General features: G+C 41.2%; 1 protein-coding gene across 2 annotated transcripts; it reads right to left on the bottom strand.

Annotated features, from left to right (window-relative positions):
- Window positions 1-57364: 57364 nt before the first annotated feature.
- On the bottom strand, window positions 57365-138728 carry IPMK (inositol polyphosphate multikinase). 2 transcript variants are annotated; one of them, XM_077822162.1, is made up of 7 exons: window positions 138339-138728; window positions 126214-126299; window positions 94065-94217; window positions 90391-90487; window positions 81810-81982; window positions 64636-64717; window positions 57365-63446 (listed from the first exon to the last, which is right to left on the bottom strand). In XM_077822162.1, the coding sequence occupies exons 1-7, from the start codon at window positions 138562-138564 to the stop codon at window positions 62812-62814; spliced, it is 1452 nt and encodes a 483-aa protein (XP_077678288.1). In that variant the 5' UTR covers window positions 138565-138728; the 3' UTR covers window positions 57365-62811. The 2 variants fall into 2 exon arrangements, with proteins under 2 accessions (XP_077678288.1, XP_077678289.1); XM_077822163.1 differs by lacking the exon at window positions 94065-94217.
- Window positions 138729-144179: the final 5451 nt, after the last annotated feature.

The following is a 144179-nucleotide window of genomic DNA, read 5'->3' as shown; positions in this document are numbered from 1 at the left end:
GACAGTTTGACTTACTGTAAAATAGAATATCATGGGGTTCATACAATTATAAAGCTGTTTGTACAGATTAACTCTAATACAGGACAGCTCCTTCTCTAAGCATCTGCTTTATACTTGAAATATTTGCTTTGCTGCATAAGCCTTAAACACTAATGTCATCTACTTTCTCATTTAGCACCATTTAGTCTGCTAGTATTATTAATTGAAAGTGCTGCTACTCTTTCTTCTGGGATAGACCCACTCACCATTAGCTGTCTTCATTGGTGATACATTTCAGAAGCAAAAGCCTTGAGAGGATAGCAGATCTAGGAAGCATTACTTTAACTCTAACAATTGGTCCAGTTCAATGTACTGGAAATAATCTCAAGGACAAAGCAAGTTTTACACATAGTTCTTGTGGGAAAACCGAAGTCACAGTACAGACTCTACTCAGAGTATACAGTGATGGTTATTTGAAATTTCTACATATTTGATTCTCTTGACTTTAGTTGGAAAGTTCACAATTGTCTGGTTTATGCAGTTCTACAGAATGACACTGAATAGCTCAGCGGAAGGTATTTTTTTGATGTGAAGGTCATTAAATACTTTGATTCATAGGCTATATTAAAATTACGTTACTTTATGACAAAAGGAAGTTGGTGGCATCGGAGAGGGAAATCCTATTTTCACATCTGGTCCAAATAAAGTATAAGGTAGGAAACAAAGTAGAGAACGTGAAAAATAAAGTAAACAATTTTCATCGTATGTGAACGTAATGGTCACTGCTAGTTTGTCACAATATGCGTTAAGGAATTTCTGAGCTTGCTCCTTTAGATTTTGGCTCGTCGCTGATAACAGTTTAGAAAAAAATCAGCAGGTATTATTCATAACATTATGCAAACTTGAATATGATCTGGTCCATTGATGATGTTTGCTACATAATGTTTACTTAAAGCAAAAGAATTTTATAAATTCATTCCCAATGACAGATGAAGTTCCTTTTCAAAGAGCAAACTCAACATTTCTTCTCATGCAGTCATCTTAAAGGGAGTAGCCTGCACTGCTGAATAGTAATTATGAGCGTGTTGATTTTTCCAGCTATTGTCTGACTCACAGTATAAATCTCTACCTTTTACAGACAGATGCAAAATCTTTCATGGGACAGGACACACAAATGACACTAAGTAATAGCTGTCTCCTGCAGGTACATGCCTAATTGATTTTAACAACTGCGTACTTACATTTAATGCAAGGTTTACTATGGCGCCAGTACTGTACTTAAATTTATTGGGGTACATTTTATTCCAGTTACCATATATAGGATTTCTATTTAAGTTTCTTAACTGTCTTCTACATAAAAAAATAGCGGCTTCCAAACAATCCATGCAAAAAACATTCACTGAGCCTCACATGCACAGTAAAGATATCATAGCAATGGTTGCAGGATTAGGCCCCATGACAGTATACAAACAATAACGAAAGCGGTCTGCCAGTTACCTGATCATAAGTTTTCTCTCCCTAGGAAGATATACAAAATGCACATAGACTACCACAATAGATTCTCTTTCATAATGGGGTTCAATGCTAATACTGACCCAGTCATTTCTCTTCTTCTGGCTTTGATAACAGAATTTGTGGCTTCAAAACAATCTAAGGCTTGAAAGAGACTCACGCAGCTGACATTTGGAACAGATACAAAACCTTGTCTTAAACTTAGATTGTAAGCTCTGTTGGGAAAGAGACCATCTATCTGTTATATGTCTATAAAGTGCTTCGTATGGAACCCTGGTCTCTGAGTGCCACCCCAATACAAACAACCAAAAGGATAATACAGAGTATTTATTTAATTTCTCCTTGGGGAAAAGAGTGTTTCTTCAGGGATGGGAAAACACAGTGGTGTTTGAGGCTTGGCAAGTTTCAAAAAATTATTCATGTAGCACCACTGATGTGTATGGCTCTTCACAGGAATATGAAATGACATAGCTCCTGCCCTAAGGAGCTTGCAGTCTTGAAGAGATATCTAATACTGTAATAACATCCACCCTCAAGGGGCAGATTAGAGGGTATCTAAGCCCCCAGTCAGCTATTGCACATCCATAATCAGCGAGAATGGGCAGATTCCACCTCAGCTGTGAAGGACAAATGGCACACAGCAGCGCATGATGGCAGCTTATCCTGAGTCGTCTTGCATTCAGGGTGTTTATATTACATTCTCATCAATGGTGTCTGAGCATTTGGATATTGTGCTGAACATGGTTAAAGAATATTTAGATAAGTTAGATGTAGTCAAGGACAAAATTCACCTTAGCGTACTTAAGAAACAAGCTGAAGCAATCTTACAACCACTAACAATTACCTTTCACAACTCATGGAAGTCGGATGAGGTCCCAGAGGACTGGAGAAGGGCAAACATAGTACCAGTCTTTAAAAAGGGAACAAAGAGGCCCCAGAGAATTATAAACCAGTCAGCCTGACTTCAGTCCCTGGAATGATACTGGAACAAATTATTAAATAATCAATTTGCAACATCCTAGAGGATAATAAGGTGATAAATAATAGCAAATATGGATTTGTCAAGAATAAATGTTGCCAGCCCAACCTAATTTCTTCTTTGACAAGGTTAGTAGTGGATAGGGGGAAGCAGTAGACGTGATATATCCTGATTTTAGTAATGCTTATCACACTTTCCCCCATGATATTCTCACTGGTTGAAAAGCCATACTCAAGGAGTAGTTATCAATGGTTCACTGTCAGATTGGGAGAACTATCTGGAGGGACACCCAAAGGGTCTGTCCCGGATCCAGTACTGTTCAGTATTTTCATTAATGACTTTGATAATGGAGTGAAGAGTATGCTTATAAAATCTGTAGTTGACACCGAGCTGGGAGGGGTTGCTAGCACTTTGGAGGCAGGATTAGAATTCAAAATGACCTTGACTGATTGAATTGGTCTATAATCACCAAGATGAGATTCAATAAAGACAAGTGCAAAATACAAACTTATGAAGGAAAATTCAAATGCACTACTACAAAATGGATAACTGGGTAAGCAGTAGTACTGTAGAAAAGGATCTGGTGGTTCTTGTGGATAACAAATTGAATATGAACCAACAATGTGATGCAGATGCAAAAAAGGTAAATATTCTGGGGTGTATTAACATGAGACATTAGCAGTAACTATTCCACTCTATTTGTCACTGGTAAGGACTCAGCTGAAGTATTGTTTCCAGTTTTGAGTGCTACACTTCAAGAAAGATGTGGACCAAGTGAAGAGAGTCCAGGAGAGCAACAATAATGATAAAGGGTTTAGAAAATCTGACCCACGAGGAAAGGTTAAAAAACCATTTAATCTCCAGAAAAGAAAACTGATAACAGGCTTCAAATATGTTAAGGGGTGTAATAAAGAGGACAGTGATCAATTGTACTGCATAACCAGTGAAGGTAGGACAAGAAATAAGTGGCTTAATCTGCAGTAAGAGAGATGTAGATTAGATATTTTAGGAAACTTTCTAACTGTGAAGATAACTTCCAAGGGAGTTTGTGGAATCACTGTCACTGGAGTTTTGAAGAATAGGTTAGACAAACACCTGTCAGGGATGATCTAGGTATACTAGATCCTGCCACAGTGTGAGGGGATGACACACCTAGGTCCCTTCCATCCCAGCATTTCTATGATTCTGCAGAGAAAGTGTACTCCCCATCCCTTGCAGCTACCTTGGGCAAGGACAAGATCCTGCAGTTCTTTCATCTCTTCATATACCAGCTGTCATCACTACAGGGCTAGCTGTCCCTTCCTGGTCCCTCTGAGTGCACCCCTCAAGTGCCAGGCCTCACATGTTACCTCTCCTGAGGTGGAATTCCCCACCCATAGTCTGGGCCTTGTGCTATAGCACCCTGTGTCAACAGTTCTTATCAATATATTTATATAGTAAACATCCCAATAACCAGGTCAACATAAACTATTCATATTTCAGTACAGAGCAGCTCCCAATTCATCATACCTGTGTCACTAGACTTTGAAAGTCCTTCCCATGTACAGAGGTCAAGCAAAAGCTCAATGATGCCCCACTCAAGCCTGCAAAACAAGGCTTAAGTGGGATTTAGCTGGTGCATGTTTCTTTTGCCCGACCTCCACACGGAGGTAGATTTTACCCTGTTAGAAGAATGTTCTATCATATTCTTTAAAATCTCCTTCTAGGACAATCTACTCAAAAACTAGCTAAAACAAGAGCAAATTACTAAAATGACACTATGCTTTTCCTAAATTGAGTTTAATATACTCTTCCAAATCTCAAAAAAAAAAAAAAAATCAACTTCTTGAACAAAAGGAAAAAGACATCACAAAAAAGCTAGAGAATTCCCCAGAAAAAGAGAATTTTCTTCTGCTGTTGCATTGATTCCATTTCCAAGGAAATAGGTGCCAGATTTATGTTTTGAAAAAGCGTTTACATTGATAATCCTTTCTTTACTTCTTTCATCAGGTTTCTCAGTAAGCTACTCTGCAGTGTGCTTGCATAATTTAATGTCTCTTTCAAAACAATATCAGTCAATCACATTTTTATATTACCTGGTGTACTTACACTTGTGAGCCATAGCCATGGTCTTAAACTAAATTAAAAACACATTAAAATTCACCTATGTCAGCTCAACAGCTGGTTTTGCCTGTTTTGATTTGGATGAGCTAGAATGGCTGAATTTTGTCCCCAGAAGCTGTCTCATTCTCTGGTGATCAAGTTGTTAAACCTACCGAAAGAACACATTTTATGTGCTAAAATAGCTAAAGTGTGGTAAGTAAAGCGGTTAAGGACATTCTACAGACACTCTGCATCATCTTAACATGAATTATTTCTGCACTTTAAGGAAATGTGAAATGTTTTCTTTTTGAGGAAGCCATAAATTGCTTGCTGGAATGAGAAATACCTGCATTGAGTTAATTAATCTCTTTTTAGCCTAGGGCTGCAGATGCTAGCACATTGGCCTGTGACCCCACAAATAGAGTTTAGATTTTTAAAAAAAAAAAACTTTATTTTGTACAAACTATAATAAATGCCAATCCAGGATAAATGTACAGAAAATAACTTAGATGGTAAAAGAGCAAAGCAAATCCAAGCGTCTCTGTCAATTACAATGCAAATAAAATGACAATCTCAGACCATAAAAAGAAAAGGAGTACTTGTGGCACCTTAGAGACTAACCAATTTATTTGAGCATAAGCTTTCGTGAGCTACAGCTCATGCATGCATCGGATGAAGTGAGCTGTAGCTCACGAAAGCTTATGCTCAAATAAATTGGTTAGTCTCTAAGGTGCCACAAGTACTCCTTTTCTTTTTGCGGATACAGACTAACACGGCTGCTACTCTGAGACCATAAAAAGATTCCCTGTAATTAGTCATAAAGGGATGAGTATTCATTCACATTTTGCTGGTTTATATATATTTCTAAAGGATAAATCACCCCTGGAGGAAATATTGTAGCTGAATTTGCAACTGGAAGGAAAACTACTCTCCGTCCCAGCAAGTCAGGAACCCAGAATATGCTGAGAGCTGGCTAGGATAATGTTTGTAGTGAAATAAGAGTGCTTTTGAACACTGCAAACTCCTGGAGAATAGATGCCTGGGGGCAGGTGGGGGGGAATGCATTCGAGCTAACAGTGCAGTCTTTGTCCCACAACATCCTTATCTGTAAGTAGATGGAACACACAACCGGTGTTTCGTTTTTGAAGCAATCCTCCAAGTTAGTGTAATAAAAATCAGTAGATAGGTACACACATCATATAGTATGCAATATATTTCAGTATATTGTCATTATAAGACACTAAGTTTCATTATTTGCAACTTAGATAAGATCTATAGGAAATTGAATTAGATGAGGCCATACAAGAATGATTTTGATTTTCCTATTTTTTCTTTTGCCATGAACATTTACTAATGTCACTGAAAATTAAAAGAGAATCATTAGATTCTCACTGTGAATCAGCATCACCACTGTGTCTTACCACTTCAAGTAACTAACAAGGTATCAGGTTCTAGGTTGCTGATTCACCCTGGCAGCCAGGTGGCTCCTATTTACTCCAATTAAGAAACATTTTTTAAAAGTTTGAGCCTCTGCGAGACAGAGAGAACTAGTGGCAGCCGTACTCAAGACAGAACGTGTGTTCTCTGTTTTGTCATTTAAGTTAATGATGAAGACAAACCCCACACCGTGGCAAGGGACTAGTTGCCCCTTTTGCCCACACAGGTCTATCCCTACGTTTGAGTCAAACCCAGCATGTGCGCATGCAGTGAGCAGGTGAGCTGTGTTAGGAACAGGTTAAGAATTCCACCTGCTTATAGTAACTTTTTTGTAATGTTCCCATTATCTTGGGTTTTCTGTATGTATGAGGACTTAACCATTTTTGTAACATTTTACCAATATATTTTCCGTGTCTCATCTTTAAACAGAAAATAATAGTAAATATTTATATTATGATAGCACTCATTTGTGTTGGGCACTGTACAAACACAGGGAAACAAATCCCTGTCCCAAGGGCTATTACAAAGCTCTTGCCATTTTGAAGGAGGCAGTTCAGGAACCAATGTCCGAAATATTTTTATGTTCCTAAAAACTGCATCTCCAAGCCAAAACTAGAACAGAATAAATACTTTATCAACTGCAAATTGAATATTTATGACAGTTTTCCTTTAAGAAATAATTACAAGTTTCATAAACTCCTTTAACAACAAAGGTTTGATATCAGAAATACAATGCTAATATATTTAATATTTGTCTGGGGTTTTGTACAATATATGTAGTAGTAAGGAGAACTGACTGGCTTTATTCAGCATCACTGGCAATAGAATTTTATTCTCTTATTATTATGAAGCAGTTAACAAACCAACGATTGGATCGAGATGGTGCTAAAGATGTGGCTTCTATTCTGGGTGTTTCAAAATCATATGCTTTTAAGGTCAGCTGAGAACCAAGAGAACTCTAAATGTCAGTAGTATTCCAGTCCATTATACTAGTTCCTTTCAATATTTGGTTTCCTTCAGTATAATACAGGACAGTTTATGAAAGCATTTACTGACAGTGGCTCTAGTTGATATTTAATAAAGTGGGGGAAAGACACTGGATAAATCAGAGTTTACAGATATTACATTTTTCTAAAAATACCTCTTGTTTAGAAATGATAAGCTACTTAGAGAATTCTAAACCGAAAGTTTTACAAGCAACTACTGAATGAGTTGATCTTCTTTAAATATTTTCAGTGCTGCAAATCCAGTTTTAATTTATCACTAATAGTCATAAAGATTTATCCATTTTAAAAAAAGGGGGGGTGGGGAGGGGAATCTTTCAAGAATCTATTGAAATGTCACAAAGTAAGTCCTCAGTAATTTTGCAAGTCATAACTGACCTAAATCACATATTCACCAAGGACTGCAAAGTAGAAGGAAAATATCTGTTTGAAGAAAACACTTCTACTTATTTATGTTATAGGACATACAATAAGGAGAGTACATCAGCGTGCCAGAAGGTTAGCAGCAGAGACACTCCACTGTGTGTGGTATAGGAAATAGCTGAAGCACTACTGACATCTAGTGTTAAAATATTATGTTATTTCTTGTCCAAGGTATTAAACTAATAATGGAAATCAATTAGAGAGACAAGAAAGATGAGGTAATACTTTTATTAGACCTACTTCTGTTGGTGAGAGAGACTAGCTTTTGGGCTTACACAGGACTTTTCTTCAGGTCTGGGACTCTAAGGGCAAGTCTATACTACAAAACTAAGTTACGTCTACATACAGCCACCACAGTAATTAAATCACTTTTCCACGTCCACACTATGCTCCTTGTGTTGGTGGTGCACATCCTGACAAGCACTTGCACCAATTAACTGTCAGTGTGGGGCATTGTGGGACGGCTTCTGAAAGGCAGCAACAATCAATGTAAGCAACATAGTGTCTACATTGACACTTCGTTGACCTAACTACATCAACTTGAGTGCTATGCCTCTTACAGACGTGGAGTTACTAAGTCGGTGTAGTGAGCGAGTTCCATCAGTGGGAGCTACATTTTAGTGTAGATGTTTACAGAGTTAGGCTGACGTAAGCTGCCAACTAAAACCTCTCCAGCACATCATCAAGGATCTACAACGTATCCTGACAGACAATCCCTCACTCTCACAGGCCTTGGGAGACAGGCCAGTCCTTGCTTACAGACAGCCTCCCAACCTGAAGCAAATACTTACCAGCAACTACACACCACACAACAAAAACACTAACCCAGGAACCAATCCCTGCAACAAATCCCGTTGCCAACTCTGTCCACATATCTATTCAAGGGACACCATCATAGGACATAACCACATCAGCCACACCATCAGGGACTTGTTGTAAGTAATTTTCCCTCTGTTGATATTCCCCCCTTCTTGTCAACTGTTGAGAATAGGCTGCTTCCACCTTGATTGAATTGACCTCATTAGCACTGACCCCCCACTTGGTAAGGCAACTTTCCCATCTTTTCATGTGCTGTAATATATATACTGCTAACTGTATTTTTCACTCCATGCATCTGATGAGGTGGGTTTTAGCTCACAAAAGCTTATGCCCAAAATAAATTTGTTAGTCTCTAAGGTGCCACAAGGACTCCTCATTGTTTTTGCTAATTCTGTAGTGTAGACCAGGCCTCACTCAGAGTGTCATAGCTAAATACAAGATGCAATAGATTGTTAAATAGTTAACACACATTTCAAGGGACCATTCAAGGTGAAGTGGCCCATTAACATCCCTCCAATCATAGGGTAGAAAGGAAGGGAGGTGGGGAAAGCTGCGGGAGGGTGGGAGGGAGGGGCTTGTTAGTGGGTTACAGATTGTTATAATAAGCCATATGTCCAGTGTTTCTATTCAGGCCAGGCTTTTTAGTGTCTTGTAAAGTTATGTATTTAAGCTCCCAGGCTTGTCTTTTGAAGGTGTTGTGCGAGTTTCCTTTGAGGATGAGGACTGAGAGGTCAGATACAGAGTGATCACTTTGTCAAAAGTGCTCACCCACAGGTGATGTGGTGTTTTTATCTTTTATCATTTTCCTGTGTGAGCTCATTTGAGTACATAGTGATTGTCTAGTTTCACCCACATAGCTGTGGTATTTAGTGCACTGGATGAGGTACACCACATGTTGCGATAGGCATGTGTAGGACCCAGGGATCTTGAAAGGTGTGGGGGGGTGGGGGAGTGTTGTGTATTGTAGCAGAGGAGATATATCTGCAGGTTTTGCATCTGTGGTTCTGGTGCCACTTTGCGTTGGTGTGTTCTGGTCTGTGGGGAGCTTGCTTCTGATGATGAACTTAGAGAGGTTGGGGGTTATTTGAAGTCCAGAAGAGGGGGTTCAGGAAAGATTTCTTTCAGGATGGGGTCCGCATCGAGCATGGGTTGTCGTTGCTTGATGATACTCCATTTGGGTTCCCACTAGGGGTGTGCTGTTGGAGCAGACGCAACTTCTGTATTGAAGCACCTGCATTTCTCTCCTCCCCACCCCTCTCTGTCCTATGACTGGAGATGTGTTAATGGGCCGCTTCACCTTGAATGATCCCTGGAAATACGATTAACTACTTATGATAAACGATCTGTTCCACTTCATGCTTAGCGGTGAAAATATGACCCCAGGTCTACACTACACCCTTTGGCTACGTCTACACTATGGACCTCACAACGGCACAGGTGTACCGCTGCAGCTGCGTCACTATAAGGTCTCCTGTGTAGTGGCTCTATGCCAGTGAGAGAGAGCATAAACCACGGCCAGCAAGTGGCAGTAGCTATGTTGGCAGAAGACACTCTCCCGCCAACATAGCACTGTCACACAGGCGCTTTTGTCAGTGAAACTTATGTCGGTCGGGCTGTGTTTTTTTCACGCCACTGACCAACAAAATTTTGCTGACAAAAATGCTAGTGTAGACAAAGCCTGACTTCAGTGTAACTACGTTGCTCAGGAATGTGAAAAAATCCACACCCCTGAGCAATGCACTTACACCGACCTTAACCCCCTATTTATACAGCGGTTTATCAGCAGGAGAGCTTCTCTTGCTGACATAGCTAATGCCTTTCATGGACATGGAGTTACTAAGCCAACAGGACTGCTCTCTCCCATTGGCATGTTATAGCATCTTCACCAGAAGTGCTACAGCGGTGCAGATGCATCAGTGCCGCTGCGCTGATGCAAGTTTGTACCATAGACCTGCCCAGATTTAGTTTCCCAGACCTGAATAAGAGCTCTGTCTAAGCTCAAAAGCTTGTCTCTCTCTCCAACAGAAGTAGGTGCAATGAAAGATATTACCTCATCCACCTTGTGTCTCTAATATCTTGGGATCAACATGGCTACAGCAACACTGCATACAATAACGGAAGATATTGAATTTTGCTATCTGAAATGGAAACTCCACAACATGAAGAAAAAGGAAGCAAAATTTAACAGCAACGTCTACTCCCTGAGCAAATGCAAGAAACAAACCACCGTCCCCAGAGGTAACACCATCTATAATCCTCTGACCACTGCATACAGTTCCATATATGCTGACCAGCTCTGCAGATGGACTTCAGAAAAACTGAGGAACCATTTACTGTATCTTACGTGCTCCCACACATTGGAAGCAAATAATCAGGAAAGTTACTTGGAAATCATGCAAGAAATCCAAAATAACTATCAACAAATAAATAAATAAATAAACCTGACAAGGGCCATCCAACAAAAAAACAAAAAGTGGAACCAACTACACCACCACCTCCAGGAGAAACCCTGGCACTAGTACCCACCATATGACACTACACAACACCCAATCATCATCAATTGATCAAGACTGTTCCTAACTGGAGCTGAATTATCTGTATTTTCTAAAGGACTGAACTTCTTGTGACAGTGCACCCCATAAGGCTTTATGGAAATATGCTTATGTATGTATATATGACATAACTGGAATATGTTTTATGCTACATATGACATGTAACATCTCTATAAAGGTTATGATCTACTGAATCGATTAATCCTATTTGTATGCATGTATCATTTTTGTATTCAAAGTTATTAATATAGGCTGTGTACTTGCATGATTTTTAAGTAGCCTTAGTAAAGCATTTGGTCAGCTTCTTTAGAAAGGAATTTGCAAGTTAAGTGCCCAATCAAGAAGCACTTTACACACAATGGATCTTGGAAGGCTCCAATCCACATAAGAAGTCTACATGAGGACATTCAAGGTAGCGTGTGGACAAGGCTGCTGCTTGTAAAAACTGAGTCATGCATTACTTGCCCATGTGACTCCAAAACTCCATCTTGGAGCTGGGCTTTGCATAGGAGAGAGGAGGGGGTCTCCACCCACAAGAGAAAGTCTATTTAAACCCCTGGGAGACCCCTCCATTTTTGTCTTCAGCTGGCTCAAGAGAGCCTCTCCACCCCCCAAGGATTCCTGAAAGAAACGGGAACAAAGGACAGTAACTACTGGGGGTGTGAGAGATTGCTGGACCCAGAGTAGAAGGAGACAAGTCTGTAAAAGGAAGCTTACTGGAACACCTCTGAGGGTGAGGTGTTACCTGTATTCAGTTTTTTTCTTACTGTATTAGACATAGACTTGTGTGTTCTATTTTATTTTGCTTGGTAATTCACTTTGTTCTGTCTGTTACTACTTGGAACCACTTCAATCCTACTTTTTACTTATTAATTAACCCAGCGTATGTATTAATACCTGCGGGGGGCAAACAGCTGTGCATATCTCTCTATCAGTGTTATAAAGGGTGAACAATTTATGAGTTTACCCTATATATGCTTTATACAAGGTAAAACGGATTTATTTGGGGTTTGGACCCCATTGGGAGTTGAGCATCTGAGTGTTAAAGATAGGAGCACTTCTTAAGCTGCTTTCAGTTAAGCCTGCAGTTTGTGGGACGTGGTTCAGACCTGGGTCTGTGTTTGTGGCCAGCAAGCGTGTCTGGCATAGCGAGGCCAGGCTCTGGAGTCCCAAGCTGGCAGGGAAAGCAGGGGCAGAAGTAGTCTTGGCACATCAGTTGGCAGCCCCAGGGAGGTTTCTGTGATCCAACCCATCACAGTTCTGTCCCACCACAGAACCTGATACCATGCTAACATGTGGAGAACTAGAAGAATTCTTCTGCCAACTTCATCTCTAAGAACCCTGGCACAATTATGACTCCCCTCACAATTACCATGTCCCCACTGAAAATCATAAGAAAACAATCATTTGACGGGACACCACAGAGCGGATGAAGCCACATTATTGATCATTACATTGATTGCTTCAGGAACAAAATTGACTGTGAAATCCTTAATAAATATCACATCCACCACAATCTCTCCACTGTTGAAAGGACAGCTATGCAGTCTCGGAAATCAATCACCAGATAATGATCTAACCAGGATGGCTCCCAATATGCCAACCTCTTCATGGGGCCACCTTGAAGAAGAGTTTCTGAACAAGTGCATCATGAAACCAATGATATACCAGAGTGTGACAGGATGTACTGGACCCTTTGTGACCACCTGTTGGAGACCTCATGGTCCTATCACACCCCAGAAAAGGAGCAGTGAAGGTGGGTCCTCCAAATCTATCTAGAAAGGCTTTAGGGAACCAGACAATTACAGTGCAGCAGGCTCAGTTAAAAGGAGCCGCAGGGCCTGGTGGATGAGTTCCTGACTGAAACCAAAAGGGTGATGGAGAAGATGGAGAATCTTTCCAGGCAATGGGGCTTGGGGGAAGCACTGTGCAAACAGGGAACAAGACATACGGAACCCAAGGACCATAATGTAAGGTGACAGGTAAGGTAACAAGTGTGAAGTGTCCCAGGGAATAGTAGCAGCAACCAAGTAAAAGAAAGCAGTACATGGGTTGGGACCTGGAATAGTGGGTGGGCCCAGCTCCCCGCACCAGCCACTGGAGAAGTGGTGTAAGCCCCAAGGCAGGGCTAAGACTCTTCATTAAAAGCCCAAGAAAGGGGCTGGGAGTTTAAACAGGCCCAGGGATGGGCCAAACATTCCCCAGGGTAACTGTGTTTCCCAAGAAGGGGACTGAAGTAAGAAGTAACCTGGCTAGAGAGATGGGACACCACAGAACCACTAAAGGCAAAGAGTCTCCAGCCAACGCAGAGCTCGGATTGCGGTGCTGTTTCATTGCTATATAGGCTTGAAGAAGAACTCTGTGTAAGCTCAAAAGCTTGTCCCTCTCACCAACAGACACTGATCCAATAAAAGATACTGTCTCACCCACCTTGTCTCTCTAATATCTTGGGACTAACACTGCTACAGCAACACTGCATACAACAATGGTACTCAATGTCAGTATTAATTACATTTCCGTTTTAGATCACTGAAGTCAAAATTAAATACAAGGTAACACAGGAAAACAATTTCTTCCAACCAAGCTTTGTATAAAATATTAGGCCCAGAACACATTAAAAAAAACAACCCTAGCAGACTTCTCTTTTTCTGTCTCGGCCATGGATTCTAAACTGTATCCATAGTCATAGACCAGTAGTTCTAGGCTGTTTATTGTCCCAGGTTGAAATTTGAAGATTTTGGTTTCTGTTCAATCATAAGTGATGTCTTCCCATTGAAATAGCACAGCCCATTAACACTAGAAATGAAACCCTCAGATCCATTGTAGTCAATGGCAAAACTCCCATTCAGTGGAGCCAGAATTTTACCCAAGGACTTTGAAGTAGATCTGGAATTGGAAGGAAGACAGCACATATAATGGGATACTGGTGTGATGTGCTCTTGCTGTTCTGGCATGATGCTTAAATTTTCATAAATCAAAAAATAAATGAAATCTTTGCCCCAAAAAAACGCAATGGTAATTATTTTTCCAAAAACGGAAAGCAAAATAGTTTTTCATCTCCTTCTCCCTTGTTTGTCTTGCTATAGTCCCTCTCTTGCTTTCTGTCTAGAGGTCAAACAATTAGTGGTTTATAAAAAGCAGCAGATTGCCAAATTATAGCCTTCCACTTCTAAGTTTCTTGCTCGAATCCTGTCACTAAAGTGTTTCTAACAATTTCCTGTTCCCTAATAGACTCTAATGCAGCCCTACAAAGCTGTTCCTATACTATACCTCAGTAAACTTTGATCAAACTCTTCCAGCTCATGAGAGACCCTTAATGAATCATCCCATGATTAGGGAAAAACTGGAATGTACTAAAGAACAGGAACAAATTGGAAAGATTAAATGGAATACTAGTACAGATTGAGCAGACATAGCTCCAGAATACCAGGGCAGTACAGGTCAAACAGATATAGAATAAAAAACAATGGCAGGGTAAGCAAAGTAGAGCAAGAGGCTGTTAATACTTGGATCCTATTTTGAAAAACAAAGACGTGTTGGCCCATAAAGGGACAACAGGGCAGAAAATTATTTTAAAGTATACAGTCCTGCATGCAGTGAAAGGAGAGGTGAGGTGTGTTCTGGTTTCTCAGACACCGGGAGCAGCACATGTATTTTGCAGTCTACATTTTTTTTTAGCTTGAGGAAAAACAACAAAACAAATATAAAATCCCCATGAGAGAGAAGAGCACAGCGGCTCACTAACATTCTGCATGCAAAATGAACCACGAAATAGCAGCTGCCTCAACTGCCCTGCAGGAGACTGCTCTATATTTAAATGTTCAAGACACAGAAGGCAGAATGATGTTTTCTTTGAATTACATAGCCACAGTGGTGTGAACTAGTCATTTATCTTAGGTAAAGTTTGCAGTTAGTTAACTTGATCATTTATAATATTCAAGACACTTCCTCTAGGGAAGTGCAAGGGAATAGTGCAGATTCTGAAGTAATGATAGCTATGTTTCAGAGGTTAAATTGGAAAGGTTTTTCCCAACACTGTCACTATACATACACTGTACAAAATATCATCATGTTGATCGTATCTGGCCTAAAACATCAGAGGTTCCCCACTCCCAAAGAATGGTTCCACTGGAAATATATCTGAAAACTGCAGGACATGTACAAAAAAGTACCATGAGGAGATACATCAGATTCATAGGACTATAGGGGGGGAAGGGATCTCCTATGGGCGACGGATATAATAGGCTAGGGGAGGCTCTGCCTCCCTCAGGTGCTGCCAAGGCCGCCGGACCCCCGGTTGCAGGGTTTGGCAGTGAAGTTTTTGCTTTATTATGCCCCATGCAGGTTCTGGGGCAGCTGAGGAGGCACAAACCGCCTCCTCGGCCACCCCGGAATCTGCATGGTGCATATCAAAAAGCATCTTCTACAGACGCTTTTCCCCTGGGCAGTGGGCGGGTTGGGTCTGGAGAGGGGAGGCATGGCTGTGGCCAGCCCCAGGATCCTTCAGGAGCAGGGAGGCTTGGCTCGGGGTTTCAGCCAGTCTGGCTGGGGTCCTCCAAGTGGAGGAGGCTCAGCTGGGGACTTCAGCCAGCCCGGCCAAGGCTCCTCTGGGCAGGTTTGGCCGGGGGGGTCTCAGGGCTTCAGCCAGCCCAGGGCTCCTCCAGGAAGGGGGGGCTTGTGGCTCTGGCCGCAGGGGTGGGGGTATGTCAGGGGTCTCGTGGCTCCAGCCATTGGGAGGGTGTAGATGGGAGGGGAGGAGCTGGGGGCTAGCCTCCCCAGAGTGGGGCAACCCGCCACCCATGGGATCTCCAAAGATCATTTAGTCCATCCCCATGCGTTGAGGCAGGACCAAGTCTACCTAGACCATCCCTGACAGGTGTTTGTCTATTGTGTTCTTAAAAACATCCCATGACAGGGATTCCATAACCTCCCTTGGTCACCTGTTCCAATGTTTAACTGTCCTTATAGTTAGAAAGTTATTCCTAATATCAACCTAAATCTCCCTTACTGCAGATTAAGCCATTTACTTCTTGTCCTGTCTGTAGTGGGCCTGGAGAACAATCATCAATAATACACTCCACATTTAACTGAGTGGTGCTTCAAACTCAGCTGCCCCTCAACAGTATTCCCTCTCACACCACTCAGAGGTATCCATTTATTTTGTGTTGTGTCTGTGATCCATCTTAAGCTTTGGGCAACCTGAGGACAACATCTGGGCAACCAAGGAAAAGTGTTTTGCTGAGTTCTTATTAACTAACGCCCAAGAAAACTGAAGGAGGGTCACACATTTCCTCCCCTCGGTCTACAATCTGAGACAGATGAAACATTTTTCCCCAATTGATAGATTACTTGGAGGAGACTTCATGGCCAAGTCCAAGATGATTACTTAGTTTGATGAGTACTGCCATTGCTCATAGTATCAGTAGAAGTTATCTAATGGAACTGCATGCAGAAACAAAAGTGACACTAATGGAATATTCAGATGCTGAATAAAACTTACAAAATCCAGAGTGAGATTTGGTGTGGCATTCTTAACTCTACCTCTATAACCCTGCCCAACAGTGGCCAATGCCAAGTGTCCCAGAGGGAATGAACAGAACAGGTAATCATCAAGTGATCTATCCCCTGTCGCTCATTCACAGTTTCTGGGAAACAAAGGCTAGGGACACCATCCCTGCCCATCCTGGCTAATAGCCATTGATGGACCTATCCTCCATGAACTTATCTAGTTCTTTTTTGAACCCTGTTATAGTCTTGGCCTTCACAACATCCTCTGGCAAAGAGTTCCACAGACGGCCTGTGCATTGTGTGAAGAAATACTTCCCTTTGTTTGTTTGTTTTAAACCTGCTGCCTATTAATTTCATTTGGTGACCCCTAGTTCTTGTGAGGAGTAAATAACACTTCCTTATTTACTTTCTTGACACCAGTCATGATTTTATAGACCTCAATCATATCCCCCCTTAGTTGTCTCTTTTCCAAGCTGAAAAGTCCCAGTCTTATTAATCTCTCCTCATACAGAAGCCATTCTATAGCCCTAATTATTTTTGTTGCCCATTTTTGAACTTTTTCCAATTCCAATATATCTTTTCTGAGATGGGGCAACCACATCTGCACACAGTATTCAAGATGTGGGCATACCATGGATTTATATAGAGGCAATGTGATATTTTCTGTCTTATGATCCTTTTTTAATGATTCCCAACATTCTGTTTGCTTTTTTGACTGCCACTGCACATTGAGTGGATGTTTTCAGAGAACTATCCACAATGACTCCAAGATCTCTTTTTTGAGTGGTAACAGCTAATCTAGACCCCATCATTTTACATGTATTGTTGGGATTATATCTTCCAATGTGCATTACTTTGCATTCATCCACATTGAATTTCATAACATAATCTCTCTCTCACACACACACACACAAACACACACACACTTCAGAAGGTCTGATATTCCATCCATCAGGTGGAAGTGGTGCATACATACTAGTGGCTAGTTTTGGGGGGGTTTTTTTGGTTTTTTTTTTTAAAGAGTATATATCTAAGTATAGCATGACTACTGACACATTGACAAAAATTCACCATCTGAAACATAGTGGCTATGTCGTGCTGACACATTGTGTATCAGCTCTAAAACTGTACAGCATTTTGAAGACTACAGCATTAATTGCATATACAGCCCTTGATATAAGTGAACCTTGAATCTATCATATCAAAGACACATTCTGATGATATAATCTACTTTGACTGCATCTTAGCAACTCAGCTATCTTGTACATTTTTACATGGTTTTTTCTTTATTTGGTGCGTTACTATAAATCATGCAATACTCAAAGTCCAAACAATTACAGGCATGGGAAAAGATTTCTTCAGTACAGCATGGGCCAAGTGTAGCTCTGACCCACTACAGATTGTACAGAATCAGTGTGCTGTGCACGCAATGACTGTGATCATCTCTAGTATCACACGTGAGACTTCAGGATGGAGCACAGGGTTTTTGGCTCAAAAAATACAGCTGTGCAGTATTGGAGAAGAGAAGTTTGTATTTGCTGTAGTAATATTTACAATACCTTAGGACCATGGGAAGCTGCTGCAAAGGGAACTCTGGCCTTGAGGGACTACTCAGGAAGCAACATACCTGTTACAAGAAGCAAGTGATATGTATGTGAATGCTGCACAGGAAATCAACCGAAGTGACTATAAAATTACTTCTATTTTGGGGAAAATAGTCAAATAACCTATTTCATATCCCTTTCTGTCCAACACATTACTCCTTTAAAAGCTCAATTTAGACTACAGGCCAGGGTAGTAAAGCAGTGCTACACTACCAGAGCTTACTTAAAAACCTTAATAGACTTCCCTTTGAACAGAATCTCTATTCCTGAGGCTAGATTGGAAGGCTTACTACAAGCAATAACAGAACAGTAAACACGTCCATTAAGTTTTCTCAATGAAGAATAGTTCATAGGAACACATGCTCAGCAGCACTGTAGACCTGATCTTTCTTCACCACAATTTCCGCCTTTAGTGCTACTTGTCTCCTTTAAAGTTATTTATTCATTCATTCAGGGCTGAATTGGCATCTTGCAGTCTACCCTGCACAAGGGGCAGCATATAGCTACACTGCCTCTAAAGCAGAGCAAGGGACGAACTTGAGTCAGAGGCGCATTTTGATCTTTGTTTCCCCCTTGCTGCCTGGGGGAAGTAAATTCTGCAAGCCCTTCTCCTAGAGCAGATTCTTGCTTCTTCAACTGCACCACCAGCCAGCACACTGCGTGTGGAGCCAAGGCTTCATCCACTCCCCACCCATCTGCACAGCAGGGACAGTAGCAGCTTGACAGTGTTCCCGCCTCATTCCCCGTTGCTGCATTCCATCCATGATGAGGGTAGTGTATGAAGGGGAGTAACAGGGCAAGAGCATGTACGCGAGCTCAGGAGTAAGCTTTTGTTTATTTTTTACAGGTTTTCGTATGGTACTTGTCTTTACAAGTATTATTAACCCCACTAACCAGGTGGGGAAATAAGGCAGAGAGATTTTCTAAAGAGCTCCGTTCTTTGGGTGTTGAGCTCAGTACTCTTTTGAAAAAATCTGGCCACAATTGTGAGCTCCAGAGCACTTTAAATTGTGGCCCTATGTGATATACAAAAGGTGCTTCAGGTCATACGTGACAGAGCAAGGAACAGAACCCAGATCTCCAGGTCACTCCCTTCCCCACAAACCCAGACCACCTGGGATGAGGGAGTATGACGTAGCTCTGTAGTTAAAGTTACACTGAGGCGTTTTCTTTTGCTGTTGTTCTGTTTTGTTTTGTTTTAATTTAAAGTGAGGTTTAAATCTCTTCACTTAAGGATGAAAACAAATTACTCACATGCACCAAAAGATTAAATTCTCTGGAAATGTTCACACAAATGCAGTCAATAGCTTAGGTGACTGAAGGAGTTAAAGCCTTTGTTTTTTAATTGTAGGCTTAGTGCCTAATATTTTCCAAACCCCCATTAACTTACAAAATCTTTATGTAGATTTTAAAAAGAAACCTCATGTTCTGCAAAATGTTTAAATTAAAACCAACAGAACTATCAGCATTATCCCCCCAGTGTTTCTTCCATCTCTAACATAAAAGTCAACAGAAAAGTATATTTGTCGAAAGACGAAAAATAAATAATAATGTGAACCAGCGATGGATGAAATATTTCACTTCAGAATCTGTCATGAGAATGCTTATGTGTGAGCTAGTTCCAAACAAAAACAATCTTTAGAAAAACCTTGATGATGCAGCAGAAGATCGCACAAGACGACTTAGCAGAGACCCAAACTCTGTAACAACATGGCCCCGTTTCCCTCAGAAATCACAAGCTCCATAGAACAAACATCTCCTAAGCTCCATAACAAAGGAGGTCCTCTGCTGTGCACCTCTTCAGAGCAAAAAAGGGGCAATAAATGCTAACAGTTCTTTACAGGACCACTTTCACCTGAACCCAGAGCAGCTAAAACCAAAATTCAGCCAGAATTAACTGAGTGGTGCTAATGCAATCCACTTCAATCCAAGTGTACTGAATTTCTATCAATGCCTGCAGAGTGACAGGTACTGAGAGCTCTGCCACATGATTACTGTTTCTGCCAGACTCTTTCAAACAAAGCAGAATAGAGCTAAGATTCTCAACCCAGTATTCCATAATGTGTGCAGCCACTTCAGAAACAAAGCCAGAAATCAATACATTTATTTCAGATGTTGCCCAATCTTTACATTATGTATTAATTATATGGATTACTTACGAATCCCCAGTTATCACTTGGAGGGTTGACAGGTTCTTGCCCCAAGATCAGGCCCAGTATTATTCAAATTATTATATAGTTGGGAATCCCAAAGTACACAGTTGCAACACTCACACTATAGGAACTCTCTTGTTTACAAATATAGTTTATTAATACATTTAGCACAGTCACAAAAACCCCAACTTAGTAAGACAGGAGATGTACATCAGAATGTTCTACAGAATGTACATCTGCACACCCATATACTCACACCATCTGCTGTAGAACCACCTGAAATATTTGCCATCATATTCCTCATTACAATCACCTTTCCCATCATCACCAGGCCATCATTCTGGCACCTCCCAAGGACTACATCTCTCTCTCCTATCGCTCCTAGGCTGGGATGCCACTTTTAGTAGGGGATTTTAGTAGGCGATTTTTCCTCTTTCCCTTATTTGCATTTCCTCACCTTATTAATGTTTTGGAGTGTCTTTTTCCTATAGATTAGTATATTGGTGATCTCAACTTATTATCATATATGTCCATTTGTTCCCATGGCCTTTTTGTGGTTAAGTATCACATTTGTTATTTCTGTCCTAACTGGTTATTTCGGTTCTTTCCAAGTTCCAAGTTGCGGTGTACCTATTAAGTTTAAAGGGGCATGAACTTAGGAGAGCCCCTGTGCCAACCTGCTTTAATATATCCTCCATGTTAAAGGTTGCAGCCATATATGGACCTTATGCTTCAGCTCATCACCATCTGGCGAAAGGTCTCAAACACATCTATGTTAACTTTGCCCTAGCTCAACACACAGAATGTGGCCTGAAGGTCCCTTGTGTTACAGCCAAAATATACTCTAATATAAATCTATAAACCTACTATAATAAACCAAATAATCAAACCCATAAGGAAATAAGAAACTTATAAGAAAAGATATATAGGTAAGCAAGCAGGCTAGCCTTAGATGTATCTCATGTATCTGTTATCTATGTCAGTTCGTTTCCAGGACACTTCTGTGGTTGAATCATGTACCTGTGGTCAGAAATTCCCCTTAAACTCTACTTTCAGCTCCCCAAACACTTGGGGGTTTTCGTTGGGCTGTTTATCTGTGCAAAGTTTAGCTGTTCAAAGTTCATAGGCCGCACGCCTTACGCTAACTTGCTGAAGCTAATGTCTTCCAGGATACAGGCCTGTAGGTTTCTTGTATTACTGCTAAATGTGATCCAAAGCAGAATGTGACGCAAAGCAATAAATATAATAAAGGCACCTACACCTGCTGTCATCACTTGGACCATGTATTTTGCACACTTAGAGCTATTTTAAAAGAACAAAAAATAAATAACTATGTGTCTCCAGCAGGACAGTGGGGTGGGAGGAGGTATGGTTTCATATTCTCTGTGTATATATAAAGTCTGCTGCAGTTTCCACGGTATGCATCTGATGAAGTGAGCTGTAGCTCACGAAAGCTCATGCTCAAATAAATTGGTTAGTCTCTAAGGTGCCACAAGTACTCCTTTTCTTTTTTCTGATAAAAATGTAACTCTCTGTTCACCTTTGTAACCCAAAGTTCTAATTTACCCGCTGTTTCTTTCTAAGAATATTCTTGATATACCTACAGTAACATCTAAAATCAAATTCTGAACCAACAGTACCAATAACTGCTTCATTTATTACCATTGCTGGTCTCCCATGGAAAGGTGGTTGGTCACAGGATGCTGATTCTTCTGTTTCCAGCCGCTAAACCATATTAAAGGAAGCTAAAACACACATTAAATACTCACTCAGTGTTTCTTTTCCATGTAAGCAACTCCTGTAGCTAATACAGGGATGTTCTTCGATCATCAGTGTGGGAGAACCGTGTGTGATACCATGTGAATGGGAGGTGCAGTGGCCATAGGACAATCTGTTGATTAAGATGCAATCCATACAGTGAAAAGGTTTGAGAACTCCTGCTCTACACAATTGATTTAGAAAATGAGGATCACATTTTGAAAGGGAACAAATCCTTATGTGCAGCAATATTAATGTTCAGAGCATTAATGAACTAGGCAAATGTGTGCTGATTGCTGTAAGCCAAAATATGACCAACAGTTTAAGTAGCTGTCAAAGCGCTATGTTATCAGTTCACTGAAAATATAAATGGCATGGCCCCAGAGGGTCTGGCTTAGCAACAATTTCAGATCAGATACTCTCTGTAAAATCAAATCCTTGTGTGCTGTTACAAAACCACTATCTCAGGCTTTCAAGTAACAGAGTCCACCATTAAACCTACAGCTCAATGACACAAATGACTTCCTACAGGCAAGGGGAGCAGGAAATGTGCTCTAAATTTCTATATCTCCTTTTAATCAAAGCCAAAATGGAGCCTTTGGGGAGCAGTGATTATAACATTCTATATGGTGGACAGACCTCTATACTCACATGGCGCTTCGCTAAATGCAATGGAATTCCCCATGGGTGCAGGTATCTGTCCATGTACCTCTCTTTACAGGATTGAGACCTAAAAAAACAGCAGTCCTCCTCTTTGTGAAGTAATGAACCCAGACTTACAGTAAATAAAAACATTTAAAAACAAAAAAGAAACAACCTGAAGATTTTTTAATCATGATGGAAGGGGACAGGGTGACAGTTGGAATTCTTGAAGACAAGTGACACAGGAAAAGGGAAAAATGACAAGGAGTGACTGTACATCCTCACTATCAAAGGTATGTCTTGTGCTTTCAAGAATTCCTGGAACATTTTTACAGATCATGCTCTCGCACTACACAAAAAGAAGATTAAAAACAAATTATGTGATTAAATACTCCAAACAACATAAATAACTGTGCCTTCTAAGAGTGAAGTCAAATTGCCACAATTTTGACATAACTCTGGTTTGTGTAATAAATAAAAAGGATGATGACAGTGTTCACAAGCCTAGGGTTCATTTGCTCCATTAAATTTTAAGGTTACAGCTTCCTCTTTAATGGGCTCTATCTCAAAACTATCTACCGTAAGAGAGAACTACAATTCCACATTTTCTCCATCAAGTCTGAATCATTATTGCACAGACTGATGGAATAGCATTGTTCATCTGAACTGAATAAGAAGTGATTAGTTTGCCACCCTCCATTTTCCATTTCAAAGAACAGCATCTCTGTAACACTAAGATCTAGAAACATAGTTGACTTGTATAATTGGGCTTACAAAGTTCATTACATCCGTTAAGATACACGAAGCATCCCCTATCCTCATTCCTAACAAAATGATGGATCCTGGTGCCATTTAAACAGGGCTGGCCCACAACATTTTGGCATCTGAGGCGGGGAGCTCAAATGACACCCCCATGCCCTGCGCTTGGGCCAAAACTTTGAAAGGTCTCAATTCTGCCTTCTTCCTGTTCTACTCCCCTCATGGTACTGCTTTTCCACCTACCCCAATAAAGGAGAACTAACAACTTAAAATGCCTTGTTCAAAAATTTTAAGTAACACTTAACTTTCAAAAGCCTGAACAACAAATGTAACTTTTCTTGTCTGCATAGTAACACTGGCATTTTTATCTGTTTGAATAATCAAAGTGGTGCTTTCCGTGCTTTCTTGGTTGCAAAGATTTGAACTACTTCCTGAAGGTCCACAATCTAGGCCAGCTCATGCTCTGTTGAGATGGTTGCAAGGCCGACCAGCCTCTCCTGTGTCATTGTGGAGCATGGATGTGTTTTTATTAACTTCAGCTTGGAGAAGCTGCCATTCTTCACTGGCAACTGTTACAGGAAGTGTTAGAGGTATGTGCAGAGCAACAAAAGCATTTGGAAAGAGGGTGGTCATCTTATTTGTGCACATATATTCCAGAACAGCCTTTGGAGTTGATCCTGCTTAAATGTATCTTGAAAGGGCTTTCAGTTCATCACCTAAATCACTCGCATCAATATCACTCATGTCATCATGTGTCAACACTGTCTCTAGTGCCCTGCATTGCTGGTGTAGGTCTTCTTCAGGTATAGTGAGGAGTTTGGAAATATCATACAACATCCCAAATATACTGTTGTGTTCCTTGAGCTGCATGAAACGTTCTTCAACTGACTGTATTGCACAATCTAGCTCCTGGTTAAAGAATTCAACTTTGAATTGTTGTTTGGGGTCTCTTATGGGATTATCCCGTGACTCGTAATCAAAATGTCTTCTTCTTCGGTGACTCTCTATTCTTGAATGGGTGGGAAAATAGTTTCAGTGTGAAGTTCCTCCTCCAACTTCTGTGCACTCTTCAGAACATTTTGAAATCCCGCATCTGACCGGTAAGACTGTAAGTATGACTTTGCTTTGTCCAGTTGTTCCATTGCTCCAGATATATCAAGGTCAACACCTTGGAGTGTTTTGCTTACAACATTTATTTCAAACAGTATGCCATGCCACAACACTAAGTCACACAGAAATTTGAAGTTATGTATGTTTCTGGTGATTCCATTTCCCTCTGCCACTGTTCTCCCATGAACAGTTCCTGTCATAGCATTATCCTCCATAATGGCAACTATGGCATCATCTATCTTCCCAATTTGGTGTTTGATAGGCTTTATCGCCTCCACTCAACTTTCCCATCGTGTGGCACTGAGTGGTTTCAGTGTCAGAGAGGATGGTCCCAGATGTTGCTTCAAAATTTGCCATCAATGAGTTGGTGCAGAGAAAAATACATAGATGCTTTGAATTACATTAAAAAATTCAGCAGTCTCTCTAGAAGCTGACAGCTGCATCACTGACTACCAAGTTCAATGAATGAGAACTGCGTGGGACAAAAAAAGCTTGAAGGTTTAACTCTCAGATCCATGTCTGCACTCCTCTGTTCTTTCCTCTCATGTTGGCACCATTATTGTGGCCCTGACCTCTCATGTCAGCTATCGCAATTCCCGTATCTTTCAGCTTTTTAAGAAGCACATTTGTCATACCAGCTCCTGTATTATCATCAATGTCAATAAATTCTAGAAAATGCTCTCTGACAGTCACCATTGCAGGAACATTTTCACTAGGTTCTGTTGTTGTTACAAAACGCACCATTAAAATCATTTGTTCCATATGGCTGATGTCAGGTGTGCAATCCAGAGTAACAGAGTAATATCTTGCTGACTTCAGATCAGCCACAATCTTCTGTTTGACTTTTGTTGCCAGTAACTGTATGATCTCATTTTGAATTGTTTTTCCAAGGTAGTGGTGTGTGTACATTTCTTGGGTGGTGACTCTTCTTAGATGCTCCTGGAGTACAGCATCAAACTCAGCCGTCAGCTCCACAATTTTAAGGAAGTTTCCATTGTTTGGCACATACAGCTGATCTGAAGTGCCACTCAGTGCTAGGTTTTGGGTAGCAAGCATTCTCACAATGGCAATGAGCCTTTTCAGAACATTTTGCCAGTAAAGAGACTCTGATGCAATCTTCTCTTGATGCTGATCATCTGTGGTGGCCTTTAACCTTAGTCTCATCTCAAGCTCTTTCCACCTATGGAATGGTCTCTAGTGATTTGCTGCCTTCTCATGGCATGCCAGATTTCTAGCCAGATTTTTCCAGCCCTTTTTTCCTGTAGAACCCAATGTGGCTGGAACATTAGACTAGAAAAGTTTGCAACAAAACCAGTATGCAGCATTCTGTTTTTTTGAGTACATAAGCCATGGCCTCTCCACTTTATCACCATTGGGGATTTCACGCCAGTAATGTGTTGGATGGAAACTTCTATTTTCATTGTCTTTGGGGAACATGAAGTTTTTCACTTGTTGTGGCCCATGCAGAACAAGAAAGTCCCTCAGGCTACTGCTCAAGTTGGTCCACAGTCCTGGATTATCTAGATTTAAAGAACTAAACTCAGCAGCAGCTGTTTCTTGCACCTCCACCACACTCTTCTCTGATCTACACTTTTCTTCAGGAATGTGCATGATTCCATCCATTTGAGATGGAGATATGGATGCTTCAGTAGCTGCCAGGTCATCTGCACTCTGACTAAGTGAAAGATCAGGCATCTCCTCACCACTCACATCCTCACTGGGGCCAGAAGGCTCACTGTGAACATTTGTGTCTATGTATCTCAGGAGAGCTCCTTCCTGCTTAGATAGAAAAGCTTCCTTTCTTTTTCTGAATGCTGCCCCAGAGGGGCATTTTCTTCTTTCACTTATGACTGCTGTTCTGTGCCAGCTATAGTGGCTCTCAACACTCAGTTGAAGGGGACAAATAAGCAGGCTGGTAGCAGGGCCTGAGTGAGGGAAGATATCTGCGTCTTAAGGGCTTAACTGGCACCTACTACTTCAGGTGACTGCCTGTTCTCCTCAAGTGGGTTCAGGGAAGCAGCAGGAAACAGGAAGCTCCCTGAGAAGCTGGTGTTAATCAGTCCAGGCTCCTGGAGGTGCTAGAGAGGTACATAAGAGACCTCCTCCTCCTCTCTCTCCCTGCAGCTCCTGCTGCTTTCTGTTATTCCCTCTCACCTTTTCTCCTGCCTGCCTGTTATGTCTCTTGTGCCTTCCTTCCTCCAGCACAGCACTTCACCATCTCTGTGCATCTAGAGCAGAGAGAATACATATGCACCAGCAGCAGACACAAATTTCTACACTCTGGGTCCTAGTGCACCCCCGCCCCCAGTCTGGCATCTGAGGCGGCCGCCTCAGTTTGCCTCCTGGTAAGGCCAGCTCTGCATTTAAACTTCCACTGATTTCCTACAAACAGGATTAGGCCCAAATGTATTAAAAATATGGAGATTTTGATAAACAAGCATTTTTTGCTTTTTCTGCAAGTAAGAATCTTAACATAACGCTCTCTATTATTCCAGTTAGATTTCTGGTTGGCTGATCAAGCTAGATATTCCAATGTGACATCCTTAAACAGGGCTGGGATGTTATGACCATTGTTGGCAAAGATTACCACCACCTTCCTACAGAAAAAGAGACGTCACTCAAATAAACAGTTGTTCACCCTTGCTTTAAAAAGCACCTCTTTACTCCTGATGATCTTGCCAATTACCAGCCTATGTCTAATCTTGTTCTTTGGGCCAGGTTATTGAGCAAGTTGTAACTAAGCAGCTCTAGCATCCCCTGGAGTCCCTACACTGAAATGTGTTGTGAAGTCAGGTGTTCGGCCTGGTTATGACACGGCGACACAGTTAATTTCACTGATCAGTTGCACACTTTCATCCAACTGGATAGCAGTACCATCAATGTTCTGATGACACTCCCTTCTACATGTCTTCTTCGTAAGCCCCAGACACTGCAATTACTTTATTTGTCCAGTACCTGATCGAGAGAGGGTCATGGGAAAGACTGCTCAACCCCAAGAAGATGGAGGGGATACTGGACAATAAGGGGCAGAACAAAGAAGAGGTGAACAGGGTGTGTCCGCTATTTGATAGTGAGATTTGCAGTCTGGGGAGCCTCTAATGTTGCTGGAGTCCTAAGTAGCAGCAGTAGCTAAAGGGGCTTTTTTATATCTGTGTCTAGCTGGGAGATTGTGACCATTCCTTCTGGAGGCAAATCTAGTCACAGTTACCTACATCCATGGGGCTTCCCTTATAGACCACTTGGAAGCTTTAGCTAATGCAGATGCAACTGCCAAGCTATATATAGGTCCTTCTCACACTGAGCACATTATCCCTATGCTCTCTGGTCTGCACTGGCTATAGATTTGCCTCTGAGACCAGTTCAAGATATGTGGTTTGACTATGGCTATTCTAGAGACCTTTTCTCTCCGTATGCACCATCATGACAGCTGAAATGCTCCCAACTCTAGAATTCACTTTCCCAGTTAGCCTGGGTTTATTGACTGCAGGGCCTGCTGTAAGGCTCATCTGTGTCTCAAGCTCTTGTCTGAGACGTGCTTGGATAGGGTCAGGCCGTTGTGACTGAAATGACATTCATTTGGGCTGTCTTGCCTAGTTGTTGTTCTGCAACCTGATAGTTTTCACATATGTTAACACGGGTTATGAGGCGTGCAGAAAAGAAACAAAATTGCTGGTGGATATTTTGTGGCTATTTTAATACAGTGCTTGTGCACCTGCCTTCTCCTATTGGAACCTCCAACCTGAAGGCAGTAACTTCAATGAATGACAATAGAGTGCTGAAATGTTGATTGGCTGGGACAGTGCTATTGTCCTGGAGTGGTATTTCCTGAAAAGACGTTGGTTTGCTTTGGGATGAATTTTCATGGGAATTTTAATGCCAGACCAACTTTATTTTCCTACTCTGAACAATAAATGACTTATCTGTATAAGGATAACTACACTTCCAAATTAAGAGGGTATGGCCATAAACAGGAATTCTGTCAAAGAAAAGATGTTTACCCTGAACATTATACATTTATTAATTTTCAACTATTCAGCTAGTACAGCTTTACAACTAAGGGGAAAATTAACTAATATCCTTAAAAACACATTTTTAAAAACCTCTTAAAAATAGGTCAATATTTCTCTGTAATGGACACCAATAAGCATGTTCAATAACTTCCATTGGGGAATACTACTGCTTATTAACACTGAATAATTAATCCTAACACTCATTACAACAGTCCCAATGATGCAGGAGCTCTATTACTTCTCTGTGCCTTTGAAGTAACCCTATAAATTTATATTATTATGGTACTTCTGATACACAGTTATAATCCCAAGGGATGAACAGTAATAAGCCAATCTTGGCCAGGTTTAATGCACTATCTGCAATGTTTTAGGAGGATGTGGTATAACTCTTTTACTGTAGGCAATTGCTCAGCTGCTACCTTAGAAAACAATTCTACGAGCAAAACTTGGACAGTTAAATTTACTAGTGCAGGCAACAGCTTCCTAACAGGAACATACTCATAACAAGTAAGAATTCTCTAGCTCTAACCACAGAGGCTCTTAGGAGCAGAACTCTGAATAACCTCTGTAATTGCACCATCTAGTGGTATTGTGTTAATGTTCCACTCTATTTTTAAGGCTGCAGTGTCCATGCTGCAGCAAAATCACTCAAACAGCACTTTCAGCCAGTTTTAATGGTGCACACAAACATTGAACCAAGGACCTTTGAATAAGGCCCTCTGAGCTCTTGCAAGCCATTGTTACAAAGACAATCAGCAGCCTTTTTCAGATTCAGAAAGGTTCAGAAGTTCAAGCACCTTTTAAAAAGTATAAGGACAGAAAGGTTTAGATGTTCAAGCACCTTTCAAATAAATCAGGGTCAGAAAGGTTCAGACACTCAAGCACATTTTAAAAATATATACTCTTTTATACAAATCCTAATAACGATACTTAGAGCCATCTGCTTTCTTTAACTACAGTGATGGGGAACGAATGTGAAGAGCTCAAGACTTTCACACAAAGCTGTTACTCTTTACAATTAAAGGTTATTAATTACTGAACTTTATCAGGTTTCAGAGTAGCAGCCGGTTTAGTCTGTATCCGCAAAAAGAAAAGGAGGACTTGTGGCACCTTAGAGACTAACAAATTTATTTGAGAGTAAGTTTTCGTGAGCTACGGCTCACTTCATCCGATGCATTCAGTGGAAAATGCAATAAATCTCCCCACTGTATTTTCCACTGAATGCATCCGATGAAGTGAGCTGTAGCTCACGAAAGCTTATGCTCAAATAAATTTGTTAGTCTCTAAGGTGCCACAAGTACTCCTTTTTGTGAACTTTATCAGTTTTTGTAACTTATTTTTCCTGGACTTCGAATATTGTAATCTATTACAATGTTTATAAAATCTAGCACCACAGACAAACCAGATGTCATATTTTAATATGCAATATAAAGCCTCATTTAACCAAAACCCTAATTTATCTGAAGATCAGTTATGTCCCCAGATGTTTATTGAAGTATTCACTGTGCTCCAGGAGACAAAGGCAGTGTTGTGGACCCGTCTAAGACTGACTGACTATTTGTCAATTTTAAATGTACCTATAACTGTAGTATCTTGCGTCCTCCCCCCGTCCCCCAATTAAGCCTTGATTATCTGAAAGACTCAGTGGATGCCTGAGACCTTTTGATAATTGAAATTCAAATTTGCAGCAATTTTCAAGAGCTTCTATGGAGAATATGTGCATGCAGAGCTCAGTATACCTTGATAGTAACAAAAAAGAAAAAGAAAAATCAACCATTTCTATGTAACAGCTGAACCTGACATAAAACAAAAAGCCCAAGCTTAGTATTGATCAGTCTGACCATGATTAATTTTGTTCAAAAATAATAAAGGGCTTTGAGGAGAAGAAAATGGAGGCCCAGGTGCCAATGGTCAACTCCCCCACATGGCTACTTCATCCTTCCCAGGTTGCATATGCTTTCCCCATAGTCCCCAGGGACTGATGCGTGACCCATGGAGACACCTCTCTAAAAACACTACACTGATCCCCTCCCCTGCTCCCTGCCAACTGCATCTCTCTCAACAGCAGCCCTCCAGCTTTTCTGGGAACAGCTGAGACAGGGCTGTAAGAGTGGGTTTAGAGCTAGCTGCTGCCAAGAGAAGTAGCAGACAGGTGGTTGATGATTGCTCCTAAGAAATGCTGTCCAGGAATGGATCAGTTTTGGAAAGCTGGGACTGTCCTAACCAAGCTACAGTTATCGGTAATGGCAACTATGTCTCACTACCCAATAGTGAACACAGGAATCAGATAAACCCAAAATTTACAAAATGAAGAATACTGTTATAAGCTGGGTTACACCTTGTTATGGGGTGAGTTAAAACCCCATTGACAATGATGGGTGTGAATGCACCCTTCAGTTAACACAACTGTAAGGATGAGTTAACCATAACACCCCCACCTAAAACAAAAACGGCTATGTGAACCCAACCAGGAGTTTCAGACTGGGTAGCTGGAGGGGCTTTTGCTGACTATTGAGGGGGTGGGGAGAAAGAGGGGTGACACAAAGGCGATGGGAGAGAGAAAGGACAACACATGGAAACTGAGAACACAGAACAAAGAGAGAGAGGCAGAGACGAAAAACAAGAACGTAAGAACAGCCATACTGGATCAGACCAAAGGTCCATCTAGCCTGTCTTCTGACAGGGACTAGTGCCAGATTCCCCAGAGGGAATGAACAGAACCTGTAATCATCAAGTGATCGATTCACAGCTTCTGGCAAAGAGAGGGTAGGGACACCACCCCTGCTCATCCTGGCTAATAGCCCTTGATGGACCTATCCTCCATGAATTTATCTAGTTCTTTTTTGATCCCTGTTATAATCTTGGCATTCACAAGCCAAGCAGTAGCCAGTGAGCACAGTGCCACCCTGGAAAAAGCTAGAGAGAATGCTCTTGGGACTGCTGGCTAAAGAGAGTTGAGGCTGCAAGCTAAGAAACTGCTCCTTTTGCTCTTGGTTGGTCCAGAGTTTGGAGAAGCAGGATGAGCTAGGCTGTTCTCAGTGGTGGCAGATGACAGAACAAGGAGCAATGGTCTCAAGTTGCAGTGGGGGAGGCCTAAGTTGGATATTAGGAAAAACTATTTCACTAGGAGAGTGGTAAAGCACTGGAATGGGTTACCTAGAGAGGTGGTGGAACCTCCATCCTTAGAGGTTTTTAAGGCCTGTCTTGACAAAGCCGTAGCTGGGATGATTTAGTTGGGGTTGGTCCTGCTTTGAGTAGTGGGTTGGACTAGATGACTTCCTGAGGTCTCTGCCAACCCTAATCTTCCATGATTCTATGTTGTACATTCCTTGTAAATAAATGAGATTGCATCAAAGAAAATAACAGACTCCATTAATTGCTACTTCCAGCTGGAACATCTCCAGGGCCCCAAACTTTGACTCAGGTCAAGAAGGGCAACAGTATGTACAAAATCCAAACAATAAAGGCTGCAAAATTACTGGTACATGGGACGTCAACATCCAGAACTCAAATACAGAAAAACAAATACTGAACAAATAGTTGAATACAAATTTCAGAAACTTCATGCTTCAACAGCATAGTGTGAGGAAAGGAAGCCTATATGACCTTCTAGCCACGTATTTTGATGGTGTTAATGTTTCTATTAAATTCCTAGATAGAGGGGTAGAAATACATGTGAAAGACCACACAAGTCAATGCAGTCAGAGTGTGGGAGAGGTGAATATATGGGGTTGATTTATTTTGGACATCAAGATTTTCCTTTTAGAGTCATAGAATATCAGGGTTGGAAGGGACCTCAGGAGGTCATCTAGTCCAACCCCCTGCTCAAAGCAGGGCCAATCCCCAATTTTGCCCCAGATTCCTAAATGGACCTGTTGGATCATATTAAAGAAGTTCTGTATTAAAATCACAAATGAGTTTGATTCCCCATAGTTTAAATTCCAGGGTATTACTAATTAAGAGGTCTCTTGGTTTTTGGTACTATTTCTCTCCCTCTATGTGTGAAACTTGCAAGCTGCTAATTGTGTTAGTACATTCTAAGACAGAGTCTATTCTCAAAGCAATTCACAGAGAGAGAGACTCAAAGCAATACTCTAACAACAGAAACAGCACCCAGAGACTCCCCGCCCTTTTGTTGTATTAACAATTGTGATTAAAATAGAGATAGAGGATGTATGTGGATGGATGCTTGGTGTGGATAATAACTGAATGATCAGGGAGGTGCCAGCCTAAGAATCCAGTGTCCATCGGCTGAAGAAGGCGTCAAGTGGAAATAACCAGAGGACCCCCCCGGAGGGCAGACTGACCCTTCAAGGATTGAACTCACAACCCTGGGTTTAGCAGGCAAATGCTCAAACCACTGAGCTATCCCCTCCCTTTTGCTTGGATGTGTTATCCTGGAGTCATCTTGAAACACTCAGAGCCTGATTCTCAGAAGCACTGAGCGCCTGACAGCTCTGACTGACTTCAAATGGAGTTGTGAGTGCTCAGTACTTCTGAAAATCAGGCTCATGGCAGGGAACAAGTTCAGTAGGTGGGATATTTGGAAGGCTCTGTGGATTTGAGACCTGTTACGTTTAGGAATAGCTTGTTTTTTTGGAAAATAGCTTTATGCTCAGATGCTTCTTTACTGTGCAACCTAGAGAAGGTGAGTGCATAATTTAAAGATTTATGTATTATTTCTTGTTGATTGCTAGTTATAAACTATACCTTAGCCTCTGCATCAATCCCCAGCCAGTCAGATGGGGAAGCTGTTACTTACCCTGGTTTTTGTCTTTGCAGTTAGGAACGTCTTATATTAGAGGCAGGTACAGAAGAAGCTGGGGCTTTCTGCGTATGAGTCCATTTGGTGCTGTGACATTTGATCTTTTCCCCATAGCCTTTTAAGAAGTGTACTTACATAAGTATGTGGTCATTCTCTTGTAGGATTGTTTATGACTGGTTACATTAAAGAATGTGGTTTTGTAATTAACTGTGCCCATATACAAATACAAGGGTTGTCTGCACAAGAAAAATAAGCTGCTGCTAACTGGTGTCAGCAATTAGGGCAGCAGAACAAATGCTAAACATGGCTCACCTGCAAGTGTAGACAGGGACTAACCCCATTCAATATCATCTCAATAACTGTGGTTAAACCTGGCAACGTTTGTATTAGAGGGAACCGATTAATTTCCTATGCTGTAAACAGACAGGGTGAGTTAATTGCGGGGTTTCTTTAGACAGAGAGGAGGATTTTAATTCTGTGAGGTGGGAATTATAAACCCCACCAAAAGATATAAGCTTTGTGAGGATTTCTCAAGTTCTCAAAACAGCTTATGAGATCTAAGGGTGGCTTGTGGTTCTTTGACGGCCATGGGGATTGCTGACAGTGTTGCAACTATGAATGTGATATTGAAATAGATTAGAGAAGCAATAGAGAGATGAGTCCTGTGTAGACAGGCCCCGTGGAGATCGTTCCGATTGTCATCCAGATGCACCTCTAGAAAAAGAAGAGATTACATCCCTGGTATTAACCAAAAACATGTTGTGTGTGTCCAGATTTTGGATCACATGGCAGAAACACTTAGATACAATGATTCAGTAAGCAGTGAGAGTGATGTGCACACTCAAGAAGAAAATCTCAGCCTACTTGTACACAATTATGGGGTATATCCACAATCTCTTCCTATGAAAAGACCTGAGGTTAGAGTTTAAAGATATTGGTGGTATAAAGAGAGTTTGTACTGCAACTCCTATACTGTAATTGTTGGCACATAAATAAAGAACATCAATTAATGGGCCACCAAACCTGGTATCTTTCCTGAGTACTAAACTCATTTATCTTTCATTAAACCTCTTCTATTTTTCACAGTACATTTCTTTAAGAAAAAACTCATGCTTCCCTACCACTTGGCTCCCCCTCTTCTGAGAAGTTCTCCTCTGACTTTTATTCTCTCTCTTTTCTTCAAGCACATTGATTTTTATAGCCTCAGAGCAACTCTTTTCATTTAGACCAAAGCTAACATAATTGAGGTCTGTAAGTAGCACTGCAAAGCACCTTAATTTCCTGCTGGCAAAAAGTTTAAAATTTAAACAGACACCATGATTCATTTGTCTGGAACGTTTCTCACTGGGTTGTCGCACTGACCACTCTTTCTGAAATATACTGCAGCTACTTTCATGCCATAAAGTATCAGGTAACTTCAAAAGATTTTGGGAAGCTTCAAAGTTATGAAGGTCAGTAAAAATCATAATATCAAGGGAATTTCAAGTAGTTCTTGTTTCTCTTCTGTTTTCCTCTTGCCATACAAACCTTTGGGCAGGTACATTAAAGTATTATTCATCATTTCTTGTCACTGTTCAGTTAAGAGTGTTCCCTTCCAAAACTTTAGTCTCAAACACAGGGCTGCTATGTCACAACGCTGCATCCTCTAATTTTACCTACAACAGGGGTCAACAGCAACAACAAGAGAATACCCAGTGATTGGGCCAGACTCAGCATATTGGATCCCTGTGCAGAACAGACCCTCAGGCCATGTATCTCTCTCTTCCCAAGCAGAAAAGGAGACCGACAGGTTGCATGTCTGCATCCCCCTCTCCTTGGATCTCAAAAAGAGTCTGAGGATCCATATAATGGGAGAGGGCCAGGCTCTGGGGTAGGCACGTCACTCACCCCTTTACCAAGCACAAAGACAAGAGCCTATGACTGTGCTCACTTTCCAGCAAAACGTCTTCTGTGCTGGGAAATTCACATGAGAGAAAGAAGGGTCTAGTCACACAACAGATGGGAAGTCTTTGCCAGGGAGCAGGGACAAAGCTGCAGGAGACCCAGAGCCAGTGCAGAGACACAGGGCTTCCGTGTGTCCTGCTGGATCTCAGAGGATGTGCAGGGTCTGAGCCAGATATCTAATTTATTTCACAGGGAGGAGAAGCAAACAGTCCTCCCCCCTCCTTTCCAGTAAAAGAACAGAATGGAAACTGACAGAGAAACATTGCAGAGTGCCCGCACCCTTTTATGAATATTTCTACAGAGGACTAGGATTGACCCCATTAATCTACAAAACTATAGGGGGAAGCACAGAATTTGAAAAAAAAAATTAAAAGACAGGAACTGGCCCCTGGATGCTTATTAGACAAAGCGTGGCAGGTGCTGACAAGAGTAGGAGGCAATGGGGGTTAAAATGGTTACAACAACAAAGAGGTTATGAAACAGTTAATTTTAAAAAGCCCATTAAATATGAGGCTATAGGCCCTAAAAAGAAGTAGGTTTCACATCCCTCATTACTTCTTCATTGGTGTTAGACAGCTTCAAAGGTCACTTCATTTCACTTAAGTACCTACTTTTATGTCCTTCCCCAGGAAGTTTTCAAAATGTCAGAGGATGATAACTTTGCAACAATTTCAGAGGCAAATTGATATGTTCGGCAATCGCAACTCTTACTGTATTTTGCCAAGACTGCCTTTCCTTCAGTGATTGAGAGAGAGAGAGAGAGAGAGCGCGCGAGCATGTTACAGATCTCAAGTATGCATTCCTCATCCCTGAAGCTCTATTCCAATGATAGTCCATACATCATCTGTGCTTTTCAAATCCTTTCTGAAACAATCTTGTATATTTTAGAAGCTGCAAAAAAAATCACCATGCTCAGTAGAACTTGATCAACACTTAGCCCTTTTTTGTGTATGCTCCAAGGCCATGCTGAGCCTTGTTCATGACATGTATACATACCAAATACATACACACAGCAAGAGATCCAGCTGAAACACAGGCAAAGCACATTGTCACCCTACCACTGTCCCCCCCACCATGAGTTCTAGTCTTACCTTCCCTACTGGTAGAAAGGTAGACACTAACTATAAAAACATGTGATGTTTTTGGTGCCCTATGAACATACAGTGCACATTAAGAATATTGGTACTATACCTGTTGATGTAATATCAGTGTTTCTCTTATCACAATAGCTACATGGGGAATTCATGATTCCACCAAGGTAGGGACTACATGATCATTCTTCATAGGATTAATGCAGCCAAAATCTACATGTACAAAGTCAGAGTAAGATTATAAAACTTTAAAATCAAGTTGGGCACCATAATAACTAAAATAAAGAGGGAAGACTACTATTGGCTGTGTGAGTCAAGGATGCGTAAAACAATCTCTCCAAGGTTGGGCTGACGAATCATATACTGAGAAGGTGATCCAGACAGCTTAAATCCAGACATACTCCTGATCTTCCACATTCCCCCAAGTAGTTTTCCTATCAAAAGTGTAATTGATTGTTTTGGTCTTTATATATGGCAGCCACCAATCTCAAAAGATGATAGGATAAGTGCCAATGCAACTCAGTTACTGTGTATCATGCTGCAGAATCATGGGTGTCTAAAAAGTTGAATTCTCAAGCAACAGTTCTTGCCACAGATAATACAGATGAGCAAAGCCAGAGGATCAAGCCAGTACACTACCACCACTTGGGGCCTACTGCACTTTCCTCTTTGCTCTCTTCACTTTCCTCTCTCTCAACCACCTCTCGTTAGCTGTGCTGCACGAGGAAGTCAAAAAGGCTCTTTGTTGTGGTTTGTTCCAGCTTGTGGGGCCGATGTTGAAAGTTTTCAAGTCCCTCTTGCAAACATCCTTGAATGAACCTAGGTCAGCCCTGTGGCCTTGGTGCATCCACATGTTTTCCATTCAAAAGATCCTTTGGAATGCACCCATCTGATCCAGATGACCACACCAACAGAGATGTCTGTGTTTGAGAGTTGTGATAAGACTTGGCAAATTTGCTTTCGCAAGTACTTCAGTGTAAGGAACTTTGGTTTCCGATTTTGATATTTAGAATATGGTGAAGACTGAGTGTGGAAGGTGTTTAGCAGTCTCATGCCTGCTGTAGGTAGTGCAGGTCTTGCCACCATACAGCAGCATGCTCAGAATGCTCATCTGGTAAATCCATCTCTTGGTGTTCACTGTTAATTTCCTGTTATCCCACATGAGCTTTGCCAGGTGTCTGAATGTGGTGGCTGCCTTTCCAATGTGAGAATTAAGTTCACCATCTGGAAATAAGTTACCCAATTCAGCTAATTCTAGATAGCAGAACTTATGCACAACTTCTAGTGCATTGCTACCTATTAAAACTTGTAAAGTAAACAAACCTTGTGCCATAAACATTGTCTTCTTTAGACTGATTAGTCCAAATTCATCACAAGGAAGCTTAAAGTTATTACAAAGTTGCTGAAGCTCCTCTTCACTGTGTGCAACAAGCAATGCATTGTCAGAGAAAAGAAATTCTTTTATCAGCAGGTGATTGAGTTTGCTTTTACATGTGCAATGTTGAAACATTTTCCATCTAATCTTGTATAGAGATGTATGCCGTGGGTGCTAAATAAAAAGAATGATGAAGCAGCAGACAGAAGAATATACCAAAGAGTGTTGATGCCAAAACACATCCCTCTTTCACATCACTGCAGATGTCAAAGTGGACATATAGATCACCATTATATTGGACTGTAGCCTTCATGCCATGGTGGAAGGATAGAATCAGATTGAGGGAGATTGTGGGGGCAACCAATTCTCTAGCAATTGGAAAAGGCCCTTCCTGCTCACCAGGCCAAAAGCCTTTGTAAGATCTATGATGGCTACGTAGACAGGTTTTCCTTGTTCTTGACACTTTTCTTGTAGTTGTGTTAGTGCATAGACCATGTTGGTAGTTGATCTACCAGCATGGAAGCTGCACTGACTCTGGATATACAGGTTCAGCAAGAACTTGAAGTCTTTTGAGACTGACCTACGTGAATGTCACGCCCTCAATACTAAGGAGAGAAATCCTTCCATCATTGTTGCAATCACTATGATCGCCTCTTTTTGTATAAAACATGATGTTGGCATCCTTTATGTTTTGTGGTACTCCTCCTTCCATCCAGCAGGCAAGCCACCTGTAGTCAATATTCTTAGTGATAGGATACATTTTGATGTTGCAACAGGACATTCAACCATGGGTGCTAATGAGTTATTGACTGCAAAACCCACCCACGTTCGCAACGGTCTTTGCTTTTTCCTTGCCAGAAGAAAGTGTAACGCGTGCTGCATAGAGAGCCTGTGTCAGCTATCCTGGGCTCAGAGACATTGTCTACACTGATGTCCAGCTCAATGATGGCAGTCTTTTTAGAGTAATTGACTTCCTCTAGATTATTTGACAAACCAGTGCATATTGTCCTCACATTCTGACAACGTTTGAAGAAGTGACCATTGTAACCAAACCTTTGCTTTGTACCACTAGCCATAAAAACAATAAAGAGGCAGAGCCTTGCCTTAGGACTAAAGCCCCCCTTTCGGCAGTACTAACCAGGCCCAAAGAGTTGGAGACCAAATCTTTTGGAAACCAGTATTGCTGAATAAGATGTTGGAGAGCAGAGCTGAGTTGCAGTACCACTGCTTGACATTTACTTCACAGAGGATTTGTTTCAGGATTTTCTCCCCTCGTCTTTGTTCAGGAAACTAGCTGCATGGCAGCAGTGTCAGGTGGAGTTACCCCTTGGAATGAAAAACAATATCCACAAAGGAGTATCTAGCTTTCCCACCCCCACCACCACCACTCAGTGAGTGGCAAGGTTCCCAGTTTAGTTGTCAAGCAGCTGACCAGCAGCAGGTTGTACTGGGTTACATGGTACCACTAAGCGGGTTCTAAATACATGTACTAAGTAAAAAAGCTTACTTACAGATGCTCTGTCTTAGCCTGTCATTTTGGGGAATGTACCGAGATGAATGATAACTGAGAACTGGCTGAAATATTATGGTTGTGTTGGACACGTCACAGGACATTTGGCCAAGATAATCTTTCTTTGAAAAGCAATCTACATTTCAAATCAGATTTTTCATTGTTCTTGCCTTAGGCCTATGAACAACAAAGCTAAGCAACATCAAATGTTGATTATCCATATGGCTGTCCATATAGGACAAAATGGTGTCAAAGGGGTCAGGATTATATTTTTTTATGCTCTCTGAATGGGTTATAAAGAAATCAAACTTTTGGTGTTTTGGCCAACTTTAGGAACTCTATTATTGCAGCTGACCTCATTTGTTTTCACCAAATCTAGAAATTTTCAGGGATATCTTAAACGAGTCCAATGAGAGCCTTCAGACATTAAAAAACAACTTCTGTGAATCTATGGGAACGATATCAAAAAATCATGTTAAATAAACCTTAATTAGCTTTAAGCATATCTGTACATTCATGGAGCAGATGTTTGGGCCACTGTTTGGATGCAATTGATCTAGCAACACAAAGGGCAACAGAAGCACTTATGCAAACTATGCAGATTTATCCATAATGTGATATGGTTTTCCAATTTACAAAGATGATATACAAAGATTTACAAAGAATATATCCCCAGAAAAATACATCTACTGACAGAAACAGGCCATAATTGTTGCTTTGATGTCCATATTGTTCTTTGTCATTGACTTACACAGAGCACAAAAATTAAACCATTTCACTGACAGCAAAAATTGTGATATGTGATATGATTTTCCAGCTACAATTTAAAAAAAAATTTAAACTGTAATATACTTAAAAGTGAAGTTTAATCAGTTTTATAACTAACAGAAGCTAGAGTGTCCACAGGTCAAGATGAAATGACTTCCAGCTTTCTGTTCCTATTACAGGAATGTCATCATAACATATGATCTTTAAGTACAAGGTTTCTACCATACCAAAGCAAAACATGGTATGAAAAAATATGACATACAACAATGTACTTGTATGGATTATGTGGTTTCAGAATGTGTTAATGGATAAAGAAAAGCAGCAAATTTCCAGGAAATGAAGCTGAATTGTTTACCAGAGACATTTTGCATAAGTTTTCATAATACTGTCCCAAAATGCTTTAGATTGAAATGATACAACACCATAAGAAGTAATCGTGTAAAGACACGGTATGGTAATAAATTAAAATGTCCAATCAAAGTCAATAACAGAAGGAAAGAGAAATTAAGCGGTACAGGCAAGAGATTTTCAGATGAGATTTTAAGTGAGATGGAGAGTCCATGAGGTATAGATACACAGGATGGATGTTCCTGGTGGCAGAAACTGCAGAGAAGGTTTTTCAATAAGCATTGGTGAAGCTAAACAAAGGAAGAAAAGTACTTGGCAATGTGAATGGACAAGGGTGCAGAGAGTGACAAAGTCTATGAGGTAGGCTGGAGCTGAGTAATTTAAAGGTTTTCTACATAAGGGCAATTTTGAATTGGATCCAAAAATGAAAGAGGGTCTAGTGGAGATGTTTAAGGGTGGTAGGGATGTGGAGGTGGTTTTTTTGTACGTGAGAAAAGGTAGTGAGCACAGGATTGTAGAGAATATACACTACTCTGTTTTGAGAACTATGTAATCCAAGAAGTCAAGTTATCCTAAATCCAGGAAATTCTAGGTCAAGTCATAACTTTGAAGGATGGTTTTAGAAAAAAGTGACTCTATAAAACTGGTACTTTTTCACAGCATATATTTGATCACTTCCCATTTGTCTGCACAATTATATCTGCTGAATTTGCTAACAAAATCAAGTTTTTACTACTATCCACATTTCAAAGCTAATACAGCTGTGGGAAAATGGACTGCACCCAATTCCTCCTTACGTACCATCAACAAAATTGTCAGCTGATTTCGATTCCAGAATCTTTATTGCTGCTGGTGGGGGTGATGTTCTGTGAAAGAACATTGCTTGAGTGTCAGATGCCATGAGGAACTGGCAGTTAGAAATATTTTATTTTTGACTTAAATGGCAGATTAGATACAGAAACCACAGAAGGAAAATAAATACATAATAAAAACACTGACTATAACTGCATTCAAAACTTGATTCAAAGAAAGTGTTTGAGCTAAAAAGTATTTTATAAGATAAGCAGAAACATGAATTTGGGAATGGGAGACAAGAGAAATGGAAAATGGAAGGAGAGAGAGATAGGTAGAAAGGGGATTGGGAAGCAAAGAGAGGAAGAAGAGATTTAGGTCCTCAACAGTAAAGTGACCCAGGCTTATAAACAGTTCAATTTACTTTAGCAGGTTGCACCATACCTGATACCAACACAGGGAATCAGTGAGATGCAGCATGGATGTAAGGGGCCACCTATGGACCCCTTTGCAGGATCAGGGCTTTAGTAAGTTCCTTAGGACCGGGGGTCTATATTCCTTTATGGCCTGTCCATCTGTGAGCATATTGTCAGTACTCGATAAATAATAGTAAGGGGGAAGAAAGAGGAAATATACTGCATAAAAAAAAAAGAGAAGTAAAGCTGCAAGGCGACAGAAGAGAAATGGTGAAAAAATAAATGAATGAAATAAAAAACTAAGCATTTAAAGAGAAATGCAGAATTTTCAGGAGAAAAAAAGAGGATTTTAATGAAAAATCGTTTTTAAAATGTGTTGCACACACAGGGAGCCTCAGGGTGTTGTGCTTTAAGCAATAATTAAACAGTGTCTCCGTGAAGGAATTCAGAGGAAATCAGGCTGATTTTTTTCAAGTTTGTAGAAAATACATTCTGAAGGGACATATCCAATTTGCTTTGTGATCATTTCAAAACAAAGCTCACTGCTCTCACATGCTACTTCCATTTCTGGTTGCTTACAATAGAAGAACATTTGTTACTTGGATACATTCTCAGAGTTCTTTAGGAATCATAACTACACTCTTCCTTGCACAAGAGCATTGGCTGATATGATCACATACTATTAGATGGTACTACTAGATTTTTCTGTCAAATGGAAACTACTTTTGGGCAGAGAGGGGAGAATATGGTTATTTTTTGTTTGTAAGGAACTGACAAAACTGCTAATGAAATCAACTAAGACGTCATTAATATTATATAGCATTAAAATTCAGATCAGCTGCAAGCCCAAACTGAGCTAAGTGTCACTAGGAAGTGGTGGTAATGGGAAAAAAAATGTACAAAATGGGAAACAAAAAGTAGCAAGTGAGTAAAATGTTGATAGTTTTAATTGGTCTTGTTTCTGCATATAGTGTGATTTACCCTTCATTTCTATATGTCACAATGGAAGGAGGAAAGTTGTGGAATCTGTTGTCTGTAGATTATTTTTATTAGAAATATTCAGAGAAAAAATACAAAAATAAGCTTAACACATAGCCCTTTTCCAATACAAAAAATTAGCATAAGTAACTACAAAATGTATTTATAAAGACACACCACTTTACAGATGTTCCATACGTGCCCCATATTTACACCTTTCTTCTGCAAGGGAGGGGAAGGTCAGGGCAAATCCACACACACAAAAATCCAGATTGTTAAACAGAGTTATTGTTTAGAAAACATTTTTAAAAGGACACCATTTTTTTCCATGCATGCATCCAGAATGCAGAAGAGAACGAACTTAAATACAGAATACAACTTAAAACCAGTGTCAGTTTCTGTGTGATTGTTATACAGTGTAAGAGATGTTTCAGAGTAGCAGCTGTGTTAGTCTGTATTCGCAAAAACAAAACAAGTATTAGTGGCACCTTAGAGACTAACCAATTTATTTGTAGCTCACGAAAGCTTATGCTCAAATAAATTGGTTAGTCTCTAAGGTGCCACTAGTACTCCTTTTCTTTTAGTGTAAGAGATGGAACTAACTGTGGAATGCAGGATGCTTTGTAATCCATAGCACAAGAATCTGTCACTAGAACCGGTGTGCCTCTCAAAGTATTTCTTTACATGAAATGCATAAATTTAGACTAGTCAGAAGTATGAAATGCCTGCAACTTGTATGGAGACTATTTAAAAACACCATAACAGAGGAGCAAACTAAATGTATACACCCAAATTAAAAGAAAAAAAACACAGTAGGAGGCCTGAAAAAATTCCACTACAGCAAAGGAAAAGGAGCAGTTAGAGGTAAAAAGGGAAATTGGAAGTCAAATACTAGAGAGGAAAATATAAAAGAGCATAAAATCTGGCAAGTCAAGTGTAAAAATATAATAAGGTAGCCCAAAAAAGAATCTGAAGAACTACTAGCTAAGGACAAAAAACTAACAGTAAAAAAAAATAATTTAAGTACATCAGAAGCAGGAAGCCTGCCAAATAGTCAGTATGGCCATTGGACTATCGAGATGCTATAAATTCTTTGCATTGGTCTTCACTTCAGAGGATGTGGGGGAGATCCTCATGTCACCATAAAAATTGCCCCCCCCCATGGGGTCCCCTGGGTAAGCACCAGTGTTGTATATGGCTAACATTTTTATATGCATTGGAAAGGATCTTGGGAAGGGTTAAAGGTGTGTGTGTGTGGAGTGAAAGATTCCTTTGCAGGTTGCAAGAGGCTGAAGGGGGAGGAAGGGAAAAAGGACAATCCAATTGTTAACTCGACAATCCAGCTAGGTCCAAAAATAATACACTAACTGCTGCCCAAGGCCAGCGTACACAAACAGGCTCTCTGCTGCCAAACAGCTGGAAGCCAGTATCTCAACCCCAGCCAGCTGTGAAAAAGGAGAACTGAGCCAGACAGAACTGAAGGGTTGCAAAACTAATAAGATTGCGAAGGTCAGCAAACTGAAACACAACAGTCTCACGACCCTGAAACCAGTGTGTTTTGGGGAAGCTAAGGGAGCCGCAAAAGGCTGGTTCGGACTGGTACAGAGAGCAAGGGGGTCCCTGGATGAAACGCCCCCAGAAGAACCCAGGGCTTAAAACCCTCTCAAGAGCTAAAGCAGGGAGATTTACAGCGGATCCTAGAAAACATGTGCAAAGGGCAGAACTCTCGTCTACCCTCCCCCCTGTTCTTCTTAAGTTACACCCAGGCTTGGCCAGCCTTGGGTTGTGCGTGTGTAAGTATGAAAGTGGATTAGGGCTCGGGCATGAATGCTTTCTTCCTCCCTCTGAGTGATGTGGGGCGCACCCAGCACTCACCTCTGTTATTTGGTTAATAAAGCTTTAAACTTAGTCACTTAGTATGCTCCTTCATCTCCTCCCCTAAAAATTCTGCAGCCTCAGCCTAATCACCTGAACCCTCAGGCAAATTGGTAACATAAATCTGTCACACTCAGATCCTAGCCATTCTTTTTTAGATGACAAATCTGAGGAACTGTCTCAGACTGGGGTGTCAATAGAGAAGGTTTTGGAACAAATTGATAAATTAAATAGCAATAAGTCACCAAGACCAGATAGTATTCACCCAAAAGGTCTGAAAGAATTCAGATGTGAAATTGCAGAACTACTAACTGTGGTATGTAACCTATCACTTAAATTAGCCTCTGTACCAGATAACTGGAGGACAGCAAATGTAACACCGATTTAAAAAAAAAAAAAAGCTCCAGAGGCAATCCTGGCAATTACAGGCCTAACTTCAGTACCAGGTAAACTGGTTGAAACTATAGTACAGAACAAAAATATCAGATACGAAGCTAAACATGGTATGTTAGAGAAAAGAGTCAACGTGGCTTTTGTAAAGGGAAATCATGCCTTTGAGGGAATCAACAAACATGTGGAGAAGGGTGATCCAGTGCATATATATAGTGTACTTGCACTTTCAGGAAACTTTTGAAAAGATCCCTCACCAAAAGCTCTTAAGCAAAGTAAGCAGTCATGGGATAAGAAGGAAGGTACTCTCATTGATCAGTAGCTGGTTAAAAAATAGGAAACAAAGGGTATGAATAAATAGTCAGTTTTCACAATGGAGAAAGGTGAATAGCCGGGTTCCCCCAAGGATCTGTACTGGAGCCTATGCTGGTCAACATATTAAAAAATGATCTGGAAAAAGTGGTAAACAGTGAGGTGGCAACGTTTGCAGGCAATAAAAAATTATTCAAGATAGTTAAGTCCAAAGCTGACTGCGAAGAGCTACGGAAGGATCTCACTAAACTGGGTGACTGGGCAAGAAAATGGCAGACGAAATTCAATGTTAATAAGTGCAAAGTAATGCACATTGGAAAACATCATTCCAACTATACATACAAAATGATGGGGTGTAAATTAGCTGTTACCACTCAAGAAAGAGCTCTTGAAGTCATCGTGGATAGTTCTCTGAAAACATTCAGTCAATGCGCAGTGGCGTCAAAAAAGCTAGCAATGATAGGAACCCTTAGGAAAGGGATATATAATATGACAGTAACTATCAATCTCACTACACAAATCCATGATATGTCAACACCTTGAATACTGCATGTGGTTCTGGTTGCCACATCTCAAAAAAATTATATTAGAAATGGAAAACGTACAAAGAACAACAACAAAATGATTACGGGTATCTTCCATATAAGGAGACATTTAAAAAAACTAGGACTGTTCAGCTTACAAAAGAGATTACTAAGGGGGGATATGATAGAGCTCTAGAAAATAATAAATGGTATGGAGAAAGTGAATTGGGAGATGTTTACCTTTGCATAACTCAAGAACTAGGGGTCACCCAATTAAATTAATAGGAAGCAGATTTAAAACAAACAAAGGGAAGTACTTCTTCACACAATGCAGTTATCCTGTGGAACTTGTTGCCCTGGGATGTTGTGAAGGCCAAGAATAACTGTGTTCAAAAAAGAATCTAGTTCCTGGAAAATAGGTCCATCAATGACTATTAGCCAAGATGGTCAGGGATGCAACCCCATGCTCCAGGTGTCCCTAAACCTCCAGCTGTTTTTAGAGACATGATACTGGGCTAGATAGAACATTAGTCTGACCCAGTAGGGCCCCTCTTCTGTGACTTTTACCTACAGAAGACTGTTTTACCATTCTCTGTAGAACTGTTTCTATCCCTTTAATATATCTCAAAGGGTTACAACCTTTAGCAAAGACTGTAATGTAATCTCCTGCCCCAAGCCTGATGACTATGTAAACCACACCCCACTATTTCATGCAAAGCCCACTGCATTGCCAACTTAGCCTGAGAATAATCACCACCACATTTTGAATGAGCTATGATCCAACACTTACAACTGCTGTGTACTATATTCCAAAATAATTCGCATATGCTTTCTGTAAATGTATCTTAGCCTGAAAATGCCTTTAAATGGCACCAACTGTTCCAATATAATTATAACCATAACTCCTGTCAGCAGATTCATTTCATTTAGCCCTTGCATCTGCAAGCTAACAATTTTCCAGGTGGATCGTAAATTCCTTCCTTGATCACAAAAGTCACAGGAAAAGCTAACAATTGTATTGTCCCTTTCAGATAATTTGAGGAGGTTTCAGACCATAGAGTGCATCACTTTCCTGTCCTCATCCTTTCTGATCTGCACATTCATCTTAGAACTGGCCTCATTTAAATTATATTTATAGTTTAGGCGGTAAGTTATCAGTGTTAGTCTCTTCTTGGGTTGCCATATAAGCATGTTTGGAGCCTTCTGTTTCTCCTTCTTGGATCATAATGTTTTATCATTTACAACTTTGTCTTTATTTTCATTTTGCTGCTGCTCATTCAGTGTCTTCCAAAAGAACAAATGCAGGAAAAAAACCACCTCACTTAAACTGATTTTCACAGCTGGGAATTCCTAGTTTCAAAAATTCTCACTATACTTTGTCGGAGCATAATTCTATCCAGTCTGCGGGTTTTGAAGAAAGTCTTTCAGAAACTCGAGTCAACAGAGATATAAATAAAATATCTAATCCAGCACAATGCATCAGCAGCTTTGCATCCTACAAGCTTCATGCATGGAACAAACAGAGTCAAACAAAATATCAGTACAAGAATTTACGGTGGCAAGGAATTCCCTGTGAAAGGAAAGCTTGTGTAAAGCACTTTCCTTGCTCCTTAGCACAGCTCTACCTTTCTCCTCGGACTAGGTCCCAGCAGCCTGCAAGAATTACTAGAGAGAGAAGCTGGCAAGGTAATATCTTTTATTGGACCAACTTCTGTTGGTGAGAGAGAGAGAGAGAGAGAGAGAGAGAAGTTTTCGAGCTAAACAGAGCTCTGAGATGACGCTTGTCTCTCTCACCAATAGAAGTTGGTGCAACAAAAAGATTATCTCACTCACCTTGTGTCATAAATATAAAGGGAAGGGTAAACCCCTTTGAAATCCCTCCTGGCCAGGGGAAAGCTCCTCTCACCTGTAAAGGGTTAAGAAGCTAAAGGTAACCTCGCTGGCACCTGATCAAAATGACCAATGAGGAGACAAGATACTTTCAAAAGCTGGGAGGAGGGAGAGAAACAAAGGGTTTGTGTCTGTCTGTAGTCGTCTTGGCCGGGGATAGACCAGGAATGGAGTCTTAGAACTTTTAGTAAGTAATCTAGCTAGGTATGTGTTAGATTATGATTTCTTTAAATGGCTGAGAAAAGAGTTGTGCTGAATAGAATAACTATTTCTGTCTGTGTATCTTTTTTGTAACTTAAGGTTTTGCCTAGAGGGGTTCTCTATGTTTTTGAATCTAATTACCCTGTAAGATATCTACCATCCTGATTTTACAGGGGGGATTTCTTTATTTCTATTTACTTCTATTTTTTATTAAAAGTCTTCTTGTAAAAAAACTGAATGCTTTTTCATTGTTCTCAGATCCAAGGGTTTGGGTCTGTGGTCACCTATGCAAATTGGTGAGGCTTTTTATCCAACATTTCCCAAGAAAGGGGGGATGCAAGTGTTGGGAGGATTGTTCATTGTTCTTAAGATCCAAGGGTCTGGGTCTGTAGTCACCTAGGCAAACTGGTGAGGCTTTTTACCAAACCTTGTCCAGGAAGTGGGGTGCAAGGTTTTGGGAAGTATTTTGGGGGGAAGGACGCGTCCAAACAGCTCTTCCCCAGTAACCAGTATTAGTTTGGTGGTGGTAGCGGCCAATCCAAGGACAACGGGGGGAATATTTTGTACCTTGGGGAAGTTTTTGACCTAAGCTGGTAAAGATAAGCTTAGGAGGTTTTTCATGCAGGTCCCCACATCTGTACCCTAGAGTTCAGAGTGGGGGAGGAACCTTGACATCTTATCTCTCTACTATCCTGGGACCCACATGGCTACACCACCACTGCATGCACTAATTACTGTAACTTTAGTATTGGAGTATTTGCTTTGCCCCAATACCTCATGTGCCTTGGAAGATGGATGGCTCTTTCCATTATCCTTAAGTAAGTATTTGATGCATTGAAAGGCGGTGTATAATTGATGTCAGTTTTCCTCACCTCTGAGATTCCAACAAAATTAAAAGATGGCCATGGCTGTAGTGAAGATTTGACTGTGAAATACACATAAGAGGATAGTACTATGAAAACTCAGCAGTTTACCTTTTAACCTTTCTTAGACTTGAAGGGCATTTATCACGCTTAGATGCATTCTGCCTGTCATAAATATAAGGGGAAGGGTAAACCCCTTTGAAATTCCTCCTGGCCAGGGGAAAGCTCCTCTCACCTGTAAAGGGTTAAGAAGCTAAAGGTAACCTCGCTGGCACCTGACCAAAATGACCAATGAGGAGACAAGATACTTTCAAAAGCTGGGAGGAGGGAGAGAAACAAAGGGTCTGTGTCTGTCTGTATGCTGTGCTTGGCCAGGGACAGAACAGGAATGGAGTCTTAGAACTTTTAGTAAGTAATCTAGCTAGGTATGTGTTAGATTATGATTTCTTTAAATGGCTGAGAAAAGAATTGTGCTGAATAGAATAACTATTTCTGTCTGTGTATCTTTTTTGTAACTTAAGGTTTTGCCTAGAGGGGTTCTCTATGTTTTCTAATCTAATTACCCTGTAAGATATCTACCATCCTGATTTTACAGGGGGGATTTCTTCATTTCTATTTACTTCTATTTTCTATTAAAAGTCTTCTTGTAAAAGACTGAATGCTTTTTCATTGTTCTCAGATCCAAGGGTTTGGGTCTGTGGTCACCTATGCAAATTGGTGAGGCTTTTTATCCAACATTTCCCAGGAAAGGGGGGGTGCAAGTGTTGGGAGGATTGTTCATTGTTCTTAAGATCCAAGGGTCTGGGTCTGTAGTCACCTAGGCAAATTGGTGAGGCTTTTTACCAAACCTTGTCCAGGAAGTGGGGTGCAGGGTTTTGGGAAGTATTTTGGGGGGAAGGACGCGTCCAAACAGCTCTTCCCCAGTAACCAGTATTAGTTTGGTGGTGGTAGCGGCCATTCCAAGGACAACGGGTGGAATACTTTGTACCTTGGGGAAGTTTTGACCTAAGCTGGTAAAGATAAGCTTAGGAGGTTTTTCATGCAGGTCCCCACATCTGTACCCTAGAGTTCAGAGTGGGGGAGGAACCTTGACATGGTGGCATAGTGGTGGGATTAACCTGAAATCATTTTGAGATCCAGTTGAGATTTTTTGAACTAGAAATACAGATTTTAAAAAGGAATTTTTTTTTCCTGTGGCTTTGAAGCAGCTTTGAAACTGAAAGCATCTTGGGTTTTCCCTGCTTTGTGGCCAAGCAGAGACAAAAGGGGATTATCTTGTGAATTGCAGGTTTTCTTTGCCTGGAGGCAGGGTACTTCACTCCTGCAGGGAAATTCACAGTCTTCCAACCCAGAGGTTTTTTTTTTCTTTTCTTCCTAAAAGTAAATAGGGGGTGTGTGTTCTACCCATTTGCTTTTTCTTTGGGCTGGGTAAGCAGGTTTCCAAGTAGTTTGGAGGTTTTTTGCTTTAAGTTGGGCCCAGAACAGAGACAAGGGAATTGTCTTTTTCTGTAGGCTGACAATCACTATCAGAGAATAGGTATTCTATTCCAGCACAGCAAAATTTTACAGCCAAGTTTTGTTTGTTTATTTTTAAACCTCGGGTGTAAAGTTAGTTAAAAACAGAGAGGTTAGAATGACCAAATCCTCAGCTCGACTACAGCTGGAATTAGCCAAATTTCAGGCTGAGGAAAGACAAAGGGAACATGAAAGACAGATAGAACTCATGCGGCTGAAGAAGGAACAAGAAAGGGAGGCAGAACAACACCAAGCGGCTGCTCACAGGAGAGCTATGGAAGCGAGGGACAAAGAACTGGAGGAGAAGGAAAAAGAGAGGAAGTATGTGGAGGAGATGGAGAAGATAAAGGCTCAGCAGAATATCCCAACAAACCCTAGTAATCCTTCTCCAAGTACCACTTCCCATCCCAGAAAGTTCCCCACCTACAAGGCAGGCGATGATACTGAGGCCTTCCTAGAAAACTTCGAAAGGGCCTGCCTTGGATACAACCTCTCTACTGACCAGTACATGGTAGAGCTGAGGCCGCAGCTCAGTGGACCCTTAGCTGAGGTGGCAGCTGAAATGCCTAAAGAACACATGAACAAGTATGAACTGTTTAAATCCAAGGCGAGAGTCAGAATGGGGATAACACCCGAGCAGTCTCGTCGGAGGTTCAGAGCCCTAAGGTGGAAACCAGACATGTCATTTACCCGACATGCCTACCACATTGTGAAACATTGGGATGCCTGGATATCAGGAGCAAGTGTTGAATCTCCAGTAAATTTGCCCTTCCTAATGCAAATGGAACAGTTCTTAGAGGGTGTTCCTGAGGAAATAGAAAGATACATCCTAGATGGGAAACCCAAAACTGTAATCGAGGCAGGAGAGATTGGAGCCAGATGGGTGGAGGTGGCAGAGAAGAAGAAAACTGGTCGCAGTTGGAGCGGAGACCAGAAGGGACCACCCCAGACCACACCCTATTACCGGGGGCCGCCCAAGGCCCCACCTACCTCCCAAAGAACCCTCCAGACCCCTTATCGTCCTGCCACCCCGTTCTCCAGCAACCCTCCTCACCCCAGTGACCCGTCAGCTGGACGATGTTTTAAATGTAACGAGCTGGGGCATGTAAAGGCCAACTGCCCCAAGAACCCCAACAGATTACAGTTCATTGCACCGGAATCACACCAGAGGTCCACAGGCCCAGATACTTCCCAGATACCCTTGGAGCGGAGGGAAACTGTGAGTGTGGGCGGGAAGAAGGTCACCGCATGGAGGGACACCGGAGCACAAGTGTCAGCTATCCATGCTTCCTTAGTGGACCCCAATTTAATCAACCCAGAGATCCAAGTGACGATTCAACCCTTCAAGTCCAACTCTTTCAATTTGCCTACAGCCAAGTTGCCTGTCCAGTACAAGGGCTGGTCAGGAATGTGGACTTTTGCAGTCTATGATGATTATCCCATCCCCATGCTGTTGGGGGAAGACTTGGCCAATCATGTGAAGCAGGCCAAGAGGGTGGGAATGGTCACCCGCAGCCAGGCTAAACAAGCCGTGAGGCCTAGCTCTGTTCCGGAAACTTCTATCAGGACCCAGTCAGAGGTGATGGACCCGGACCCCAGGCCAATGTCTGCAACAGCAGTAGTGGATCCAGTCCCAGAGACCCAGACGGAACCAGTCCCAGAACCGGAACCAGCCGAACAACCAACACCAGACCCTGTGTCAGCACTGAATCCAGTACTTGCAACCTCAACACCAGAGGGCCCCACTGAACCTGAACTGGCAGCAGCCGATAACCCTACACAAGAGGCTCAGCCGGAGCCTGAATCCCAACATAGTGCACCAGCGGAGAGCGGTTCACAGTCAACAGAAACAGCTCCATCCCCTATATTGCTTCCAGAGGGACCAAGCCTAGGTCCACAATCCAATGAGGGACTGATGTCTCCAGCATCAAGGGAACAGTTCCAGACCGAACAGGAAGCAGATGAAAGCCTCCAGAGAGCTTGGACAGCGGCACGGAGCAACCCACCGCCTCTCAGCTCTTCTAATCGATCCAGGTTTGTTGTAGAAAGAGGACTTTTATACAAGGAAACTCTTTCTGGTGGACACCAGGAAGACTGGCATCCTCAGAGACAGTTGGTAGTTCCAACTAAATACCGGGCCAAGCTCTTGAGCTTAGCCCACGATCACCCTAGTGGCCATGCTGGGGTGAACAGGACCAAAGACCGTTTGGGGGGATCATTCCACTGGGAGGGAATGGGCAAGGATGTTTCTACCTATGTCCAGTCTTGTGAGGTGTGCCAAAGAGTGGGAAAAGCCCAAGACCAGGTCAAAGCCCCTCTCCAGCCACTCCCCATCATTGAAGTTCCATTTCAGCGAGTAGCTGTGGATATTCTGGGTCCTTTTCCGAAAAAGACACCCAGAGGAAAGCAGTACATACTGACTTTCATGGATTTTGCCACCCGATGGCCGGAAGCAGTAGCTCTAAGCAACACCAGGGCTAAAAGTGTGTGCCAGGCACTAGCAGACATTTTTGCCAGGGTAGGTTGGCCCTCCGACATCCTCACAGATGCAGGGACTAATTTCCTGGCAGGAACTATGAAAAACCTTTGGGAAGCTCATGGGGTAAATCACTTGGTTGCCACTCCTTACCACCATCAAACAAATGGCATGGTGGAGAAGTTTAATGGAACTTTGGGGGCCATGATACGTAAATTCGTAAATGAGCACTCCAATGATTGGGACCTAGTGTTGCAGCAGTTGCTCTTTGCCTACAGAGCTGTACCACATCCCAGTTTAGGGTTTTCCCCATTTGAACTTGTATATGGCCGTGAGGTTAAGGGGCCATTGCAGTTGGTGAAGCAGCAATGGGAGGGATTTACACCTTCTCCAGGAACTAACATTCTGGACTTTGTAACCAACCTACAAAACACCCTCCGAACCTCTTTAGCCCTTGCTAAAGAAAACTTACAGGATGCTCAAAAAGAGCAAAAAGCCTGGTATGATAAACATGCCAGAGAGCGTTCCTTCAAAGTAGGAGACCAGGTCATGGTCTTAAGGGCGCTCCAGGCCCATAAAATGGAAGCATCGTGGGAAGGGCCATTCACGGTCCAGGAGCGCCTGGGAGCTGTTAATTATCTCATAGCATTCCCCACCTCCAACCGAAAGCCTAAGGTGTACCATATTAATTCTCTAAAGCCCTTTTATTCCAGAGAATTAAAGGTTTGTCAGTTTACAGCCCAGGGAGAAGATGATGCTGAGTGGCCTGAAGGTGTCTACTACGAAGGGAAAAGTGCTGGTGGTGTGGAAGAGGTGAACCTCTCCATGACCCTTGGGCGTATGCAGCGACAGCAGATCCAGGAGCTGTGCACTAGCTACGCGCCAACGTTCTCAGCCACCCCAGGACTGACTGAACGGGCATACCACTCCATTGACACAGGTAATGCTCACCCAATTAGGGTCCAACCTTACCGGGTGTCTCCTCAAGCTAAAACTGCTATAGAACGGGAGATCCAGGATATGTTACAGATGGGTGTAATCCGCCCCTCTGAAAGTGCATGGGCATCTCCAGTGGTTCTAGTTCCCAAACCAGATGGGGAAATACGTTTTTGCGTGGACTACCGTAAGCTAAATGCTGTAACTCGCCCAGACAACTATCCAATGCCCCGCACAGATGAACTGTTAGAGAAACTGGGACGGGCCCAGTTCATCTCTACCTTGGACTTAACAAAGGGGTACTGGCAGGTACCGCTAGATGAATCTGCCAAGGAAAGGTCAGCCTTCATCACACATCTCGGGCTGTATGAATTTAATGTACTCCCTTTCGGGCTGCGAAATGCACCCGCCACTTTCCAAAGACTTGTAGATGGTCTCCTAGCGGGATTAGGAGAATATGCAGTCGCCTACCTTGATGATGTGGCCATATTTTCGGATTCCTGGGCAGACCACCTGGAACATCTACAAAAAGTCCTTGAGCGCATAAGGGAGGCAGGACTAACTGTTAAGGCTAAGAAGTGTCAAATAGGCCTAAACAGAGTGACTTACCTTGGACACCAGGTGGGTCAAGGAACTATCAGCCCCCTACAGGCCAAAGTGGATGCTATCCAAAAGTGGCCTGTCCCAAAGTCAAAGAAACAGGTTCAATCCTTCTTAGGCTTGGCTGGTTATTACAGACGATTTGTACCGCACTACAGCCAAATCGCTGCCCCACTGACAGACCTAACCAAAAAGAAACAGCCAAATGCTGTTCAGTGGACCGGAAAGTGTCAGAAGGCCTTTAACAAGCTTAAAGCGACACTCATGTCTGACCCTGTACTAAGGGCCCCAGACTTTGACAAACCGTTCCTAGTAACCACAGATGCATCCGAGCGTGGTGTGGGAGCAGTTTTAATGCAGAAAGGACCTGATCAAGAATTCCACCCTGTAGTGTTTCTCAGCAAAAAACTGTCTGAGAGGGAAAGCAACTGGTCAGTCACTGAAAAAGAATGTTATGCCATTGTCTACGCTCTGGAAAAGCTACGCCCATATGTTTGGGGACGGCGTTTCCACCTGCAAACCGACCATGCTGCACTGAAGTGGCTTCACACCGTCAAAGAAACTAACAAAAAACTTCTTCGGTGGAGTTTAGCTCTCCAAGAGTTTGATTTCGACATCCAACACATCTCAGGAGCTTCTAACAAAGTGGCTGATGCACTCTCCCGTGAAAGTTTCCCAGAATCAACTGGTTAAAATCGTCCTTAAGATGTGGAAAATATTGTTAGTCTTTATGTACTTGGTAGTATATTTAGAGATGCATGTGTCTTATTAACTCTGTTTTTCCTAGAGCTCCAGGAAGAAATCCCAGCCAGTGTTTCACCCTAGCTGAGATTTGGGGGGCGTGTCATAAATATAAGGGGAAGGGTAAACCCCTTTGAAATTCCTCCTGGCCAGGGGAAAGCTCCTCTCACCTGTAAAGGGTTAAGAAGCTAAAGGTAACCTCGCTGGCACCTGACCAAAATGACCAATGAGGAGACAAGATACTTTCAAAAGCTGGGAGGAGGGAGAGAAACAAAGGGTCTGTGTCTGTCTGTATGCTGTGCTTGGCCAGGGACAGAACAGGAATGGAGTCTTAGAACTTTTAGTAAGTAATCTAGCTAGGTATGTGTTAGATTATGATTTCTTTAAATGGCTGAGAAAAGAATTGTGCTGAATAGAATAACTATTTCTGTCTGTGTATCTTTTTTGTAACTTAAGGTTTTGCCTAGAGGGGTTCTCTATGTTTTCTAATCTAATTACCCTGTAAGATATCTACCATCCTGATTTTACAGGGGGGATTTCTTCATTTCTATTTACTTCTATTTTCTATTAAAAGTCTTCTTGTAAAAGACTGAATGCTTTTTCATTGTTCTCAGATCCAAGGGTTTGGGTCTGTGGTCACCTATGCAAATTGGTGAGGCTTTTTATCCAACATTTCCCAGGAAAGGGGGGGTGCAAGTGTTGGGAGGATTGTTCATTGTTCTTAAGATCCAAGGGTCTGGGTCTGTAGTCACCTAGGCAAATTGGTGAGGCTTTTTACCAAACCTTGTCCAGGAAGTGGGGTGCAGGGTTTTGGGAAGTATTTTGGGGGGAAGGACGCGTCCAAACAGCTCTTCCCCAGTAACCAGTATTAGTTTGGTGGTGGTAGCGGCCATTCCAAGGACAACGGGTGGAATACTTTGTACCTTGGGGAAGTTTTGACCTAAGCTGGTAAAGATAAGCTTAGGAGGTTTTTCATGCAGGTCCCCACATCTGTACCCTAGAGTTCAGAGTGGGGGAGGAACCTTGACACTGCCTAAGTGATCAAAAAGTATACAAAATGATTTTTGAAACATAGGGTATAGGAGAACAGGCATTTTAAAATGTTAAGTATCAAAACTGAATGCAGGGATGCGGGGAAAATGTGTGGCACAGAAATTTAATACAACCCAAATAATATTAATTAAATGTTAATGTATTTGATTATCTTGACTGCCACTGAGACTCTTACCCCCACCATAAAAACCACCTTCTATCATCATACTCACACCAAATTTGAAAACCCAAATGAACAGATGCACAGAAAAACAAATTATATAGTTTTGGACTCCATTGGATGCAGGATGCTTTTGATTTCTAATCTACTGTGACAGGGTCTCTAGAATTGCCTGCCATAGAGACAGAGTGTGTGTGCCTTCGGATTCCTATATCCTTTGCATATAAAAGGTTGCAATTTTGCAGCTAATCTTCAAAGTAAGTTTCCTAAGTCTCTATAGTACTTAAAATAGAATCTTACCTGTAATTAGTTTCATGTCTTACCATCAGAAGGCACTTCTGTCAAAGCCATTTTGTTCACATTTTTCCTTATAACAGGAAGTCCTGTCTCCATCTACTGGATAAACTGCTGCCCTGTGTACTCATGTTCCAGGATAGGCTTCCAAAACTTCACTGTATGATTAGTGCTTATTAGAAGTAGGACTCAATATGTTATAGATGACTGTTATGAAGTAGGAAGTGAGAAAAAACAGGGCATCATATCTTTGTAATTTCAAAAGGCAAACTGTTCCCATAATGGCTGAGAAGTGACTTCTCAAACTATTTCCTAAGGCAGAATAGCTTTTCCATTTGATTTACAATGAACTTATGATGTCTGGAAGCCTCAGCCATCTGTAGCAGGTAGAAGAAGACTGTTTCTTTCAACAAAGATTAGCCAGTCAGGCAGATAATTGTAAACCAGGATACCCCTCTCAATTTTATTAACAACTGTTCATTAGCTTGATAAATGACCTCCAAGTCCAAGAAAGGTTAAAAGCAAGGCTATTTTAAATATTTGCCTACAATGGCAAATATTGGGAACTGGTGGTGGCAGGACACAGAGACAAGAGTTCTTGAGGTCAACTGAATACATAGATCTTCAGGGGCAAGTCTTTTGAGACACAAGACTAGTAAGGCAATTGATACTTTGCAAATATCATTAGATTTAGGACTGAAAGGTCAAGAACTTGTTAGAAGCTTTCTACTCTCCCGCAGTCTGGAGGGTTCCTTTCTTGTCCCTCAGAAAGCTGCTTCTTAGCAGGGAAGCAGAAAGAAGCTCTTCTGCAAGGAAGAGGCTCTCAAGGGATAGTAGCAGTAACTGAGTGCAACACTAATTGATGGAAGCAGAGAACTGTAGCTCAGCTGTAGTACAGCATTCTATCCAGTAGAGAAACAGACTTCTGCAGAAAAAGCCCAGTTTCAGCAGAGCTGCCTGTGTTGTGCTGACAGGCAGGCTTTACCAGGCGTGGATGCCCATTGAGAGAGAAACACTTTCCCACCAATGGTGCTAAATCCAAGGGAGTATCTGACCTCCTGCTTGTTGATATTATCTGTTATGTAATGGTGAACAGAATGAGAATGAACTGGGAGATAAAACAGTGCATACAGTGGGGAAAAGAATATAGGTACATGGATTTTTGTTTGTTGGCAATAGTCCATATTAATAAAGGAAGCACTTACACATACAAAAATCACTTGCTGAACATTTTAATAGTTTGCGAAATATACAGCTATTAGAATTACCTAAATATCACTCATAATTAAATTACAAAAAGTTGGTATATAGCATATTCTATTGGTCTATAAAATAATGGACACGTTATACATCCCCAATACCCTCTGCAGTCCAGTAATGGCAAAAAACAAAGTATGAACCACAGTCAAACATATACAAATTAAAGGAGATAGAGTGACATAGTTTAGACATTTGAACCAAAGAAACTGAAACCAGACTAGGTACATTCATCAAGTACAATAAATTTAGCATTGTAGTTTTTAAAGTCACCAGTTAATAACACAGCTTTAGGTGCACTTTCACATGCTTTCAAATATCTTCCAGTACAGATCCCAGAGTAATAAAGTGCCTTTGTTCACTCTAGTTTCACTTATATGCAGGTGCAATATACATCACACTTGGAAAGCATTACTTCATAGCAGATTTATTAATATCTCATTGAACAGATTAGTATCAAGTTCTAATGTTTATACAATTTAAAACAAGGTGTTTTAAAAGTACATTTGTTCCTGGTTACCACTCTTCTGCATAATCTCCTTATTTCTATAGGATTTCATATCATCAAAATGATTTTCAACAAGAATTAACTCCAAATATGTGGGGTCCATCTTTATGAAATAAAGATATGGCAAAATATTTCCTGAAATTCACTTTTCCTATAATTATTTTTTTATTTTACTGTGTCAATTATTACGAACATTTGCAATTTGGAAGTTGTAATGTTCACTGGTGCTTTAATTAACAATTTATGTACAATGGCAAATGTGCAGTATTTAGCCTGTGGACATGTAATTGAATGAACTTCACATAAGACTTTTACTACAATATGTTTGTAATTCAATGGACTGCATGAGCAAGTACCACAGGAATGAGACACATGAAAGCTTAAAGTCTTTGGACATTATCTGTAATAGTTACTTGCATTGCACAATTGAGGAGATGTCCCGCTCATTGTAAACGATCCTTTACTGCTTTCAGCTGTACTACTTTAGCCACCCCAAGCCCAGCACTGAATATTGATTACATTAAAACAACAGTCTTGTTTTCATGCACCATGCTTTGAAAGGTTCTCTTTTAAACACAGACACAGCTAGTTTCATAAAACCTAAGGTAACTAGTTTCCAACCAGATTACATTTCAGATTACACTATTTTTTTGATGGTGACAAATGTTAACGTACAATTGCATTTTCCATATTATTTAAAGCATTTGGGCAATGTTCTCCAGTATGTATGTGTACCTTATATGGATATGGGACTTCTTAAAAAAAAAATTTAATGACAACATCAAAATCCTCTTTAACGCATTCCATTATGATGTTTTAGATGCTACATATGTGAGGTCACCAAAGGTATCAAAGCAGGGGCTGAAGGCACTCAGCAGGGAAGATTATTGGAAAAAGTATAAACAATTAAATAAGCAAATAATAGTTTTTAAATAGCAGATATGGACCTGTTTACATAGAAGGCTATTAAACTAGTCCAACTCTTAAAAAAACTGATAACAAACCTAAAATTATTAGCCCATACCAGACATGTTAGTGGTTCTACCCTTTCTTCCTCTTCCTAGACTTCATATTATTTCCAGTTTAAACAGAACATAAAATAGTTTCAATGGTATTCAAAATTTTTTAGGTTGCAAGTAACAAATGTTCACATCCTTATGTAGTTCATTCTTTTTTGTTGTCATGGACTAAGGGCCTGATCTTGCGTACTTTCTTATCCAGAACTCCCACTGAAGTCTATAGGAGTTCTCTGTACACAATAAATACCTGATTGGCACCCTAGGCATACAGTATATGATGACATTACTTTGGAAACAAGTGTATTGACTTATGCCAATAACCTGATTACTCTGTTAATCCAAATCAAGTAATCTTTCCTACTCAACAGTCTATAAACCCCACATGGAAATGTAGTGTTATTTAGAAGCAAAAATACAGTCCAACTGCACACGAGGGAAAAAATTAATAGTTTGAGAATATTACAAGCTCCATGTTAAACTCTGTTCATACAGAAGATTTTATAGTTTTAACTTGTAAAATTAGTTGAATAAATTATTCAACAATTCATAATGGCATAATAATTTCCAACTTCACTTGAATCTATGCAACAATTTTCATCAATATCCAAAAATATCAAGAATGTAAATGCTTTGTTATAAAAATGTATACAATTTAAATTGCTATTAGGTAAACTGTACACAATTCCCACAATTACATAGCTAGAAAGTCTTTAGACGATATTCACAAAAAATACATTTAAGCAACATTTTCATGAATTTTCCCTTTTGACAACTGATTATTTCGTAAGATCAAATGTCTTTCATGCTTATTGCTTAAATCAAAACACTCATTTAGTCAGATTTAATCAACAGATAATAGTGATCACGTATTACTCCAGTCAGTGATTACTTATTTCTATTTAGCAGAAATACCCATAAGTTTCACTAATATTTAAGTGAAGACTACTGAGTAACTGTTCTCTATATTGTACATTTCATACATGTATAATATGGGGATCGTAAAGAGAGGACACAGACCATTTGAAAAATTAGGCCCAAAAGAATCAATGCTAAAACACAAGCATACTGGTCAGCGTGTCTTCCTTTTGTTTACTGTTGATTTTTGTAATCAGTTTACCAATGAAAGTCACAAGGTACTGGTTTCAGTGATCTAACTACATTTCCACCTAAAACTGAAAATGTTGATTTGAACTGCACAAGACACTACTATATTAACCTAAAATGTGCAAAAATAGTCTGAATGTAGTAATTTTGCAGGCTTAAACTCACAGGAGATACTATGTTGAAGCACTTCCACAACAAGCATTCAGCTATACCTAATTTCCCGATTAAAAATACTACTTTTATATTCTTTGTTGCAGTTTTAATTAATAGAAAATATATCTGTAATTTCTGTTACAAAAGGAAATAATTATTTAGATTATTTTATTCAAAATAGTCTGACAATTTTACACTATTCCAAGTGCATTGCCTGCCACAATCAACACAGCCATAATCAACACTAAAAGGGCATTCAAACACTTCAGACATGTATATTACAGTACAGACAGGAGTGCACAAGCATTTCTGACTGTGAGAAGACAGATCATTTTCCAATAACAGGTTCCTTGGAATCAAAAGTCTGATTTCCCTCACACATATGTAGTAATGTGCAACAGAGATGAATTACAGGTGAGAACTCAAATGCAGCTATAAAGTGGGTTTTCTACTGCTTTTTCTATAAAGCATTTTGAATATAATTGGGAAAACTGCCATTAACAAGCTAAAATACTCTAATTGCTGTAAACAGGCTTGAATAGTGTTAACTACTTGAAGGATAGAACAAAACAGTAACCCACAGAAACAAGAGCACAACTGCAACAAAATGAAACTTTCCCAGGAATATGACTTAAATCAATACTCCTAACTTCTGGTGAGCATCAGAGAGTCTAAATTTGAGCTTGTAAAGGAAATGCCACCAAAATATAAATATCCTTTATTATTTTCCTTTAGCCTTCACTACACTTTGCATAAAATTTCCATTAAAAAGACGATGTTCCTACTTTTGAGCAATTATTTTTCCATGCTTTGAAGACATATTGCCTTGTAAATTGCTTGTTTTAACACTAAGGTATTATCAAATATTAACTAAACAAAAATCCAACAATTTAGTCTACAACCTAGTGTGTTGTACTTTTATTTTGCTTCTAATTAAATAAGTATCTCAGCATCTAAATGTTGAGACAGCCTGATATAAAAACTAGTTAGACTGAAAAGGCAATTATCTCTTTCCAATATACAAAACTGTTTCTAACAAAATTTGCAAAGGGATTTGTACAAATGAGTGCACAGTGCATAACACTATATTAAGAAGCAAGGCCACATTAAATCCATATTCAGAATTAATAAATATGTAATTCCAAGAGCAGAGTTCATTCTAGCCATTTTATTTCGGGGGTTTAACTTCAGCATAAATCACCTTTCACAGCATGGATCACAACATTCTAAGCACCTCTTCCTCATATCGCATACTGCTGTGTATGCAAATTAGGACAGCAGCATAAACAGCACGTAAAGGGGCACACAAATATACTTGGGATGTTCCATCACAAAACTAATGCATATGAATCTTTATTTTGCCTGAACCCAAAAACAGATTTGCTTTCAAATGACATAGCTTGCTTGTGTGTCAGTAATAAGGACCAAATTTAGCCCTGGTGTAAGTAAGGTACAACTCCAGTGAATAAATGAAACCATGCCAGATTACACTGGGGTTAAATTTGGTCTTACAGTTACAAGGGCTCCTCTGCATGTCCCACTCATGGCTTCTATTAGGCATTACCCTATAGTGGAACTCTGAACATTTAATAAAAAAAATAAATAAAACCTATAGGCAGAGGAAATCACAATCTGTAATAAATGTTCCTTTTAAAAATGCCATGTTTTGTTTTGCTTTTTTTGATATGTCATTTTTAGAAGAAAGGAGTCTGATGGAAGTTCTCCAGTCCTCCATTTAATCACAATGGCAGATATTCCACAAATAAAATGTAATTAAAAGTATGTTTCAGAAGACAACCCAAACAGGCTTAGGAATTTTACATCAAAAACAAGATGGGATTTCTAGATTTTTCTTTTTCATTTTAAAACATAAATAAAGACTTCTCAGGCAAATATACAATTAAAGTCATTTTTGTTTATGATTCTTTAGTCCAGCATTTCAACAGCACTAACAGATTAATTACATTGTACCCTGTGGACGATGAACTTACATTAAGGGCTACCCATGAGAAAGGGGAAGCTCCTACCAGTTTTAAGAATGCAGCAATATCATAACATTTCATTACAAAGCACCACTTGATATGCTGGTTACTAAATTAGAATTCAGCGTGTAAATAGGATTTCTCTCAAAGTAGGGTTACTCCAGTTTTAACAATGTTGTAATTACGGAGGGCAATATTGAGGACATCAGCCTAGGCTTTCTAGTTTTCTGCCTATCTTCCAACAACCTGTTAATTTAGATATGGCTCAGTGTTAAGGCTAGGTGGACAAACATCATCTAACCTAAAGCAGTTATGGGGAGCTACCTCAACCATTAGTTATGAGATAGCACTTTTCCTTTGATTTGGGCAAAGCATGTTTCATTATATTTATTCATATATCCACTATCACCACTGCTTGAACTTCCTAAAAATTGTATACTGTCATACTTTACTAATCAACTACCAATTAATTTTCCTGAGTAAGAGTATAAAAAGTTAAACCCTTCTACCAAAAGTACAAAGACAAATAAAATGTAGTAGAACAATACAAACCCAGTTATACAACATTACAAGTGCAGAAATTCTTTATGTTGTTGCTTTTCATTATCATTGGCCCCCACTAAAATCCATAACAAAGAATTTAGTTATCCAAAATATTTTGAAGTACAGTAATTAAATTCTTCAGACCATAAATGTAGCCCTGGTCCTTTGTGTTACTAGGAAACACATGAGCAAAATCTATCATTCTAACTTCTACATCTGCATTTTCCTTTATCTCTTTGGGCATATGGCAGAAAACCTTTTCCAGTTGGGGTATAACATTTCCATTTAGATGTTCTTGGGAAATGCAAGTGCTGCTTTTCCATACATTGTCTTGCTCCAGGTTTTCAGCTTTTAGTGAGATCTGACTGTGGTTCCTCTTTGAATATGCCTTTTTGTGAAATGCATAAATTTGAGGCAAGTTTTTACCTACAGAGGCCTCTACTTTTCCATTCTCTGTAGAATTTATTACATGAATATTATTATTATACTCCAGTAAGTCTCCATCTTGTAACACTCCTTTAGGCACTACTCTCTTCTCTGCTAAAGTGCCATCACTCAACCTTGTGGCCATCAGCTGACATGAACCTTCATAAACAAACAGTAATGAACTTGCATAGAAGGTAAGCTGCTCCTGGCTTTCAAACCACTGCAAGATTTTTTCAATCTTCTGAATACTGGCAGCAACAGCATCTTTTCTCAAGCAGTACCCATTATGAAAAAACCTGGACATTCCTGAAAAAAGGAAACAAACTTTCAGGATAAGCAAGTTTACAGTATATGTATCGCTTTTAAAATCAACATTAAAGGGGATTTTTTTCCTTCTGTTAGGGTAATAAGTTTTTGGGCCCAAATCTGTTCTCATTGATTTCAGTGGTTCAAAATCAAGATACATACAAAATGTTCCTTTCTGTACACACTTAACATTCAAACAAATTAGAATTATATTGTATATCTAATAGTAGCATATCTAGCACTCGTTTTAAGTATAAAACTGAAAGTATTGAAAATTGACAAGTTTATTCACAGAACAAGTGCTGCAAGGAGGCCAGCCAAATAAATTGTCAACCATCTCATACTATAAATGTGCATCAATCTTTTTGTGGGGAGACCAACGCTTCCAGGAAGAGCAAGCAGTTTGGTCTCCATGCTCAAGTAGTCCTTGGTTTCTTTACTAAGACAGTCAACAAGGTGACAAATTAGTGCAGATGTGGAAGAACTTCTGTTAAATGGACATGTGTCAATTAGTGATCTTTGTGATGTTTATTTCAAACCAATTCCTAAACAGTCATATGGTGGCAACCTTTGTTGTGTACTGACCTGGTCCAGCTTTGAACAGGCTGGTTTTAGAGAGAAATATTTTATTCTGAAACATACAAAAGCCACTGCACCACCCATTCTGTTGCAGTTATTTAGGAAGTTGATACAGGTTCATTTTAAGATGCATGTTCAGAAGATAAGGGTGGGCTTAAACTGAGGAAAACTGAAGTAAGTAAACATACATTTACAGCAGCCTTATCATAAAAGGACATAATGCATGCTCGGTTATATGATCTTTCAAAGGTAAATTTTTATCATCTGATGTTGTGTATTTAACACTCTTGTGAATTTATTCTACTAAATCATATTGGCACAGAATAATTTACTTGTATTCTACCACAGATTACCTCCTTACTCACAAGAAACAAATGTTCTGGGATATTTACTATAATCTGCAGAGCTATTTAGGCCAAATGCAACAGCTCAAGTTTACTTGGACTATCACTGACTAATTCAAATGCCACCCGAGCCTGCTGCAGATCCAGCAGGTTATCCAGTGCACAGGGGTCCACAAGAAAACAGAAAATATTTAGAGTCAAATTGCCTATTCACTCAGTACTATGTGTTTGTGCACATCCATCCACATATACTTTAATTCACTTACCATCTTTTATTGTTTCTTTTGTTAAGCTTCTTCCATAGTGCTGGTTTTGTGTCTCATAATTGTCGGAATGAATATGGTAAACCTGCAAAAAAACAAAGGGAATTCTGAATTCACCCAGAGCAGCTGATATTCCTGTATAGCTATGAGTCATGTAACAGACATACTAGGAAAACTTTGACAAACTTGTCCCAGTGAGTCATAATACCAGATTTTAAGAGGTCAACACTGCCCTCTTGTGCTCTATTATGCCAATTATCAATCTGATCCAATTGTACTTTTTAAGAACACAGACTTTTGTAGTGATGAAATACCCTCAACCATCATTATCAACAAGTTATTACTATCTTGGAAGCAAGCACTTTATAGTGTGGTCTAATGTGGATTTATTTGGCAAACCAGAAAACAACATTCCACTACAGGTTTAACTACTTGCAGTACGTTATTCCCACAGTAAAATACTCTGGTGTAAAACAATAAAACTCAACAAGCTTCTAAAAATCAAGCCTAATTTTACAATTTCATAATTTTCAAAGTATTTCAACAAGTTTACTAAGATAAGGAGTAATGTGGTTCCCTCTGCCAAACGGTAGCAGATTTTCAAACCCTGACAGGTGAGTTTTCCATTTGGAACTGAAATTGGTGTCATCTATCAGATTTTTTTTACGTATTATCTGCACTGCAAAGCAGTATGTTTTAGCAAAAGCAGTACAAGCCTTCTAGCATGGATGCAGTTATATCAGTATAATGGTGCCTAATACTGTATAGTTTTCAGAGTAGCAGCTGTGTTAGTCTGTATCCGCAAAAAGAAAAGGAATACTTGTGGCACCTTAGAGACGAACAAATTTATTTGAGCAAAAAAATTTGTTAGTCTCTAAGGTGCCACAAGTACTCTTTTTCTTTTTGCTAATGCTGTATAGTTATTCCCATACCGGAAGGAGAATAAGCTGTATATACGGGAACGGGAATATGCCGTACCACATATCTGAGTCACAATAGAGTTTGCTCTGGTGTAACTATTTCAGGTTGTTTTTTTTAAATTGCAACCCTAACAATTATACCAGGACAAAACTTGCTGGTCAACCAGATCTTCATACAATTATTTTATTTACAACATTTACACAAAGCCTTGCTTTCTGAAGCAGGGATGTTTAACAAGGTGGCAAATAGGGAGTTGCCTCTGGCAGAAACCTCATGCCTCGCACCTATGCCCTGTCCCAAGAAACAATGCTCTCACATTCTCTCCAAACAGAACTCAGATCTAAACAAACTGGCCTTGTCTTCACTGCATGCTAACCTCATGCTCACTACCCCCCGCCCCCGCATTTTCCCCCGAATGCTGCATAGATTCACTCATCCACATTGCTATCAGTGCCACATGGCAAGGCAGCCACCATGTTCTGAACTGAAAGGCCGACGAGGTAGCTGTTATCATGTGTTAGTACAAGGTTAATGCAGTTAATAGGTGCAGCCATGGGCATCCACAATAAATTGAGGTATCATAGTCCTCCAACCCCTTCCTATAATCCCACTGGGCATCCATTCCTATCCACGTTCATATCTCTCTGCTCAGCGTCCATGATCCAACTGATTGCTGTTGCTCCTGGCTTCCCCATCCCATGTTTGAAACAGCATTACAATGGCCCCTGATAAGCCTTCACATCAGCATGCAGCCACCTGGCCATATGAGCACACTAGAATCTTGATGCAGCTTTGAGCTGACGTGAGTAAAACTCATCACTTGAACAGTACAAAGAGGAAAATCAAACAAAGATATATCTAAGAAGCTGTGAGAAGAACACGGGATCAAGCAAAGCAGAGAGCAGGGCAACAAGAAAAAGGGGCTGACTCAAGGTGAGCAACTGGAAGTCCAGGTATAAGAAAAAGAAATCAGTGGTATCCCTACACCCATCTGCTTTACAAAGAACTGGACCATATTCCAAGCACCTATGTGAGCAGGAAGGCCCATTTCACCACAGAATCATCTGTAGAGCTGGGATGGGTGAAGGCTCAGAGACCAGAATCTCGAACAACAGGACATATTCCTTCATGTATCCCAAGAAGAGCGCAAAGTGGTGGAGGTTTCCCAAACTTATAAAGCAGGGGAGGACTCAGCATCTCAGGTCAGTAAGATAGAGGCTGCTATCTTTTTTATTATAAATAATTCTATGAAATAATAGAGTGGTTTCTTAGCCTATAATTCTAGCTTCGGCTTCACTTGAGGGAGGATGTAACAATTATACTCGCCTCCCAATTCCCTCTCTCCCCACCGTATTCTCAATTCCCAAGTCACGCTGTTCAATATGGTGTACAAGCAGAAAAAAATCTAACCAGCACTTACAGCTGATGAATGCAGTAGCTCATTTAATGAAAATGCTTTAATATAAAAGTTAGGAAGTTTGTGGCCACATCTCAACTAAAATGTAAATTGTCATAACATCCCAAACGCCTGCATGGTAAGATACCAAACCAGTACTGCAGAAGCTGGTTTATTACTGTTCTGATTTTGGTCCATTTTACTCACATACACACACACACACCCCTCTGGTCACTCTCTGTCTGCTCCAGTGCACCAGAAAGAAACCAGATAAACACCAATGATTTATTCATTGATTTGTATTCTTTAATGTATGCATAAACATTAAATCTGAAAACAAGGCAACAACCTCCATGCACCATACAATTCAAATGTGCCATGCAACCTCATTATTCAGCCCGTGTGTTCTCCCCATGTAGCTTGAATATATGCAATCATAAATGACAACCCTTATGGCGTTTGGTATAGCAGATCCTGTAGCACTCATTTGTTGGTTGTCTCTAAATACACCCCAATTCACAATTCTCAGCAACCCTGTCCATTCAAAAGTATTTCCCCTCATGCTCATGTATATTGTGAGGCATACAACATGCTCTAATCACACATATAGCATTAAATATGCTACAGTCCAAACAAGTCAGTCAGCAGCACCATCATGCCTTTAGAGAGACATGGTGGGCTGGTAGTATCTTTTATTGAACCAATTTTTGTAACCATTTAATGATCTCCTGCATGGGTTCCAGTGTGGTGTGGTAGGTGACAACTAGGGACATGTAGTTTGAAGACCCCCTCGCCCCATATTGAAGTAGATTTCTCTCGGGGTATTTGAGCAGTCCATTTCATGACGACTTATTTCTCTGGTGGAATGTCCTTCTTTGGTGTATGCGACTTTAAGCATCTTAAGATGTGTATCCCAGACTTCTTCTCTGAGTATATTCTGTGGTATCTGAGTGCCTAGCTGTAGTTAACAGATTCCTTGGTGTGTTTGGCATGCTTACTGGTATATACTTAGCCTCAGCAATGGAATCCTACAGATGACAGTGGTGTCCAGGAAGTTGATACTAGTGTGGACGCATTCTAGAGAGTTCTCGCCTCTAGTCAGCCAAAGACACATTCAACCACTATTCTGCACTGGCTCAGCATGTCGCTGAAGTGCCTCTTGTACTGCTGGCACACATCAGGATAAAGCTGTAAGCACCAGGGCAGCAACGGATATGCTGTGTAGCCTAAAATCACAGTTGGCACAGACAACCCTTGACGACTGTGCTGGTAGCAAGATGACATGGCAGCTTAACTGTGTTGAAACAGGCCAGACTTATGGAACATCCTGGCATCATGCACATCCTGTCAGTGCATGCAGTGTAGGTGTCCATCAACATGCCATGTGGTCCACAAGGGCCTGCATAACGATGAAGTAATACCCTTTCCTGTTAATATATTGGCTTGCTTGAAATGGTACATGTATCCCACCAATTGCATCTACCCAGTTTGGGAAGCCCTTCTATTCAAACCCCAGCATTATTTGAATGTGGGGCCAGCAAAGCATTAGTTGCCTTGCAAACCTCTATAACTGCTGCACCAACTGTAGATTTCCCAACCCAAAACTGGTCAACAGATCTATATAGCAGTCTGTGGTTGCCAATTTCCCTAGACTGGTGGCAACACACTTTTGAACCTTTACTTGTTCTCTCATGTGATTGCTTGGCAAGGCAAATGCCAGGGCAGGGTCCCCACAAAGCCCCATGAATGTGTCCTCCTGTGAAAGTGCTAGGCCCACTGCTGGTCATCCTATGTTCCCATCACAATGCAGTCCCTTCAGTGTGTGCTTCTGTTCTTGGCCCAGAAGTGGCAATCTGCATAGGGGTCCTCTACCATTAAAAATTGCATTAGCTCAGTTCACATTGTTCCATTCAGTGGCGGCTATTGTGCTACTTATAACAGCAAATTAGAAATGTCTTCTCCATTCCAAGACAGATTCTGAAACCCCTGCCAAAGTGCCTGGCAGCCGCCTCTGAAGAGGCACAAAAACCAAACACTGCTTCCATAAAAAGCCTGGGTCCTGGTAATTAGGGAGAGTAGAACCCGTACCTTCAGCATGTAACATGGCACCAGTAACATGAACACCCTACTTGACAAAAGGTTAGTGCATTAAACTCTGTCTCCTTAATTAGTCTGAGTGCAACGACCCCTAATGGCAAAGCATTAAAATATTCTGAAGAAATTTTGTTTTAAAGCTATTATGCCTCTTTCAGCCCTTACTCAAGCAAAATGCCAAATGACCTCAGCATTTTGCTTTAATGAGACCCATTATATTTGTCTTTGGGCACCCAATGTCTCTTCTTTACACAGTGTCCCTTCCAAATGAGGGCCCTTTATCGTTTTTTGTTTTTTAACAGTTAAATATTCTACAGCACATTAATTGTACACCCATCCACAACATGGTCCATGAAACAGATTACCTCCCAGTGGATCCTATACATCACCTGCAATACATACATATATCCACTGACATTCTGAGAGTCATTCCATCTCTAACTCAGACATTATTCATCCCAGGATGCATACTTGCTAATAATTTTGTTTATTTTACCATTTTAATGACAAGACTCCAAAATGGACAGCTGAAAAATTAAGGAGAGCTGCTGCTGTTTCACAACCATGGTAAGATGTGTTCTTTGGAAGAAAAAGCACCTAGTTATTGTCACATTCTGGGGTGCAATTCGGACCAATGATGGATTGTGTCACCATTTGTCCTGTAACCCTGGTGCCTCACAATGCTTTGTTATTGTAGCTCGCAATCTGGGCTGCTCACAACCAGCCTACCCTGAATATCTGCGCAGAACTGCAGCCCTAGTCCAGCAACCTGCCACCACCACACCAGCCTCAGACTGGATTCCACCACCCTTGGTTATAATCAGCAAGAGGACCCCAACACACCCCAGTCCTGAACTTCCCCAGGCCTGCGTGCTCTGATATGTCCAGCCCTCTCCTGCAACGTACAGAGGAATAATAAGATCCATTTGCTCTTTTAAAGAGACAACACCCACCAGTTTGCCACATTAACTGGAGTTGACATTCACTCTTGTACAAATACAGTACTGTTGGTTCAGATTAACAGTAAAACAGGTTTATTAAAAAAAGAAGATAGGATTTAAGTGAGTTCAAGTAAAAGAGAAAGTCAGAAATTATTACCAGCAAATAATAGTGAAAACACGTATCTAAGTCTAAAATTTAATCTATCAAGTTTTGATTCACGACTTTGTTCAAGCTGGCCTCTCTCACCCAGTCTTCCAGCAGGATGGTGACTGGCACTCTCCTCAGTCAGAATCTCTTCCCGAGGCACTGGTGCCTTTGTCTTCTTAGGGGAAAGAGAACTTTGGGTTCTCTGCTCCGTTCTTTTATAGTCCAGCAAACCTTTGAAATAGATTCTTCTGAAGGTTACCCCTCAAAGCAACATTTATTCAAGCAGTGAGGAAGACAACATGGAATCTAATGGTGAAGAAGATGCCATGGTCTCTTTTCCCCATCGCGGCTGTTTTTTCTGGACAGGGAACAGAACAATTCACGTTCATCTCCTCCCCCGGCTGTCTTGATGATCCTGTTTACCACTTATATATACACACTGGGGGTAAACACACATTCCTTTGTTTAGGATAGATGAGTTTAACAACTTTTGTGTAGGCAGGGCTGTCTGGTTTAGAACATGTGCTAAGGACATCATACAAGGGGGGGGGGGGAGTTCATAATTTTACATATATTTCACCATGATATTATTGAACAAGTTAATAGTTTTCAAGTGATACCTCACAATGCATATGTTGTACAAATATCATTACAACAGCATGTAGGGTGTGAATACAAGGGTACTTTGGATAACAGTTATGTAGATGGTCTAACTGGAGTTGGGTGCAAACTTTTTATTCCACGATGCCTATGACAGCCTGTTTTTGATACAACCATTTCCATGGGTTTTAAAGGACAAGGGAGTCACCACACAGTTACTGTCCAACACTAGTCAGAAAGTTACCTGGTAACTATTTAGAGTATTGATTTACACAGTATTCCTACAGTTCAAAAGAAAAGAACAGTCAGGTCCAGTGAATGGATATTTTAGCATTTTAATGTACCAGAGTGTTACAGTTACTAATATATTTCTCAACCTTCCTGTACACTAATACAAATATGGTGAGGCTACCCAAGTTACAAATGGATTTAGCTGTAATTCCTCCACTATATCTTTTTTAAAAAACTACATTTAAAGAATGTCTAGTCGAAAGAAATATATATAAAATTAGAGTTAGGAATTTTGTTTCCAATATCTAAGGACAGTTAACCATAAAGATGGCACTCAATTCTATTCAAAAACAACTTTTCTGGATTCAATATAAATGACCTACTGGAGCAGTCTAAAAAGGTCTGACATCTCAAATACAACAGTTCCTTTTCTGATAATCAGTGGAGTTGAAACCCAGGATCTGATAGGAATACGCCTTACTCAATCATTACCTTGTGCCAAACAACAGTAATAGTTGCATTGTTACAGCTGTATTCCTCTCTGTAACCAACTCCTTCTCCATACCCAGCACAATTAAAACAACCTGACTTCTTGTTCAGCCATGTTTTCTTCCCACTCGGATGTTGTTAACAAGACTCCCTTCCCCAAATGTATTTGCCTCTGGACCAAACTGTTTCAACCCAGGTGTTGCAATCAACACCACTAGTTCATTTCTGTCAAATATATTAGCCAAGCCAAACTGTGACCTTCTTCATAATGCAAAAAGGGATTAGATAGGAAAGATCTCTATCCACCCTCCTCTTTTCAACTATACTTCACTGACTGCAAGGAGTATGCCCACCTGATTTCCATTCAACATCCCAGGGAAAGGTAAAAATCTAAAGGTCCCTGCCAAAATCCCCTAAAAGAAAATTCGTTTCTTCAAAGTTAGCTGCCATTTTTGCGCTATGCATATGACCAAGAATCACTGTAAGTATCTGATCCCACTAGACCCCAAACAAAGACCATGCATCTGGTTCTTTGTGGACAGATCTGTGAACCAATGAGGAGCCCCAAGTTAATGGGTTTCCACATGGGCAGACCCAGATGCACAACTGGGGCGCAGTACACCAGTCTCTTTTTAAACAGATGTTAGTAATGTGGATTCTACAAGAGAAGGAGGCAAAGAAATTCAGATAATGATTAACTTCCAAAGAAAACCCTCCCCATATGAACTTAACCAGGACTTTGTTCTTGTTTCCAGGCGTGTCAATGTGTTATCTTATTTCTGTTATCTTATTCCTTATGTGTGAGAGATCTTTTTAAGTAGTTTTAGTTAATGTTACATATTTGATTTAATGTAAATCTCAAATTCAAAAGAAAAGGTGGATCCAATATTCTCCTTTTAAAATGTTTAATATATTAATAAAATGACTGGGTTGAAAATTTGCGACTCCAACTTCAGATATTAAGTTGTAAAACTGATTTACAGAACTCAAGGCAAATATTACATTATATTAGTTATAGTAATCCAGTATTGATTTTCAGGGCAAGACAGTGAAATGTACAAACTGTTGAAAACCATAATCTATGGTTGATCTCCCCACCATCCTCTACAGACCTTCATCTAAATATTTATCAAATAAAGTACTATTTTGGTTTCATAAATATCTAGATTAAATAATTTTCAGACTTCTTGAACATCTGTCAAAAATTAGTTTTATAAATGTGTAAATTAAGCTTCATTACTGATTCTGAAAACATTTAAAGGATGATCACTTATTATTCAGGAGTGCTTTTACATATAAATATATTTTATAAAATATAAATATATATTTTATTACAATTATACATACAGCTTTTGCTTACATAAAGGTGTCTTTGCTCTTACAGCAAGAATCTTAAATATTAGTAGCCTGCCTGCTCACAAGATTGGAAAAGCCAAGCAGAAAGGAGTGTGTGACATGATGAAACACAGCAAGCAAACGAATATTGAGACATATCTTCTTTTGATGCAAATCAATATAGTTCCATTATACCAGCAGAGGACCTGGGCCCCTAAGGTTTGACAAGCACTTCTTATTTTTTTTATTTGGGCGGGGGAGAGGCCGGGGCGATTAAGTATTTGAAAAACCTCTAGGAACTCTTTTTTATTCTCTCATTCTAATACCCTTAATCTCTAGTAATGGCTGGTATTGTATTGTTATTGACAAGGACTGTAAATTCACTTTGAAATGTTGACATATGTTTTATTTTTTTTGCACTGACACGATTAAGGTACAAAATCTCACTGCTGCTGAGTGAGAAAGTCAGAAAGACACAAAGTGTACAGTTTGTTCTCTGGTTTATAAACAGTAGTTCTGGTTTATGTGCACACTGGTTTAAGAGAACAGCTCTGAGTAAGCATACAATTAATTAAGTGAAGACACAGTTTGAATATACAGTTTTAACTCATTCCTTGAGTAACAAAGAACGCTTCAGTACCAACTTATGGACTCAGAACGGAGTTCTGTGAACTAGTTCAGTGAAAAAGCAGAATATAATTGAGGATTCCTATGAAAAACGTTCCAAATTATGAAATATCTCAAAATGTTTTCTGTATGATCTGTAGTCCAAAACATTATTCCACAGAGTAGCTAAGCTTTCAAGAGCAGTTAAGATATTCATGCTGTACCATAACCTTTCAATAAGGGGGAGGGTGGGGATGAGGTCTCTTTGCCTCATGCATTATTTTTTATATTATCGTAGCACATAGGAATCCCACTCAATGATCAAAGTCCTGTTGGACAGACAATGACAAAAGTCCCTGACCTAGAGAAACTAGAAGTACATATTTTTAACAGCCAGGACAATTAACCTTTGGGACTTTTAACAGGCAATGTAGTGGATTACCCAACACTCAGAACCTTTAATCAAGAAGAGATGCCTTTCTAAAAAAATCTCTTTTAGTTCAACCACAATTTATTGGACTGATTTTTTGGAATTATTGTATCAAATTCTGTGGCCTACATTCTGCCAGACATCAGACTAGACAAATGATCATAGTGGTCCTTCAGACCTTAAAATCTATGATTTACAATCTAGATGTTAGATAGGAAATTACAGGTGAGCAACACAGACAAATAGGGAGAAGATGGGAGGACAAGGGAACTAACTAAACAGTTTTGCAGAAAATCAAAATCTTGGCTTGTCGCTTGCCATAATCAATCATCTTGGATTTGACTTCCAGTAAGTTTCTCTGAGTTTTAGTCTCAGAAATTTATACTCATGAGTATGTAGGATAATGTGACCTGTTACGGTTTTCACCACATTAGCGTCAAAAGAGTATGAAAAGTGAGTGCAAGATTTTTCAACAGCTCCATTACTAGTCTCCCTTCATTGTCTCACACATTTTGCTACAGTGTATTAGATACAATGAGGTCTACAATCACCTCTAGAGATAGCTTTCAACAATGAAAGAAATGGTTTCAGTTGAACTCAGTCAAGATAATTAACAACGATATCTGGGTCATGGAAACTTTCCATATGCTGGAAAGAAAAGCCATGAAAATAGCTCTAATGATATGTGCCTGCTTTACTCTGTCTGCTAACTGTATTAACTTCTATTAACAGAGGAGAGATTATACTTGTGAAGATTAATTTACTGCCCTATGCTTTAAAGACAATTTCATTAGCACTAAGGACTACATGTTTTGACTGCAATATTATGGATGAAAATTTAATTCCACTGAAGTCAAGAAATTCAAAGTTAGGGATCCTAAAATCAAACACTTCCCCTGTCACAGGGTGACACTAGCTCTTTAAGAGGGAGCAAAGCCAGTGTACCTGGGACAGGTCCGCTAACACCAGCTGAACTTAGAAGGAGGAACCTGGGCTTAGAGTGAGAGAGACCCAGTGACTCGGAGCTAGGAAGCAGGACTGCCAGAGTCCCCTGGGAGGGGAGTCAGTGACAGCCTGAGAAGTAAAGGGGAAAATCCCTTGAGAGTTATAGCCCAGGGTGAGCTGAAGAACTATTTGTTTGTTTTGCTTAAGTTTGGGGCAAATAAACTGCCTAAAGGAGACTGTTGGTGTGTTAATGTGTCTTTGCAAGCTGTATGTGGCCTGCTTTGTTACACCTCCACTCTACCTGCATTTATGCAGTATTTTGTACTGTTGTATATGCTGTTAAAACCTATTTCTTATACCGCATATGTGGGTGGCAAGTTTTGTTTCCTACACCATATTTTACATTTCTAAACTTGTGTTAAATTCTCTTTGATTGAAAAACAACCAACTTTAAAGCAATTTCCTTTTTTAAAAACAAAAAACCCTAATCCCACGCTGAACTACACACAATTTTATCAATGTTCAACATGAGACTATAACTATCTGGAGTACAATCTTTAGGTTCACTGAAGTGAATACACATTCAAAATCTATTCTTCACATATCTCAGACATTAACATGTGTGCACATTTAGTGGAATGCCTGTTCATTGAAATAAAATGCACCTGTGTTTAGTATATTGAAAACACTGCCAGAAATATTCTGATAGAACAATAGGTTTATTTTACATAGCACTTGCTTCCTTTCACAAGCATGTTTTAGGACAAACCTTATTAAAACAGAGCGATTGTCTCATGGACTCTCTCCACCCAGCCTCCAATTCATAACAACCCTGTATCAACTCAAGCAATATCTTAGATGGAAAGATAATAATAGGTAAATATTTTATGTATTTTTACCTGCCCTAAGTGCTATTGTAAGTGGTTTGTGCTTTTTGAACAACGGTTAATCACAATTTCTACTTTTACTTTTTATTTTATTTGTTCACCCATCTGTTCTCTCTGCTGGAAAAAAGGAGACCTAGTACCTTGAGGGCAGTCTGATCTCTCACAGGCTACCAGCAAGTGAACTGCAGATTATACTTTGGGAACCTGTGCTATATAACATGCTCTAAGGCAGGGGTTCCCAAACTTTTTTCCCCTGAGGCCCAGCTGTGCAGTTGCAATAGGCACTGCAGCCCACTATTAACACTTCTTGACAAAAATTATTAATTACATACATATAAACTGTAAATAAATGTATATGTTTCCTTTTCGTTTTAATGTAAACAATTGTAATGATAGAAATCCCTAGCAATACAGTACAGACCCATTTACGCGCACATGTCAGAAGTCAGGCCATCACGACCACGTGTTAACAGATCCCGGGTTAAGAGGGCCATGCTGAAAAGAGTGTCTATGATTCACTTAGAAAAAAAACGCCGTTATTTTCTGCTCTTTCTGGCTCGCATTTTTTTCCTCTTTCTTTCTTTATGAAGTCTGTCACTCGCCACAAATGAATGATTTTGATATTTTCCGCATTTTGCTCCTCCATAAATCTTACAGTAGTTTCTCCAGCACTAAGGCCTTCTGTAAGCGAAATTTTGACTTTTTCAACGACATCCTCACCATCACTTTTGCAGTCCGATATAGCCTTGCAGACCGTTAATATTTGTTCCTCGGACAGAAATTCTGAAGTTGGGCAATCTTCATCCATCTCCAGCCACTCTGTAATGATTTCTGGCGATGTATCCAAACTAAAATCTTTTATCATTTGAAAGAGAAGTTTACCTTTATCGTGCGTTTGTAGGATGTCTTCTTTCGAAAATCCTTCAAAGTGTGGCCACTGCTGGAGTTTTCTGAATCTGAGCAGTCTCTGGCAGAGAAGGCATCACCAAGAGCCAGCAGTTTTCAATGGACTTTTGTTTTACTCCGTCCCAAGCTTTTTTAACTAAATAAATAATTTCCTTCATGTTTAACTGTTTCAGGAATTTGGAAATGCCTGAAGACGTGTATGACACAATTGCCGAAATCAGCTCCCGTAGATAATTGTTTTTAAAATTCTGAATAATGTCCTGGTCTAAAGGTTGAATTTTTGATGTTGTGTTGAATGGTAGTTATAGCACTAGAATTTTTTGATTGCTTGATACCAGTGGTTCGGCTGAAGGATGGGCTGAACAATTGTCAAGTAGCAAAAGTGCTTTGGCTTAGAGTTTCTTTGACAGCAGATGCTTACGAACAGCTGGAATAAATCTGTTGTGGAACCAGTCATCGAAAATGTGTCTCGTCATCCAAGCATTTTTGCGGTTAACGTATATTACTGGCAGTTTGGCTCTACTGAGGTGATTAAACCCCTTGTTGGCTTGCAATGATTCATCCCCCCTTAAATATCCAAATTTTGTTGCTTGGGCTTGAAGAATTGGCCCACTTGACGGCATTCCTTTCAGCCTTTCCTGAGCAAACCAAGTGCACATGGCTTTGTCTATTGTGGGTTTTGCTGAATACCGCACACGTTTTCGCTTAAGCCCCGCAGCAGAATCAATATTTTGTACAAAGCCATTCAGTTTAGATTCAGTTTTTAGCCTTCCTCAGAAAGTAGATTCAGCAATGCCAATATCTTTTGAAACTTTGGCCTGGGTTTCTCCGCTATTTACTCAATCTATTGCAGCTATCTTTTCTTCTACAGTGTAGGAACACTACGCTTGCCCTCTGCCATTGTATTCGGCCTACAGTTAAAATTTTCTAATGTAGTGTATATATTACTATATAACTGCTATATATTATATATCTCTCTAGCGTGATAATGTCTAAGCGTGCGTGATATGGCTTTACCAATATTGGTAAAGACATACAACAACAACAAAAATCTACATCCACACTTCCTGTCGATTTCTGTCAGTGAGTTAGTGAGCAAATCTGTAGCATAGCAAGTTCCTGTACTGCATGTTGATGAGTCTCGTGTGTTAAATAGGTAGCACTGGGAGGCATGGCGCTACCGCGCGTTAAGCGGATTCACGTGTAAACAGGTCTGTACTGTATGCTCTAAAAGAAAAGCTTCAAGATCTTTGAAACCAAACAGTTTTAGTAAAACTAGAGTTGGGGAAAAAAAAAATTTTGATAGCAAAACATCGTGTTCACACAGGGAAAAAACAAACACTGTATAAATGTATAAAACTGAATAAGCAACACAACGTTAACAAAATTGTTTAAAAATACATGGTGTTATTTTTTTATTTTAAAACAAAATAGTTGTCCAACTTTGAACACTATATTGTGTTTCAATTTTTTTTAGTGTAAAATCTGAATTTCTGTGCTGTGGAAGTAAAGACCCAACTCTACTCTCTACTAATAAAAAAGAATAAAATATTGTAACTAAAAATACAAAGTAAGTTAACACAACACAGTGAGGCAATGGGTACTCATCCGATCCACTAAAGAAGAATCGGAACTTCAAGTATTTGTACTCTTTTTCTTACCACTTCATTCATTCATTCAGCTGGCTCATTTCATGCAGCTGTAGATGGTCCAGGACTTTCGTTATCTTCTCCAACAGTGCACTCTTCTCATTTTAAAAAATTAGTAAATCCATGTCAGACTGAAATACTGTTTGCCATTTTGTAGTTTAGGGTAAAAAGCATTAGAGATGTGGGAATTATCTTCAAAACAATTGTTATACACCCAGGAATTTTAGCATTAAGGTTAAACTTTAATGAAGCACGAGGTATGAAAAGATTCAGTTACGATACTTAAGCAACTTGAAAGCCTTCAAAAGCCCTTCAGTTTTTGATGCTTGCTGGTGAAGGACTTTGGACCCTTTGGCTTTTGATGCTGCTTAAGCAGACAGCTCTGCGCAGATGGTACAGGGCTGCTTTGAGTCCAGTCCTCAACATGAAACCCACCTTGCAAATCACAGCCTCTCCTTGCTCTCCCTTGACAGAGGGACCTGAAGAGAGATACACAGGCTCAAGAGAACAAAGCAGCCACTATCTCCATTGCCTTCCGCAGCGAGCCCTGCACAAGCTCCCCGTACAAGAGGTCTCAGGTTTAAGGCAGGTCCTCAAGCTCTCTTGCTCTCTCTCTCTCTAGACTTCTTGGTGGAACCCTGATACCTGTAGCCAAGAAGCAGTGTAGGCCTCCATCCCAGATGAAGCAGCTCTTGCCACCATCTCACCAATATCAAAAGTCACTTTTACCTGCTGCCAGGTCAGGTCTACATCTTCATGGACTAACTATGTAAGCTTCTGGTGTTTCATGTGGGTAAGAAAATCAGCCCTTTTCAAATTAACCCCAGCACATTGTCTCAGAATTCTGAGGCACAATACTAGGAATGCAGATGGTCTTTGTTCTAACCATGGCTCCTGGGAGGACACTTTGTGCACAAATTAAATGCATTCACTTCTGAACTTGTGATTAAATTCAACTAAACATTAAGCCAAAAAATGAAAAAAAAAAATCTACATTTGCTGCCCCCATTCAATTAAATACCTATATTATATATATATAAATAAATAAAACCCCATTGTCTATTTACATACTGTGCCTTTATTAAGACGCCAGAAAAAACATTTATCTTAATTTTCATTTTTACATTCTATACCAGCGCAGTATTAGCTGAGGCAGCAGAAATCTCAGACCAAATATTATTTTTCCCCAACAGATCTCAGAAAAACTATTCCAAAGAATATTCTCTCTCTTAAAACAGTAATGGGACATCACTCAACAAGATAAAGTAGAACCTCACTAATTAGCAAGTACCAGAGTGTAAAGAAAAACAATGAGAAAACAAAACGAAGGACACATGAGTAACACTCTTTATCTACTATAAATACAGACAGAAAATGCCTACCAAATTGAAGTGTGTAGTAAATTCATAACAAAATAAAGTCTTTCTGAAAAGGATAATCTTGTTAACAGGCTTCTACAAAACATGTTAATCCATGTACAAAATTACTGTTTACAGAAGATTAGAGATGATCTAAGTAGTCCATGAGATAGTTCTTCAAATGAAAAGGAGCTCCCTATTGCCCTCTAGGCTGTAAAGCTTAATTTTTAATGCACTCAAACATCACGATCTGGTTTATAGATTTGAGAGCAAAATCTTTATGTGCTTAATGATCCGGCATAAGCAGCTTAACACTTCAGTATAAAGGGAAGTTATGCAAGATTGTTACAAATACATTTTCCAGGGTTAGTAATAATACAAGTAAAAAGTCTTGTTTTAGACCTGGAGTAAGACGGACAAGGACAAGAAAAAAGATGCAATAGTTCAGCTCAGATGTTCTAAAGGTCCGTAATCTTCTCTGCCTGCCCCTTTCAGGTCTCATATGTGCATTACCTGGAATGTCTATTTAGATACAAGCGAACAAATGCTTGAGAAGGCGACGTTTGAAAAGTGTGCTTCTGAGGGAGAACACACTCAGTGCAACGCTCAAGAAACTAGTCAAATTTTTTGTATTTGCATTTTACCTGTTCTCCTTTAGACACGTTGTTTCCCTCAGCCTGTTAAAGCATAAGCATATGCACACACAAGAAACTAACTAAATCAAGATTTCAGATTAGGAGACTGTATAGCTCATGACTAGGTTATCCAAGAACAAGTCTCAAAGTGCTTCTCGGTCCCCAACATAATTAATGAGGAAGCTGCAGCATGGTCTATGTTTTTTTTTCCCCCCCGGGAGTAATTCTTTGATTTTACACCAAGTGTCAGTTCACTGAAACGTAAAATCCTGTCCGACTCAAGCGAAATCTAGATCAACACCAAAACATGACCACGCGGAAAGATTGAAGCATCTAGCTGTTCAAAATGACCCCATACTGGCAAAAACAAGCAAAAATATTCATAAGCAAAATCCCTGTCAATTATTTTACTTTATGAAACTCTGTCACCGCTCAATAATTAGTGCAAAAGTGGTTGGAAAGTGCATTAGCAATATAAAGAAATATTATTTCTAGAAACAGAAAAAAAAAGACATCATGGAAGAGATGGGGAAAAGAAATTTTGTATTTGAAACAATCATGAAGATTATGCTGGACAGGCTGAATGCAAGAAAAGGTCAATCATGATGTTGTTGAGCACTGCCTTTACTGGAGAAATGAACATGTGTCTCTTCGCATTATGTTGGTCAATATCTTCATGAACTGAAGTCCAATGATGCCAAAAAACCTTAACTTTGTGCACTGTTAGTTGTAAACACTGAAGTCAGAAAGTAGCATAACTATAAACAAAACTTTAAAAAAAAAAAAACAGAATAGGACTGTAAATGTATGTGTGCCTCTGTCTCCACATACCACAAATTTCTTTGAAACTTCAACATCAAATTTCTTTTAATCTCAAAAAATATATATATAACATCTATTCCTATTTAATATCTAAGGCTCTGTTCCTTGCAAACATTTAAGTATGTGCTTAACTGTACACGAGTAGACCCCATCCCAACATTAATTGGACTACTCACATAAGCAGAGTTAAGCAAATGTAGGTATTTGCAGGACTGGAGCCCTTGTCTTGAAAGCAAAGCCAAAAGCTGCCTTAATATGTATACTGCTGACAAGATGTCCCATAACATCATTCTATTTGTGAATATTTGTAATATACCAAATAATACAAACACATTAAAATGTGGGCTTATTATTATACAAAGTAACTAATATATTCTTTATAATTTTTTTTAAAAAAGGAAAATTTGCTTTGATAATCCCCTACATTTATATGATGACAAGTGAAAATAAATCTTTGGGGCAAAACTAAATTCAGTTTTAAAAAGACCCAATTTCTAACTTGACACATTTCTGTATTATATGTATTTATATGTTCAATTTATGGTCAGAATCTTGGAAGGGACATTGCACAGTTAAACACTTTTTTTTAAAACATGAGCTGTGTTTTTAAATATATTTTACGTGACATATCAATATTTGTGAATTTACTCAGGTAACATTTTAATGACGTAGGAGGGACAGAAGTGTGTTATTTACTAGAAAACTATTGATTAAATCTTGTTAACTCTTGGCAATAGACCAGGGCATAAACTGAATTTGAATACAACAAAAGATTAGGTCTTACCCTCATGCCTAGCACCAAGAACCCAATTTCTTCCATTAGTGGGTACTTGCTGACCTGTTGTTGAATCTTCTCAGCTGAAGCATATGGATCATAACTTTTCTGGCCTATTTTCACATCCATTATACACGGCTTATCAAACTTACGTGTCACATCTTCCAGTTTTAGGTATAGATCTGTTAAAAAGACAACTCGGTTAACAATAGGATAACACAAAGCTCTTTATTATACAAGTTATGCCTGAATCAGTGTGGGAAAAAAACAAAGCACACTTTAGATGTTAAGTTTAGGTGTTAGAATAGGAAGGACAAATCTGTACCAGTGAATATAAAACAAAACAAAAACCACTAGCATGATACACTACAAATTCTGTTGCAATTAAGTCGCAAAAGATAGCCACAAAGCTTCCTGCCTCAGGAAAACATACTAATTACAACAGCCTATCCAGTACTGAATCAGATTCCAATTTATTGCTGAAAAGGAATTCAGGAGTTTGATTCAACGTAAGTCTTTAATAAAAATTTAAAATAAGTACCAATGATCAAATTAAGTATTATTTTTAAACATGAGACAAGTGGAATTAAAATCAATGGAAACTGTGGTTTTAAGAGGAAAAGGCATAGCTCATATCCTTACCATAGCACGGTAAAAATTGTCCACCCACTTCTCTCATCAGTTTGACCATCCTAGTTCAAGACAGACGTTTCCATCTGTACTTAGCAACAAAGCATTTTGGCCCAGTGTGTGCAATAAAATCTTTAACTGAAACAGAACAGAAACTTCCAAACTGTTTACAACCGCATAAGTCTTTTGGACAGAAACACATTCAAGATGTTATATCAAGTCTGTACGTCTATCCAACCAGAAATGCTCTCTGTGGGCATTTTCAGACATGCTTATGTGTGATCCTATCTCCACTTTTCACATGGATCAGATACAATATTGTAGGTTAGAAAGCCTTTAGGGTCAGCTTGAGTATGGAGCAGTGTGTTTGCTATGTCACCCCAGGAATGTGGAGAAGGAAATGCAACTCAAACCTAATTGCCTTCTATGACGAGATAACTAGCTCTGTGGATGAGGGGAAAGCAGTGGACGTGTTATTCCTTGACTTTAGCAAAGCTTTTGATACCGTCTCCCACAGTATTCTTGCTAGCAAGTTAAAGAAGTATGGGCTGGATGAATGGACTGTAAGGTGGATAGAAAGCTGGCTAGATCATCGGGCTCAACAGGTAGTGAACAATGGCTCCATGTCTAGTTGGCAGCCAGCATCAAGAGGAGTGCCCCAAGGGTCGGTCCTGGGGCTGGTTTTGTTCAATATCTTCATTAATGGTCTGGAGAATGGAGCGGATTGCACCCTCAGCAAGTTTGCAGATGATACTACACTGGGAGGAGTGGTAGATACGCTGGAGGGTAGGGATAGGATACAGACGGACCTAGACAAATTACAGGATTGGACAATAAGAAATCATCTGAGGTGGTTCAACAAGGACAAGTGCAGAGTCCTGCACTTAGGATGGAAGAATCCCATGCACTGCTACAGACTAGGGACCAAGTGGCTAGGCAGCAGTTTTGTAGAAAAGGACCTACGGGTTACAGTGGATAAGAAGCTGGATAAGAATCAACAGTGTGTTCTTGTTGCCAAGAAGTCTGAAGGCATTTTGGGCTGTATAAGTAGGAGCATTGCCAGCAGATCAAGGGACATGACCATTCCCCTTTATTGGGTATTGGTGAGGCCTCATCTGGAGTACTGTGTCCAGTTTTGGCCCACACTACAAGAAGGATGTGGAAAAATCGGAAAGAGTCCGGTGGAGGGCAACAAAAATGATTAGGGGGCACATGACTTATGAGGAGAGGCTCAAAGAACTGGGATTATTTAGTCTGCAGAAGAGAAGAATGAGGGGATATTTGATAGCTGCTTTCAACTACCTGAGAGGGGGTTCCGAAGAGGATGGATCTAGACTATTCTCAATGGTAGCAGATGACAGAAGGAGGAGTAATGGTCTACGGGGGAGGTTTAGTAATGCAGTGGGGGAGGTTTAGGTTGGATATTTGGAAAAACTTTTTCACTAGGAGGGTAGTGAAGCACTGGAATGCGTTACCTAAGGAGGTGGTGGAATCTCCTTCCTTTGAGGTTTTTAAGGTCAGGCTTGACAAAGCCCTGGCTGGGATGATTTAGTTGGGGATTGGTCCTGCTTTGAGCAGGGGGTTGGACTAAATGACCTCCTGAGGTCCCTTCCAACCCTGATATTCTTGGATTCTATTACAATTCCTTCCCTGAAGCAGAAAGAGCCTGCAAGAGATAAGGGTGCATTTTATCAGCTTATTTCCCACCCCTTGGCTACCAAACAGCTATGCTTCCCATTCCACATACTTGCTTAGCCTTAATACAGGGGCAGTACTCCATGCAAGATGGGGAGATGACCAGGCTATACAGAAAAGGGGTGGAGGAAAAGAGTGCAGAAACGTTAGCACTAGTCACAAATCTAACTTTCAGACAACGTGACACCCATTACACAGGTTTTCAGCATATCTACTGCTGAAACTAAAACACTTTAGGGTCACATTTAGCCCCCTATGGATAAATGCATGCATATTCTTTTCTCCCAGAGGTCATCAGATTTGTATGCTCTCTCATATGCTGGACACTGATCCCCTATTTAGGCAATTTTAAACTTATAAGCCATACATGACCATGAGGGGAAAAAAATTTCCCACCTTTAGAGACCATCATTTCATTCATTTTACATGATCCCTTTCCAAGCAGCCATGCCAAAATGCATAAGAGTTTCAAAAATACAAGGGTTTGATTAAAGATTTCCTTTTCAAAAAGAAGAATTTTGTAAGCCCTAATAATTCTTCTGCATCAAGTTCAAATTTCTCACCATCTCCTTCAAGATCCTACACAACTTTGTGCCATCTACATTTCTGCTCTCATTTAGCCTCTTGCCATTTTACTCTCATTCCTCCCTTTTTCTTGATCTTTCTCCTCTTTTCCACACCAACCTTCTCGTCTTCCTTCAACTCTCATCTTGAAACACACTTATACAGCAAAGTCTTTCAATAATATCATCTTCTAGACATCTCCACTACTTTGAGCATATGCTTTCATCTGTGTATCACAGCAGAGACCTCTACGGTAGCAACTGTTGGAACTGAAGCAGGGACTACATGTTCTGTGTAGGGACAGGTTTGAGCCCCACTATCTGCACTCAGTGAATTAAAGGAGAAACGTCCTGTTACAGTTCCAGGATGAACTTTACCTTTGGCCTCTCTTTCACTTCCTCTGTGGGGCACTTCCATCAAGTGACAGGCCTATACCAGCACTTCTCTCGGGGTGGAATCCTGAAATTCACCCCACTTTTGACTGGATCAGCAAGTTACAGCATCCTCCCATGTACCAATCTTATTACCTCAACAGGTACAAATGAGAAGCCTGCTTTAGGCTTCTCTCCAGGAACTGTGAACCAGCTGGTAAGCACAGTGATAGGAAACAGCTTGTTCAAAACCTAGTATGATTTATTTATCCATAGGAACATCACAGGCAGAGATAAGAGGGTTAAAATAACAATAGCCCAAATGCACATTGTCTTCTCTAAACCAAGTCTTTCCTTGCCAGCTATTAAGTAAGTCCCACTTGACGCAGATACACACAGCAACTAGGGCTGAACAAGACAGGCGGCACCCATGCAACTTCTGCCTCTATGACAGTAGGAATCTCTCTCCAGTCACAGGCTCTCTTTTACCCATTTCAAAGTTCCTTTATTAAGAAGTTCCCACACAAAGTGCTCCTGAGGTTTTGAGCAGGGCTCCTGTACAAGGACAAACTGGTTTATGCGTTTCTCCAGAGGAGAAATCCTCCAATCACCTCCATATGAGAAGCAGGCAACTGCATTACAGTCATTGCCAGGGTCCTGGATACCTGAGGAGAGCTCCAGCTGGAATTAACCCTTAGTGTTCCAGAGAGCTAACCACACAACTACCAGCAAGCCCCCCCTCCCCCCACACTTCTGTATTTACCTCACATTCACAAAATTAACAGATAATTCCAATGTTCGTCACACATCCATTTCTAACAACCATGGTCTTCTGTAAACTATTCACAAATCTCACACTTAACACTTCTCCCTCCTAAAAGTTTTGCTTTTTTCAAATATAACCTATTTGACAATTGCATTACTTTGTATTGAGTGTTTAATTGGGCCTAGAGAAATATGAAAATATATAAAAACCCCAAAGCATAAAGTAAGCTATAGAAAAGCTACAGAAAACTTCCACAGTTGAAATCAGTTAAGAGTAAAGAGAAGATGAAAGTCTTGATTTGATAAGTTATAGACACAATGAAAACAGAGCTATTGTCAGGAAAATGGGAACCAGTAATACCACCTAATTCTTAACTTCCTGATCAGAAGTCTCTTTCCTCCAGATCTTTCAGTTACATGAACAGTACTTATAAGTACTGGGGAATAGGTCTTATTTAGTATTCTATATTTTCATACCATGGTATAACTGTGAGTAGAACACTTTATCTCCAAAGTACATGTGTATCAATTTGAAACTTACTTAACCTTGAGACCTATGAAGGGGACTTAAAATATTGTCAGGATAATAATGAACGCTTTTTGAAGTGCAGTTGTGCTCAAGAAAATGTATCAAAAGTGCATTCTCACTCAAGAGATCTGATCTCTTTGTACATAGACTTTCATAAACCTGATTCACTGATAGCTTTTATTACTTTTAATTTCTATTAGCACTACAAAATCAGCCCTGCTAGAGGAGAGCAAGCTGGTTAAATTCTAGCTTATTCATTAAGAGGAACTGTTAACTACATTCCAACTGCTGAACTTTTACTACTAGCGAAAGTTGCTGCTAACTAAAATGTAGACAAGCTGCATTATTTCTCAAATAATCTAAAGACAATGGGGCACAGCACCAGAACATGAAAGAAAATAAAAAGTGGCTTAAAACTTTGAAAGTGACACAAACATTCAGGAAAAAATGCATTTAATAGTTGTTTGTCTAATGAGGAGGAAAAAAACCCAGAAACTGTCTTAGAAAGCTGTGCAGAGTCTTTCCATTAACTTCAGTCAGCTTTGGACAAAGCTCTTACTGACTTCCAGAACAGACTCAAGCAACCGTGTCATTAGGATTAAGCTCACAAGATGCCAGTTTAAACACACAGCAGTTCATCTGACTTAGTGTCTTATGTTTTTATGTTTATCCAGGCACTCTATAACCTGTTTATTGTCCTTGATTTCTTTTCGTGTTTATTCAGTAATATACATGACTTGTTGATTGCAACAAACCAAGTACTTTTTTTCTTTTATTAATACCACGTTCACAAAAGGGGGGCCTCTGAAAGACATTAGCTCTGTGCCTCCAATCTCACTAATTTGGCCCTGGTCATTTCTATACTCCCCCTTGCATGCTGAATTGTTCTTGAAGCCTGTATCCTTACTACTTGGTAGCTCAGACTTTCCAGATTTAGCTCATGTTGCTCTTGTCCAGCAGAACTCTCCTATTGCCAAAAATCAGGCTTTTTATGCTTTTACTGGTACTGCAATCCAAGCTTAAATCCTCTCTCCATGTTATACTCTCACAAAATTTGATGCTCATCTGTTTATATGTGTTTTCTTTCTGAAATGTTTAATTTTTATCTGTATCCTCTTCCACACCTTAATATGTCAGACCTTTACAATATATCTACTCATATGGTCCCCATAACCATAGCATCTGAGCACCTCACAACCTTCAGTGTACATGAATATCATCATATCTCACAGCATATCTCTTTCTCCTTGGTGAAACGAGGAAGCGAGGCATAGAGACAAAGTGACTTCCCCAAGGTCATATAGCAAGTCTGTACCAGAGCAGAGAACTAAACCTAGGTCTCAAGTCCCACATTAGTGCCCTAGCCACTGGATCATCCTTCCTGTCCTACTTTTAAAAAAAAAAAAAAAAAAAAAAAGCTATGCATATTTTTGAATAGTTTAGAAAGCAAAATTTTCAAAACGACAAAGCAAACCATAGCATGTATTGCGTATTTAAAACACAAATTTTCTAAAAAATGTTGTTTAAATCAGTTACTCCCAAGTGTTTCTTCAAATTATACATATAGACGTACACAAAAAGAGAATATATATTAAAAATATCTATAGCTCAAATCTATATCTAAACAAATATCAAAAGAAAACATGAAGGGACTTTGATACCTTAAATCAAAAACCCATGTGGAGAAGGGGATTTCTAAATGTTTAGACTTGCATAATTTTTGTACATGTGCACTGATATTATGAAGGATACATTTCTATAATAAAAGTTAATTCCTTTAGATATTTTTAAGAGGTATACAAACTGAATACATTGTTTTCAGCTGGTGCTTTTAGCAAGATTCGCCCACAGATGCATCAGTATGAACTTGCTTACGCATTCAGTCGTTGCTGGAAGAAGTAGTGGAAAAATTAGTTGAGGCATCTGATTTGTTTTTCATAACTTACAAAGACATATTTTGAAATAAATGAATGAAGCAGGAGGGAACCTAAGTTGCTATCAGCAACAAAGGAGGAAAATTTTGAAGATAATTCATATTGATCTGCCCTGTTCTTAGTCCAGGTGATGAAAATCAGATCCCAAACGGAAAATGCACTGAATAGTAATAAAGTACTGAAACGTAAACAAGAGAAACAGCCAGAGAGCAATGGCCAGATCCCTAAAACTTTCAGCAGACATTTTAAAATGGATATTTTGGCTTATGCATCCCTTTAGAATCATGTTTTTGTATATTACTAATAATCTTCAATTACCCACACTCCATGAAATCTAAGTTCAAATCAAATTTGTCTTGCTCCAATTTTACAGCAATTTATTGGGGGTGGGGATTGAGATAAAACAACTTGTCCATATCCTATAACTCTATGGCTCACACACACCAGCTTGTTGACTCATGTTAAATCATGATTGGGAAGGCCTAAACAGACTTTCCCTTCAATCTTTGACGGAACTTTATATTTAAATAGAGTAGAATACCTGCTCCACCAGTATGGAAATATATGAATGTTAATAAGTGTGTTTATGAACATCAGTCAATGTTTTCTAGTTTTATTTTGTTCTAATTGGTAATAGATTTTATCTAATCTAGCTGGCATCTTCTCCCATTTCACCCAAATATTAATGATCTAGCCTTAGACTTCTCATTTCCACCCTTTCCCTGTGAAATAAGTTACCCCATCCTCCCTCTTGGCTATCAACTGTGCCTGCTTAATTCATGGCCCTCACAATAACGTTTGTCTGTCCCTCCCAGGTATTGTCAACAATTTCAATTCTTAACAGTCCTTCTCTTTCCCACTGCAAGTCTATCATTCCCAGCAGCGTGTCTTGATCAATCTTCCCTCCTACCCACCACTCCTTTTCCAATAGAACATTCCTAGAGGTAGTGATGATGGTAGTACAGTTTATAAATTCTGGTTGATATCATCTAGTTGTTCTTCTGAAAATTTCTTCATTTTTGAATATCTCTATGTGTATATGGATTCCACCTGGGGCTGACAGGGCTCTCTCACATTTCTGCCAGAGTAGGAACGATAGCCAGTTGTTAGACCTTTACAGTCAGCTATTCAGGTAGAAACACCCGAGGACAATGGGCTAGCTCAAGCCTAGGAAAACCTGCATTCTCCAGTCCCTCAACGAAGGGGCTCATGTTTAGAGAGTGGAAAGTTATTGGCAGCAGAAAAAGAGAACCAGGTGTTCACAGCAAGACACAAACTTGAGGGACTCATAGGAGCATTTCAGCAGAAGTGAGGAAAAGAGATGGACATGCTGAAGAAGGGGAGCAGGGAGCTCCATGACTCAGGAGACAAGCCATGTGCTGCAGCAGAAGGACCCTGGACAGCTGCAGAAGGGCTGACTCCATACCAAAGAATGAAGGATAAAAAGGATAGGTACTGTAACAAAGCTCTTTGAAATACTGCCAAAAACAAAAGCAAGAAGGCATTAATGTGAACCAAGGAGGTACCAGGCACTAAAGGAATTATAGTAAAATTACTTTACACAGAATAATTCATAATTGTTAATGGAAAACAAGTTATCCACAGGGAGCATAAGCAACACCTAATAAAGTTATACAAAAAGAGTGCAACTGCTAATTAAAAGGTGGTCAAAGATTTAGATGGGCTTTATAGTGTCCTGTTCCAGAGGTTCTATCTATGCATGTGGACAATAGATAAGAAAGTGGGCACACTAGTTCATTTCTTAAATATAAAGCAGAAATTTGTATCTGTTTCCACTTACGCACCAGAAAGATCAGAGAAAAAAAGTGCAACATATTTACAGTGTTATACAAATAAAGTTCTAAGGTGTCAGATCTTGGTCTCACTCAGACTCAGGAATATCTGTAGGACAAAATATTTTTCCTACATTAAAAGTTCTTCTTAAACAGGGTACCTATTTAAATGACTGTTATACTGTATGTAATGTTATAGGGAATACGATTATGCTATAAAATAGTTACAAAGGTTGGTATTGCCAAACTAATTTCCCAGAAAATTTCCCATCCAGTTTGGACAGCTAGCATAAAATTAAAAAACAATACCGTTAGGTGCAGTAGGTGGTGACCAGCTGCCAAAATATTTTGGCAAATATTTCTGCAGCTCTAGAAGAACACTGTCACAACAGTCAGCAGCATAAACCTGAAACACAAGAGGGGAAATATAACTTTAAATTATGCATTTTATATTTTCAAGAACCAACTACTACCTATAATAGCCTGTATTCTAGAACATTTACAACCACTTTATCGTTTCTTGTAGGTTTTTACATGTAAAGTATATATGAGAAATTCAAGATGTGTAATCTTCCAACATGCAGAACATACATTGATTTTTACTACCCATGGCATACTGTATTAGCTAACTTGAACAAAAAAAAAATAGTTAATCTTTTCTCATCAAACTTTAAGTTGTAATTGTTGGTATTAAAAAGCCAGTATAGTACAGACTGAGTTCATTCTTCTATCCGAAATCCTGGATTTTGAAGGATTACTATACATTTTAGCCATTTTAAATTGTATCAAGCTTAGAATACAGATTCACTTCTGATTTTTCCCCCACTTCCTCCCCGCCCCCCCCCCCCAAAAAAACCTCTCAGTACATCCTTTGAATAATTACACAGGCATAACACGTTATTCAGATGTATGTGTTTTCCTCCGCTTTTGTTTTTTTCTAGAATTTGGCAAGAAACGGTTGGAAAAAATTGTTTGGGAATAGTAGCTGCTCTTTATTACATTTCTGCAGTATTAATTTCTCATTCACATAAACTGGAATTTAGAGACTGTCCTATAACTACAACCACTTTTAAATGCTATTGTTGCTAGCAGGGTTCTAAAAAACATTTCCCTGTCCAGTGTGGAATAGAATTTTTTGTCAGAGAACATAGCTGCCAGCAACACAGCAGATAACTTAGAGCAGTTTTACTAGCATAAGTTTAAGACAACCCCCGCCACAAAAAAAAGCATGTCCACACTGATAAAAGATACAGACCACTGTTAAACACCAAGTCTCAACACTTGTAGACAGCAAGGCCCCAAAGCCATTGCAGATGTGGGTCAGTTCCTATCTACGCTGTAGCAACTGTGCTGGAAGACCCCCAGACACAGTGTAGTAGTTACCTACAAATACTAACACATTTTCATTCTGCAACAGACCAAACTGCAATGTTTTAACTGCATTTCCAAACTGTTTACAAAGCTTCTTAAATGCAACTCTCAAACAAACAGAGCCCATTTATGTTGCAAAACTAACCCATATAGCCATGGAAGGAGATTTCCTTTTTATAATTGAATCTCCTCCTCAAAACTGAAGATGTTACATGGTAGACTGAACTAAATGATACCACAATGGCTTTAGGATGAAGGTGAACAAAAATATCTAGTTACAATTCCACAAACATCAAGGCAAACCTCAATTGTGACTATTTATATCAATTCAGGTACATTGGAGCATCAAGCAGCAGCAGAATGTTAAAGCTGGTTTAAGCATTTTTGTCTTAGGCTTTGTCTTACCTTCAGTCTAACCTTGAGTTGAGTACTCACAAGTTAGTCATCTTGATTTAATCTAACTTGACAGAGCACAATTACACTGCAGAACAGTGGTCAAGTTCCACACTGCTGCTATCATGCCCAATGTCTGCACTGGCACTGTATCCAGCTGAGAGATATTTCTGGGTGCATATTCCATGGTCCATACCACCACAGCTCAATGCACCACTTGACATGTGTGTTCACAGGGCGCTGTGAGAAAACAGCCCGTCCCCTCTGGGAATTGTGGACAGAAATGTTCTAGGCTCAGGAGATCCATTGCCTGGCAGGACGCAAGCTGTTGTGCTTTTACCTGCTTGTGCTCTCAGATATGCAACCTGCTCATTCCAACAACTAGGACCAACAACTACTAGTTTTTATGAAGGCAACGTTTCTTTGGCATGCCTCTGTGAAAGCTGCCACCAAGAGACGCCAGCAGACATTTAACAAAGTCGGTTTCCCCAGAGAAGGCAGCGGTGGGGCTTGCTGTTAAAAGCACACCAAGAAGAGATCAGTACCATGCAGCTATGGAGGCATGGACCCAGCTGATGTTCTCTTTGATGTTCTCAGCAAACACACCATCACCCCACTCCCAGGACCAGAGCACAGAGTGGTGGGACTATATGGTGATGGAAATATACAAGCAGCAGTAGGCCCAGAACTTTTGTACGAGGAAAGTGAGATCCCTGGAGATATGGGGAAAAAAATAAAAATTCGCCTGGACCCCGGAGCACCAAAACACTCAGACGAGAGGCAGTAATGGCCCAGAAGTATGTTGCTATTGACCTGTGGAACCCAACAACTCCATACAGCACTATTGTAATCATTTTAGGATTGGAAAATCCATATTTGGCACAGTAGTCACAGAAATCTGAAAGCAAGTATTGCTCTACAGCAACGTAAGGGGGTTATTCAGAAATAACCATGGGGTTTGAACAGATGGCACTCCCAAACAGTGCAGGTGCAATTGATGACTCGCTATACTTATACGCCCACCAACTCAAGCAAGTACATTAACAGGAAGGGCTACTACTTCGTCATTATGCAGGACTACTGTGTCAGATTCATGGACACCTACATAGGATACACATGGTAGAGTACACAAGGTGAGGGTGTTCTGGAGGCCTGGTCTGCTTCAGTGTAGGTAATACTGGATTCAGACCAAGTGACAATGATCAGTGGGATGTCCGTTCATTCTCATTTCAGCCAACCCTGCCTACCCTCCGATACCCTGGATAATGAAGATTTATGATTTCCACTGCCCTGGCAAGAGAGAGTACAATTACACACCAAGCAGGGAAAAGGAAGGTGGCAGAATGTGCTTTTTGATAGAAAGGAAGATGGTGCTACTTACAGACTCATTTGGACTGTAGTATATATAATGCCGTACATGGCAGAGAGACACGTGTGCTCCACAATACAAGGGGGAAAATCTGGCAGTAGAATGGATTGAGGACACCCATTTTTAGAGTCTTCTTATAGATAGCCACCTAATGCACATCTTGATGCTGGCACATGGTCCATTACAACAATAGCCACATCGGATGCCTTGTGCACCCCCATTTGAGCTGCGTGGGAAGTATACGGGTGCTGATGCCAGAATGTGGGCCAGGGGAGTGAAATGTGGTCTTGCAATATTTTTTTATGAAATAAGTATGGTGGACCTGTTATTTCTGTTTGATGTATTTATCCACTGGAACTCCAGAACTCAGTATGTGCCTAAGCAAAGCTTTATTAAATGTCAGCATATTTAGGCATCCAGATCCCACGACAAAGTTGAAAGGATGTACAAAATGAAAGAAACAAGTGCAAAACAGCAACAATGGCATGCAAGAGCATAACAGTGCAACACACACTCCAAACATCTGACAGCAAAATAAACTGAAAATGTTGTGCCATGTTATATATGAAAGGAACTGCATGTCCGGATGTGTTCACTTCATCCATATTAAAACTGGAAGAAAATGCAGCAGATAACTGCTGACTGGCTTCGCTCACAACAAGAGTCGTCCATAGGTTGGAGGACATGGTACAATGGAGACAAAATTATGGGACTAGACATGGCTAAGCATATAATTTGGGCAGGACAGCTTTGGGCTGAATGGCTCATGATCCTCGAACGTCTCAATTACATCCCTCTGAAATGGCACGTCTCACTCCCTTATCTCCTGATCATAAAGAAAATACTCCACCAGCATTTCCCTTTCAGCTTGGAATTGCTTCTTTCTTTGCTTTTCGGCCTTCCCCAGGTCCTCCTGCCAGCACCCAAGCTGTTCCATACTGTTGTTCTGAACACCTGGTGAACTCTTTATGCAACTCCAGCTGCATATTCTCCTTGAGGATACCTTGAGTTGGTAAAAAGCAAGACAAGCTCACTCATGGTTTGTTCTACCCCTCAAGGCATGATGGTTGCCTCATGGTATGGTGTCACTCAGGGTGTTGATGAGGATGTTAATGACTGAGCACATTAACAAGAAAACCCCTAATTTACAAGTGAAATCTCTAATGAAGATAAAGGGCTTGTCTACACTGTGCAGCAATTTGTAAAGCACCCTAACGTGTTGCACTTTAACTGCCAAGAGCAGAACTCCAACTAGGTACTTTTTAATGTTAACATATGCAGTTTGCCACACCATGCAAACAAGTCTTTAAACAGGGTTCTACTCTGGAAGACAAAACTCCTACATAACAGCATTGGGAAGTTTTATGTTTGTTGCCTTAGTGACTTCCAAAACAAATCTGTTCAGTTTACATGTAATGAGACTGCTTTCCTCATTGTCAACCTGGATCTGGGTTCTCTTAGCTCACACTGATGGTAAATATTCTACAAATCAAACTGAGTAGATAATTCTGTTGACACATGAACCAGAAAAAAAAAAGAGTTCAGTTACTTGTCCTGCTTTGGTTTTATGGTACTAATAAATATTTTAGCCAATAAAATAAACAGATATGATTCTGAACAGACACAGGGGAACAGCATGTTGAGTTAAAAGATACCATTTCTACAATTTTTAAGATCAGAATCATAGTCGGACTTACTTTTATGATAGTAATATTAATGTCCATGGACTTGGGAAGGTACCAAAAATACACTTCTGTAGATTTAGAACACTAATGCAGTAGGATATCCCAACGTCAAGATCATATAAAAAACAGGGCTTAATCACTCCAAGAATAAGGAAGGTTTCTTAAATAGTCTACTACCCTGTGAAGAAGAGCAGATGTAAAACAGCTGTGTTTTAAAATGGAAAAAAGATCTTACTGTCATGTTAAAGGATGAGTTACTGCTTCAATGCCAATGAAATGGAATTAAGAGCATTATGTTAATCAGCCTCCTACAAAGTTGTCTTGATCCCAAAAGCAATTCAGGTTTTTTTTTAAATCTAGATTAATTTCACTTAAGAATCATAGAATACCACGGTTGGAAGGGACCTCAGGAGGTCATCTAGTCCAACCCCCTGCTCCAAGCAGGACGAATCCCCAGTTTTTGCCCCAGATCCCAAATGGCCCCCTCAAGGATTGAACTCACACCCCTGGGGTTTAGCAGGCCAAAGCTCAAACCACTGAGCTATCCCTCCCCAGATATCCAGATCGCTTGTTTTTCTTTAAATACAGATCTCAGTATCAGTTTGCATGATTACTTTTTTTTTTGGAAGGGTGTGGGGGAGAAGTGTATCAACTAAGAACATGTACTGTATTTGGTTAACTGCAAAAAATTATTCAGGAAGCATTGTTCATTCTCATGCATAAAAGAGAGCAATGCCTGTCCATAAGAAAGAGCTCAGTAGTAATAATCAGCAGCTAATGGACATCTTCTCCTTTTAATGCATGCACTCCAGTAAGTACGCTGTAATCAGACACAAAGTCCAGAATGCAGAATATGAACTGAATAAAGTATCTTGCATATTAATATGAAATTGCATTGTCTAGTTTGTTTTAAGACAGCCAAGGACATGCAACTAAATTTCACAAGTACAGGAATCAACAAATTCAGTTACGATACCTACAACAATGGTAACTTAGGCTCATACAATAGCATTACAGTTAACACTACATTAAGCAATACATGCTATGTACACGATAACTACAAAAGTTGGAAACATGGACCATCAATAAGCCTTGCCTGGAACCCAAAGGTTACTGCTTATTCCAAACACACAATCTTCAGGAAGTACATCATTCATTCACTGTCACAGTCTACACCTTATGTTCACTCCTTTTATAAGACTATGATAAATGTTGTACAAAGCATGCCTTGTGAGGTATCATTTGAAAACTCATAACTGGCTGATCATTACTATCCTGGCACAATGTGTGCGGCAACATGCTATATACAGATAAAAGATTCTACTGTAGAATATTAGAGAGACGTTCCAAGTTTGCAAAAACAGCCACAAACCAGTTCCTCAGAAACAGAAAGCAAACAGACCTCTCAGCCAGGTGTCAACAAGATCAATGGATTATGACTGGTAAAGTGGCCACTCTTTGGCAGAAAAAAGGGTGAGTGAGAATTTTACATCTTGGCAAAGAAACAGCTGGAGGTTCCTGTCGAAACAGACTTTCAGTCTCCTGAAGCTCAGCTGGAGAGGATTTTCAAAGAAAAGAAAAGGAAAAAAAAAAAAAAGAAAGGGAAACAGATCCCCAAAAAAAAAATCTCTCTTCACAGCATTCACAACACTTAATGGACAAAGGAAGCATCATTGGCCTGGGGAGAGATCCTGGCAGAAAGAAATTCAATCAGTAAGACTGCTAGAACATATGATGAGAAAAACCTTTGCTTTGAATTAACTCTAGCTTCTTAAATTAGATATTAGTTGCGTTTTACTTTTTATTTACTCCTAACCAATTATGCCTCATTACTTGTAGTCCCTTAAAATCTCTCTGTCATTAATAAACTTGTTTTATTGTTTTATCTAAACCATTGTGCTTGGGATTGAAGTGTCTGGGAAACTCCATTTGAGATAGCAGGATTTGCGCATATCATTTTCTATTAATAAAATGATAGACATTATATAAGCTTGTGTTGTCCTCGAGAGGGCTGGGCAGTACAAGATACACATTTCTGGGGGAAAGCCTGGGACTGGGAATTTGCTGGTGTTCCTGTGCAGTGTAATTTAAGAGTGCCTGGCCATAGCACTCATACAATACAGCTGGAAGTAATTTACATGCTAGAGGCTGTGTATGAGCAGACCAGGAGTGGTTGCTCTCACAGTAAAGCAGTGTAAAAAAGGCACCCTAGGTTGGAGAATTGAGGGGGGACAGCTGTTCAGTCCAGACTGTACCCTGGGTATTGTCACATTCATAAAATCCAGTTTTTAAAGCACTAATTTTTAATTTTTTCAAGTTACCACCACTCTGTGTAATACATGTATGCAAATGTGGAAAACATGCCCATTAGTAGCACAAAGTCAAACACACTTATTTTTGTAAAATCTTCATATAATAAATCAAGAATTGCACAACAACTTATGCCAGTTCATACTGGCGTAGGTATGGATGTCACATACCAGGAGCTATATTTTTCAGATAGCACAAATGGAAGCTATCCAATCTAATAGTGGTCCGGGTTTAAAGCTATAAATTGGATGTTTGATCTCTGCCCCAAAGTACCTTTTTTGGGGAGAATGGGTGGGAGGGAGTTTGAGCGCCAACAACTCATCTGTTTTTGACAAAGAGAGGGTGTGGGTGGGGCAGGGAATATTCGTACCTATTAAAAATTGCAAGTATTTTTATAAACAGCTTAATGCATCTAAGTGACTTGGGGCAAAGAAAACATTGAATTTTAGAAGGAAAACTAGTTTTTACTATAGAACAGTGCCTTTAAATGGTTCTGGTGAAACTAGCCATTTGACAGAATCTCAAATGTTTTGAAATTGCATTATGAACATGAGCAGTGCAATTGATATAGTTTTTAAAGTACTTTTTAGCAACACTGAGAACAAAGATACATGTGCAGGGAATGAGACAAGGAGAAAGAATAAGACCAGACTCACCAAGACCACTCCCCTCAAACTTCTCTGCTGCCAGCTATTGTAGTTTGTCCTATAAATTAAGTGGCTGAAATCTGACCTACAGTTCTGAAGGTTCACGGTTCAGACACTTCTGATAATGCACGATGGGATGTTGTTACAGTTGTAAATAATAAATTTTTTTTTAAAGAACATTAGGATGTAAAGTCAAGCATTTAGGAAGCTAGAAAATGCCAGATTTATGACTTGCTATGCAGCTTTAATTCTGCCTCTTTGTGCAAATGCATTATGATATAGCCTTTAGTTATATGATCATGCTTTATATTTCCCACAGGACCATGGCCTCATGTAGTGCATGAGATGCAAGCACAAATGAGTGGGGTGCCGGAGAATGAAGGTTGTAACAGCAACTGTAAATCTAAAATTACCTAACTTTTAAGTGTTTGACTTCACAACTTCTTAAGTAGTATCATGTGACGGTCACAAGATAATGTGGAAATATATTCATGTCACAAGTCAAGAGTCAGACAAGGTTTCCCTTTAGCCAACTATTCTAATATTTCTTAACACACCTCAGTAAACAAATGTCGGAATAGTCATTCAACTACTGAGGTGGTTAACAATTACAAAACTTATAGTTCATAAATATTTATAAAGAATTATGAAACAATTTTAAATATCAAAAATACAGTTGTATGTAATCAGTCAAACTCTAGCAAAAGATACCTGTTTCTGAGACTATAGAGAAATTGCACCCAATGTCTCAGAATATTCCTCATTCCCACAATTGTGTAAAATCTTTTTGCTAGGCAAAACTGTGCCTTCTAAACATTATAAAATTACTCTTCTGACAAAGACAGCTATACTATAAGTTGCAATAAAGCAATAGTTTTTCTACTAAATTCAACAGCTGCTATTTGACATTTTCATAGTTTACTTTGTAAAACATCTTCTGGAAGTGGATTTCAGAAAGTCTCTAATACTTCCAAACTCTCATTTTTCTTAAAGATGTATTGCTTTGGTGGTGTCTATTAAACTAGATAGAAGTTTCAGTTTGAAAACAGACAGGAAGAACATGACTTTATATAAAGACAATTCAGTCAACTTTCTAACCAACAAAATACCAAAGCTTTGTCTACACTGGCAAGTTTCTGCACAGTAAAGCAGCTTTCTGCGTTTAACTCCCAAGGTGTACACACTACCGAGTCGGTTAGTGTGCAAAAACTGAGCAGTTGCAGCACTGTAAAAAAAAACCAAAAAAAAAACAAAAAAAACCCCAACCCCGATGAGAGGCATACAGCTTTCTGCGCCGGGGGTACAGCACTGCGGTGCCAGTGTAGACACTCTGGACAATTACAGCGTTCTGATTGGCCTCTGGGAGGTGTCCCGTAATGCCTGTTCTCGCCTTTCTGGCCATCGGTTTGAACTCTATTGCCCTGCCCTCAGGTGACCAATCATCATCCCCACCCCATAAATTCCTTTGGGATTTGGAAGTCCCCTTCCTGTTTGCTCGGTGATGTGTGCAGTGGTCTCAGCGCATCTTTCCAGGTGGCCATGCCTGCTCCACGCACCAGGCGATCCCCCACTTGGAGCAATGCCGAGCTGCTGGACTTCATCAGCATTTGGGGAGAGGAGGCTGTCCAGTCCCAGCTGCGCTCCAGCCATAGGAATTATGATACTTATGGACAGATTTCATGATGCATGACAGAAAGGGGCCATGACCAGGACACACTGTAGTGCAGGGTCAAAGTGAAGAAGCTACAGAACACCTACCACAAGGCACGGGAGGCAAACTGCCACTCCGGTGCTGTGCCCATGAGCTGCTGGTTCTGTGAAGAGCTGGACGCGATACTCAGTGGCGATCCCACTCCCACTGCAAAGGCCACTGTGGATACTTCGGTGGCACACGTGCCAGTCGAGAGCGGACCGAGCCAGAGGAGGAAATCTTGGGCGAGGATGTGGAGGGGGACCCAGAGGCAGAGGACGACTCAGAGATGCATGCAGCCCGGAGCTTTTCTGTACCCCGGAAGAGGCTAGCCAGTCACACCTGTCGGATCTTGGCGAAGCACAAACAGGAGAGGAGGCCCCTGGTAAGTGGCTTTGGGAATTGCTGAAGCGAGTTGTTGGGCAGGAGGGTTGCAGAAAGCAGGCTTGTGTCTGTATGATGCGTGTACCACCACATGCCTAGTCTGAGCGGCGGAACAGGGTGTTGATCGACTCCCTCACTTCACAGGAATCTGCCTCAGAGATCTCCAGGAAACCCTCAAGGAGATATTAGGCAACCCACTGCCGCAGGTTCTTTGGCAGAGCTGCTTTGTTTCTTGCCCCATTAAGGGTAACTTTCCCGCGCCACTGTGCCATCCCTTGGAGGGGTGGGGGACCATTGCTGCACACAGGAGAGCCACATAAGGGTCAGGACGGAAGCCAGTCTTGGAGAAGACCCCCCCCCCTTGATTCCCTGCTCACCCTCAGCAGCAAGATATCTTCCATAATTAACACAGCCCATGGAAAATGTGGGGACAGGAATGATTATAAGCCCCCGCTACAGTGCTGGCTCTCCCCAAGAGCCACGTGCCCAGTGTACAGTACAGTCCTGGAACACTGATTTCCCCTACAGTTACTGACCATTTTTGGGGGCTGGTGGCTCATGTGTGCTTAGTGACAGGTATGTGAATAGTGGCTGTTTTTTAAATCAATCAGTAGTCTGTGTGTTGCAAACAATACTGCTTCTGTAAAATGTTGCATTTTGGCTTCAGAGATATGACTTTGGAAGCCCAGCCTCCCTCTTTGTTATCAGCGGCTGAACGGCTGCACAGAATTAGAAGGCGGCCACGAAGAACTAAAGAGGATTTTCTGCATAACGTCATGATGCACTCTGAGGCCGAGAAACAGGAATTGAAGGAGTGGAGAGATAGCGAGAAGAGGGACCGAAAGAAGTGCACCAGACAGTGCACCAGAACTAAGCCACGGAGTGACTCAAACATTATGGAGCGACAAGGGGACACACTCCAGGAGCTACCAGCACTGCAAACCGAGCAGCTCTGTGCCCGTCGTCCTCTGCAGCAGCTGTTACAAAACTCTTTGCCATGTGCCCCCCAGATACTGCCAACACACTTTTATCAACCTCCTGGCTCCAGTCTGTACCTGCTGCATTCCACTCCTGCCCCGTCACAGTCCAGCCCTGCGGACCCCCAGTACCCACTGAACTCAACACCCAACCCTTTGCAGTTTAGCCTTGCTGAAGTACAGTACCCGCTGCACTGTACTCCGAAGGAGAAGGTTAGATAGCATACCTAGATATATAGGAATCTTTATCCATCCTGGGACCATACCTTCTCCTGGTACCCTCCCTTCCCCCATTCCCCTCAGTGCTGATGTGTTTTTTCTCTCCCCCCTCTGGTTGTTGTTTTTTAATAAAATAATTGTTTTGGTTTGAAAGCAATCTTTATTCCATTAACTGAAAGCAAACAGAGGCCTGCAAAGCAACAGGCAATTTTCTTACATCTTCATAGTGCATCATCTGCACCATTCACAATCACCTTCTTGCATTACAAGCACTGCACTCCTGAGCATAGCAACAAATATTAGTGGCTTTCAGCTTCCAATTGCTGCCTCGAGGCATCCCTGATCCTTATGGCCCTGCACTGCGCCCCTCTAATAGCCCTGGTCTCTGGCTGTTCAAACTCAGCCTCCAGGCGCTGAGCCTCAGCATTCCACATCTGAGTGAAGCTTTGACCCTTCCCTTCACAAATATTACGGAGCATACAGCACACGGCTATAAGCATAGGAATATCGTCATCAGCCAGGTCCAGCCTCCCATATAGGCAGCACCAGCGGTCCTTTAAACGGCTAAAAGCGCACTCAGTCATTCTGCACTTGCTCAGCCTGTTGTTGAACCACTCCTTGCTGCTGTCAAGGTGTCCAGTGTATGGCTTCATTAGCCATGGCATTAAGAGATAGGCGGGGTCTCCCAGGATCACAGTGGGCATTTCAACTTCCACTACTGTGATCTTCTGGTCCGGAAATAAAGTCCCTGCTTGCAGCTTCCTGAACAGGCTAGCATTCTGAAACATGCATCCGTCATGCACCCTTCTGGACCAGCCTGCGTTAATGTCCATGAAATGCGCCTGGTGATCCACAAGCGCCTGGAGAACCATTCAGAAATACCCCTTCCGATTAATATACTCGGTGACTAAGTGGTCTGGTGCCAGAACTGGAATATGTGTGCCATCTATCGCCCCTCCGCAGTTAGGAAAGCCCAGTTGTGCAAAGCCATCCACGTCACACACATTGCCCAGAGTCACGGTCTTTCAGAGCAGGATGGGATTAATGGCCCTGCACACTTCCATCTACACGAGCCCAACGGTCGACTTTCCCACTCCGAACTGTTTAGCGACCCATCGGTATCAGTCTGGAGTAGCCAGCTTCCACAGTGCAATCACCACGTGCTTCTCCAACAGCAGGGCAGCTCTCAATCTCGTGTCCTTGCACCGCAGGGCTGGGGCGAGCTCAGAGTCCCATGAACGTGGCTTTCCTCATCCGAAAGTTCTGCAGCCACTGCTCATCATCCCAGACGGGCATGACAATGTGATCCCACCACTCAGTGCTTGTTTCCCGAGCCCAAAAGTGGCGTTCCACTGTGATCAGCACCTCCATGAATGCCACAAACAACCTCGTGCTGTAGCTACTACATGTGACGAGATCAATGTTGCACTCCTCTTGCCTTTATAGTTTAAGGAATAACTCCACTGCCACTCGTGACGTGTTGGTCAGAGCAAGCAGCATACTGTTCCACAGTTTGGGATCCATTCCTGCAGATCGAAGAGGCAGAGCACGCAGTACATAAACCGTTGAAAGATGGCACCAAATGTGGACGGAAGTACAGGGATTGCTGGGATGCAAAGCAATGCATCCCGGTGCACTGGGACAGGACCCATGATGCCCCGCAACCCCCTCCACCTTCCCACAACTCTTAGCAGCAGAGGAGGAAGAGATGCTCTGTGGGATAGCTGCCCAGAGTACACCGCTCCAAATTCCGCTGCAAATGCCATAAGTGTGAAAACACTATTGTGCAGGCAGCTGACAGTGTGAACACACAACAGAGGTTTCCCTTCAGTGCTTTCTGAGCAGCACTGTAACTCTGCCAGTGTAGACATACCCCAAGTTACATTTCAAATTTGTTTAAGTTTTGTATAATGAAAATTAAGCAACACTTCACAGGACTTGCAGCCTCAGGGAACAATGAAATAGCATTTAGCAACAGCCTGAGGTTCCAAGAGGCATGCCAAACATTGATGTAGGGTTGTTTAAGATGCCTTACACTAAAACTCTTCAGCATATTCAAACATTAACATGAAGTTACCAAGAACGGCAATACTGAGAAAAGGATCTTCTCTGTGGAGCTAGAAGTGAAGGTGACAGTCCGGCAAGATATACACAAATAGTTGACCTGCTGCAAATCCTACCTCAACGCGGCGCAGCGGTGACCCTGGCTGTTCGACAGCAATGGTAGCTGAGTGTATTCTCCGGCAGGTCTAACCATGCTATCGAGGTGTCGGACTGTCAGCCCAGTGAGGGGGTTTCTTCCTCTGTGGAGGGGCGTATACTCTTTCTGAGGCTGTAAGCTAGCTAAGCTGAGGAGGTAAATGCGCCACTGACAGCCCAGCCAGCAGGTGGCTGAAAACAATGGCTAAAACAACATGGAACCAAGTCTCAGTTCTATGCATGTTCCTCGATCCCCACTCCGGAGGCAGTGAGGCATTCGAACGACGACAGGCTGCAAAGAATCTCAGGTGCCAGGTCGCCAAAAGGAAACCGGACAACTCTCTCAGTGTGCACTTATAATTGGAGAACACTGATGAGGGAGGAACCGATAAACCATCTCATGGAGGAAAAAAGGCAAAAAACAGCCTGCGATGTGCTGGGTGTTTGCGCAACACAATGAAAGAAGGAGATGGAGGTCAACTGGAGGGATGGAAGCATGGTCATTCTAGGAAAAGGAGAAGGCACGATGACAGTTGGAGGAGTCAGATTCATCATAAACAAGGAATGGTCTTCGAAAATTGTCTCATGCCATTTGAAGTCACTGTGTATTGGGGTGCTTTATCTCCGACTGAACCGAAATAGTACCCTCAAAATCATCCAGATCTATGCTCCCACAAGTGCATGAGAAGATGATGATATGGAAAGATTCTATCAGGAACTGGAGGAAACCCTCACTCAGAGCTCCACATATACAATTGTGATAGGAGATTTTAACGCCAAGGATGGAAGAGGGAGAGAAGGTGAAAAGTTCATAGGAAGGTATGGTAGCAGAACGAAATGTGCGAGAATGACTAGCTATATTGGCAGAGACGATGAGAATGTTCATTGGTAACACCTGGTTCTGAAAGAAGGGCAACAGAAGATGGACCTGGATCGCACCAAACGCAAAGACAAAAAATGAAATCGATTACTTTCTGATCGATAGATGACGCATCGTTCAGGATATTTCAGTAGTGCCATCATTCAATATCAGTAGTGATCATCACCTACTGAGAGACAGACTCACGTTCACTGTGAATGTGGAGAAAAAAGGTGCTGTGTATGGCGAACAGAAGGCACCAACCGGTAGCTTTCGACGAGGCAATCCTGCAGGAAAAACGTTTCTAGGGAAGATTGGAGCCTCCTGGAAGACTACGATGACGATTATGAGAACTTTGGTAAGAGACTGAAACGGTGTGTGAAATCTACGGAGCATGAAAGACCAAGAAGAGCTACCAGAAGAATCTCAGAGAATACGAAGACTTTATTGGAGAAGAGGAGGAAAATGAAAAGAAATGGCAGCGACAAGCTTGAGTACTCCCTTCTCTGCAAACTCATATGAATGAAGTTGAAGGAAGACTTTGAGAAACTTCGAACCAAAAAGCTCCTAAAGGCTGCTGAAGATCATAAAAGTCTCAAAAAATGCATAAGGAAACTGGTGTTGTACAGGTCATCGTTATCGGCTTTGAAGAACAAGGACGGAGAATCAGTAACTGATCGAACAGAGATGGAGGCAATCTGCAGGGATTTCTATACCCAGCTGTTTGCATCCCATATAGATGTCCCAATGCCATCACTTCAACAAACCGATGAACACATACTCCCGGTTCTCATCAGCTAAGTCCATCACGCAGTCCATCAAATGAAAGAAAGGAAGAATCCAGGTGAGGACTGTCTAAGGCGGGAGGTCAGGAACTTTGAAAAGCTCTCGCCCAAAGGTTCAGCCGCTACCTGGAAATCCAGAAGATACCGTCCAGTTGGAAAGAGTCCAATACCATCTTGCTGCATAAGAAAGGCGATCGAGAAAATGTAAAGAACTATCGCCCAATCTACCTGCTTTCGCATATCTATAAGTTGTTCACTAAAATAATAACCAATCGACTGTTGCAAAACCTGGATGAACAGCACCTAGAGAGCAGGCCAGCTTTCAAAGGAATTACAGCACAATAGACCACATCTTCACTCTAAACCAACTACTAGAGCATTCAAGGGAATACAAGTTCCCTTTGTGCATTGCCTTTGTGGACTACGAGAAGGCGTTCGACAGCGTAGAGACTAACGTCATTCTTGAAGCTCTTTCAGAACAGGGCATCAGTGTGAAATATATCACATTACTAAAGGAAGCGAACTCTGGCTGCAGCACAGACAGATCGTTGTTCGATACTCCCTCCGAACCCCATCGAGGTGTGAAACAAGGAGATACAGTTTCACCAAAATTATTCACAGCCTGTCTTGAACTGGTTTTTCAAGAAGCAGACTTGAAAGGCGGGATTAATATAAACGGCGAGGGGCTAAACCATCTCAGGTTCGCAGATGATATAGTGCTGTTAGCTGAAAATACAGCCCAGCTTGAGAGAATGCTTAAAGAACTGAATGGGAAAAGTAGTCAAGTCAGATTAAAAATGAACCGGTCAAAAATGAAATACATGAGATCAGATGTTCTGCCAAGAACGCAAATAACTCTTGGAGGAGAGCAGATCCAAGAAGTTGATAAATATGTTTATTTGGACCAGGAAGTCAACATGTGCCACGATCAGAAAGACTAACTGTCTTGCAGAAAAAAAAGGCTGGATGGTGCGCATTCAATGATATCAAGGACATCCTCCAAAGAAAGATCAGCAAAACAACTTGTGCAAATCTTTTTAACTCAACCGTGCTTCCAGCAATGTTATATGGCAGCAAAACATTGTCAGTGACAAAGATTGAAGAACATCAACTGTCTGTCACACAGAGGGCAATGGAACAAACATTTTTGGGCATTTCACTCCGCGATCACATCCCCAATGAAATAATTAGGCAGCAGTCTGGAGTGCAAGACGTTGTTGAAAGCAGGCTCAGCAAAATGCGGTGGGTGGGACATGCGGCCCGACTCAGTGACAACAGATGGACCACAGCTATATCCAAGTGGTATCTGCGAGAACAGAAACGGCCACGTGGTCAGCCTCCAAAGAGTGGGATGATTTCCTAACAAGGAGATATGGACAAGAATGGCGAAGGACAGCCAGAGCGAGAGAAGATTGGAAGACGTGTTGTGATCGGCTCAGTCTCAACTGATGAAGGACTGACAGTCTACGCACGCATAGTTGACCTTACTATTCTCCACCTCTTGCTTCTCATGCAATGGGGTTGTAAGACTGCAGAGGAAAAGCCTCCAAACACTCATATTCCTACAACAGATTAATAGTCTTTATCTTATAAGTAGAAACACAATCAGATCAGAGTAGAGTCCAGTCCAGTCTTTGGCTGGTTTGAGTTTCTTGGTTGGTGCAAGATTAAAAAAGAGACAATGAGTTAACACAAAATGAAAATACTATCTCAACACTGGTACAAGCCATCCTACCCAGCACAAATGAAGTAGCTTGTTTCAGAGTCCTGCTTTCCATTATCATTGGAATTAGAGGCAGCATCTTCTCACAGCAAATCCTTTGTTACCAAAGTAAACTTCTTCAGGCCCTTATACCTTCCCTGGCCCACAACAGCCTATGCAGCCATCATCACAGCATCCTATAGAGATGTCACCAGGGTATCTTCAATTCTGATTGTGTACAAAAGCTCTCTCTCTATTTAACTTCTGATCTTAAGATCTAAGGAAGCAGCAGTCATTCTTCCTTCCTTCAAGAACATCCGGTACAGCTTAACTGCCTTCCCCCGTCAAGTAAACAAGCAGGCTTTTTATTTTAAAACAAAACAAAAAAAACCTACGTTTTCTTGAAGAAATCCATTATATTATACACAGCATACCTCACACTAATATTGGTACTACTAAGGAGATTAATAAATTTTGCAACAAACCACAGATTTTTACTTAAGACATATCCAAAAAAAAAATAATAATTTGACCAACAGCTTAAAAAGTGGGTCTCTTGTCAGGGTCCTTCAAGCATGTCTGTATTCTGGCCAGACACACTCAAACTGTCTGCCTGGGATCACATCATCTCCAGAGTGTGTGTATTCCAAACAGCAGCAAGAATTCATTGTCAGCCATAACCTGTGCCCCTCCCCCCTTTTTAAAAGAACAACAACAAACCCAGAATTGGTTTACATGTCCAGTTCTAAACTAACATCTGGGCAGTACTATATCACTTGCCAATCCAGTTTGGCATTATTTTTTTTTTTCCTTCCACCAACCAGCATGTTGGAACAATGAGTCCCTCCCCCTTCCGCACCCTTCATTCAAACTTACTGTCTTTTAAAGATCCCCCAATACCACCAATTTCAGGCTGATCTTCTGTTCTCCTTAAAAACATCCAACACATGTCAAAAGATACAAGTCTGTCCATGCTAAGTAGGCAAACCTTTGTAAGAAGTTTTTACCCCATCGTCACTGTAGGGAGCCAGGGTGGCTCCCCTCCGAACCAGAGGGTAAAGAGCCACCCTCTCAGCCTGAGTGGGCAGGGCCAGACCAAGCTTACGCCAATCCCTGGAAGGGGAGGAGTGGGACAAGAAGTACAAAGGGCGGGGCCCTTTGCCCAGTGAAGGGAGCACCAGGGAGGGAGACAGACACTGACTGCTCCCTCGCGATCCTGCTACTGACCCAGGTGAGGCCCTGGGCAAGGAGGAACCTGACCGGGAGGAAGGCCTGTGGCAACCAGGGCTGCCAGCCGCTGAATACCTGGGGGACCTGGAGGGGCCTGGCTGTAGCCTGGGCCAGCGTGAGTCCGACACAGAGGGGGAGCTGGAGCTGCCAGCAGCAGAATACCCGGAAGAGCTGGAGGGACCGGAGAGACCCACTTGAGAGACCAGGTAGGAAGAAGCCCAGGGGCAGAACTGCACCGTGGGGTGGCTGTGTTTGGTCAGCAGGCTCGGATGGTCTCCCGCCACTGACCGGGCCCTGGGCTGGAACGCAGTATAGTTGGGTGGGTCTGAGTTCCCCTACCCCGGCCAGCCTGCCTTGGGTAGCAGAACTGCGCGCTGCAGACTCGTGCCGGCGCTCCCCTGCCTGAGGGGCGCGCTGCAGACTCGTGCCGGCACACTTTCCCCGCTAATTCCCCAGCGCCCGAAAGGTGTGACTAAGGCCTGCCAGTGGGACCATAGCTCTCCATCACCCCCTAGGGGCTCGGAGGACCGACTGAAACCTGTCACAGTCACCAACACAAATTATTTTAACAGAAACTACATAAGAGTTCAGAGCTCTATTCTATACAGGTTCTTACACTACTCTCATCCAAGAACTTGCAAGAACCGCATTAAATGACTAACATCTGTCACATGTGGTTAGTTCTCTTTCCCTGGGAGAGAGAAAAGTGTGCAATGTAGCATTTTGGTTTGGTAGGATGGGGCCTTTTCTGGTTTTGTTTTGGGTTGTTTTTGTTGTTGTTCTTCATGATGCATTCCATGGTGGTCAGGTGCCGGCTCTGGCTGGGAGAAGGAGCAGAAATAGTGCTAACCTGGTGTTGCCGCTATGAACTTCAACAGACTTAATCCTTGTGACATTAGAAATATAGACAGACACTTAGGTCGATTCTTTGCCTATTCAGCCACATGGATGTGCCAGTCACCCAGAGTGGGTAAGGGAAAGGATTTTTTTCCAAGCTCTGACCAAAGCAACCCGAACATACAAACAGATTAAACCCATTCACATTTCTTTAAGAAGACTCAACACTGCAAGTAATTTTCAGAGAATCCAGTCCATGTTATGGACAAATTGCATTAAAAAGAGACAGCTCACTTTAACAAGAGTTCTTTAAAAAAATTACTATTGTTACAAGTAACAACAAAGATCACTGTAAGAGAAAGATTAAACGAAATAATTCACACAGCAAAGGGGAAAGAAAAGTGATTTGAGCAAAGACAAGAAAATGTGATCATAAAACCATAAACATTAGCATGGGGCAAGTATATCATCAGACAAGCAATTTTGAGTTAGGACACATCTGAAAAAAAATCATCTGACACACAGCTTACAAAGTGGATGGATCTCTTGTCACGGTCCTTCAAGCATGTCTGCATTCTGGCCAAACACTCTCAAACTATCTGTAAGTTAGTCTATTACTTATTAGCATGGAGCAAGGTATTAGAGGCAAGTATAATACCTGGAGCAACTTTTAACTCATCCAGTATGTTAAATTATTAGTATCTATTATTTAGATTGCAGTAGTACCCAAAACATGCTAGGCACTTTCCAAACAGAAGGGGGGGGGCGGGGGGGAATCTACATTCAGTCCCTGTCCCAAAGAGCATACAATCTAAGAGATAAAAAGACATCTTCTCCTGAGCTATTCTTTTCCTTCCCCTCTGCCCCACAATTAAAAAAATACAGTAAATCCTCTTCCCCACCACTCTCTCTCAACAACTTGGTCACTCATCTTTTCCCCACACCAGTTCCCAGTTTCATTTGTGACACACTAACTGGGAGTATAACCTGGCCTACATGAAACATCAGAAGTCCTTTACATTGTCCACAGCAATTTAAACAAAACACGGTAAAAGTAAGTTATCTCCTGGGATGGGCAGAATCCCTTTATGAGAACTTTCTGCTGTAAAGGGTACAGAGAACAGATAACCCTTGAATTATTAATTTCTCCTGGACTAAAAATATATAGCCATCCACTTCTGTTAATCCCAAACTAGGATCCACCTAGGAAGTCAAGGCAAGAAGAAAATGGTTTATCTCATATGAGAAACCTTGTTTAGAGACCCACAGATCAGCCAAAGTGAAAGTTCTACTCCCCCAAAATAGAAATTAAAATGACTAAATGAGATCATCATCAATAAACTAGGCAAGAATCTCTCATAATATTGTACATTGCTAAAACCTTTTCCTTCCGCCCCCCAAAAAACCCCACTGATAAGAAAAGGATTGAAGAAATCTGTTATACACAAATACCATATACTGGATACCAATGGAAACAGCTGCGAAACCAGCAGCACATGTTCAGTTGGCACATGTTAAAAAGAAGTCATAGGGTAGCTCTCTCCAATGAGCCCTGAAATCAGGAGAAATATATATAGAACAGATTGCCATATAAGACCCCTCAGGCTGACCAAACCCACAAGGAAACTGCTGAATCCACAGCATGATGGGTACCCAGACCAGCTATGTGGAAAGAACTCTCCCCGCATCCCAGGGTTATGAGGATAAGAAATGGTGAGACTTCATTTCAAAGATATTAAAGAATAGAAGGAGAAATACAAATAACTGAAGGTTATCTTGCTAAATCTGCAGTCTCTAGTGAGGCCTCAAGTAACCAAATTTTAACTAATGCTATATGTATGCCCTCCTTTAGAGGTCCAAGCAAACTGGCCTAAGAGAGATTTGAACCATAGCTTTAAGCAATTGCTTTTGAAATCCTAAACTTGTCCCTTTTGGACCAATCAACGTCAACAGCAGGGACCACACTCTTAAAAATGCTTTAAAGACAAGTAAGTACATCCTTACTCCTTGGAGAAATACTGGAAAAAAGTGACATATTGCTAGGTACTAAGGAATTATCTCACAAAATCTTGGTAATAAGAAATCTTGGTGATCTTGGTGATGGATTCACCAAGGGAAGGTCATGCCTGACTAATCTAATCGCCTTTTATCATGAGATTACTGGTTCTGTGGATGAAGGGAAAGCAGTGGATGTATTGTTTCTTGACTTTAGCAAAGCTTTTGACACGGTCTCCCACAGTATTCTTGTCAGCAAGTTAAGGAAGTATGGGCTGGATGAATGCACTATAGGGTGGGTAGAAAGCTGGCTAGATTGTCGGGCTCAACGGGTAGTGATCAATGGCTCCATGTCTAGTTGGCAGCCGGTGTCAAGTGGAGTGCCCCAGGGGTCGGTCCTGGGGCCGGTTTTGTTCAATATCTTCATAAATGATCTGGAGGATGGTGTGGATTGCACTCTCAGCAAATTTGCGGACGATACTAAACTGGGAGGAGTGGTAGATACGCTGGAGGGGAGGGATAGGATACAGAAGGACCTAGACAAATTGGAGGATTGGGCCAAAAGAAATCTGATGAGGTTCAATAAGGATAAGTGCAGGGTCCTGCACTTAGGACGGAAGAATCCAATGCACCGCTACAGACTAGGGACCGAATGGCTAGGCAGCAGTTCTGCGGAAAAGGACCTAGGGGTGACAGTGGACGAGAAGCTGGATATGAGTCAGCAGTGTGCCCTTGTTGCCAAGAAGGCCAATGGCATTTTGGGATGTATACGTAGGGGCATAGCGAGCAGATCGAGGGACGTGATCGTCCCCCTCTATTCGACATTGGTGAGGCCTCATCTGGAGTACTGTGTCCAGTTTTGGGCCCCACACTACAAGAAGGATGTGGATAAATTGGAGAGAGTCCAGCGAAGGGCAACAAAAATGATTAGGGGTCTAGAACACATGACTTATGAGGAGAGGCTGAGGGAGCTGGGATTGTTTAGCCTGCAGAAGAGAAGAATGAGGGGGGATTTGATAGCTGCTTTCAACTACCTGAAAGGGGGTTCCAAAGAGGATGGCTCTAGACTGTTCTCAATGGTAGCAGATGACAGAACGAGGAGTAATGGCTTCAAGTTGCAGTGGGGGAGGTTTAGATTGGATATTAGGAAAAACTTTTTCACTAAGAGGGTGGTGAAACACTGGAATGCGTTGCCTAGGGAGGTGGTGGAATCTCCTTCCTTGGAAGTTTTTAAGGTCAGGCTTGACAAAGCCCTGGCTGGGATGATTTAACTGGGAATTGGTCCTGCTTCGAGCAGGGGGTTGGACTAGATGACCTTCAGGGGTCCCTTCCAACCCTGATATTCTATGATTCTATGATTCTATGATCTGCATTGTTCCTTAGTGTAAACGCTGAGCTTTAACCTTAGTCTTTGATATCTGCTTGCAAGACTGTATTGGTGTGCGCAGTACATACTTAGAACACATCGCTCCTCTGGGTGAATTAAAGAATTGTTCACTGGTTAAGAGTAACCAAGTGTCCTGATTTGAGAAATACTATTCAAATTAAAAATTGACCTGAAAAGAACCTTGCATTAAGTTAGTAAACTAACACTCTCTGGACTCAATAAAAAGGGGTTATCCTATTAGAGTCTATTCTAATATTAGCCATAATATTAATTGGCAAATGTAATTTGTCAGATTTCACCTTTTAAAACCAGCTGGTACCTCAAATTCATAAAAATTGACCCCCTTCCACACTTACACTGCTCAGAGTAAACTTTCACAGCAATTCATTTTATATAATTTATTTATCAATCACACACATACACTCTCTGTCTCAAATTAAAAGGCTTGGGTAGATGGGGGGGCAGTGGAGAAAACACTATACTTTAACAAAATTTTAAACTATACTTCAAATAGACAGAAAGGGAGACAAGTTTCAGCAATTATATGTTTTTAATACAGGAGGCAACTCACACAGAGAAGGTACTACAATAACATTACCTTAAGATGAGTTTCTCAAATATTTAGATATGTGTTTATTTTGAAATTAATTTTAAAGTAGTCTTGCCTCTTTATTTTTGTGCATCATACAATTTAGGTAATTTTATTGTATGAGAAGTTATACATATGTTGGTAGCAATTGTTTAACCATTCTAATATATACAGAACTAGTTACTCCAGAATCATTTTAGCATTAGATGTAGCTATGTCAAAACATTTTAGGTGGACCAAAATGTGTGTTTTGAATTAGGACTAGTCTTTCCTAGGAGGGTTTTGTCAGTTTAACTCTACCAGCATAAGCTATACCAATATAAACACTTTTGACCGATCTAACTGCAACTACAATAGGGCTTTTACCAACATAGCCATGCTGGGGGCATCTTCTGCAGACAAGGAAGAAAACTGTGCTATCCTATTGGCGAGCATTGGAAGGAATAAAGAACGAAAATGATACCAAGACTTCGGTCAGAGTCTGATGCAAATCAGAAAAAAAAAATGGGGGTAACTGGATTTAGTTACACTCAAGCTGATCTAGTTAGTAAACTCTTTGTTTTTCCATGTCATCTAACAGACCTATGTTTGTAAACACAGATTTTACATCCAATTATTAGCAAATTGCTTCCCAAGTTCAGCTACTTATTGAAGTTACAGGAGTTAAAAAGCAAGTCATATTAATATGTAATCCCCAAAACATTTGTCAGTAAGTAGCTCAGTACAGAACAGAGCTCCCACATTAAACAAAAAAGAGTTCATTATACTATAGCAAGCATAGATCAAACCTAGAAATATTTTAACGTTTTACATATTTAACAAAAAAACCATTGAAGCCTCATGTTTTCAATAGTGAGATCAGATTCGGGGGGACGGGTGGTGTTAAGTCAACCCACGCTTTTCTCAATGATCTATTAACAGTCTACCGAGATCATGTGATAAATAAAGCAACAACAGGAAATGAAGTGCTGCCTTAACTGAACTATGGCATATTAGAACAAGGCGTTAGTACTAAACACTAACTATGGTTCATGTAGTCTTATGTTTACATTCTAAAATGATGCAGAAAAATTAAGTATAGTGTAACTGTCTTTCCATAGCTATACTCATATTATACTCCGAGTTACTACAGCACAGAAAATTATCCTTCAAAATCTGTATTTTAGCCTGAGCTCCAGTGTTCTGTTGCCAAACTAAAACTCCCGACTTTACAAGTTTAAACAAACCCTACTGTACTGTGCGAATAAATTAGTAGTGATCTGGATTGTAATTTGAGCATGTTTGTATAACTATATCATGGATATATGGGCACTGCACACTGTTGGGCCCACATTATTATTAATAATGTAAATAGTTTAATTAAAAACAGCTTGTATTGATCTGTTTTCCCCGTTAGAGAACTATTTTATCTGCTATTTTTTCTCACTCATGCCATTTTAAGTTATCTAGCAAACTAATTGAAATATCGGTTTCTTCTGTTATGTTGTGGTGTATAGGGTTTTCTTATTGTATTGTCAATACTGCTGTTTGGTCTGATGGTTCTAACTAAATACTGTATAGAATTGCCTGAACTAAGTGGAGAAAGTTAAATTGTTCACAGTGGCATATGCCATGTCATCAGTAAAATGTGATGGCACCAACAGCATGAGTGGACTGTTTTAAAATTTATTTACCATGTTTTCAAACAAATATTTTGTACTGTTTATGGAGAATAAAGGACCAGGGGCCAAATTTTCAAGAAATGGCATCCATGCGCGTGTACCTCTCCACATACTTTTCAAGCACTAACACCACTGCACACACACAGTAGCATGCAGGTGTTGGGACGCATGTTTGAGCATGCAAAAAAAATAAATAAATAAAAATAAAAAAAATTTAAAATGGGGGGAGGCCAAATTGAGGCTCATTTGAAACTGGCAAAATATGACAGGTTTCTGAGTAACAGCCGTGTTAGTCTGTCTTTGCAAAAAGAAAAGGAGTACTTGTGGCACCTTAGAGACTAACCAATTTATTTGAGCATGAGCTTTCGTGAGCTACAGCTCACTTCATCGGATGCATCCGATCACTTTCCACGGTCTGCATCCGATGAAGTGAGCTGTAGCTCACGAAAGCTCATGCTCAAATAAATTGGTTAGTCTCTAAGGTGCCACAAGTACTCCTTTTCTTTTGGCAAAATATGGTCTCTCTGTAAACACAGCAATGAACATGAAGACTAGACAATTGAAATTCTACAAAGGGCTACATCTAACAAGCCAGACAAGAAAAGAAGGTCATGAGCGTTAAGAATCAAATAGCCCAAATTCAATTATAGCTTTCTTACTTAACCAATCACATTCATATCCCTTAAGAGCAACTCTGGTTATACACAGATCAAGAAGATGACCTGGACATATGACTGAATTCCACAAACAGGCTGAAACGACACACTCTTTCGACTATGGATGAGATTGTGTTTTCAAGATTTTCAAGTATTTTAGAAAACACTTTTTAACGTCAGTTGATAGCCTATCTAGAAAAGCTTTAAGTAGTAGCTTTACATACTGCCTCAGTGGATGACAGGTACAAAATACATTTCTTTTTCCACCTGCAGGTGCAAATGCTGCCTTCAGGTTTATCTGTGCAAAACCTCCTAAGGCAGTGAGGTTGAAGAACTGGTGGCAAGACACCCTCTTACTGAAAATATGCAAATGAAGTTGGCTCTTCCCCACCTCTTTAACTTTGCATTGTGCCCTGAAAGATCCTCAGTTTACTCAGATCTATGCCAGAGATCTGCTAGTTTTCTAGCCACTGCTTTTGGGATAGAGTAAGAGAGAAGGGACTTTTAAACAGATATTGCTACCTTGAAATCTAGTCATTTAAGAAAAAGTAGTTTAAGGAAATGCATGCCCTTGTTTCCCCCTGGGACATTTTTAAGGTGTTGCAAGTTGCATTTCTTTTTTGTTAAGTCTTTTTCTATCCCCTTGTACTGCATGAAAGACCCACACAAAAAGAAAAACAGAATATTCAGAAGAAGCAATGAAACTCTCAGCGTACAAATGCGAAGTAATCAATCTGAACACAGAATAAATATTCTAATTAAGTTTATAATCTTAGTTACTTTTAACTATTTAATTATAATAAACAAACAACTTAGTTAGAAATTTGTTTTAAATTGACAGGTCTTTTTAAGGTATGTTTAATACAGTGAGGTTCAATTTAATATACACCTTATGCAAGACAAGATCCCCCAGATAAAATCCTAAGGGATAAGAAAATTCTTTGAATTCTATTGTTTGAAACTGTTTCTTCTATATAACATTGCAGAGGGGCAAAAGTACATTAGTACAGTGATGGAGTGACAGAGCTCCTGTTCATTTCTTTTTTAGGGAAGCATAGTTATCTGAACTAAGACTGTAAAAATGATTAACTGGGTTTATTAAATACTGTAATTCAACCTGCAGCAAAAGATGCCTTGCCTCCCTGATCTACTTCATTTTCTATAACCAGCAAAAGAATAGTTTATGGAACACAGGCTGCCTTATCATGCTTTGCCCTACATAGGCTGAGCCTTGTTAGTTGTTACAGTTCCATTAGAAATCTTCCAACCCAGATACCTCCTTCAAATAGTGGGCTGACTTTTTGCAATTGATGGGGAGGGTGAACCATCAAATTCTTTTGAGCTGCCTCAAGTCACTGGAATCCTAATTATAATTGGAAGAAGCAAAGCAAAAAATCCTCTAGGACTGAAGCAAGCTGCTGCTTTACTATGGTGGAGGGGAAGGGGAAAGAGAGAGAGAGGGAAGATGATCACTTAGGACTGCAAGCAGGAGTGGCAGAAGCTCCCTAAAAGTGTGGGGGCCCCCCCACCAGCACCTGAACCGTGCTCCAACGCCACCCCTTCCCCAGGCTCTGCCCCCATGCCACCCCTTCCCCCAAAGCCCCACCCCCACTCGCTCCTCTCCACTCCCTCCCTCCCACATCACTTGTCCTTACGGCTGGTAAAAAGTGATGGGGCCATGGCCGCCCTGGTCCAGTGCCCATGACCCCTATCCAATGTTGCCCATACACTCAAAGTCACAGTGGCTCCATAGAACAAATGGGAGCACAAGGAATTCAGGATCAGGCTTCAAGTGAAAAATGTATCTGTTGCACCTGTACTAATATACATACATTAAATGAGTGATATTTAATTTCAAATACACTAAAAAAAAGAATGGCATATTAGGGTTGCCTGGGCAACAGTCAATTCTGCTTTCTTGCACAGCCAGCCTGTATGGTGAATGAAACAAGTGTCCTTTGGGCAGAGGTGAAAGTAAGCCGATATGCCCCGGTACAGCGTACCGGTAAGAGCCAGTGCGCCATACTGGGACCGGCTTTCCCAGACGGCAATTTAAAGCCCTGGGGTAGTGGCAGTGGGGCTCCAGCAGGGATTTAAGGGGCACCAGAGCTCCAGCCGCTGCTTCTGCCCCGGGGCCCTTTAAATCCCAGCCTGAGCCCTGCTGCCCGAGCCCTGGGGTAGCGGCAGCGGGACTCTGGCGGGGATTTAAAGGGCCCTGGTGCTACAGCCGCTGCTACCACCCTGGGCCTTTAAATCCCTGCCAGAGCCCTGCTGCCAAAGCCCTGGGGTAGTGGCGGCGGGGCTCCGGGGGGAATTTAAAGGGCCAGGGTGGTAGCGGTGGCTGGAGCCCCACGGCCCTTTAAATCCCTGACGAAGCTCGAGCACTGCTACCGTAGGGCTCGGGCAGCAGGGCTCAGATGGGGATTTAAAGGGCTCGGGGTTCCGGCAGCCGCTACCACAGCGGAGCCCCAGGCCCTTTAAAGCTCTGCCAGAGCCCAGAACCCCAGGGTAGCGGTAGCAGCTGGGAGCCCCCAGGGCTCCTCAGTGATTTAAAGGGCCCAGGGCTCCGCTGCGGTAGTGGCAGCTGCAGCCCTGGGCCCTTTAAATCACCCCCCAGCCCTGGTGCTCCCAGCCGCCTCTGCAGCTGGTAGCTCGGGGGTGATTTAAAGGGCCCTGGGCTCCCAGCCACCACTACCTCAGCTGGAGCCCCGGGCCCTTTAAATCAAGATTTTAAGGGCCCGGGGATTTAAGGCCCTGCTTCTTCCTTTAAGGCCACGCCCCCTGCTCAGGACTCCGGCATACTGGTAAATCCTCTAACTTTTTTTCCCCAAAGTCAGGGGTGAAAGTAACACCAAGTTATGTCTTTAAGACTACGGTATAAGGTATATGCACAGAGGTACAGAATTAAGGTTGCATGGTAAACCATAAATCTTTTTTCCTAGTGAACAAGTGCTTGACTCGGCAGCCTAACTAATGTTTTTAAATGGGATTTCATGTATGCACTGTCTTAGTTTATGAGTTTTAATTTTAAAGTAAAGAAAAATGTAAAAGCCAACTTCTGGTATGAGAAACAAATAGCTTCCTCACAGCCACATCATCAATCAACAGGGTTTGAACCCTAAACCTACAGTAATGACTGCTACTATTTGAGCTACAAGATTACATTAGCTGGCAGCAGGAGAAAGCAGTTTCCCCAGAAACAAAAGAAAAAAAAGATCACAAGTGGGAAAAACAGAAGAGCTGCCATATTAGAGTTACAATCACACACCCCCAAAAACACTAATCTCCCTCTTGTCTTGCAATTTCTCTGTAGTTTCCCACGGGCTCCAACTACACGTTTCCATTAGGCTGCAATGCGCAAGTGAGTTATCACAATCTGTTGCAGTGTAAGAAATTCTCAAAAACGGAAAAACCCACGAAGGACATGTTTTCTCTTCTCCCTGCTCATGGATTTGGAAGTCTGCTGAAATGAATTGCAACCAATGAACAGCAAGAGAATCCTCAGTCTTTTAACTAGGTAGAGCCATTAGAAATGAAGTGGTGGTACTACTTTCTGGATAGTTCTACACCCCTATTCAGTAAGATATGGGCCACTTCTTTATGCAGCCTCCAGAGTATGTGCCTGAAAATGAGGACAAGAGCCTGAGGGAAAATAATTTATTTGAAAGAGGAAGAGGTTCTCTGCAGTTTTCACAGCAGATCCTAGCCACATATTCATAGCACATGACAAAGTTAACACTACTATTTTAAAATTGGTACACACATTCTTTAAAGCTATCAATTTAAGCAATGTCTAGTAAGCCATTAACTAAAATTACTGATCGTTAATCTGTTAGTAAATTGCATTTTATAGGGGACAGTTTCAGTATTTGTCTTGCAGTCTCCTGTTACAGTTTATTTTTTCCCCTCCCTACTAACAGAGATAATCACTATTTGTCATTTCCCATCAGTGTAGATTGCCACACGTTCTTGTAGAGCAGGGGAAGGCAAACTACAATCCAAGGGCCAGATCTGGCCTGTCAGGGCTTTCAGTCTGGCCTGTGGGATTGCCAGCCCCATGGGGCAGCGGGGCTAAGGCAAGCTCCCTGCCTCCCCTGGGGGAGGGGGTGGGCCAGGGGAGAAGAGGGCTCCATGCACTACCCTCACCTGCAGGCACCACCCCCTGCAGTTCCCATTAGCTGGGAACGGGGAACTGCATCCAATGGGAGCTCTGGGGGTCGCACCCACGGGCAAGGGCAGCGCACAGTGGAGCCGCCTGACCCACCCCACTCCCAGAAGCCACTGCCAGACATGCTGGCCACTTCTGGGAGCGGCGCAGGGCCAGGGCAGGTATGGAGCCTGCTTTAACGCTGCTGCCTCCCCCCCACAGCTACTCGAGGTAAGTGGTGCCGGGCAAGAGCCCAAACCCCTCCTGCACCCCGCACGCCTGCCCTGAGCCCGCTGAGCCCCCTAAACCCCTGCCTTGAGCCCCCTGCCCTGAGCCCACTCCCACACTCTGCACCACATCCTGCATCCCAACCCTCTGCCCTGAGCCCCATGCTGCACCCTGCACCACTCCTGCACCCCAACTCCTTACCCATAGCCCCTTCCTGCATATCGCACCCCCTTCCACACCTCGCCCTCCCTCCTGCACCCCAACCCCCTGCCCCAGCCCTACATTCATGGTCCTGCATACCATTTCCCCACCCAGATGTGGCCCTCGGGCCAAAAAGTTTGCTCACCCCTGTGGTAGAGTAAAGCAAAATATGATTTACCCAATGAAATAATCTCATAAAAAACAAATAAGCAAGCAAGCCAAGTTTTACTTTGTTAACTAGAGGATTGTTGGATTGAAAAGGTCTCGCTCCCTGGCCAAATTTAGGTCTCCCAGGAAAACAATCAAAGAAAAAACTCAACCTAGTTATCCATATTTAGGCAGAAGTTGGAGAGTTGACTAAACAGGTTTTACATTTTCACTGATTCCTGAAAATTATCTTGGCTTTTTGGATTTACCATCTGCTTCTGAAGAGATTCAACTGTGATTTCCCCTTCTGGGTCATTATTGCTATTAAATTTGTTGTTTGGTGCAGGCTCCACTTTAATTGATTCAATATTGTCCCACTGAGCAAGTCTGCCTTGCTGTTTACTGTAAGACTCCTATTTTGTGATTACCTGTATCAGTGGCACTTGGCTCTCTGCTCAATGGAGATTAGCCATTAAGGGAGCTTCTGCTGTCCTACTGAAAGAGACAACAGTTGCCATATTATCTGTCATTTTCAGACAACTGCCAACAGAAATTAAGTCCTTCAATTTCAGGAGAGCCAGATGATTTCATTTGGAGGAATAGGGAGCACAAACACACCTGGTGGTATGTTAATGGACAAATTAAGATGAAGGTGGCATTCAAGTCATTGTATCTGAAAATCCCTCCCCTACTTCCTCCCACTCCATTGTCTGTTCTTGCTATATTCTTGCTCTCTCCTATAGTGACTCTGCCCACACAAACAAAAGAATTTATTCTATCTAGAACACTATCCATGCTCTACTTTTAGCTTGAGTAGTTGGAGATTAGTAACACATGCTTTTCCTTTTCAATTAGTGTTTCTTCCAAGGTTTCTCCCAAATAGCTTGCTCCCCCAAATCTTGGTCAATACCAGGATTTGTTAAGCAGATGAATCCTTTTCCTGGAGTTCTTAATTAAAACTGATTTCTGGCCACCACCCTAGTAGCAATGGAATTCCCTGAAAGAGCAACTCCATCCATGGTGGCATTACAAAGAAGTGATCTCCTTAGTTTAGTCCTCAAGCTTCTTTCACATGGGTTTATGAAAATAGACAGACAAACAAATCCTGCATGATGGAAGTTAATACTTTAAAGTTTTTCCTCAGATATCTGAAAGTTTCCATTCCCTGGATTTTCAAGGAAGAATTGAGGGTTTGGGTGGTGATGGCATCTCTCTATCAGGGTCTAGGAACTTGCCCAGCCGAGTTTATCCTTTATTTTATCATTCTTCAAAGACACCTGTATTCAGCCTCCTATTCTTGCTGGGAAATTACCACTTAGCCTGGATTATGTCCTTTGTAGCCATCCTGAAACTTCAGGGAAATATTTACATTTAGGTTTAGATGGCTCCTGCTGAGCCTCTTGTAACCAAAGAGTTGTGATTTTGTTTAACAGTCTCATAACATCAATTATCAAGTTACATTAATAAGTAAATATTGTTTTCACTTGTTGTTTACTGCAGTCAATTTGGTATCAACACACACAATCCCAAAACAGAAAATATTCTGGTGACCTCACTCGATTAGAAAAATCTTTAACTTTCAAGTCCAAAACATAGAAAGAGTTAAGGACACAAAAATCTCAGCAACAAGTATTCAATAATATTTCTTACTAATCTACAGATTTGACTATGGACTTCTTAAAAACACACACACACACACCAGTTTCTGGATTGTGCCATTTGAAAACACATAGACCAAACATTTCACTCCAAAAACCTTTTTTTTTATAAAACCCATATTATCTTTGGTGATCACTACAAAGCATGTATAAGAAAATAATCGGTGTGGTATGAACATGGTTATTCTCAAGTCATTTGGCAAACTGGTTGTATTCATCTTATTCTGCCAGAAAAGACTGATTATGCCACATAAATACAATCATATAACATTAATGCCTGCTTTGTAGGCATGCACACTACAAATTATGTCTTGTACTAACAATTAAAGACTCTACATAAATCCCTGTACACCTGCAAAGTGAATCTAAAATCTAAGCAGTTCAAACATTTAATATCTTATTTTTATTTATAATGTATATAGAAGAAAATGAATATTTATTAAGATGCAAATTAAAAATTTTCCTACAAACCCCAAAAATATTTTATAGTACTACAGGAAACTGGCCAACAGACTGAAAATATGGCACTAAGTGTGACGTTACACCCCATATTCTTCATAGAAATATTGTTATGATATGAATATGGCATAACTAAGATACATGACCCATCTTGCATAAAATGTAAGGTATCATTGGTTATGATTTGCTGAATGTGATTATCTAATTTGTATACATGTATCATTTCTGTATCTGAAGTTCAAAATATTGATTATGTAACAATTACAACTGTGCATGTACTTGGGGGAATGCCCCCCAGACAGTAGGCAATCAGCCTGAATGGGCCATTTAAGAAGGACAATAGAACTTTGAAGATACTAATCTCCCACCTTCCTGAGAAGCTTCCTGGGATGTTGCTTTGACACTGCAGCATCATGTGAGGATGTCAGCTGGTACGAAGTACCACCTTGGACACTGCTGGTATTTTTTCACTGGAAACAAAGGATTCCCGCTTTACGTAAATCCTATTTAAGGCTAGGAAGTGAGTCAATCAAGCTTCTTATTCTCCATTGCTTCCCCATCCAAGAAGGAAGACTGCTGAAAGAAACTGAAGAAACAAAGGAACTAAGCTGGGGAAAAGCAAGGGCCGAGTCTAGACTGAGACAGGGGTCTAGCCTGTGAAGAGAAATAAACTCTAAGCTGCAGAGTAAGCTGCCTAAAACAACATTTAGGGTGAGAAATTACTATTTGTAATGTGAATGAGGAGTACTTGTGGCACCTTAGAGACTAACAAATTTATCTGGGCATAAGCTTTTGTGTTTCTTTAGTGAATTAAGCTTAGGTTGCGTATTTTGTTTTATTTGCTCGGTAATCTGCTTTGTTCTGTTTGCTATCCCTTAGAATCACTTAAAATTTACCTTTTGTAGTTAATAAAAAACTTATTTTTTGTTTATTTCAAAACCCAGTTTGTGCAATTCATATCTTGGGGGCACAAAGCTGTGCATATTTCCCTCCACATTCAGGAAGGGGGCAATTTTTACGAGCTTATGCTGTACAGATCTCTCTGTGCAGCGCAAGACAATATAATTTTGGGTTTACGCTCCAGAGTGCGTACGCACAGGAAAGCTGGGCATTCCCCTAGCTCAGTCCTCCCACAGAGAGCTAATTGCAGTCTCTATGTGATTCTGCAGCTGGGTGTGTCACTACCTCTGTGTGTGCTGGACAGGGGCTGGAGATCCTGACACAGCAGCACACAGTTGGGGGGACCCATGGTGAGACAGGTGGGCTCGTGGGACCCCAACACAGCAGGTGGCGCCCTGGAAAAGGGGGAGCGGGGGGGGGTCCAACCTCTCACACTAGGAATAAATGGTTTATTTCAACATGGAAAAGGTTAATAGCAAGGTGTCCACTACAGGGTTTCTTGAACCTTCTCCTGAAAATTATGGTATTGGCCACTTTGAAAAACAGGATACTGGACTAGATGGACTACCAGTTTGATCCGATATGAAGATTTCCATGTTCTCTTGTCCAATTTGCTCCAACCTATGCATGTTAGGATTGGAGCAACTCGCTGAGGTAGAGAGAACAAGGTGAAGAGGAAGTCCTCCAGGGAAAACCCTAGAAACAGCAAAACCTTGGCAAGGAGACTTAAACATCAGCCTGTGTTTGTTACAATTATCTCAGGTACCAATAAAGCAAATCCAAGAAGGCAATAAATTTAGACTGTATATAAATTTCATCATGGTCCATTCAGAACAGACTGGGAATTTCACCCAGTTAGAAGGGAAGTTTTGCTCGTTTCTTTTAAATTAATGGATCTGGTTTGTTAATAGAGTGGAGAATGCAATTATTCTCTCAACAATGAGTCAAAACTGGAGGGATGGGCCATATATACTACATTTCTAAACATAGGATTTTGAGACATTATATAGAAAACTGGGGTGGAATAAGAAGCTGAAGTACACATAGTGGTTTTGCAATGAGAGAAAATAGGTGTGGTGGTGGTGGTTGGTTTTTCTTTTTTTGTTTGTTTTGCAAGTGTTATACGTGGAATTGTTGCCCATGGAACAGGTGCATGATCCCAAAGCCCTACCTGGCCCGTGCATTTGGTTTGGCTTAACACTGAAATCCTTGCTGATCTTAAACACAAAAAAGAGGCTTACAAGAAGTGGAAGATTGGACAAATGACCAGGGATGAGTATAAAAATATTGCTCGGGCATGTAGGAGTGAAATCAGGAAGGCTAAATCACACCTGGAGTTGCAGCTAGTGAGAGATGTTAAGAGTAACAAGAAGGGTTTCTTCAGGTATGTTGGCAACAAGAAGAAAGCCAAGGAAAGTGTGGGCCCCTTACTGAATGAAGGAGGCAATCTAGTGACAGAGGATGTGGAAAAAGCTAATGTACTCAATGCTTTTTTTGCCTCTGTCTTCACGAACAAGGTCAGCTCCCAGACTATGCACTGGGCAGCACAGCATGGGGAGGAGGTGGCCAGCCCTCTGTGAAGAAAGAAGTGGTTCGGGACTATTTAGAAAAGCTGGACGTGCACAAGTCCATGGGGCCGGATGCGTTGCATCTGAGAGTGCTAAAGGAATTGGCGGATGTGATTGCAGAGCCATTGGCCATTATCTTTGAAAACTCATGGCGATCCGGGGAAGTCCCGGAAGACTGGAAAAAGGCTAATGTAGTGCCAATCTTTAAAAAAAGGGAAGAAGGAGGATCCTGGGAACTACGGGCCAGTCAGCCTCACCTCAGTCCCCGAAAAAATCATGGAGCAGGTCCTCAAGGACCCAATTCTGAAGCACTTAGACAAGAGGAAAGTGCTCAGGAACAGTTAACATGGATTCACCAAGGGAAAGTCATGCCTGACTAATCTAATTGCCTTCTATGATGAGATAACTGATTCTGTGGATGAAGGGAAAGCATGTTGTTCCTTGACTTTAGCAAAGCTTTTGACACAGTCTCCCACAGTATTCTTGTCAGCAAGTTAAAGAAGTATGGGCTAGATGGATGCACTACAAGGTAGGTAGAAAGTTGGCTAGATTGTCGGGCTCAACCGCTAGTGATCAATGGCTCCATGTCTAGTTGGCAGCTGGTATCTAGCGGAGTGCCCCAAGGGTCAGTCGTGGGGCCGGTTTTGTTCAATATCTTCATAAATGATCTGGAGGATGGTGTGGATTGCACCCTCAGCAAGTTTGTGGATGACACTAAACTGGGAGGAGTGGTAGATACGCTGGAGGGTAGGGATAGAATACAGAGGGACCTAAACAAATTGGAGGATTGGGCCAAAAGAAATCTGATGAGGTTCAACAAGGACAAGTGCAGAGTCCTGCACTTAGGACGGAAGAATCCAATGCACCGCTACAGACTAGGGACCGAATGGCTAGGCAGCAGTTCTGCAGAGAAGGACCTATTGGTGACAGTGGATGAGAAGCTGGATATGAGTCAACAGGGTGCCCTTGTTGCCAAGAAGGCCAATGGCATTTTGGGATGTATAAGTAGGGGCATTGCCAGCAGATCGAGGGACGTGATTGTTTCCCTCTATTCGACACTGGTGAGGCCTCATCTGGAGTACTGTGTCCAGTTTTGGGCCCCATACTACAAGAAGGATGTGGAAAAATTGGAGAGAGTCCAGTGAAGGGCAACAAAAATGATTATGGGTCTGGAACACATGACTTATGAGGAGAGCCTGAGGGAACTGGGATTGTTTAGTCTACAGAAGAGAAGAATGTGGGGGGATTTGATAGCTGCTTTCAACTACCTGAAAGGTGGATCCAAAAAGAGGATGGATCTAGACTATTCTCAGTGATAGCAGACGACAGGACAAGGAGTAATGGTCTCAAGTTGCAGTGGGGGAGATTTAGGTTGGGTATTAGGAAAAACTTTTTCACTAGGAGGGTGGTGAAACACTTGAATGCGTTACCTAGGGAGGTGGTGGAATCCCCTTCCTTAGAAGTTTTTAAGATCAGGCTTGACAAAGCACTGGCTGGGATGATTTAGTTGGGGATTGGTCCTGCTCTGGGCAGGGGGTTGGACTAGATGACCTCCAGAGGTCCCTTCCAACTATGATATTCTAGGATACTATTATTCTATGACTCAGACAGCAGAAACTCTACTAACAGAAAGATCCAGGCAACACACAAATGTCCTGACAACTCTGCCAATGCAACAAACATTCAAACCTGCAACACCGGGAAAGCAGGATTTGAATCCTAGTCTCTATATTGTATATGGATGGTGCATTACTTACCACTTAAACCTTGACACTGCACTGTAACTTTTTCAGTCAGTGATGGGTAGGGAACATTAAGTGAATCAGACAACATTCTCCCTTCAATAAGACAGGCCACTTCCTTACTGAACAACTCTTACCTTGTTGTAGAACTCTTGTTCTCTGGGACCTCGAGGCGGTGGCTGCAATTGTTTCAAGACTGTGCCATCTGGATGCTGCAGTATGCCTAGAAAAACAAACAGTTCGTTTATAGTTTAATTCTAAAGAATGCAACCATCCGGTCTTTTAAAGCTAGCAAATATTAAACAAGAGGTAGCCCAACTGCTCAGTGTAAGCTATTCCTACTGTTCTTTACAAACAAGAGAGGAACCTAGCAAACACAGCCCCAATCACCGAACTCTTAGCAGGGATTAGGGAAAAGGAGAGCAGAAGAGAAGAGTTCTTGTAGAAAGTGTGTTAAGTTATAATTATTTTTATATGAAAATAATTGAAATCTTAACTCTACACAAGTAGGGATGGAAGACCTTTCTGCCGCTTTCCTTCCACCACTCCCACAAGTGATTTTATAGTATAGTACTGTGCTGGAAGGAAAAAGAGGCAGAAAGGTCTGGTCAGAAGAAGGTGGTCCAGTGAGAAGAACCTTGAGAAAAAGGGTCTGGAAGACTAGGGCAAAGTTGAGGTTGTACTCCCTTGACTTCACTAGTGCTGATGTGCTGACAGTAGTAATGCCTTATTTTTTTTCATTTCCTGTCTTATGAAGTTTTGTTAGGTATATTGTGTGTGTAGCAACTTTAACTGATACACTATGTAGTGTTCAGGCATTAATCCTAAAAAATGATTCTTTTAGAAAGTGATTTTTTTTTTTTTTTTTTAAACAGCATGCCAGGAGTACGGTCCTTTCGTGGACAAAATATTTCTGAAACAAAATAGTTTTATTGTTCCTGTGACTTTTACAGGAACCTACTGATCCCGTAGCTGTTCTGCACAGGAAAATCTGAAGACAATGTTTATTATGCATGTGGAATGCGACCAGATTGGGCCCTTTATGGCAGTACAAGAAGTATTTTCTCACTGTAATGAGAGTTTTAAGAACATGTTTGTTCCACTATCTATAAAGTTTTCACTAAAGGCATTCTAGCTTGTACAGTATATTTTACCATACCCTGATACTTGTAAGCATATCAGCTAAACCGTTTAAAAAAAAAAATTACAAACAAAAGCAGAAATTATATTTAATTATGGGACATTTTGATAACCATATAGGACTAATTAGAATGCACTGTTATATATTTGCTAATCAAAAGAGTTTTCAAATTTGTAAAGGAATTTTTGTTTTATGACAAAACATCAACATTTTGTACTAATTATTGTTATCCAACTGGCAGCGACGCTAAAAGATATGAATCCTGCAATCAGCATAATGTTGAAAACAGACAGACAATCTGATGAGTTATAAACAAACCCCTTTGCAAGTTCTATTTTAACCCTCTCACCTTTACTAATCAAAAAGAAATCTAACTTCATTTTTTCCATTCTCTGAATAGGTCTTTAACAAGTTAACACTTCTCAAATTTCTGACCCCTATGATTTCTGAGCTAAATCCCAAACACTTACTTTGTCACTAACACAAGAAAACAAGAGCACACTTTAGATCAAAGAGATTTGTTTAAGCAATACATACTGATGCATCATGCCAGAATGAATCATTCATAAATATAATTGTTTATCCCAGCTCCATCTAAAACTTTATGGAAAAATTTAAGGCTTTTGAGAGGAAAATATTTGATTTATAATTTCTACCTACTTAGGGGTTTTTTTGGTTCTCTTTTGCCAAGGAACATTACAGGACTGTGGCTTGACAAGTTAGTTAAAATACTGGTAAAAAAAAAAAAGCTACATCAGCAGTGTAAGAATCTCTCTTGAATTTGGTGTTCCAAACAAATTCCACAGCCCGCTAAAGGACAACAGTACTCCACCCACAGGACAAGAAGTCGAGGACCTGGTGAATCATTACCATTTTATACTGGCCTCAGCCATTGGCAAACTACCCCAGAAAACAGCTCCTTCCATCCCATTGCCCCACACAGATCTCCTTGGTTTTCTGACACCCTCTGTTGAATGGAGAGAGATGAGCAGAAACTTAAATGCAGAGGACAGAAAACAAAGACTGATTCAGACAGAGCAAAACAAAAATTCCTCAAAGCCTATCCTGAGGCTGTATTACAGGCCAAGAGAACCTTTCTATCAGCCTCCATTGAGGTTGCCAAATCCCACCCCAAGAAGCTATCCAAAGTGGTAAATCATTTAATTCTGTGGGCTGGTCAATACTAACATTCTAAGGCCTGGTCTACACTGGGGGGTGTATCGATCTAAGATACGCAATTTCAGCTATGAGAATAGCGTAGCTGAAGTCGACGTATCTTAGATAGACTTAGAATCACTTACTTCGCGTCCTCGCGGCATGGGATTGATGGCGGCCGCTCCCCCGTCGACTCCACTTCCGCCTCTCACCATGGTGGAGTTCCGGAGTGGACGGCAGAGCGATCGGGGATCGATTTATCGTGTCTACACTAGACGCGACACTAGATGTGATAAATCGATCCCCGATAGATCTATCACTACCAGCCAATCCGGCGGGTAACATAGACATGGCCCAGGTTGATCTAAGTTACGCCAGTAACTGAAGTCGACGTAACTTAGGTTGACTTACAGCAGTGTCTACACCCCACTATGTTGACGGGAGATGCTCTCCCATCGACACAGCTTCCACCTCTCAGGAAGGTGGAGTACAGAAGTCGATGGGAGAGCACTCTGCCACTGACTTAGCAGGTCCTCACCAGACCTGCTAAATCGACACTGCTGCATTGATCGCAACTGTGCCAATTTAGCTGGTAGTGTAGCCATGGCCTGAGTGTCTACAACTGCATCAAAGCACTATCATCCTACTTTACTGAAAAGATCATGCACATTCAGGATGCCTTCTCAAACAACATGGTTGGGGGATGCAGGCATAGTGGATCCAAACAGCCAACTTGCATTCCCTGAGTTCAACGTATTCACTCATCAAGTAGTTCCAGACACCTTAAAGGAGACCCAACCCAAGATATAAATCCAACCCAGGTCCTTCTTAGTTTGTGAAAGAGAGAAATGAACAAGCGCTACTCCTGACCAAAAGAGCCAGTGCCCCATTCAAAAAAAGGAAAACTTCCCTTTTTCTTTCAAAGAGTAAAGAAACCCACCCTAGATACTTCAATCTTAGCCAACAATCACCCACTGTCAAACCTGTCATTCCTGAGAAATCTAGCCAAAGGCCAACTACAAGCTCATCTAACTGAAGCCAACGTTTTGGGCCCAGAATACCAAAAAGGCTGTTTAAAGCTCCAGGAAAGAGACTGGCCAACAACTTTGCACCTCTTCTTCCTTCATATGGCTTAAAAACGTAAATATTAAAGTTTAGGTTGGCAATTCAATTGACTGCCTTAGGTGACGTGGAGTAGATGGCAGAGATAGCACCAGGATATGATCATTTGGAACACTGGTTCAAGTGTCCCATAGGCTGACGTCCGTTTCCACAGTCACAAATAGGATCATGGCTCAGCCTCCATGTATAGAGGAAGTAGACACATCTGCCACATGATATACATATGCAGTTCAAAGTGGACCATATTTTCCACGGGAGTGAAAAGCCACTGGGTTCCCCAGTTGGATCCTAGAGGAGATGTTTGTTCGGAATGTTCGTGTCCTCCCACCTTGCTCGTCATTAATCTTGGACAGCAAAATGCTGAGTCTTCAAGCTCTTGCACTCCAAGCCAAAAAGGTTTTCTGGGATTGAATTGGAAATCTCAGTATGTTATTTAAGACTTCATGTATTGGAAGACCCTTGTTCCCTCAAACATGATGAGACTCCAGAAGGATTCTCATGTTGCGACTAATTTGGGCTGGGTTGATGTGTACCAGTACAGGAAGCCATGGTTATGGAATTGATTACGCTGTGTCCATAGAGATCCACATGGTGATGTTGAGTGTTGACAAGTGATGTGTGAGCGCCATCAATCTGGACAGACGAGCAGTATTCTGTGGTAGAGCAGACAAGGGCTAGTGAAGAGGCCCAAAGAGCTTTTTGCATCCACTTCACCAATCATTCCTGACAGTTTCTAGAGGAGATTTACATGCATCCTTTACTTTGTCATGTGCGTTTTTCAGGTACTGGTGGTATGTGATAATTCAGTCAAATGGCACTCCAAGATCATTCAGGGTGGTATCATGTCTTATCTGCTGGCCACAGAAGTCCACATGCAATTTCATCCTAGCCTCTCAACTGTTTAGATGAAACGCTGACATTACAGTCTTAATGGGGTTTGGTTTTAGCTGCCAATATAAGAAATATTCTTCCATGCTTTTAAGGTTCTTGGTTAGGACTTGTTCTACAGTAGGTAAATCCTGTGCCTGTGTAGTCAGAGCAAAGACAGATTTCCATGATGTTATCTGGGGAAGGTCAGTGGTATACATATTAAACGAGATCGGTGCTAGCACTGAACCCTGTGATAGGCAATTGTTGAGAGTGCATACTCTGTTGACCTAGTCACCAAGGAAAGTGCAAAGCCTGCGATTGGTCAAAACTTCTTGGAAAAATTTTATCATGGGATAATTTATCCTGGGATAATTATCATGCGATAATTTTGCTGGCTTTCAGAAGACTGTTCACCCGTATGGTGGCACAGGCAGCAGATCAGTCTAAGAAACCTGCCCCAATCTTTGAGTTTTCGCTGGACTCTCACCTCAGTGTGTGTTTGTTAAGACTCATGATTGGTCAGTTCAGCTGTGGCCTGGTCAGAAACCTACTTGTTCATTAGATAACATTGCTTCTACAAGCAGCATTCACTCCTTTGGCACAATTAAACTCTTGAACAACAAGAGTAAATCTCATCACCGCAAGAGACAACCTTCTCAAGGGGTGGACCAAGACTGTGGCATGAATTCCCCCAGGAACTAAGAAGTACCACAAACCTTACCACTTTCCATTCTAAGGTCAAGGTGCATTTCTTTGACCTCGCTTCTCTAACATGAACATAGCAAGAAGTATATTTAACAAAACAGCTAGCAAAACATAACATCCACTCACTTCTCCCTTTGAGGAGAGGATGAAAGAAAGACCACCACACTCAGATATAATCATGAACACCCTGGTATAAAAACCTATATGGATTAGAATAGCATATAACAACAAGAACAAAACTACTCTCCTTTTTATAGGGTGACTGATATTATGTTATTTTTCAAAGCTATTCAATTCCTGGTAAGAGTTAAGCCAGACAAAAATAATTCTATTTTCATTTAGTGAAGAGTATGTTCAGGTTTCAGCAAGTTATGAACACACAAATGGAGAATCGGGGTTATGCCTGAAAAAGTTTCCATGCTATTTAACTCTACTATAACAAGAGCCAACAAATGCCCATAACAACAAAAATGAATAGGCAATGTAAGTTTTAAAAGGCTTAGTCATTTTTTCCTGCATATGTGTTATTTTGCTAAAATCAGCCTTCTGGCTTAGCTGATAGCAATGTTGCAAAGTAACAGTGTAAGAAATTAACTGAATCTCTCAGCTCAGTCATCTTACATATACTTAAATTAATTGTTTTGGCACATAGTCAAAATATATGGTTGGGCAGAAGACGGAAAAAGAAGGGAGAGACTCAGAGTGACTGCAGCTCACCAAGAGCTAGTACTGCCTGCATTAAACTGTCCTCATCACAAGGACAGGGCAGGACAATATTGTGCCTTTAAGGAGATTTCTACCCCTCCACTACTAAATTTTTGTTAATAGAGAACAGAAACTGAAGAGTGTCATTCTGATCAAAAAGAAAAATTCCACTTTGTGATGACAAGCTTCTTTCTATGATTTATTCATTCCTAACTTTTCAGATAAATTCTTCTATACAAAACAGAAGAAAGCATAGAGTGACAGTTATCAGAAGTACCAATATGCTGTTGGTTTAAAAAAAAAAAAAGTATCTAGAATAAGTTCTGACTCTGAAGTTTAGCCCTTCAAAGTTTGAGACATGGTAAACCAGGGGTGGGCAAATTACAGCGCGCGGGCTGGATCCGGCCTGTGAGGGCTTTAGATCTGGCCTGCGGGATTGCCCCCATGGTGCCACAGGCCCCGTGCCGTTCTCAGAAGCAGACAGCACCACGTCCCTGGGGCAGCTCCGTACATTGTCCTTGCCTCCAGGCACCGCCCCCCGCAGCTCCCATTGGCCAGGAACGGGGAACTGCGGCCAATGGGAGCTTCAGGGGAGGTACCTGGAGGTGTGGCAAGGGCAGCGCACAGAGCCCTGTGCCGGTCCCCCCATCAGGGGCCGCGCAGGGACATGGTTCTGGCCACTTCTCGGAGTGGCGCAGCATGGGGCCAGGACAGGCAGGCATTGAGCCTGCTCTGGCCCTAGTGCACACTACTGCCACCCCGGAGCCACTTTAGGTAAGCGGCACTGGGCCAGAGCCCAAACCCCTCCTGCACCCAGCCCCCCCCAACTCCCTGTCATAAGCCCTCTGCCTGCACCTCGCACCCCTCCTGCATCCCAACTCCCTGCCCTGAGCCCCCATCGCACCCCAACCCCCTGCCCTGAGCCCCCTCCTGCACTCCGCACCCCTCCTGCACCCCAACCCCCTTCCATGAGCCCCCTCATACATCCTGCCCCCTCCTCTGCCCCAATCCCTTGCCCCAAGCCCGTTCCTGCACACCACACCCCCTCCCGCACCCCAACCCCTTGCCACGCATACAATTTCCCCACCCAGATGTGGGCCTCAGCCCAAAAAGTTTGTCCACCCCTGTGGTACACAAACGAAAAAAGCTGGGTGGCCCCTGACATCTCAGTGGATGGTAGAATTCTTATTGCTACTAAAAATGGTGCCTTTCTGGGAATAATTACATTTGTTTGGGTTTCTTTGGTAAGTCTTGGAAATGGTTGCTTCTTCTATGGCTTTTTTTTTTTTTTTTAAAATAAGCCTGGTTTTATATTTTTCTGTAATTTCTATTTACACACGCAACTATATAGGGAATGGAGTTACTTATGTGGCCTATGCAACGTAGCAGGTGCTATAAATGAGGTAAAGAAGTCTTGGCAGTCGCTTAACAACAGTTTAAAATGTGTGCTAAGAGCTGAATATAGTTTTCTAGAGTCCTTAATTTTTGTCCTTTATTTAGATATTGGCATATGAATTATGTGCCCCTCTCTCTAAAGGCACAGCTACAAGGACATTCAGTCAAAAATTAGTTCACAGACTATAAGTTGGCTGCATCATTAGTAACAGGCTTTTTTTAAGCGGTATAAATTTAAGACTGAAATCAAGCTGTTTGCTAAGACTGGGTTTTGAACACATTCCACAATTATGAACTACCAGACACAAAGTGAATACGGGCCTCATAACTCACTAGGATCAACATAACACATCTTTGAAGAACAGCCCTTTTCTACATATATTTGTGTGTAGACATGGTGGAAAGCACACCCTCAGGTGAACATGGTACTCTACTGACAAATGTTTGAATTACTAACAATCTCAATGTTAAAGGCCACATACAGAACTTCAGTTAACCTAGAACTTACATTCTGCCACTGCATCATCAAGATTAGACAACATACAAAGCCAAGCAAATACTCCTCAAAATAAAACCCACGTAATACTGAATTAACAAAATGAAATGTGATGAATATTGAACTTTGAGGACAAACTGTTATACAAGTGTTTGGCTGGTTTGTTTTGGGGTTTTGTTTGTTTGTTCTTTTAAACAGCTACCTACCTCTGATATGTGACACTGGATTATGAAAAGTTTATTACTTGAAGAGCTTAGTACAATCATTCTTAAAAATACAGAACACTTCAAGTGTTAAAATCTACTAACAAATGGCAAGGGGAGGTCTAGTTAGTTTCCAGACCTAGCACTTTTCACAAGGACAAGATTCTTTCTCCTTCCCACCCACCTAAAACAAAACCACCACCACCACCAATTGAGAATCATATTAGTGTAGTTTGGGAGTATGTGGGTGGGACATTCTGTACCTTGGGGGAACACCCAGCACCCCCATGTTCATCCTTATAATATAATTGGGGGGGTATCTAATGCAAAGTTTGTCACGTCTTCAAAAGGCTCACGATGTACTAAGCACTGTTATGGTAATGTTACAGGTTGTAATTTTATGTGTACAGTTACGAGGCTTGAAAATGTGTCCTCAAAGCTTAAAGCAAGCCCAGGCAAAAACTCGCCAGAAGCAGAAGGGCAGTTCACACCTCATCAGGACATGTATGGGACAAACCCAGCTCAATGTCACAGGAACAAAGACACTGGCCTAGGCAACAACAAAGGATCTGTTAGACTCTCGAGTGAGTCACCCCCCTTCCTTTGGTCAGTTTGGGACTGTGATGAGGTAACGCTCACCTGACTCTGAAGGGGGAAGCGGGGGTGGCAAAGACAAGAGGGAAGAAAGAACATGATAAAAGGGAGAGACTTTCGCTCTTCCACTCTCTTCCACCTACACCTACAGACACCACACCAAGCGACTGAAGCACTGATCAAAGGGGAGAGCCTGGCTGAAGAGCAACCAGCCAGCGGTGAGAAGCATCTAAGTTTGTAAGGGCACTGAAAGTGTTAAGAGCAGCTTAGAGTGCTTTTTGCTTTTATTTCATTTGATCCAATCTGACTTGTTATGCTTTGACTTATAATCACTTAAAGTTTATCTTTGTCGTTAATAAATATGTTTGTTTATTCTACCTGAAGCAGTGTATTTGGTTTGAAGCGTGTCCCAGACTCCCCTTGGGATAACAAGCCTGATACATATCAATTTCTTTGTTAAACTGACGAACCCATATAAGCTTGCAGTGTCCAGCAGACATAACTGGACATTGCAAGACAGAGGTTCCTAGGGTTGTGTTTGGGACCTGAAATATTGGGTAGTGTCATTCGGTTGCACAATCCAAGGAGCAGCTTACATTCCTGTGCGTGAATAGCCCAGGAATGGGGGTACTCACAGCAGAGCACGGTAAGGCCGGCTCCCAGAGTCAAGGATTGGCATGACCTAGCAGATCACCGGTCCAGATAACACCGGAGGGGAACATCACAGTGGGTTTGGTTTAATTTAGTTTCACGCGCAATAAAGATCTACATCTCAATGCATTTATAAACAATTAGTAAAGAAGGTTGGCAGTCAAAAAGCTGACTTCCACCAATAGAAAACACAATGGAACTTTCTCACTCTGTGTGCACCTTTACGCATGCTCGGATGACCAAAACAAGAAAGTTACTTTATTCGGTTATTGCACAAATATTCTCACATTACATCCAATACGTACCCTTGATGGCATTATAAATAAACCAATTTTTCACATAAATAGTCTGAACATTTATTTTAGAAGACACCCCCTTTTGTTTATTTCTTCAGTAGAAAAAATAAGACATGATCCTTTGAAAGAAAAGGAGTAGTTGTGGCACCTTAGAGACTAACAAATTTATTAGAGCATAAGCTTTTGTGAGCTACAGCTCACTTCATCGGTTTCTTTTTACAGATACAGACTAACACGGCTGCTACTCTGAAACATGATCCTTTGAAAGAATCTCAAAGTACTTTACAAAGATGGACCAGGAACATAGCCCACTATCACTTCTGAAAATAGGGTGACAAATTCTTTTCCCACTTTGAAACTTGTCATCAGATTAGTCCCATCAATCTGTCATGAATAAGGGAGACCAACAGATGTCTACAAACATTCTTCAAACTACAATCTCCCTGGACTCCAACAAAGAGCTTGAGGACTACATTTTCATCCTGACTGATAGATCACTAATATGTTCCCTCTGATATCAACTAATCACTCATCCCCTTACACTCAAACAGAAATGCCAGATTTTTTATTTCCAGATGCTACTGAAAACAATCATCATACGTGCTGGATCGTGGAACATACCTTTTCTTACCATACAAAAGATTTTTAGCAGGGACAATTTCACATAGACTCACAAGGTCAATGTAATGCTCACTGCATTCATGGAAAAGACTTATGCTGAGAGGCAGCAAAATCAATATACAAATTAAATTTTATATTTACAGTCATAATGCCATTATAGTTGTTCATAACTTTGTGCTCACTAACAGATATGACTTGTCAACCACTCCCATCTATCATACAGCAAGTGTTCAAAAAAAAAAAAGACCACGCCCCCAATTTTCCCTTTAAACACACACACACGTCAGAAAACAGTTAGAAAATATTCTCTGTTCTTTACAAGGATGAACATTATTAATACTTGGCACTAATAAAAGCTAGGCTTCTCAATACTTTTGTGGACTTGGGCCTAAGTCTCTTTTTGGGGAAGCATTTCCTCTGAAAGAGGAAGGACAGATATTCAGAGGACAAGAAGAAGTTATGAGTATTTTAAACTGGAGTAGAACCATACCACATAATGTTGCAGTTGCTTATGTAATGTTATTTAGAAAGACCGTGGTTAAGATATTAGACACGGACTGTCTGTATTAGTGTGTCTGATGTGTAAGGTTTGTGGTCCAGATGTACATTTGTCTATCAAACATAAATTTGTGGGCTGCTTCTATATGTAGATGTGAGAGGAGAAAAAAAAAAACTTAATAGTTATCCAATTTCTCTCTAGTAGCTACTGTTTTTATATGCTTGCATATTTTGGGGGAGGGACCCTGCAGAAAACACACCAACAAACTTAACCTTGCTATGATGGACAAGGTATTTAACTGTATTATAGAGAGGCCCATTGCAGAGAAACAGATTTTATTTAAATGAAACCTACTTTTAAGTGGAGAGACAAAACATCTTCAGTTGGACTAGCAATTTCTCTGAATAGATTGGTTTCAGAGTCACAGCCGTGTTAGTCTGTATTCTCAAAAAGAAAAGGAGTACAATCCAATGAAATTAACTGTAGCTCATGAAAGCTTATGCTCAGATAAATTGGTTAGTCTCTAAGGTGCCACAAGTACTCCTTTTTCTGAATAGATTAATATCTAGTTTATGAGACAATTGACTGCATATATTTTTTTTGGTTCAACTAATATATTTTCCTAACCAGCAACCTAAAACTTCAATGCTGTAGTACTACACGTACTGTGGGAGGAAAGTATTCACCAAAAGTATCTCAGAAGCCAGAAGGACAATTAAAAAGAAGCTATCAGAATATTAGGGATCCATTAAGATGTACATCCATTCAAAAAAAAAAAATGGGCATTTCCTCTCAGTTAACAGCTAAAAAAAATTAATATATGGAAGGCTCTGCAGTCACTTGTATTTCCATTTAGATAATCATGTATGACTTACATTTCCCACAGACCCTTTTGTACCTACTGAGCTGGGTCTATTAATATTACCTCAGAGACAAGTTGTATTGCCTAACCCAGAAATATTCCCAACATATCACCAAAAGGGTGATTTGTTTAAAGACGCTTGTTTAAAGAAGCGTGATGAATGTGATTAAAACCTTGGTTGTTGAGATTTGACTATTCCCTCTTTTACTCAGAGTACGGGTACTCCTGCCCCCCCAAGATTTTTCCAAACGACAAAGATACTTTTTGCATGGTAACTAAACCTCTCTTTAGTCATTCACCATCATTATATTCAGCTACACCTCACTCTGATGTTTTCCTTATAACTCTTATTCAGTCATCCCAGTGAAACCTGTATTGGGAAAAAATCTCCAACACTCAAGCCCTTCACTCTAGAGGATCCCAATGCAATGGGGCTCCTGTAATTTTGTACAACCTCTAGTTAAGAACAATCTCTACTGAGAAACTGACATGTGTTGGTCCCTTGGGTGGTAATGCAGCTTTTACCCCTTTCACACAACTTCTTCCTTAGTAGGAATCCCTATATATGACTAGAAAATAGATCCATACCCCACACAGGGTTCACACACCCCAACAGGCAAAAGGGGAGCACAGAGACACCACACAGGGGAGGCTCAACTCATAGCAAAGCAAAGAACAGCAGATCCACTCCCGCACCCCCAAAGGAAATTAAAAGGAGGATTAAACGTAATGGGGCGCGGGAGGGATGGGCACGACCCAGTCAAAACACGGGACCCAAGTTCAAATCACACCGGGGACGGCGTAGAAGAGAAGACAAGACCCCACCTTCCAACGTGAGAAGAAGGAAGCCAGCCAGAGCCCGGTGTGTTCCCCTCACCCCAGGCTCAGCTTCCCGACTAGGTAGGGGCGGGCTCCACGCCCTGCTCGCTGCCCTCGGCCGCACTCACCCCCTTTATCCTTGCCGTACATGTGCCCGGCCACTTGGTGGGAGAGCGGGACGCAGCCGTTCAGCAACCCCCGCCTGCCCCCGCCTACCGCGACTGAGGCGCTGGACGGTTCGCGCGCGGAGCCCCGCAGCGGCTCGGCCTCTTCCCCGTCCCCAGCGCGGCGCTGCCCGCTCTCCGGGCGCCCCGTAGGCTGAGGCGGCGCTCGGCGCGGGGGCTCGGTTGCCATGTCACGGGGGGAGAGCGCGGGCTCCGGGTCTGCGCCCTGCGGGCTTCACCAGCTGCCGGCTGCCCAGGGAGGAGTGGGGCGGGCCCGCGACCCCATCGCCCCGCGCACCGCTCGGGAGCCGAGCTCCCTCCCTCCGCGCTCGGAGAGCGACTGGCGGCGGCAGCACCGCGATACTTCCCCGCTCCGGCCGGGCTCCTCCTCCGCCAGCGCCCCCGCTCGGCGCTGGCCCGGCCCCCTGCGTGCAGGAACTGGCCGGGGCCCGTGGCGGCGAGCGTTAAGCCAAGGTCCGGGGCAGGGCGTGGCGGCCGGGGCCCGCAGTCGCTTCGCGTTGCCTGTCCCGAGGCCGCAGGGGCCCCACGCGTTGAACCGTACGGACGAAACGCAGCCTGCTGCAGCCCTTCTCCAAGGGGGGCATTTTCTGCCGGCTCCCTTGCGGCTCGTAGGCTGGCCCTGGCTCTGCAGTGCAGTTGCTCGCTCCGAGGCAGGTGTTACCCAGCACCCACCTTCTGCAAAAGCTGTGCGAGCTTTTCGGATTGCAGAGAAAACCTCCCGCGGCGCCAAGGCCAGGCCTGCAGGGGTAGCAGCCTCCAAACACGCCTGAGCTGAGCTTTATGACCGCAAGGCCTGTGCTCCCCAAACTGAACATAAGAATGGTACTATTGGGTCAGACCAAAGGTCCATCGAGCCCAGTCTCCTGTCTTCCGACAGTGGCTAGTGCCAGGTGCTCCAGAGGGAATAAGCGGAACAGGTAGTCATCAAGGGATCCATCCTCTGTCACAAATTCCCAGCTTCTGGCAACAGAGGATAGACACCATTCCTGCCCATCCTGGCTAATAGCCATTGATGGACCTATCCTTTGTGAATTTATCTTTTTTGAACCGTGATATGGTCTTGGCCTTCACAACGTCCTCTGGCAAGGAGTTCCACAGGTTGACTGTGTTGTGTGAAGAAATACTTCCTTTTATTTGTTTTAAACCTGCTGCATATTAATTTCATTTGGTGACCCCTAGTTCTTGTGTTATGAGAAGTAGCAAACAACACTTCCTTATCTACTTTCTCTACACCGGTCATAATTTTATAGACCTCAATCATATCTTCCCTTAGCCTTCTCTTTTCCAAGCTGAAAAGTCCCAGTCTTATTCATCTCTCCTCATATAGAAGCCGTTCCATACCCCTAATCATTTTTGTTGCCCTTTTCTAAACCTTTTCCAATTCCAATATATCTTTTTTGAGATGGGGCAACCACATCTGCACACTATTCAAGATGTGGGTGTACCATGGATTTATATAGAGTCAACATGATATTTTCTGTCCTATTATCTATCCCTTTCTTAATTATTCCCAGCATTCTGTTAGCTTTTTTGACTGCTGCTGTACATTGAGTGGATGTTTTAAGAGAACTATTCACAATGACTCCAAGATCTCTTTCTTGAGTGGTAACAGCTAATTTAGACCCCATCATTTTATATGTAAAGTTGGGATTATTCTTTCCAATGTGCATTACTTTGCATTTATCAACATTAAATTTCATCTGCCATGTTGTTGCCCAGTCACCCAGTTTTGAGAGATCCTTTTGTCGCTGTTTGCAGTCTGCCTGGGTCTTAACTATCTTTAGTAATTTTGCATCATCTGCAAATTTTGCCACCTCACTGTTTGCCCCTTTTTCCAGATTATTTATGAATATGTTGAATAGGACTGGTCCCAGAACAGATCCCTGGGGGACACCACTATTTACCTCTCTCTATTCTGAAAACTGACCATTGATACCTACCCTTTGTTTCCTATCTTTTAACCAGTTAGCAATCCATGAGAGCACCTTTCCTCTTATCCCATGGTAGTTTACTTTGCGTAAGAGCCTGTGATGAGAGACCTTGTTGAAGGCTTTCTGAATATCTAAGTACATTATATCCACTATCCCCTTGGTCCACACCCTGGTTGACCCCCTCAAGCACCCACAGCATGTTGGCAGGATTAGAGCTGTCACAAGAGCTTTCAGGCTTCCTCCAGACTAGGCAGTTTTAGGTGGGTGAGGGAGAAGATACCACTGGTGCTACCACTGGCTTCCAGAGGAGCCCAATGGTAAACAAAGCTCTTGTGGACAGGGGATAGACCTGTTTCTGATACGAATTTAAGTAAACCTGCTCCTCTACAGATTGGATTGAGTGTTGTAAAACCAGACTCAGGCTGCCAGCTAAATTCAGTGGTAGTACACGGATGGGATTTTTCTTCTCTCTAAAATTCCTTATGGTAAACAAAGTCTGCTGTCTATTGTTTCTACATGTAGATTGACTATGGCCATGTCTTCAAGGGAAAGGCTGCTGCTACATCACTGTGGTACCTCAGTGTGTAGAACCTCACTTTCTTCTCGCCTCCCCCAAGAGAATTATCAGCTCTTCCTGTCATGCTGTAATGACTGTAGTTTCTTTTCCCCATTTCTCTTCCTTCGTAAGATTTATTACCTCCTGCATTTGCAACCACCAGATCTGCACTTTGGCACAGCAGCTTACCTGGTTGTAATTAGATAAGTAATCAAGTCAATTGTATTATGTCTCCCACATGACAGTTGGCACCTCCTGGAGAAACATATGTCACGTAACATCATGCTGGGGCATTGGTTCAGTAAGAGAGTAGAAAAGGAAGGAAACCCAGGGGAATCCGAACAGTGCAAGAGACAGGGAGTTATTGCAAGGTTTTGAATACTTACTAGGGCATAGTGACAAGTACCTTATTCCAGTGAAAAGTAATGGTATATAGCAGCTCAATTTGAACCTTGATTAAGGTCTTTTTTTTTTTTCTTTTCAGACCCCTAATTGCTTAGTATAGAGAGTATAGCAATAAAAGTTCAGCAGGACCAATCCTAGACTGAAAAGACTGCTCATCTCCCTTGAAAAGGTCCATCCCTTCATCCAATCAATCTCCTGTGCTCAACTTCAAGATTTTGGGCAGCAGGATAGTTGTGAAAGTTAGCTGCTCCCTTCCTCCAAGCACAATAAAGCCATCTAGATTTCTTCCAGAATGATGCTGATAAGGAATTTTAAGACTAGGAACTACGGCTGTCAATCGCAGTTAACTCAAGCAATTAACTCAAAACTAATTAACTCAATTTAAAAAATTAAATTGCACTGTTAAAAAATAGAATACCAATTGAAATGTATTATAAATATTTTTGGATATTCTTCTCTATTTTCAAAATTATTTATTTCAATTACAATACAAAGTGTACAGTGCTCACTTTAGATTATTATTTTGATTACAAATATTTGCACTGTAAAAAAAACAAAATAAATAGTATTTTTCAATTCAGCTCATACAAGTACTGTAGTGCAATCTCTTTATCATCGAATTGCAACTTACAAATGTAGATCTTTTGTTGTTGTTACATAACTGCACTCAAAAACAAAACAATGTAAAACTTTAGAGCCAATGTAAAACTTTAGGTCCCATCAGTCCTACTACTTGTTCAGCCTATCGCTAAGACAAACAGGTTTGTTTACATTTACAAGAGAAAATGCTGCCCACTTCTTATTTACAACGTCACCTGAAAGTGAGAACAGGTGTTCACAGGGCACTTTTATAGCCAGCATTGCAAGGTATTTACATGCCAAATAGGCTAAACCAGAGGTTCTCAAACTGTGGTCTGCAGATAGTTCCCTCTAAGGTACACATCTGGGTGGCTGCACACAAGAGAATGAAGGGACAACCACCTAATTAGTGGAGCCACGAAGGCATGGCTCCACTAATTAGGTGCCTGGACCCTGGAGAAGATGCACATGTAAGGTGAGGTGGTGGCCTTGGGGGGAATAGGGGGTAGGTGGGAGGGGGCAGTGGGGTGAGAAGAGAGGGAGGGGGAAATTTGGGATCTGCAGGGCTACGGTGGCCAGAGAAAGAGGCGATTTTCCCCAGCTCTAGGGCTGCGGCCACCGGGGAGAGACCCCCCTCCTTCCCAGCCTCAGTTCAGGGGCTGCTGCAGTGGGGGAAGAGAGGGAGAGACCCCACTCCTTCCCAGCCCCAGCCTGGGGGGCTGTTGTGGCTGGGAGAGAGGGCACATCCATCACATTAGAAAGGTAAGACTGATATTAAAATTTGAGTTGTGTGCTTCTATTTGTAGAGCAAAAAAACGTTAATTATTATTGTTTGTTTTTTATATTGCGCTTGTGACGGGTTGGATCACAGAAACCTCCTGGGAGCTGCCACCTGATGTGTCCAGACTACTTCTGTCCCTGCTTTCCTGCCCTGGCAGCTTAGGACTTCAGTGCCCTGCCTGGTTTGAGCCAGACCCACTAGCCTGCTACAGACCCAGACTCAGGCCTGAACCACGTCCCCTAACAGATGTAGGCTTAACAGAAAGCAGTTTACAGAAGTGTGCCTGCATTTAATACTCAGATGCCCAACTCCCAATGGGGTCCAAACCCTAAATAAATCCATTTTACCATAAAGCTTATACAGGGTAAACTCATAAATTGTTCACCCTCTATAACATTGATAGAGAGAGATGTACAGCTGTTTCCCCCTGCCCCCAAGTGTTAATACATACTCTGGGTTAATTAATAAGTAAAAAGTGATTTTATAAAATACAGAAAGTAGGATTTAAGTGGTTCCAAGTAGTAACAGTCAGAACAAAGTGAATTACCAAGCAAAATAAAACAAAACACGCAAGTCTATGTCTAATCAAACTGAATACAGATAAAATCCTCACCAGTTCCAGTAAGCTCTCTTTTACAGACTAGTCTCTTTCTAGTCTGGGTCCAGCAATCACTCACACCCCCTGTAGTTATTGTCCTTTGTTCCAGTTTCTTTCAGGTATCCTTGGGCGTGGAGAGGCTATCTCCTTAGCCAGCTGAAGACAAAATGGAGGGGTCTCCCACAGGCTTAAATAGACTTTCTCTTGTGGGTGGAGACCCCTCCTCTCTCCTATGCAAAGTCCAGCTCCAAGATGGAGTTTTGGAGTCACCTGGGCAAATCACATGTCCATGCATGACTCACAGTTTTTACAGGCAGAAGCCATTGCTGACATGGCATCTTGAATGTCTCCAGGAAGACTTCTTATGTGGATTGGAGCATTCCAAGGTGCATTGTTCCTTAAGTGCTTCTTGATTGGACACTTAACTTTGCAAATTCCTTTCTCCAGGAACTGACCAAATGCTCTACTAAGGTTATTTAGAAATCAAACCAGTACATGGCCAATATTCATAACTTCGAATACAAAAATGATAGGATACAAATAGGATTAACAGATTCAGTAGATCATAACCTTTACATAGATATGTTACATATTTACACATATGTTACATATTCCAGTTATGTCATATATACATTCATAAGCATATTTCCATAAAGCCTTACGGGGGACACCGTCACAGCGCTTTTATCCAAAGCACTTTACAATAGTTAGCTAACAGTACAGACAACATTTGGAAAGATCATTAAGTGGTCTGCTGAGACCCTTAGCGATTTTTAAGTGGTCAACGAAAAAAAAGTTTGAGAACCACTGGGCTAAACATTCATATGCCCCTTAATACTTCAGCCACCATTCCAGAGGGCATTCTTCCATGCTGCTGATGCTTGTTAAAAAAATAATGCATTAATTAAATCTGTGACTGAACTCCTGGGGGAGA

The sequence above is a fragment of the Eretmochelys imbricata genome, chromosome 7 (assembly GCF_965152235.1).
Source record: "Eretmochelys imbricata isolate rEreImb1 chromosome 7, rEreImb1.hap1, whole genome shotgun sequence".
Classification (NCBI taxonomy): Eukaryota; Metazoa; Chordata; order Testudines; family Cheloniidae; genus Eretmochelys; species Eretmochelys imbricata.
This window is presented reverse-complemented; position numbering and strand designations above follow the sequence as displayed.

What these genes read in the sequence shown, in the direction of transcription:
- IPMK (XM_077822162.1), bottom strand. Translation starts at nt 138,564, where the DNA reads ATGGCAACCGAGCCCCCGCGCCGAGCGCCGCCTCAGCCTACGGGGCGC. An exon ending in GTACGGCAAGGATAAAGGGG is followed by an intron (nt 126,300 to 138,338) that starts GTGAGTGCGGCC and finishes TTGTTTTTCTAG; the next exon opens with GCATACTGCAGCATCCAGAT. An exon ending in AAGCTGAAAGGGAAATGCTG is followed by an intron (nt 90,488 to 94,064) that starts GTGGAGTATTTT and finishes CTTGTGTTTCAG; the next exon opens with GTTTATGCTGCTGACTGTTG.